This window comes from Panthera onca, chromosome C2 (genome assembly GCF_046562875.1).
Source record: "Panthera onca isolate mPanOnc1 chromosome C2, mPanOnc1 haplotype 2, whole genome shotgun sequence".
NCBI classification, from domain to species: Eukaryota; Metazoa; Chordata; class Mammalia; order Carnivora; family Felidae; genus Panthera; species Panthera onca.
In genome coordinates this window covers 7272510-7416688 of record NC_138347.1, presented here as the reverse complement: position 1 = coordinate 7416688, position 144179 = coordinate 7272510, and the positions used below count along the sequence as shown (strand labels likewise).

The following is a 144179-nucleotide window of genomic DNA, read 5'->3' as shown; positions in this document are numbered from 1 at the left end:
CCACTCCAACGTCCGCGTTTACACACGTTATCTTTGCTCAGTGATAACTCCGGGGAGGCCGATTGAGTGAGACTCAGCCGAGACCCGCGAGGCATTTCTCATTGTGAAGCTGGATCCCCTTTTACAGCCTCTGCAGGCTCAGAGCCGGGCCCTGTCTGCTAACATCCAAGAGCCGTGAGCCTTGGACAAAGGAACAAGGGAACAGAAGGACCCCTTGGGGACAGACGCATTAACGGCACGTTGCATCCACCTGTGCGTGTTCTTCTAACAGCCCAAAGGGGTAGAAGACGGAGCCCTTCGCTGGGCTTTCCGACTCACTGGAGAGCTTGACAAGCTGCTTAAACTCGAACTTCACTTACCTCTGAACTTCAGTCTCTTTATTTGTAAAACGGGACCTCCGAAGGTCATAAAGCCTCCTCCCTAGGACGGGAAGGAAGATTTTCACCTGTTAAAAGGTGGAAACTTGTACACTCTAAAGTAGAATACGCCAGCTATCTTTCTGCATAGTCCAGCCGGTGGTTTCCCCAACTGTGACTAGGGAATCCCCGTCCTGCAGGGGCACTGAGACCGTCCTCCTCTGTATCTTTCTCTCTCTCTCTCTTTTTAGTGTTCATTTATTTTTGAGAGACACAGAGAGAGAAAGAGACAGCGTGTGGGCTGTAAGGGGGCAGAGAGAGAGGGAGACACAGACTCTGAAGCAGGTTCCAGGCTCTGAGCGGTCAGCACAGAGCCCGACACGGGGCTCGAACTCGCCAACCGCGAGATCATGACCTGAGCTGATCTCTTTTAACCTCAGGACTTCCCAGGGCCTTTAATGTGCTAAGAAGCACCAGTGGGACTCGTTTCCCAAACACAGCTGTGCAGAATCTTTCCCCGCGGAGCTCCCCGAGGGACCAGCGTCTTGCAGGGCACGCACTGGAAGAGACGGGCCCTCACCTGGCCCCGGGCCTGTGCTGGCTCATCGGGCTCAGCGCTCAGTGCTCACACATCTGCTCTGGCCTCTCTGCCCGCTCTCCCCAGATGAGCAGCAGGGAGCGGATCTGAGGGAGGAGGCCATCTGACTCTTCTCTGGCTCTCCATGGAATGACCGGCCTCCTTGGGGCATCTCGGCACAGTCGTCTGCAGGCTGAGTGAATCTGGAGGCAGAGCCATTGACCCCAGATGGACGGCCGTAGCGACTTTCCTTCGTCTTGTTTTTTCCTTCTTCTTTGTCTTAATCTCCTCTCTCCCCCTCCTCCTCCCCACCCCTTTTTTACTTCATGGTTCCAAGATCTATCCTCCTAGAACAGGTTCATGGTCCCGCTCTGGCCACGAGGTACAAACTGTCAATGAGACAGAAACCTAAAGCGGAGAATGTTGCCCCTCGAATTCTTCAAAGTCGATTTGTTTCTAAGTACAAGGGGATCATCGGTATTAGCCAGCTGGGATTAGCCGGCTTCCGTTTCTTGCCGCCCAGGGTCGCCCGGTTCACACATAGCAGTAACGACACTGTGGCCACGGCTGCTGTGATCTTCTCTGGTCCTGGGAGTGCCCTGCGCCCAAACCTGAGGTTTAGGAGACTCCCTCGCCAAAGAGCCCACAATGCAAAAGGACGGAGCTGGCGTTTGCACAGAGGCTTTCAGAGTCCAAAGCTGTCCCTGCAGATAGGAAGCGTGGGGAACAAGCCGCTGTGACCCCACGGCCGCCTCTCCTGCCCCCACCGTCCACCTCGTCCTCTCTCCCCTCCTGTCCTCGGGCTGCTGCTCTGACCGCCCTCCCTCGTCCCTGGTCCCTTGCCTCATCCCCAGCAGTGCTCTCCAAGCCCCCAGTCCCGCCACCCCGCGGTCACTGGAGATGTGAAAGCACCTCTTGCCCCACCCGCAGGAAGCAAATGACCCCAAGAAAAACACGTAACTTACCGCGGGAGAAGGGACTGTGTCTGAGCCGCCACATGCAAGCTCACTGAGCATCCGGCCCCTCGATAAAGAGAGAGGGAAACAGGGCAGCGCAGGAGATGTGGAGTTTCAGTTTTGCGTTTCAGGAATACTCTTCCTGGGAGACAATGTCCCAGTTTCATCAGTCAATTCTTCCCGATGGGATGTCGGTAAGTAATGATGTCAAATCCAGAAAACTTTGCCGGGGACCCACCGAGAGCGAGGCAAGATGCAGCCTGCTACGCCCGCGAGCTCTCCTTGGGAGGAGTGATCTCGGTGGGCTTCCGGTACTGAGAGAGGTGACGAACACCGTTGACGTCTGCCTTGCTAGGACTGGGCAGGTGCCTCTGAATTGACCATCAGGGCACTTGGGAAAGAGGTGGGGATACAGAGAACGCTGTTTCTCTTTCTAGAATGGAAAAAAGACAGGGGCGCCTGGGTGGCTCAGTCAGGTAAGCGTCCAACTTCGGCTCAGGTCGTGATCTCCCGGTTTCTGGGTTCAAGCCCCGCATCGGGCTCTGTGCTGGCAGCTCGGAGCCTGGATCCTGCCTCGGATTCTGTGTCTCCCTGTCTCTCTGCCCCTCCCCCACTTGTGTTTTTTCTCTCTCTCTCTTAAAAAAAATAAACACTTCAGAACAGACACAAGACCATAGGTAGACAAGATGGAAAGGGCACGCAAAGGGTTCAAAGGTCTGACCAGGATGGCCGTGTTCCCCTTTATTCAGCTGGAAGCTCTCCCAGAAGTCCCGTCCTACCTCACAGCGCCCCCTTTTCTGAAGGCCCTGGCACACTTCTCCCTAGCTATAGGTGACACGTGCCCCGTCCTTGATAATGTGACAGGGACAAAGTGGAGCTCCCGCCAGCAGAGGGACAGTCCTCTGGAGCCACCTGGGTGCTGGCGCCTGGACCAGGCAGGCTCCTCGCCCGCGGGCTTTCTGGTTTCTCTCCCTCCTGGACCATCTGTTTCTCACCTGCCTGATGGCTGCGGCCTGCTCTCCATCTGGTCACCTTTCCAAAAACATGGGAAGCGGAATATGACAAATGGTGATAAATAGAAAGAAAGGAGCCGCAGAAGTCTCAAAGTTGATCATCAACAGATTTACCAGCAATTAGACATTTTGGACCCTGGTCATTAATTTTCACCTACGCACCAAAGCGATCGACTATATTAAAGACCAGCGCTCTTTATCTTTTATTCGCCAAGTCCTTCAGAGCCCAGATGGTGATATTGACCTTCAATGAGTTTCTCATTCTTCCTAGGAATTGTATATTCGAGGAAAAGTCAAGCTGCTTAACCCTAATTGGGGAGCTTGGATTTTTTTTTTTAAATCATATGTGCACATGCACACACACACACACACACACACACACACACACACAGCCTGCAACAGCCTGCTTACTCTTCTCTAATGATAATGATGAGTGTTGTAATTTTGTACCCGATGAAAAGTAAAAGCTCCATGTAGGAAGGCAATCCTTTAGGCTTCTGCCACTCACCATCCCCAGAGGCAAGGCAGGCACAGCGCCCCTCTCTTCCCTTCACGTTCGGATGCCGGTGGAGCCAGAGAAGTCACTTCCGCACCAAGGGGACCTCTGAGAACATCTCACGGAAACCTGGATTCTGTGACTGTCCGGCCACCTCAAAGGCTTGGGGATACTTTCCTTATCGCTCAGGATCCACCAAATGCTGGCTTTCCCCTCGCCAAGTCACGAGATTGCAGCACTTAGAAGAGAGCCGTGACCTTGAAACGGAACCCACATTCTTATCTTATCAGACTTCTCCAATTTTCCACTGAAAATGAAGTGGAGAAGCCATCCCGTGGCTGAGTATGGCCCTTCTCAATGTCCGACTCTGCCAGCAGTTATCAGGGGAGGGGGTGATGGAGACCCTTGGCCAGAGGGGGTGGGGGGGTGTGTCTGGGTAAAGACAGACCTTGCAATAAATGCCACGCCAGTAATTATAAAAAAATGATCAAAAGACGTGACATAAACAGAACCAGCTATTTGCCAAGCGCTGTACCTCTGTTGTCTGCTAGGCACTCTCTCGTTACTGAAATACTGGTGTTTTCCATAAATCCTGTTCTAATTCAAGGAAGATGTCATTTCACATGAACTCCAGCAGACTGCAGATGCGAGGGCTTTCTGGCCAAGAATCAAAGCACATGCCCGGATCTTCGCGTTCTCTTGTTCCTTATTCTTGGTTGTTTATGGGCACAGCACACACTCGCCTCTCCTCTCCGTTCTGTTTCCTTGGGGATTTAGAATCACAAGAGCTGAGCTCTGACTTTGTGCCAGGGTCTGTAGCACATGTTTTACACATTTTTAACCCACGTAGTGCTCAGAGCAAGGGCATGGTGTTGGAGCTGCTGTATCATCATCCCCGTTTCACAGACGAGGACATCGAAGCACAGAAGGGTTCATTTGCCCAAGGTCCCGAGCTGCTCCACAGGGACAAGAAGTCACCTGAACTTCCTGAACGAGGACGTCATCCAGTTCTGGAATCTGTGCCCCTAAACGTGTCACTCTGCTCTCCCTGAGAATGCAGAGCAGGGGTTCTCAGCTGGTCCTGACTTTGCAGTTGACAAGGGATACGTGGCACTGTTTAGAGACACTTTTGTTGGTCTCAGCTGTTGGGGCACGAGTGGCATCTAGGAGGCGGAGGCCAGCGATGCTGCTAAACACCTTACAGTGCACAGAACGCCCCACAGCAGAGAGCCACCTGCCCCAAAATGTCAGGAGTGCTGACATTGAGAACCTACCAAAGAGGAATCACAGGACACATATATGTCACAGACACATAAATAGGGTATCTATCTGTCTATCATCTATCTATCTGTCCATCTATCAGTCTATTGATCTATCCATCTCTATCATCTATCAATCAATCTATCCATCATCTACCTATCCATCATCTGTCTATCAATCTATCATCTATCTATCTATCTATCTATCTATCTATCATCTTTCTATCAATCTATCAATCAACCTATCTTATTATCTATCTATCTATCTATCTATCTATCTATCTATCTATCATCTATCTATCCATCATCCGTCTATGTCCTCCCTCTCTTTTAGAAGACAACTGGAAATTCTAGTCTTTTGAAAGGGTTTTTAAAGTATTGATTATTTCGAAAACCTTGAAAAATGGTTTTTATCAAAGAGAGAAAAAAGTATGTGACAAGTTGTTGTTCCTTGAAAATACAGTGTGTGTGTGTGTGTGTGTGCGCGCGCGCGTGCATATGTGTGTGCATGTGTGTGTGGTTGGCTCCCACTTCTGTTCCTGTGGACTTTCCCTTGGCTATGGAAAGTCCAGGCCTTTCCCTGAGACCTTGTAGGTGTCACTTTGTCCCCACTGGGATATGCCATGTCCTCCCGCTCATTCTAACTACATCCGACTTCCATTACCCACCCTGTCAATTACCATCCTGTTAATAACCACACTGCATATCACACCAATACACGTTACAGAGTAGACTATTACCCTTTCCATATTGCATTAACATGTTACACATTCCGTTATTTATAGGTTACACATCACGTTGATACGCATTGCATGTTACATCAACGCACAATATTACATCAACCCACGGTACACATTCTGTTAATACACATTACATCGTACATTAACACATTACGTATAACATTATTAGTACGTTTTGCATTCCATTAATAGCCCATTACCCATTTTACTAATACCCGTTGCGTATCTCAGTGATGCATGTCGCGTATCATACTAACACCCTCCACCTTGCGTAGTTAGCACATTACATTACATTTATACACATTAATATTATGTTAATAACACATCACATGATTACATGACATATTCACGGATAATATGTCACAGTAGCACACATTACACATTACATTAACAACACAATATATTATATGATTATCACATCTCGCGTCACACTGCTACTAAAGGGAAACTCATCCTTTTCAGAGCCAACCATTCTAAAACTCTTGCTCAGTGCTAGTTGTCACCTGCAGCTAGACGATCTGGTCGCACAAATGGTTGACAGTTCCCCAAAGGGCAGTTCCTACCCCAGCCCGCACCGATCCCTCGGCCATCTGGGACTGGTGGTATGGAACTCACCCTCTCCTCAGCCCAGCGTGCTGTCGTGGCCCCAGACGTTCCCTTTGTGCTCTGCACCCAGTGGGACACTGGCCCTCTGACTTTGCCCCCCCACTGCCACTCCACTGGGGCCCACACACCTGGCCAGGGAGGCAGGTGAAAGTTGTCAGTTCCTGCCCCCATGTAGGGCCCACCCAGCCATCCCAAGGTGCTCATCACTGCCTACCAGGTACCAGGCCCTTAACTAGGTGAGGGACATTGTGTGATAAAGAAGACAGGGTCCCTGCTCCCCATGGAGCTTGCGTCTGGCTGGGGAGGAAGGTAGAGGTAGGACTGTAACCAAAATACCCCTTAATTACTAACAACTGAGGACAGGGCTACATTATATCTAGCTGGGGAAAAATCATTTGTTTCCAGTTCTTTTTTAAAAAATTTATTTATGTATTTATTTTTATAATATAATTTGTTGTCCGACTGGTTTCCGTACAACACCCAGTGCTCATCCCCACAAGTGCATTTGTTTCCAGTTCTTAGGGCTTGGCCCTGGCTTTGGAGAAGCTTGCCTGACTCCTCACTCCTCCCTGGCCATTTCTGTCTCAAACCCTGCCTTTCCTCATGTCTGTCCGTCCTACCGAATGTTTTTGTGGACATTTCCCACCATTCAGACAGGTTGATGTGAATCCGAAAGGTAACATGGGCTTAAAGCTTCTCATCCCACGGAGTCTCATCAGCCTCAGGAAAGGACTTAATAGGAGTGGGCATTTGGGAGGAAGTGTTTGTTCCACACGCATGCAATCTGATGACCCATTGCATGCGTGTGGAACAAACGCATAGAGACCATTCTAATGCCCATGTAAGCCCCTCTCTTGTTGGACAGGAAGCTGGCTGCTCCAGGAGCTGGTTTGTGCTGCTTCTATGTAGGGACCCCCTGAAGCCCCACCAACATCTCAAAGATTTAGAGCCCAGTTGGAGCCATGCAAGGATATTAATGGTGCAATGATGTTAATACATGCTGCCTCTCAGTAAATCCACTAAGGTGCTGAGCTGTTGAATCTGCAAATCATGATACATAAACCTCATCCTTAGTCTTCCCCCAAACACCACAGGGATCTATCAGGTCCCCCCCGCCCAACCCCTACCACATCTGCCTGGAGGCAGGGCTCACATCCTTTTCCTTTTCTCAAGGAATTTTCGTCATCATATTCTGAATGATACCCGGTGCCCAGCCCTGCCTTCCATCCTGTCCTGGGGAAACCCACTGGCCGTGCCTTGTGTGTGCCCACCTCTGGCTACACCGGTGGATTGGTGCCGGGTGGGGAGAGAAGGTCGGGGGTGTCGGGTGCTGTTCCACAGTTAGGCTCTCATGGGGCATTCTGAGCAGAGACAGGCTCTGTCTGCGACTTTACTCAGGTAGGGACATCCAGGTCAGCGTGCCCCACCCGTGGCCACACCTGACATCCCCAAAGTCCATTCTCCAAGATACATGAGTACGCTTCCCAGCTGCAGAACTTCAGGAGATGCTAAGCGAATGATGAATCATTTAACATCCTCCAAACTGGGGCACTTTTGAGAGTAAAGGGGTGTTGTTAATAACCGTGCCAGGACAACAGGTGGAAACTGGACATACATCATCTTTGTTGGAAGAACTCCCGTCACCTCCCACCAGCAGAGGAGGCTATGAGACCATGAGACATAGAAGAAAGGGGGAAGGCACCAAGTATTTTTAAGGGAGACAGATCAGAACCCAGATCCATGTGGTGGGGAAGGTGGAAGCTGACAGTCCTCAATCCCAGCAGGCATCTTTCCTGCAGAATGAGATGGGTGGGAAAGCAATTGTGTTTGTGATTTCTTCCCACTGCCCACAGCATCTTCAGCAATTGCCATGGGGCTACTTTCTTCTCTCCAAGAAGGGGGCAGGCACAATGGCTGGTCACCATCAGCCTGTAATTTCTGTGTGGTCCAGAGTTTAGCTGGCCTGTGAGTGGAGGGCCTTGCACTCACCACCCCAGGCCGGCCAGTCCTTGGACAAATGCCTCACCGCCCCAGGCTTCCGTCTCCCCAGGGCTAAATGGGGCTTTGGTTATCACTGTCTCCACACTCCTTCTAGAACCTTCTCTAGCACCAGCCCTCCCCCAAATAAAGCAAGAGCATGAACCTACACCCAAGAGAAACAACAGGAAGAAGCAGAAACTCAAGAAAGTGACACGCCATCTATTGGGAACTGTGAGAGCGTTGAAGAAATATCTCATCCAAAATGCAGCTGCTGGACCAGAGTCCAATGAATTGAATTTCTGGCAAAGTTCAGCCTAATCAAAGGCCTCTGTGTTTCATCCTTGTTGATGAAAACCTTTACAGGTGTGGGCTGCTTAGAAAGCGCAGCAAAGGGAATGTATCAGCATAGCGTCTTCTGGTTCTGAACGAGGCACTGCCTCTAGGTCAACACGTGGGGACAGAATTTTTATGACATAGTATTGTAGAGCAACAGATAGGGATCATTGACTCACACGGTGTTACAGCTGAAAACAAAAACAAAAACAAAAACAACCCAGACGTTGACGTAGCATCAACTAGAGGCCAGGCTCTGTTCTAAGCACCTTATAAATATTTCTTTACTTCATTCTCTCAATGACCCCACGCATAGATACTATCATTATCTCCGATTGACAGACAAGGAAATCGACACACAGAAAGGTTATGCAACATGTCGAGGCACACAGCTGATAAAGAATCACACAAGCTGCTACACCACACCCAAGGTCACACAGCTAGGAGCCTTTCCCCTACCCAGGGATGTACACGAATACATACTCAGGATCTGTGATTTCACTGTCTACAACCTCCCTACCCCTCCCCTGAAAAATGTTAAATATTATCTATTTCTTTTCTTTTTCTTTTTTTCCTGGAACTTGCCTAACACAACCGCACAGAATAGCGTTTGTAAGCCATGTTGGGTTCAAGTTTAGGCTTCCTGCGTTGACTTGCTTCTGTCATAAGCTAGAAGTACATTTTCTTTCCTTTCATAGAATCCCTTCTATCCATTCATTTGACTGATCTGTCTTTTTTCCCCCAAAAGGACAAATCAGGAACACGTACCTCCTTTATGGGGGACTTGCCAAGAGACAGGAAATGCAGTCCTGAAAAAGATAATAATCAGTTCAACTTCTGGGCTGCTGCTTCTTTCCCACCTGCCCTGAGAGGTCAAGAGACCCAGGGTGACAGTAGCAACGGCATCCCCTGCTCAGCCTTGTCTGTGTCCTGCCTGGAGCTCCTATGGCAGCCTGGGTTCTAGGTAGAGGGTCTTGAGCTTCCTACCAGGCAGACCTCTAGGCAGCCAACACTGGGGAGCACGGAACATTTTTTCCTCCTTGGGGAAAGGGTGTGAGGAAGGACAGCAATGTCCACAACTCTGGAAACTCAGCCTCCCCATGTTCTTGTATCACGGGACATGCTTTGCCTTAGTGAGAGTAACACAGTGTTGGGAAGGCCCAGTGGTTTGGTTTACCCCAAGGCTTCCCAAACTTGGCACTATTGACATTTTGGACTAGATAATTCTTGCTCTCTAGGGCCATCCCATGCACTGTACGATGTTAGAAGCACTCTGACTTTTGCCCCTAATGCCAGGAGTGCCTCCTTAGTGGTGGCACCCCTCTCCAGACAATGCCAAATGTCCCCTTGGGGGCAAAATTATCCCTTATTGAGAACCACTGGTTTAGTCTGATAACTCCAGAACCACTAAAAACTTTTGAAATCGAATTCAAGCCTCCTAGCCCTCTGGATTGGACCCAGCATTGACCTAATTCCCTAGTTATCTAAGATTTGTCATGAACTGGCCTCTCATATTGGCTCAAGGATGGGGGGAGGGGAACAATGCCTTTCAGACATGCCTAGGAAGTAAACACAGCTTTTCTCTAGCTCATCCAGTGTTCTTCATAGGTTTCAGAAATGGTCGACAATAGCGTGCCATGTTTTGAATACAACAGTCACAGCAAGGCTGGAAGCAAAGCTGAGAAAGAATAAAATTCTAAATCTCCTATACAACAAATGTGGACACGCAAAGACTGCACCCCCCAGCCCCCGCCAATTCCTTCCTTATTTCCTTTTTTACCACCTCCAAGGTATTCTTAACAGCAGTCACCCTGGTGATTGACCATCAAATTATCCCAGAGCTTGGATAATTTAGGGAGTTTGAGAATGCATGTTTGGGAACCCCAGAGAGGGAAAACAACCACCTTGCTCAGATCACATCTTCCACGCACCATCCAATGTCTGTCCCTTTAAGTCCACCCTTCACACCTATCTTAGTCAGCTCAGGCTACTGTAGCAGAATACCGTAGCCTGTGTGGCTTAAACAGCAAATATTATTTCTTACTGTTCTGGAGGCTAGAAGTCCAAGAGGAAGGCATCAGCAGATCCAGTGTCTGGTGAGGGCCTGCTTCCTGGTCTATAAGTCTCAAATGGCAGAGAAGGACCTCATGACCTAATCACTGCCCAAAAGTTCCTACCTCCCAATGCTATCACACTGGAGTCCTAGGTTTCAACATATGAATTTGAGGGGGACACAAACATTCAGCTCATAGCAGCACCCAACGCTCTTAAGGGAGAACATTTAATCTGCTGTTTAGATACAGATGTACCAAAGCCATTGGTAAACTTTCTAGAGGGCCATCACCAACCCCCTGGGGTGTTTGGATCTTTGGTGGTCTTAAGGCTAGACCCAAAGATGAGTCATGGGAATTGGGTGGCCCTTCAAAGGGAATGTCCAATTTCTCTACTGGGAGACTATATATTACTTGGTCCTCATTTTCAGTAGACAAATCCATTTCAAATACAGAATAGATCCCAAATGGAAAAGAGGACATCTCTGATGGCTCATTTTTAGTTCTGCCTCCAAAGGAGTAATTTTCTTAGGTAGCAGGCAGAATTCTAAGATGGCCCACAATGACCCACATCCTTGAATTTGAGTGTGGGTAAAACCTGTGGATAGGAGGGGATATCAAATCGGTGATTGTGTGACAATACATGGCCAAAAGGATCTCTGCGGATGTAATTATGGTCCCTAAACAGCTGAGTTAATGAAAAGGCTATACCTTTGGGTGGGCTTTGTCTACGCAGGTGAGTTCTTAGTGTTATAAGGTCTGAGACAGAAGTCAAAGAAAGACATGCTCTTGCTGGCCTGCAAAAAGCAATCATGCATGTTTGAGTTGTCTGTCCTGTTGATGGGGGTCCATGTAGCTAGCACCCGAGGGTGGCCTGTGGGGGCTGAGAACAACCCTACACCAACAACCAGCAAGAAGATGGGGACCTCAGTCCCCACAGAACTAAGTTCTGTGAACAACCAGTGGATTTGGAAGAGGACCCCAAGCCTCATATGAGAACACAGCACTTGAGACTCTGAACAGAGGACCCACCTGCTCTGCACCTGAGCACCTAACCATGACCATGTGGAATGATGACTCTTGTAAGTCCCTGAGTCTATGTTAATTTGTGCTAGAGCAATAGAAAGCAAATGCCCTTTCATTTAATTTGCTGCTAACTTATGTGTCACAGGTCCTTATTTTCTGTATTCTTGTGTTCTGGCATATGGGACCTTGTTGATTGGGAAGAGACTGCCCCTCCCAGGGCTAGGTAATTCTTACAGATAACAAAACATTTGCCTGGGAGTGTGCCTTTCATATGCAAACTAACCAATTCAGAGCACAGCCCATGCTCCAAACACCTGCTCGGTCTGTCTCCTACATTTGAGGAGGCAATATTCTTCCTTAATCATCCCAGGGCCAGATACCAGACAACTAGAGATAGTCCCTCTACCCCAGAGCCCAGTGAAGTTATCCGAACCAGCCTACCTTGCCTCACTTATTTTTTTCCCCATAAAAGCCACAATAAAGTCTTCTGTCCATGTTTTCCCCTCATTCTCTCTGCCTCCTGACAGATTCTGATGCTTCCTCACGTGGCCCCACACGGCACGGCATGCCCTCACTTCTTAGGGACTGAAAATAACACCTATCTTTGCAAAAGTCCCCTCCTGATGTGATTGGCCCCAGAATAACGATACAACCCGCCTTTGAAAACAAACTGGTGAAAATTTCATGTCTACACAAAAACCTGCACAGAAATGTTCGTAGCAGTCTTATTCCTAATTGCCCCAACTCGGAAGCAACCGAGAAGTCCTTCCGTAGGTGAGTAGACGAATGGGATATTGCTCAACACTTAAATAAATGAGACAAGACATGGAGGAACCTTGCACGCACATCGCTGAGTGAAGAAAACCAATCTAGAACGGCTACATAACGTATGATTCCAACTATATGACATTATGGAAAAGACACAACTATGGAAACCAGGGAAAGATTGGTGGTTGCTGGAGGTTGAGGATACATAGGAGGCAAGCAGAGGATTTTTAAGGCAGTGAAACTCTTGTGCACGATACTATAATGATGGATACGTGGCATCGTACATTTTTCCAAAACCCATGTAATGGGTACAACTCTCAGGACAACACTGAGAGTGTATTCTAATACAAGCTGTGGACTTTGGGTGATAATGACATCTTGTAGATTCATCAACCGTAATATCATTCTGGTGGGGGAGGTTGATCACGGGAAAGATTATGCACGTGTGGTGCCAGGGGGTCCATGGGAAGTCTGGGCACCTTCCTGTCAATCTCTCCAGGCACCTTAAATTACTGTAAAAATATTAACAACAACAATAAACCGGTGAGGTCATTTTCGGTTGTATTTTCTTTTATATATGCATTGCTCTGAACCCCCCAAACTTTAGAAGTATAAATGCTAAATGCAGATGATAAATCTTGACCCAGATTGGATTTTGAAAAAAAAAAAAAATTTAGGGAATTAAAACATCCTTCACAGAGGAGAACCAGCACACCTTGGCTTTTTTCCCTTCCTACAGATGTTCGGTATAAGCCGAAAGGAAAATAGAAGGACAGGAAAGATTTTTCCAGACAAAACAGAACAACAGGCAGAATTCCATGTAAAATGCCTGGTTGTTGCACGCAGCCAAAATCCGCTTGTGAAAAAAATCCACAGACCTAACAAAAATAAGTGATGCTTCATACAGTGTTTGTCAAAGCCCTTGTGATGACTGTGTCCCCGAATGGCCATGCCTAGTTTCATACCTTATGCTTTCAGACCAGCCTTCCTCAAGTCCTCACTCCAGGAGCATACCAACGGTCTGTTGCTTTGTTTTTCTCAAAGAGAAGCGAACTATTCCTCCTCTAGCTAATGATTTAGGCATTTCCTCTCAAGAAACAAATATTTAAGCAAGTGACCGAGAGCTACACTATTTTTTTGTTTGTAATATAAAAGACTTAGCAAGAAGGTGAAGGTCGGTATTTGTAGGTAAATTCTTTTATCGCTAACTTGCTGTTCCTTTACAAATTCCTTTTATTAATAGCTCCAGCCGTGTTGGCATCTTCTGCTCTATCTACGCATGATATTTTCTCCAAGAGGCAGTCAAGCACTTGAATATATGTAAGGTAAAGAGTGGTTAAAAGTTTCACAAATATTCGTATCACAGAACCAAGCATCTGTTAGCTTCTACAGATACAAGTAAACACATGTACCCATGCAGACACAACTATATCCGGGTGGCTAACCCCTTTCTGGGTACACTTCATTTGTGAAGCATGTGTGTGTGTGTGTGTGTGTGTGTGTGTGTGTGTGTATGTGTATGAGTGTGATATCCTCAAATCAATGAAATGGGCAGTAGTTTTGTATTATGGCAAAACAACACTTTAGAATTACACATGCCCATGATGGATGTCAACGCTCCAGGATAATGGTTTCAAATTTTAACTTTGGAGATTTTAATATATCTGAGCATCCATTTTTCTTTGCAGAGGGAATAATAATTTGTATCTCATAAGGTTTCTAAAGGGATTACACGTGGCTTTCCTTGTCTGAAATTCTTTTTCCCTCCTGCTCATCCTGCAAGGTTCCATCCTGTCTTTCAAATGTCACTGTTTTATAAAGCCTGGCCTTCCCTAATTAGCATATAATAGCCAAGAATGTTAAATTTTTTGATTTCAAATAGTAACTACTAATACTTTTATTCCCTTCTCGTGACATAATCTGGCAAGGACTTCTGTGTTGTCATTCAATTAGAGTTTGTAGATTATTGGCAGGAATTCATTCAAATAATGTTATGTCTCGTGTTTTAGAAAGTAACCATTTGTGATTTCATTAATCAATAAACCAGGAAATATAAATCAATACTTATATTTATTAAGGTAATATGATGCAATAAAATGACCAGCCTTAAACTTTAACGCAAAGACCGTGTGGCCCCTTAATTAAAAATTATAATCTCTTTGATAGACGGCTGAATCAAACAAACCATTAGAAAACTATCTTTAAGTTGTTTTGAATCCATCCCTGGATTTTTGTAGAGGCAAAGAAGTTGCCTGAAATTTTAAGTAAGGGCTATTTTTCTGATCTCAAACAACTATGAAATAACAGAGCAAAGTGCCATCGGAAAATGAAAATGTGGGCAATAATTTTATTTCCATTGTCTCGAGGGGGTAGAGTGTTCTTTCTCCCTCTGCAGCATAACTTAATTAAAAAAATTCTTTTGATGAAATTCCTCAAGTTACCTTAAGGAGGATTTTCTGTGAAATAGATTACAATTTGCAAAGTGAGGACAAGAATCACTCTTTCAGCCAGGAATTGCCTTTGAATTGGCTAATCCAATGACGGAACGTTGACGAGGAAATAGAACACCATTTTTGGCATTGCGATGGCACTGTTTCTTATTCTTAGAGCCTCTTAAGTGTTCACTCTCCAACTGACAGCTCCAAGTATAATCCCTAATGGTGGAGACGGAGAGTTGCGGCCTTTGACAGTGGGGCAGCAGTGACCCCTGCCTTCCCCCGAGGGCTGTCACGAAGAGATCGATGGGCATTGGATTTTGCACTGACCCGGATAAAAGGACACCGTATCACAACAGCAGCCCCCTGGAGAGGGAGGAGACGCTGCTTTTACTGCTGCAGGTGCCCGCAAATGATCTTTCCTCGGTGTGGTCTCGGTGTTCCTTTCTCCACAGTTACACCAAGTAGCTGGGCATATCTGTGCACGTACATTAACCACCTGCTTCCACTGTGGCATAATAAACAATCAGCCTCATCACGTGAACATCGGTGCCTTTGACTCCTCGAAGGAAGGTGATGTAATAAAGAGGAGAACAACAATGCTGTTCGATGAGGGCTTGCTGTGCTCTCTGCTGGTCACTCCACGTTCGTCAAGAAAATGAGGCTTGGAGAAGTTGGGTAACCTGGCTAGGAGCATGCTGGAATCGAGGGTGCCTGCCTGCGTGTGTGTGGGGGGGGCGGGGGGGAAGTGTGGTTTGTGTGGTGTGGGCCACGTGACCCAGCAGGAAAGCCTTTATCCTCAGAGACCTTGGGAGCTACGCCGTGCTTTTCCATCCCCCCGGCTTTCCTCCCAGTGCTGTCCCCCACCCAACCTCCAGCCTCTTATCTGAGATTTCTGGAAAGTAGAAGGTGACCAATTCAACAAACAATAGCATAAAACAACTTGCAGCTGGAGACTCTCCCACAGTTGGAGCTTTCTCCCGGGTGACCCTTTGATCTGTCCCGCTGGCCGCCTTCCTTCCCCCTCACCGGTTCTTTGGACACGGCGGGCACACCTGCCCACTACCCAGCCAGCTCCCAAACTGAGGTTCCCCTGCCGACTGACAAACATTTAAGAAGAGTTGTGCTTAACTGTGACAGGGGTGCTAAGTTTAAGGCTGCAGTGAGCAGTAATGCACAAGAAGTTTGCTGTCTGATAAGGAAGTTGACCGGCTAGAAAGGACCTGTTGAGGGCTAGAGGACCTATTGAGGGCTCTCTTGTCCTTCATGTGCCATAGGGACATGAGGGCGGCGTTGGAGTCTTCTAGGGTCCCGAGAAGGTCTTTCTGAAAACAGGAAACGTATGGGGGAAAGCCTGAAATTCCATGAGGTGTGACAGGCGTTGAGCTGCAGCATCAGCAGGGGCGGTCACCAGTGGCCTGGAGGGCCTACCATGGAGCTCAGAGTTTGGACGGGAAGGAAAAGGGAGCTCCTGGCAGACTTGTCACATTTCTCTCTCTCAGAATGATGGCTCCATAATGATCTCCAGTGGTACAAACAGAGAGCAGAAACTTCTGAGAGCAGAAGCCACTGGGATCACGCTTCACACAAACTTTTGGAAGGTTGCTCAAGTGGAAGCATCACAAGGGGTTAGAAACTGGGGAGGACCTGGGAGCGAGGCCACCAGCCAGGAGGCGACTGCAGTAGATTACGCGGCTAATGATTTAGGCCTGGTCTCAGCCACAGGAGTAAGGGAGTCGGGACAGATCGGAGGGCTGTGTCTGCACGTGGCAGAGCTGGATGGAGGCCCGAATGGAGGAGCAAAAGAAAGCTTACAGAATGGATGATGGCCCCTGGTGAGACTGACCAGGCTGCCCCTCTGGCAGGAAGAGCAGAAGAAGGGTTAAAACGACACGTGTCAGGGTTATTTGCCTATGTCCTCAGGAGGCAGGGAGTGTGACTTAGGAAGGTTGAAGCTTTATCATCCAAGACTGGGATCCTGCTGATTTTACAGAGCCCCTGGGGGGCTGGGAATGCTTCAAGGAGGAGCCCCCTCCCCACCCCACCCCCAAGCTAAGTACTCAGTGAAGGTCTGTCATCCGGCTCATGAGCAAGGTCCCCACCCGTGGGTCATGCCAGGGTTATGCTCCACTGACCAACCACATCAGGGTACTCAGGGTTTGATTGTTTCATCTCATTTAATCCTCTCCAAACTCTGGGAAAATGTGGCTACCCCATTTTACCGATAAGGATAAAGTCTACAGGAGAAGCAAAGCCATTTTACGTAGCCAGCTCTTAGTTTAGGCTGCTATAACAAATGACCATAGAGTGAGTGGTGTAAACAACAAATATTTATTTGTCATCATTCTGGAGGCTGAAAGTCTGAGACTAGGATGCTAACATAGTCGGATTCGGGGGGAGAACTCTCTTCCTGATTTATACGTGGGGCCTCCTTGCTATGCCGTCACGTGGTAGAGAGAGAGAAGAAGCGAGATCTGTGCTGTGTCTTTTTATAAGAACACTAAGTCCATTCACAAGGGCTCCACTCTCCTGACCTAATTGTCTCCCAAAGGTCCCATCTCCAAATGGCACCACATTGAGGATCAGGGTTGGTGCAGATCCCGGGTGCATAAGCTGAGACCAGATATGGTGCATGGATGGTCTTGGATGAATCAGTTGACCTGTTTGAGGGCATTTTGACTCAGTACCTGTAAGCAGAATTCTGTAGATAATGTCTTATGACTTCACAAAATTAGACAGCTTTTCATTTACATATTAGGAGAAATTTTTTTCTTGCATAATGATGCATGATCAATGGAGCAGCTGGATGTCTACATGCAAGAGAGTAAAGGTGGAACTTTTCCTGGTACTAAACACCAAAATGGACTCAAAATGTATTCAAGACCTAAATGTAAGTTAAAATTGTAAAACTCTTAGAAAGAAATAAGCCAGTTTTGTAACTTTGAGCCAGGTAATAGTTTTTGAGATACAGTATGAAAACACACACACACACACACACACACACACACACACACACACAGACACAAGAGAAAAAAAGAACAAAACAGATAAATTGGACTTCATCAAAATTAAAAATTTTTGTGCTTCAAAGGGCAAAAGCAAGAAAGTGACAGATAACCCACAGAATGGAAGGAAATACTTGCATATCATATATCTGATAAGAGACTTGCATCCAGAATATACAAAGAACACGTCCAAGTCAACAGCAGAGCAACACATAATTCAATTAAAAGTGGACAAAAGATTTGAATAGGCATTTCTGCAAAATAAAAAAAATACACGAATTGGAATAAACACCTGAAAACACACTAAGCCTCATTAGTCTTTCAGGAGATGCAAATCAAACCCACCATAAAGTAGTACTTCACATGAAATAGAAGACAATGACAAGTGTTGACAAGGATATGGTGAAATAGTTAAAAAAAAACCCAAATATTTTAAAGTTAAACAACATACTTCTAGAGAACCATGGGTCAGAGAAGAAATGACAAGGGAACTAAGAATATTTAGAACTAAGTAAAAAAATAAAACACACGTATTAAAAATTTCAGGATACAGTTTTAAAAAATCTGAACTACTACCTTAAGATGTTAGAAATGAAAAAAAATAAAAAAAGAAACTAACCTCCCCCACCAATGGAATAGTAAACATAAAAGAATCAATCAATGAAATACAAAAGTTGGAAAAAAGAAAAAGAATCCCACACCTGGTTGTTTCAGAGAAAAAAAATCCATGAAATTGATAAACCTCTAATTAAACCCATCCAGAAAAAAAGAGAAAACATATACCACACCAATAATGAAATAGAAGCATCACTACAGATCCCACAGCCATTAAAAGGATAAGAAACAGGGGGGCCTGGGGGCCTCAGTCGGTTAAGTGTCAACTTCAGTTCAGGTCATGATCTCATGGCTTGTGAGTTCTAGCCCCACATAAGGCTCTGTGCTGACAGCCTGCTTTAGATTCTGTGTCTCCCTCTCTCTCTCTGCCCCTCCCTGATTCATGTCTCTCTCCATCTCTCAAAAACGAATAAGTAGTAAAAAAAAAAGGATAAGAAGGAAACATTATGAGCAATTTTACTCCAGTTGCTTCAATAACTTAAATAAATTATTTGACATAATGTCACTTTGGTTGTATTAAAGAATGTATTTATTGTTTTGTTTTTAATTTTAGTTACCCAACATGCAGTGTTATATTGATTTCAAGAGTAGAAGTGACTGATATATCACTTACACACAACACCCAGTGCTCATCAAAACAAGTGTCCTCCTTAATACCCATCACTCATCTAGATCATCTCTACCCTCCCCCCCCACCTCCCTCCATCAGCCCATAGTTTGTTTGCTATCATTAAGAGTCTCTTGTGGTTTGTTTCCCTCTCTTCTCTTCCCCCACCTTCTCATATATTCATTTGCTTTGTTTCTTAAATCCCACATATGAGTGAAATCATATAGTATTTGTCTTTCTCTGATTGACTTATTTCATTTAGGATAATACATTCTAGCTCCATCCAAGTCATTGAAAATGGCAAGATTTCATTCATTTTTTTGATGGCTGAGTAGTATTCCATTGTATATACATATTACATCTTCTTTATCCATTCACTAGTTTATGGACATTTGGGCTCTCTCCATAGGTACTGTTGATAATGTTGTTGTTGCTGCAAACATTGGGGTGCATGTACCTCTTCCAATCTGTATTTTTGTATCTTTGGGGTAAATACCTAATAGTGCAGTTGCTGGATCATAAGGTAGTTCTATTTTTAGTTTTTTTTAGGAACTTCCATACTGTTCTCCAGAGTGGTTGCACCAGTTTACATTCCCACCAACAGTGCAAAAGAGATCCCCTTTCTCCACATCCTCGCTGACACCTGTTTTTTCTTGTGTTGTTAATTGTAGCCATTCTGACAGGTGTGAGGTGGTATCTCCTGATGGTTTTCATTTGTATTTCCCTGATGATAAGTGGTGTCGAGCATCTTTTCATGTATTTATTAGCCTTCTGGATGTCTTCTTTGGAAAAGTGTTTACAAAAATACAGCATCATTCTTGACAGAAACCCTCAACAAAGTAGGGGTATGTGGGACATACCTCAACATCATAAAGTCCATATAGGAAAGACTTATAGGTAATATTATCCTCAATGAGGAAAAACTGAGAGCTTTCCCCCTACGATCAGTAACAAGACAAAGATGTCCACTGTTACCATTACTATTTAACATAGCACTGGAAGTCAGCCTCAGCAATCAGACAACAAAAAGAAATAAAAGGCATCCAAATCAGCAAGGAAGGAAGAAGCAAACTTTCACTATTTGCAGATGACACGATACTCGATGTAGAAAACCTGAAAGACTCCACCAAAAAATTGCTAGAACTCATACACAAATTCAGCAAAGTCACAGGATATAAAATCAATGTGCAGAAATCTGTTGCATTTCTATACACCAATAACAAAGGAGCAGAAAAAGAAATCAAGGAATATATCCCATTTACAACTGCACACAAAACAATACGATACCTAGGAATAAAGCTAACTAAAGAAGTGAAAGATCTCTACTCTGGAAACTATAGAATATTTATGAAAGAAATTGGAGAAGACACAAAGAAATGAGAAAGCATTCCATGCTCATGGATAGGAAGCACAAACATTGTTGAAATGTCTATATTACCCAAAGCAGTCTACACATTTAACGCAATCCCTATCAAAATACGACCAGCAATTTTCGCAGAACTAGAACAAACAATCCTAAAATTTGTACAGCACTACCAAAGACCCTGAATAGCCAAAGCAATCCTGAAAATTAAAAACATACTGGAGGCACCAAGTTTCTGGATTTCAAGCTGTATTACAAAGCTGTAGTCATCGAGACAGTATGGTACTAGCACAAAGATAGACACATAGATCAATGGAACAGAATAGGAAACCCAGAAATGGACCCACAACAACGTGGTCAACCAATCTTTGACAAAGCAGGAAAGAATAGCCAATGGAAAAAAGACAGTCTCTTCAACAAATGGCGCTGGGAACACTGGATGGCAATGTGCAGAAGAATGAAACTGGACCACTTATTTACAGCATACACAAAAATAAATTCAAAATGGATGAGACCCCAAAATGTGAGACAGAAAACCATCAAAATCCTAGAGGACAGCACAGGGAGCAACCTCTTTGAACCTAGGCTGTAGCAACTTCTTATTAGACATGTCTCCAGAGGCAAGAGAAACAAAAGCAAAAATGAACTGTTGGGACCTCATCAAGATAAAAAGCTTCTGCACCGTAAAGGAGACAATCAGCAAAACTAAAAGGCAGCCTAGGAATGGGAAAAGATATTTGTAAACAACAACACCCAGAAAACAAATAACCCAGTTAAAAAATGGGCAGAAAACATGCAAAATGTACTTGTTCTTAGGAGATACATGCAGAAATATTTAAGGTGCGACTCATTTTCAAATGGCTCAGCCAAATTTGGGCAATTGGTGAATCCAAGGGCAGGGAATATAAATATTCATTGTGTTCTTCCTTTACTTTTTTCTGTATATTTGAACATTTTCATAATACGAAGTTGGGAAACAGAAACAAGGCACAAAATCTTGTCAGTGGAGAGACTCTCACTCCAGGTTCGTCATTTGAGACAGGCTGATGACAGGAAGGAGCGTGTCATGACCTTTCACCCAGAGAGCAGTGTCACAACCCTCCCTCTGAGTCAGGATGAGGCTTCTCCGTGGTGCTGGAGCCTCCTACAAGATGGACATAGACAGGAAGGACCTAGGTCACTGGAGGCCAGGCTTGCCCTTCCATCGGTAGCGAGGGCCAACAAAAATAGTGAGTAGCTTTCTGTAGATGTGTAGCCACTAACAACAACCTGTAAATGGCCGGGCAGTCAGCATGGGCCTTGCTCTGTAAACAAAGGTCTGACCTGCTTAATTCTTCCCAGAAGTCAGAAAAAGAGGCTTTGACTCCCACAGACATGAAACCTTGGCCTAATTGGATACTAATTACTCATAAGAGCTTTGTTTACCCAAACTGCCCATAACCCAAGTTTGGTATTTGAAAGGAGGGCCTGCCTGAAGAAGCAGAATCAGTGCTAGGAAAATGGCACAGATCTATCCAGTCCTGAAAGTCCTTTTCCAGAAATGATGTCACTCCTTGCGCAAGAAGAAACAATACTCGGTTGATAAACCCCATGTTCAGGGGCTGGGAACAGCTTTCTTATGTTCCTAAGGGGCTGTCTGTTTGGAATCAGGTAAAACTGAAAGTAAGAGTAGTTGGCCATCTAAGTCCAGGTAGGATGAGACCAGAAGTTCCCATATTTTGGAATATCTCTTTGTGAGGAGAGCATCCGTGAAGGACCCAGACTGTAGTGAGTTCCCAACGTTAGGAACCTACAAGACGAGGCCTGATACCACGAGTCTCCTCTTGGCCTCAGGTCCTGTCTGCCGCTGCACATCCAGCCACCCTCTTCGTCTTGAGGGGACGCTTGAGAGGGAGCGATGGGTGGGATGAGACCCAAAATATCTCTGCAGGATGAATCCAGCTATGATTACCTGTTTGTTCAACAAATGGGGCACCTCAGTGGTTCTATGCTCTCACTGCTGCAGGTGCCGTGGAGAGAAAGACAAAATACACTGCAGCTTTTATGCAGCTCACATTATGGTGCATATGGTAAAGTCAAAGTTATTTAAATAAAGAGAAGATGTGAGGAAGACTTTGGAAAATCTGGGCTCTCATGCCAGCTTTGCAGCTGGCTGGTTGGGGCCTGAGTGAGGAGTCCCCTGACCACCCCCGGACCTCAAGGTCTCGTCCAGATTTCCAGGAGCAGCCCTTCCAGCCCCATCTTTGAATGAGGGCCATTTTCCCCTCTATCCCTCTGTCAGCGGATGCCCAGCCTGTAACGCGTTTGGTTAACGATGGAAAGGGGGCCTCCCAGCTTCCCCACTCTGACCATCTTCAGTCTGAAGGACTGGAAACTTTCCTCCAAATGGAGAAAAGTCCCGGTGGCATGTACATTCATTATCCACACAAGGTTACTGTTCCTTTTGGGAGATGTGTGCATTTTAACAAGTCAGGGCCGTTTTTAAGGCAGCCTGTCCTGGCATGACGAGTCACCGCAAGAGGCACAGAGGGACACAGGGCTCTGGGTTTCTGTGGGGCACTGTGTGCCACTCGGGTGATACGGCAGCGGACAGGTCTCCTGGGTACCTGTGTCGACAGGGAGGCTCCCTGCAACAACCATCATTTCATCCCTTAGGGGCCTCATGGTGGAAACATGAGTTTAGTTTGTGTATGCTGTAAGAAAGTGGTCCAGTTTCATTCTTTTGCATATTGCTGTCCAGTTTTTTTCAATACTATGTGTTGAAGATACCGTCTTTTCCCCATTGGATATTCTTTCCTGCTTTGCTGCAAATTAATCGACCGTATAAATGTGTGTTTCTTTCTGGGCTCCCTGTTCTGTTCCATCGATCTTTGTGTCTGTTTTTGTACCAGTACCATGTTATTTTGATTACTATACTTTCTAGTTTATCTTGAAATCTGGGATTGTGATACCCCCAGTTTTGTTTTCCTTCTTCAGGATCGCTTTGGCTAGTCCGATTTTTTTTTTTTTTTTGGTGGTTCCATACACATTTTTAGGATTCCTTCTTCTAGTTCTGTGAAAATGCTGTTGGTATTTTGATAGGGATTGCCCTAAATCTGTAGATTGCTTTGGGTAATATGGACGTTTTAATATTTGTTCTCCCAATCCATGAGCGTGGAGTATCTTTCCATTTGCTGGTATCATCTTCAATTTCTTTCCGCAATATTTTATTGTTTTCAGAGTACAGGTCTTTCACCTCCTTGGTTGAGTGTATTCTGAGGTATTTCATTCTTTTTTGGTGCAACTGTAAATGGGACTCTTTCTTAATTTATCTTTTGCAGAGTTAAGTTTTAACTAGAATTCAAACTATCATACCTTTTAGGTTTTGCCATCAGAAAAAGTAAAATTTCAGAATGTAGCTGTGCATCGGTGCTAAAGTCCGCCATAGTAACCCGTTCTCTTCCCTCCCCATACCCTCCCCATACCCTCTCCATACCCTCCCCTCCCCATTCCCTCCCTGTCCCCTTTCTCCAAAGTTGAGAGGACTAACGGGGGGGGGGGGGGGTCACCTGACCCTTCAGCCCGATCTCTGATGGGGACATGTTTTAAGGCACCTTCTGAGGGCACCAGGGGCCCGGGCAGACGCTTGCCCCATGGGCCAGTAACAATCAAGAGCCTTCTTCTTCACTCAAAGGGGAATGTGGCTGCGGTAACAGAACACAGCAGACCAAGGGGCTTCGAACTGCAGGACTGGGTCCTCTCCCTGTTCTCCAGGCCGGTCCACCCGGGCTGGTCCCTTCTGGAGGCCCCAAGGGAGATCCGTTTGGTGCCTCTGTCCCACTTCTGGGCTGCTGCTAAGCTGGGTGTTCCTGCAGTCCCTGCCGGGGGCTCGCCTGCCTTCCCCGCTGCGGGCCTGGGTCTCCTTCCTGTGCCTTCAAGGACACCGGTCGCGTCGGATCGGGGGTCTGCTCTGGCCCCTGTGACCTCATCTCAACTAACTACATCTGCAAAGACTGCAAAGACCCTATTTCCAAATAAGCTCACGTTCCGAGGTTCCAGGTGGACACGAATTTGGGGGGACACTAATCAAGCCAGCACGGGCACCAAGCACCAACAGGGTATGTCTGTCACCTCGCTCTGCATGTGGCAGCAAGACCCGCCCGTGACCACATGCTGCAGAACAGGACACACGTCTGGAAGGTGGGGAGGCCAAGGCTGGAGAGCAGGTTGCCACGGTGATTGTGTCTGGGGTCCATCACGGCCCCCTAGCTCCCGCCGGGTCCTGTCCTACCCGCCTGGGTCTGTCGCTGCACCCTCCACACGGGGCCTGTGGGTGGCCGGCGGCCTTTCCTCCTCACCCGCTAGTCTGGGGTCCATAACGGAGCCTCGGAGCGGCCTCGTGGCTCTGGGAGGAGGTAGGAGCGGCCTGTCCTTCTGGGGGGGTGTGCTGCCCGTGAGTCCCGGGCGAGGCAGCCCAGGACTTGTCACCCCAGCAACGGACGGAGGACCCTCCAAAGCCTAACCCAGGGCAGTGATTCACACAGCTGCCCGGGGGTTGGCCTTCGGTGCAAAGGCAAGAGTTCTGGGGTTTATGTCAGCCGGCGGCAGAGCCTTCGGGGGTCAGTAACCCCCCCCCCCCCCCATCACGTCAGGAGGGTTCCGTGGGCTTTGGCTTTGAGAACCACACCCGGGGATCCCCTGGGCGTCCCCGGCAGGGGTGAGGCGGGAGCAGTCTGGGCCGCGTCTGGGAGCCGGGACACTCTTGCCCGTCTCAGATCCACAAATACTCGTCCCCGTGAGCTTTGTCTCCCTCGGAAAGTCAGCCGATAGAGCCCGGCATCAGCTGTATTCGGCTCCTCTCCTTCCGGCCTGGGTAGCATTTCCGGGGGTCTGAGGACCCGGGCGCCAGTCCGGACCTCCTTCCCTTTTCCCTCCAGCCTCCAGCGGAGGACTACTGGGCATGCGCGTCATATCCGCCCCTTCGGTCGCTCAGGGCGGGCGTGGCCTCGGGTCCGGGTTTCCGAGGCCCGGGAGGAGCCGTCCGTCCGAAAGGCGGGGAGAGGCATTGCTGGGGACAGAATGGCCCGGGTCCTGCCCCTGAGGCCTCCCCCTTCCCCAGAGGCTGACCCGGGAGGGGGGGTGCCCCCCTGCACACACAGGAGCTGGGAGCCCCCAGGCCCAGGCTCTGCCCCCAGGAGGAGCCCGCTGTGGGCGGGATGAGTCAGCGGCCAAGGCCGAGCCCTCAACTTGCCGTCCCTGCCGTGGCCCCTGAAGATGTTCGGACGCAGAGGAAAACAACGCCCCCCAGGACCCCCAGGGAGGGGGCAACTGTAATGGACAGTGGGGGGCCCAGAGGGAAGACGTCCTGCAGTCTCAGCAACGAGGAAGCTTGTCAGGTGTGAGCCCGGGGGGGGGCCACCTGAACTGCGAGCCACCTCACCTTGTCTGTTCTGCTGGACTCTGACTCTGGACAGAGCACTTCTACTTAAGACAGCATTTGCCATCAGAATTATTACAAACAATAGGATTCTTTCACGTGCAAGTGGCAGAAACTCATCTCAAACTGCTTAAGCCTCAGAGGGGACTCAGCTTAGGTCCTTTATGAGACTAAGACCGAGGCTTCAGGAACAGCTGGATCAAGGGTCCAGGTGTCAGGACTCTGGCTCTCTCTGTCTTTTGGCTTTACCACTTTCTCTGTGATAGTTTGGTTCTCAAACAGAGGATCTCCAAAAGGGACATGATGGCCATTGACACCCCTGGATTACAGGATTCGAGGTGCTTGTGATTTCAGGAAAGGAGTCCCCTAGGGGGACAAGATGGCCGTTGTAGGATAAGAGCCCTGGACAAGGTAAGGGGAACAGTGTGTGTGTGCACAGAGTATGCATCCGTTCTGCCTCCTCCTCCTGCCCTCCCAGCTTTGAGCTTCTGGGCTCCGGAAAGCTAACTACACGACTTGCCTGGCTCACCCAGTCGAGGCTGTTTGGTGCCCTGTGTTTTCGCCTGTGCCCTGTCTTCTGCGGGAAACGCCCCTCCCCCTTCACTTCTTCCCACTCCTACCCCACACTCACCTAAAGGTCCTTGGCCCTCCATGTCCGGTCCCGGCATCAAGAGCACATGGGGGGAGCGCAGGGTCTCAGCTCCCCCCACCACCTGATGAGTCAGAACCTTCTGTGACAAGGTCTTCAAGTGATTCAGACGCCCCTTGAAGCGCGGAAGCACCATCAGTGACTCCTGATCGTCAGTGTTCGGCTCAGAGGCCACCTCCTCCAGAGAGCCCTCCCGGCCTGCTCCCCGCCCCCAGCCTGCAGCGGGGGCAGTTGGAGAGCCGGGGTGGCCCGGCAACGGGTGCGCAGGCCACCTTCGCCAGCACTTTGCGTCCCGAGCGTCTGTCTTCTGTGCCCGTGACCCTGCGGAAGGACGCGTATCGTCTGTCGTGGTTCTACCGGGTCGGCGCTCGGGGGTATGAGCGCCCGCTTGGGAATCCTCCCCCTGCACTCAGGCCCCTCCTGTAGCCGTGTTTGGGGTCCCTGTTGTGGGAGCCCCTGGGAGGGGAGACCACCTGCTCGCGAGGGCTTCGGGTGCGGTGGGAGCCCAGACCGACGTGCCTGCTGCGGACTCCCCTCCTCGGAAAGCTGGCTTCCTGCTGGAACGGTCCGCGCCCTCCTGAGTGTTCAGGGCTCCCCGTAGAGATTCTTCTAAGGGCTCCCCGGGGACGTGCCGACAGCCCTCGGGGTTCTCAGGAAAGATGCGAGGCCTTCTTCCTGGCTCTCCTCTGAGCACCCCCAGCTGCCCAGACACAGCCCCAGTCTGTTCTCCCCCATCACCGTGATGAGCACCCAGTGCTCCATGCGGACCCGTGAGCCCCCTCCCCCACACCACGTCCCCTGTCCTCACAGCCTCGGAGATCTGCGTAGGACACACATCACACACGTCCCCAGCGGCCACCCTCTCCCTCCAGGCCTACCCCTGCCCCTGTCATCCCCCCCGCACCACAGAGAGGTCTGTGCAGTTGCCCTGCCCCCCCCATCCCCTTCCCTGTCACCTTTGCCCCAGTTCCCCTGCCCCAGAAGCACAGCCCTCAGGCCTTTATACTCTTGTTCTCTCTGCCTGGAACGTTCTGCTCCTTCCCCTCCCAGGCTACCTCCTATTAGCTTTAGTCTCAGCCTGAATGTCACCTCTGGGTGTGGTCTCTGACCCTGGTTAGCCATCAGCCTATTGGAAACGTCTACAGAGCAGAGATTACCATCCTTTGTCCCTTTGGTCTTTATCACCTGGCCTTGCCCCTCCTACAACGTATGCTCCGGGGTCCACGGGGTCCACGGGCTCACTGGGGTGTCCTTTCCATCACTGCCTCCCATGCACTGGAACACACATCATAGAAGCTGCACAGACATTTACTAAATAAACAGACGTGAATGAAGGAAGTAACACACACACACACTTTGCATCAAATAGAGTCAAGGGTGCTGGTCCTTCTCCGAATTGCGTCTGGACCCTGTCTGCCTGCTCTGTGCCCGAGGCTGACCCCTCTGCCTGCATTCCCAGCCCCCCGGGGGGGCCGTCCCTCTCCAGCAGTCCAAGGGGGACCGGAGGACAGAGGGGGCATTTCCCTGTTCCCTCGACAGCCCCCACTGGGCTCAGCTGAGGCCACATCCCTCTCCTCCCTCCGGACCAAGGTGGGACCAGGTTCCCCTGGTGCTGGTGCCTGGGAGCCCGCCTCCTAGGTCCTGCCCTCATCCGTGCTGGAGCTGGGGACTATCTCCTCGCCTCGTGCTCCTCTGCACCCTGGGGGAGAAGTGCTCCTGGCTGGGACCCTGGCTGATACACAGGGCACCTGCTTTCTGGGGATGAGATCAAGGGGTCTTTCCTCTGTTTATACATCGCACACACACGTTTTTGCTTTTCAGTTATTTATTTATCTAAAAACAATTTTTAAAATTTTCAATTCTATTTTTACATTTTCAGGTACTCAAGAAAGAACTAAAAGCCTAGATTGTGCATCATGGAACTAAAGAGAAAGGTACTCAAGAAAGGTACTCAAGAAAGAACTAAAAGAGCCTAGATTCTACACATGTGCACGTGTGTGTGCGTGTGTGTGTGTGTGTGTGCATGTGTGTGTGCGTGCACAGGTGCATGTGAGTGTGTGTTTGCCATCGAGAGAAAACTTTTTTTGACTGCATAAAATTTATAAATGTTCAACAACAACATCTTAAAACCACAAAGATTAAGAAAAAAATGACAGAACAAGAAAGAAACGGTTGCAAATTCTTAAGTTTTCCCATCTATAAATTTAGGACTAAACTAATCCTATGAATTTAGGACGAAAATATAAATGTAGGGCTAAAATATAAACGTGGGACTACGCTAATAACAATTTTGTGCAAGTTTGAGTGGGATGTGGTTTACGTTTTTTTTCTCATTGTTTTTAAAACCAACCGAATGTTATTCATGTAAATATTAGGTGACTTCTGCAGATTTGTGACCCTAGTCCTAGGGCGCAGAAGTGGTCTTGTTTTGGACATTTTTATGTCCGACCTTATTCTATGTCAACCTTGGAGAATGTTTGAAGGACGAGTGATGTCAATTTAAATCAAAATGCAATACTTCCATGTTTCTAAAGCGTCTGAGGGGGAAATCATGTATTCGTGAGAACATTCACGCAGCTCTATTAATATGATGCCGCGGTAAAGCTATGCTGCTCCCCTAGGAAGACAAGTATAGCGTGAGTGTAGTGACAGCAGCATAAGGAAAGCGAGGACGATCAGAAATTTGTCGCAGAAATGCGTGCAGGTGTGCGTGGGGGTGTGGGTGTTCAGGGCCCCGCTGCCCTGAGCTGAGTCAATCCCACAGGCGACCCCGGATCTCTGAGCCCTCACAGTGGGGACCCTGGTGACCCGGGGGACCCCCCTGACCCTTCCCGGCCTCTCTGGGCTGTGGGGGGAGCAGCGGGAGCGAAAGGGCCCCTCGGGAAAGGCTGGCAGCTGGACTCCCGGCGGGCCAGCAGCTGCCTGATGTGGTCGTTTTCTGCCCTTAGCGCCTCGAGCTTCCTCTTGGTGGACACAGCTGCCGCCCAGCTCTTCTGGGCTCTGTCCCAGTGGGCGAGGACCTCCTGGTGACAGTAGCGGGAGTTTCTCTCCAGCTCTGGGCCCACGTCCCGGGCCATCTTCTCGTACAGGTTGCACATCTCACGTATGGAGCTGGTATTTCTGCACACACTGGGAGGTTTCTTCTTGATCTCTAAGCAGACAGAAACATAATAACTTAGAAGGTACCAGTCCACACCTTCCTAATCAAATGATACAAGTTAATACAAATAATATCGGCACAGGCCAACGTCACTAGCCTCCTGATGTGATGCACCGAAGAGAACACAGCATTTCCCCTGTGGTTCCCCGGCCGGAAGTGCATAACTGGAATCCGATTACGAAGAAATTCCAGACAGACCTGAGATAGGGGGCATTCGATGGAAGGAACTGGCCCGTATGCTTCAAACCTCTAAAGGTCTTTAAAACCAAGAAAGCCTGAGAAATTGTGTCATAGTCAAGGAAAACTCACCGGACAGGACCACTCAGTGCAGAACATGGTCCTGGATTCGATCCTGGGCCCCAGGAAAGAAACAGTTAGAGGCAATAGCATTTGAGAAGACGAAGACAATGTGAATGCGAACAGTGGATTAGACAAGCACTGTGTCCAACGTTAGATGCCGGTATCGGTCATCGCGCCATCGTGGGGGTGTACTAGGAGGCCTCGGGGAACAGGGGTTACGTGGCTTCAACTTTGTCAAAAGAAAGAGTTAGTCTTGTCTCTTCTTGATTCTAGATTTTACCTTCACATAGGGCTCTTTCTCCCCACCTACCTCTCAGAGGCTGCCTCCACCCAGGGAGACCCCACCCCCGCATTGCTGTTTCGGCTTCTTTGTTCTCTATTCCACAGATACGCCCGTCCCGCCCCTGGCTCCCATGGCCTTAGTGTACCGAACATAGCGCCCGTCGTATGTACAGCTTCTACGCAGGATCCTGAAAAAAGAAAGGTTTGCGCTGCCCTGTTCATGGGGGCTACAGGATCGCCATGCTGGGTACGTTGGGCAGCCGGCTCCCAGGTTCCCTGTTGCTCACGGAGGACTGTTGCCTGCCGAGTTATTCGGAATCACTGAATTTTTCTGTTCAACCTCATTCTAGTTATTTTGGCTCTAAGATAAGGAAAAGTTAATTACTTGCGTATTTGATCAACTGAAAAAAACAAAACCTCCAGACTGTATATTTTCAGTCCTGATCCATTAGGACAACTTGCCCAGAGGAACCAAGTGAACGGTTTCCACTTTCAAGTCACGTAGAAGAAATTCTGGCTGCCTTTCTCGATGCACCTATGCAAGGGCCAGAGTTTGTGAAAACAGCAGAGATGAAAATAGTAACTCGGGTGCTTGGTAAGCAGCGAATCTCTTCCAGGCTTGGTCTCAGGAGAGCTTTGCTCTGCGAGACATGAATGGGCAGCTTCCCGTACAGGTGAGGAAACAGCCCGTTGTTTTTCTTCTTGCTCTGGTCCTGTATGCACTTGGTTGGGGCACAGGTACGAATAATTTGTTCATACCTTTGTTTAAAGCTCTTAACTGCCAGGGTCGCCAGGGTGGCTCAGGCTTCAGCTCAGGTCATGATCTCAGAGTTCGCAGGTTCGAGCCCCGCATTGGGCCCTGTGCTGACAGCTCAGAGCCTGGAGCCTGCTTTGATTCTGTGTCTCCCTCTCTCTCTGCCCCTCCCCTGCTCATGCTCTCTCTTTCAAAAATAAATAAAAACATTGAAAAGTTAAAAAAAAAAAAAGAATGCTCTTAACATTCAAAGGACAAAGAAGAATCTTCAGAATTTAATCTTTACGTAAAAGAAAACCAACTCTCTTGCCCAGTTAGCTCCTCTCTTGCCTTGGTCCTTGACTGTTTCCTTTTATTTCTATTTATAAAGCAAATTAACAACAACAAGGTAGCAGGATATGTGGAGAATAGCCAGGCTCCAGAACAGCCCTAGGTTGAATCCCCTCTGTCACCTACCAACGTGACTTCACGTTCTTCCTTTAGTCTCTTGAGCCTCAGTTTACTCACCTGTAATATCAACTTCAAAGTCAGGTTGAGAAGACTGAAGAAATAATGTGCATCGTGCAGCAGACTTGCAGCCTCTCGTGGAGAAAGATGTACCTGGAGGCGGCAGGCTTCCTCTCTACTCTTGGGAGACTCTGCTCTTGAAACAGGGTTGGCCCCAGACTGCAATGCCAGGGCCGACGTCGCTGCGAACTTCAGGCCAGTGCGTAGGCGCTGTGCTCAGCCATCCTGGGGGGAGGTGGGGGCGCAACCCTCTGAATCACCTGGGAAGAGAAGGGGTGGGCTGTGATCTAAGCGGTCAAGTCCGCCCAGAACCTCCCCTTCCTTTTTGTGCTTGGGCTCATCCCCTCCAAATGGAAGGGAATCATCTCTGTCAGTGTCCCGCTCTAAAGAATCGTTGGAAACAGTCGTTCTAAAAAAGTTTGGAGACGAAAAAAGTTAAGTGGTAACTACCAAAGCATTAGTCACAAATACCAGTGAGGAAGCCTGTTTTTGGTACCAAGATCCCTACCTAGAAGGGATTAAACAGCTCTTCCAAAAGTGTGCATTGTACAATTTCATCGCAAGCTGAACACCAGCAATCTCAGCATCCAGCCCCACACCAACATCTGAAACATCTTTTCCCTTCATCCCCATCCTCCAAGAATAAACACTCTTCATGGAAATCTCAAGAGGAGGCAAGAAAAGAAGTTGTTTTTCCAACCGATTTTAACCGTCTTTTCTAAAGTAGGAGGCTGTCCCTGGTGTACCTTCCTTATAACAAACGCCTCAGTCAAAGAGGGCCACTGCCGCTTCTTCTAGCAAGTTCCCTGGGTGCAGAGAGTCAGGACGTGGCACCTGGCATGACTAACAGGCACCAGAATCCGGAGGGTTCCCACTAACTCACCAGGCGAGCTCACATTTTACACCTTGCCAAAGGGAGACGTGCCCTGAACTCTGCAATCCTGTCGTCTGGTGGGAAACCTTAAAAGAGATCAAACACTGTTATTTTGAAACACCAGAGCAAGTATTTCCAAGACGGTCTCATCAAGTCCCGTGGAATTAACATGGCTCACTCTACGACGAGAAAAGCCATGCGTACGCGAATGTTCTGCTAGCTAGAGGAGTGTTTGCTGGGAATAATGCAAACAGAGCTGGGGAGCCAGATCGTCAGGGGGAGCAGGACAGCAGCTCTGGAGGCAGGAAATGATGGTCGCTGGCAATCCGTGTTGCTGCATCCTGAAAACCTCTGCTCCTGGTTTTACCAGGAGCTCATAACATCATGTAGAAAACAGATTTACAGAAGCAGTTAAATAGGAAACTGCATGGAAAATTTGTCAGGGAATTATTTGTTTTTCTGATTATGTAAGTAATATACATGTTCTTAGTGGAAAAGAGGAGAAATGAAAACATGGCATATAGAAGAAAATAAAATCACCCAAAGGACTCAGTTCTCCATGAAAAATAACCATTTTCTGATATCTATATATCTATCTATATCTGTATCTATCTATCTATCTATCTATCTATCTATCTATATATATATTTTTTTCTTTTTCTACAAAATTGTGTTTTGCTCTCTATATATTTGTCTTATGCTTTTCCACTTAATTCGATTGTATTCTTATGTTGTACTATCCGAGGGGCTGAATGCCTAGGACACCCATCGCAAACATACTTCTTTGAAACTTAGAGTTTTTTTCTAAAATATTTATATGAACTTTGCGGCCTGCTCTGAAACATACTTATATTTGTTTTCATATAAAATATGCAGGACACAAATATAAAATGTAAGTTTTATTATAGGTAAATATAATAAAATATAAAGTGCAATATGTTTGGTAAAACATAAAATTATAAAACATATAATATGTAAAAGATATAAAAATGAAATATGCTTCGCTCTACATAAGTGGAAGTGCTGTTCCTTCATACCCTTTGACATTTTAGTTTATGTCATTTAAACACTGCTATGGCCCGCACCTCCAAGAAATTTTTTTTGCTCGATTTTAGGTAGCATCTTTAAAATTCTTTTTTAAGTTTAAGTATTTATTTTGAGAGAGACAGTGCAAGTGGGGGAGGGGCAGAGACAGAGGGAGAGAGAGAATCCCAAGCAGGCTCTGAGCCATCAGCACAGAGCCCGATGTGAGGCTCGAACTCACGAGATCATAACTTCAGCCAAAGTTAGATGCTTGGCTGACTAAGCCACCCAGGCACCCTGGGTAGCATCTTTAAAATACTCTAGGTTACTGGAAAAAACTCACTGGTAATTTTTGTGCATAACACTACCCACCCCACAACACACACACACACACACACACACACACACACACACGCACACACGTGGAAAAACGAATATTCATTGATGGACTCCTTGGCCATAATTTCAAGGCTTGGAGGAAGGGGATTTCCTCAAGAAAAATGAATCTCCAACCCAATTCTAGAGTTGGTCTGAGGTGCCCCTTCGCTCCACATAGACTGATCGATTTACAGAAAAGAGAAATCAATGGGTCGCAACATTTTAATTAACATTTTTCTCCGCTGAATGTCATTGTGGTTTGGGCTTTCACTACTTGCCTGTGAAGAAATGAGTCACCATGTGGCAAAAGATCAGCCACGAAGGCATCACTCATGCTTAGCAGGGCTGTTTGCTTTCTTCAATATCCCCCAGATTGTTACATTATATTGCACATGATAAGGTTACATTCTCCGTAGACACAGGCGTGGCTTTGCTACATGGAATTAAATATGTCAGTATTTCATGACTCATTGCACAGAGTGTCGTCTCTCCCCACCGTGCCCCCTGATCTGGACGGACAGTCACCATTGTGGGGACCACCTGGTATATCTGGGCATCAGAAGAACACACAGACTGAAAGATGCAAAAACAACTCCTACCCAGCAACTGACAAATGAGCCCAGCCCAGCAGAGGAACTATTTGAGATGTCCCCATCATCCAACTCACCAAAGCCCAGCGTTCCACAGTTAGACATTCATATCATTGGCTTTAGCCTATTGAGGTTGCATGGCTTACAAAAGTGCTGATGTCACGGAGGTAAAGCCATACACTTTCAGCAGTCATTTGCAACAGTGTTTCTCCAGGAGGAGGGATAGAATTGTCTATAACAGTAACCTAGGCGAAGGGGGGGAGAGAAGGGAGCACGGTTAGAGGTTAGAGATTTCTAGGCTCACCCCCAGAGATGTGATTCTGGAGCTCTTTATATCCTGAAATGAATACATTATGAATCCTTTCTTGAGAGCAGAGAAGATACTTAATGATCTCTGGGGGTGATTCAGTGACCATCACTAAGGGGATGCCTGCACAGGGCACTGAACAAGCCCGATTTTTCCTGGAAGGTCATCTATTAAGTGCTTTCTCAGACAGGGTACAATAATGGTGTACCTTGGATAAATACACGATAAAATGACAAAAACAAATACGTGTGCCTTTGTGCCCCGCTCTGTTCATCTAGGAAGGAGCTTACGTGACACAAATAAAGCCCCCCCACTCCTCCCGAGGTTCCGTCCTTCACTCAGGCATGAGCCCCAGCACAGTGGCCGGGACACCAGCTGTTTGTAAGCGGACTCCCAGGGCGCATCAGCGGACCTCATCTACCCGGCCAGAAGCCTCTGGTGGGGGAGCTACTGGCCTCCGTAACAAAGTGCCCACAAACTGGGTCACTTGAACAGTAAGTTTACCATCTGACAGTTCCGGAAGTTAGAGATGAAGCGTATCAGAGGGGTTCCTTCTGAGGGCCTCGAAGATCTGCTCCAGGCCTCTTCCCTGGCTTCTGATGGCCTCAGGCATTCCTTGTCCTTGTCCATCTTGTCCTTGCGTTTTCACATTGTCTTACGCTGTCTTCCCTCCTTGTGTCCTGGTCTCTGTGCCCAAATGTCCCCTTTTTATGAGGACATCAGTCATATTGGATTAGGGACACCATAATGGCCTCATCTTAACTTCATCTTGTGCACCCAAATGACTCGGTGCCCAAGTAAGTTCACATTCATGGGTACTGAGGACCTCAACATCTTTTGGGGACACAATTCAGCCCATAACGCCTCTGTCTTTCTCCCTGGGTCTGTCTCAGCTGTGCCTCCCTGTGCCTTTGGTGGCTGGGGATGGCACCTGGTCCTGTACCTGTGTCTCCTCTTTGTCTTGAGTGGCTGAACAAGCAGCTCTCATCAGTGTCCCCACAGCCCCGTGAAGGATCCCCACAACTCCTTAGCGACTTATGGGGTTCCAGTAAAGGCAGCTTATCCTAACAGGGTCACAAAGAAACTGAAGCTCAACCCGGATGTTTGCAACAAACTAAGAAATCGACAGGCGAGCCCCAGATGGTCTTTCACAGTCTGATTTCACCAGCTTTCTCCTTAGTGTGACTCTTATTAAATCATTACTTAATAATAATTATATTATTCTTGGGGCGCCTGGGTGGCTCAGTCGGTTGAGCGTCCGACTTTGGCTCAGGTCATGATCTCGCGGTCTGTCAGTTCAAGCCCCGCGTCGGGCTCTGTGCTGACAGCTCGGAGCCTGGAGCCTGCTTCGGATTCTGTGTCTCCCTCTCTCTCTGCCCCTCCCCCACGCATGCTCTGTCTCTCTCTCTCAAAAATAAATAAACGTTAAAAAAATTGAAAAAAAATAATTATATTATTCTTGTGTCTGAGCTTGGAAACAAATTATACCCCTATCTCTGGAGGGATATTTAGATCTTGCCTCTGGGTCTTGTCTGATAAAAGGTTAAAATTCAATTACCAAATGATCAAAGAGTTCACTTTCCCCATTGAACCATCTTAACCTAAGAATATGATACCAGTGACAACAACAATCATCCTTAAGAGGCCATGATTTAATTTTTCAAAAATTTGCCGATACCCACCCCCCAAAAAAGAAATCTCCTTGTCACCTCAGAGGAAACCAAAAGAAATATCATTCTTAGCCCTCACTAGGAGGTGAAATTTCCCACCTATCATAAGGTACCTGATCTATTTCCTGTGACTATACCTGATCTACTTCCTGTGACTGTCCCTCTTCACGTCCAGAGATACTGAGCACCCTTCATTCAAAGTTTTTCCCAGTGTGACCAGTTGATGAAGCCATTGGCTCCTTCGGCCTCAGGTCAGTACTGGCACCATGATGGACCTCGCCTGGTCCTGCAAAACCACAGCTCAACTCCCGGTAGCCTGAGGAAGGGTGGGGTGTTCTCACTGCTCCAGGGCATTGCTGGAACAGATTTGGTAGCAAGCCATTAAAGCAACAGATATTAGGCTTGGGATTCTAACATGTGACTACGTGGTTACTGTTACCCAAATACTAGGAAACCCTGCCCCAAATCAGGGGCGTTAGAGATTTTCTCAAGGGCACACATTTCAATGTGATCCTCTCCACTCTGGGTGCGCTCTCTTCGCTTGAAACACGGAGGTTTACTGGAAAGACTCATTCCCAAGAAGTCATGCCCATTTATTCTGCCTGCGGAGTAACACAGGGCTTCTTGTCCGGACTCCCTGTGTGTGTGTGTGTGTGTGTGTGTGTGTGCACGTGCACCTGTGTGCATGCAGGTGCATGTACACTGATGGAAGGGGACAGCCCTGGGCACCACCTAAATGTGCCTGCAAACAATGTTCACTTATTGTTCCTTCAGACTCTCTAAATCTTGGAAACAAGCCCCCTTGGCGGGCTTGGGGGAAGCTTGGAGAGAGGGACCCGAGCTGGGCAGGCAGCCCGAAGGGACCAGGGGGTGAAGAGTCACTGTGTGTGCTGCCTGTGCCTAATGGCATGCTCAGAGTCAAAGCAGGAAGGCAAAATACGTCCTATAAATCCAGGCGCAAGTTGGGCGTCAGGAATGGGAATCTGCACGAAGCAGCGTTAGAAGCCCATGATGTTGGAGCATAAAGTCGAGTGATGGTAGGGTGACGGACACCTAGAAGTTGCCAGGAAGGGGCCTCAGGCCCACTTGGTTCAAGTTTCCCCTTGTCCTGAGGCAGCCCTCGGCCACCAGCAGTTAGGAAAGAGGCGTTCCTGCAGGATTTAGGGCCCCGGGCGGGTCTGTGGGTCTTGGAAAGGGCTCCACCCCCGTCTTTAGAGTTTCCAAGGTCACTCCCAGTTCTACCTAATCTTGAGATAACTACAGGCCTTTGCCGAGTTCCCTTTTCCTAATCTGAAACCCGGGAAAATAAAATCTCCCCCACGGGAGGGGAGTGGCTCCCTCCTGTCCAAGTTCCTTGCACAGATGAAGCACATAATTCATTTTCCCTTGAGTTGAGCTTTTATTTGTTGAGCCTTGAGATGACTAGAAGGGTGTACCTTTAAAAAGCCAGGAAGGGGGTGGGGGCCCTGTGCATTTGTGCCTGACTTGAATGTTTCTTGACTTCATAACAGCCTGACAATTTCACATTTCATGCTTGTATACAGACCATTTTCTGTTTTCACTGAAAATGAATACTTGCTTCTTTTTCTGTTCATGAAATAACATTATAGCAGAACTGGGAAAAGGCAGAAATTTCTAAAGACACAGCTCCTGAACCACCTTGTAAAAATCACCGTTTGTGTTGAGATGTATTTCCTCTCAGCGTTATCTTTAATTTTTAAATTATTGATAAATAAATGAATCAATTGAGTGATTTCACAATTTCCTAAGGGGAACTTCCTGAAGAGATCAGTTTCAAGATCGGTTTTAAGTTTTTGGGGTACCTGCTCACTTTCTTTTTAGAAATATTGTGCTGATTTGTGGCCCTGTGATCACCGAGGGAGAGTTCAAATTTTACCACCTTTTTCCTTAACATGAAATAGGTTGTTTAAATCTTTGCTAATTTGGTGGGTAAAAATTGTAACGTAGCTTTTCTTACTTACACTTCTTTGAGTTTTTCGGAATGCTGAGCATATGTGTATTTTGGTATAAATGCTTTCTTGGGTTCATTTCACAATGATATGATTCTATTAGTTATCTATTGCTTCATAACAAATTACCCCCCCCCCCCAAATAGGGACACGAATCAACAAACATTTATTATTTCACAAGTTCTGCGCACCAGAAATTCCAGGGGCACCTGGGCGGCTCAGCCGGTTGAGCGTCCAACTCTTGATTTTGGCTCAGGTCATGATCTCACGGTTCGTGAGATCGAGCCCCCGCATCAGGCTCTGTGCTGACAGTGCGGACAGCCTGCTTGGGCTTCTCTGTCTCTCTCTGTCTCTCTGTGTCTCAAAAATACATAAATAAACATTAAAACCAAAACAAATTCCGGAGAAGCTCTGCTGTTCGGTTCTAGTTCGGATCTCGGTGGAGCTGCGGTCAAGGTGCGAGGCGGCTGAAGGTGCGAGGGGGGCTGGGCGGTCTGTTCCCACATGCTTCACTCACTCAGCTGTTGGCAGGAGGCCTCAGTTCGCTACCGTGTGGGCCTCTTCATACATCCGTTTGCTTGAGTGTCCTCATGATCCGACAGGTGACTTCGCCCAGAGCGAGGGACCCGAGAGTAAGTAAGAAGAAAGCCACAGAGGTGTCTTTCACGACTCACCGTAAGGAGGTCACAGTGTAGTATTTTTGTAAATAAGTTACCAAAATTGACTGAAGAGAAAATGCAGATAGACCCAGAACAATGAAAGAAATGCAACTGATTGTCTCTATGTGAGAAAGGCACATCATCACATGGTTTAGAAAGGGATACTCGTCTTCCATACCACTTTTCCAGAAGAGTAACGGATAGGGTAAGTCTGACCACTTACTCTATGAGGCAAGAACAAAAACAGAAACAAAAAAACACCTGGATAACAAAGCCAGAGAAGTACATGGAAGGAAACGAGAAGGCTCAGATAACTAACAGAAACAAGTGATATTACATATGAAAATCCAAATAAAGTTAGCAAACCAAATAGAACTTATATATAAATATATCATAGTGAAGTAGGATTTATCACAGGACTGTATCAGCGGTTTAGCTTTAGAAACTCTATTATCTCCGGGTGCCTGGGTGGCTCAGTGGGTTAAGCGTTCCACTTTGGCTCAGGTCATGATCTCACGGTTCATGGGTTCGAGCCCTGCTTAGGGCTCTGTGCTGACAGCTCGGAGCCTGGAGCCTGCTTCGGATTCTGTGTCTCCCTCTCTCTCTGCCCCTCCACAACCTGCCCCCCGCCCCCGGCACTGCACTGCCTCTCTGTCTCTCAAATACAAATAAACATTAAAAAATTAAAAAAAAAAGAAAATCTATTATCTATTCACCACATTATCAGATTTAGGAAGAAAAACATGATCATTTAATAGATGTAGAAAATTAATTCAACAAAAAATCTAGTGCTCCTTCATAAGAAAATCTACTAACGAAGTTGAAGTGATAGGATGTATCTAACAGATATCTGATACTGATCATAATTAAATATGATACTTCGTAGTGAAATTTCGTAGGCATTTCCTATAAAACCAGGAAGGGTTCTGACTCTTCTGTTCAATTATTCCATGGAAGATTTTAGAGAAAATGTATCTCAGCAATCTTGCCGGGGAGAAGACTCCTACAAAAAAGTAAATTACATCCCTTTACGGAGAAAACAAAAATTACAAGAAATAATTAAAAGATTTCATTTATTATTTTTTTAATGTTTACGTATTTTTGAGAGAGAAACTGAGTGTGAGTGGGGGAGGAATAGAGAGACAGGGAGACACAGAATCGGAAGCAGGCTCCAGGCTCTGAGCTGTCAACACAGAGCCTGATGCTGGGTTCGAACCCACGAACCATGAGATCATGACCTGAGCTGAAGTTGGACGCTTACCCCACTGAGCCACCCAGGTGCCCCTAAAAGATTTCATTTCAATGAATCAAAATATTCCTTTTACAAAACGGTAAGATTCCCCTGTTTTTTATTATATATATTTCAAATTATACATATGTACGTATTTAAGTATACTCCCACACACTTGATTCTAGTTGTTCACAGTACTCATGTCCTGTGAAATCACCATGAACTAAATTAGCGCATCCTGAGCCATCGCTTCTAGAGAAATACGAGGTGAGTCCCACAAGCCTGTGGTCACAATGATGTCATCAGTAGGTGAATGCATAAACTTGTTTCATGTGCGTTTCTGTTTAAAGATACACGATTTCATATTTGTTTAGCATATATCATTTCATTAAACATTGACTCATGGCCAACAGCGCCGTAACTCTTATCTGAACCAAGTTTATCTAACTCACATACTCTCCCTGTAAGGCACGTTATGGCCTTCTTGGGCGTAGGAACACCGCGGGCCCTTCGGCACCATGCTGGGGGTGGGAGGTGTTTTAAACAGTGATGTCGCCCACGAAAAGTACGAAAGTGTGGGAAATGTCACACTAAATAGACTGAAAGAGGGACACTTGTTTATAGTGCAAAAGCTGAGGCAAAAAGGCAGGGTGTTACCCCCCTTAACCTCCCCTGAGAAGATCGAAACCAGACGTCCCAAAATTTTCACCGATTTGTGCGTGCGCGTCTGCAAATGACAGACAAAGCATCACCAGTCTAGATTTGGGGTGACAAATACATTTTAGAAAGTAGGAAATTTTACAAATATGGCATCTGTGAATAATGAGGATCAATTCTGTATATATGCATATACATGTGCCTACATATACCTATACATACAAACACAGTATGTATAATATATGTATACGTATAGATAGAATATATGTATGCGATAAAAGACATTGAAGCATGGAGGTCCTTGTGGAAAAAGTAAAAAACAAACAAGAAACTACCGACGCTGTACACAGGAGTTCTGGGTGGGGACACATGTCATGTTCACAAATGGCAAGACTTCATTTCTCAAAGGTGAGCATTCTCGTGTTGATCTATGAATTTAATCTAATTTCAGACAAAATCCAACCAGGGCTTATTTATTTTTTTTTTTTTGTGGAAAATGGCAAGCTGGTCTCTATGTTCCTCTGGGCAAGATCAGGAATTATCAAGACCGTTTTATAGAGGAAGGAGGAGAGCAAAAGAGCAGAGGCCAGAAGAGGGAGGGGTGTTAATATTCGCTCCGCCAGATGGTAAGTAAACAACCTCAAATCAACTAGAGGAGGAGAAGTGTCAGAAAGTTACAGGTGAATCCCAGATGAGCAACTTGGAAACCTGAAAATGTAGGGAAAGTTTGTCTACCTTTCCAGATTGTTTAAAATGACGGCTTTGGGGTGTCTGGGTGGCTCAGTCGGTTGAGAGTCTGATTTCGGCTCAGGTCATGATCTCACGGTTCGTGGGTTCGAGCCCCGTGCCGGGCTCTGTGCTGACAGCTCGGAGCCTGGAACCAGCTTCGGATTCTGTGTCTCCCTCTCTCTCTGCCCCTCCCCTGCTTGCACTCTCTCTGTTTCTCAAAAATAAATAAAATTTCAAAAAATTAAAAAAATAAAAAATAAAAAAACCCAAAATGACAGCTTTATTGAACTTTATTCACATACCATAAAATTCACCCTTTTAAAGCATATGCTTTTGTGGTTTTTATTACATTCACAGAGTTGTACAGCCATCTGTTGCACTATTTAATTTTAGGACATTTTCATCTCTCTCCCCAAAACTCTGACGCCGTTAGCAGTCACTCCCCATTTTCCCCTCCCCTCCCCACCTAGAACAACACGAATCTGCTTTCTGTTCCTCTGGATTTGCCTATTCTGGACATTTCATACAAATGGAACCGTACGTCGTGTAGCTTTTTGTGACTGGCTTCTTCCACTTAGTGTAATGTTCTCCAAGTTCATCCACGTCACGTCATGTAGTGGTACTGCGTCCGTTTTTAAGACTAAATAAGATTCCGTTGCATGAGTAGACCACATTTTATTGATCCATTCATCAATACATCCGGGTTGGTTGGACATTTGGGTTGTTTCCACTTTGGGGCTTTTCTGAACTGGCATCCACCAGTTTGTTCTTTGCGTTTGATTCTGTTTGTGTTTGTGTGGTTGTTTGGTTGGATTCCACAATAAGTGAAACCCGATGGTATTTGTCTTTCTCTTCCGCTTTAGAAAATTCTCGGTAGTTATTTCCTCGAATTTTGCATCTTCCCTATTTTTTCTATTTTCTTTCTGGAACACCTGTAGAACATATGTTACAGTTATTTATCTTCTCACATTTTCCATTTCTTTATGTCTCTGCTGCATTGTTCGTAATTTTCTCCTATCTGTCTTCCAGTTCATGAATATTTTCTTCAGCCATATCTCTTCTGTTGTGCTGCCTGCCAATTAAGATTTTAAATTCAGGAATTATATTTTATTTCTCAAAGATATAACTTGTTTTTTAAATGGTTTTTTTCTGGGGTGTCTGGGGGGCTCAGTCGGTTAAGTGTCCGACTTTGGCTCAGGTCATGATCTCATGGCTCATGGATTCAAGCCCCATGTGGGACTTTGTGTGGACAGCGTGGAGCCTACTTCAGATCCTCTGTCTCCCTCTCTCTCTGACCCTCCTGCATTTTTGCTCACTGGTACTCATGCTGTCTCTCTCTCTCTCTCTCTCTGTCTCCCTCCCTCCCTTCCTCTCAAAAATAAATAAACATTAAATCTTTTTATTCCTTTTTACTAGCATTTTTAAACCTGTATCTTTCATCACTTTAAACACATTCATTTTATATTCTCTTTCAATTGTTTTCTTATATCCCAGGTAATGGAATTCTAATTTCCTATTTACTATGTGCCTTCTGGCCCTCTTGTGGAGTGTATGATGTCTTTGTATATTTTAATTTTTTTTAATAGGAATTCATCTTCATTGGAGTTTGCTTTCTTTTTTCTTTTTTTAAAAAAATTTTTAATGTTTATTTATTTTTGAGAGAGAGGGAGAGAGAGACAGAGCAGGATCAGGGGAGGGGCAGAGAGAGAGGGAGATACAGAATCCAGAGCAGGCTCCAGACTCTGAGCTGTCAGCACAGAGCCTGACACGGGGCTTGAATCCATGAACTGTGAGATCATGAGCTGAGCCGAAGTTGGATACTCAACCAACTCAGCCATCCAGGTGTCCCTGGAATTTCCTTTCTTTTTATGTGGTCTGAGTTGTCAGAGTGTTTCTCAAAAGAGGTTTTGATCTTTGTTTATCTCCTAAGGTTCCAGAGGGGCACACTGGTTTGGGACACGTTTTATGCTTCTTTCTTGCCAGGGAATTCCTGGACAAAGTGGGGGGATGCAAATTGGAACCCTAACTTTGTGATAGGAAAGGGCTATGCTACTGGATTCTTAAGGGTATTTCTACCTTTACACCCAAATCCGGGTGGAAGGAGATAGTTGTAACCCTTGTTGTAACCCTGTACTAATGGGTAGGTCATTTTCTGGTCAGCTTTCGGGATCCGGCCCTACTGGGGGGTAGTCTCAGTTCCCACTCTTGCTTTGTCTGGCTCCAGGACCTCAACGTCTGTCCCTGTCTGGGTATTGAAACCTTAGCCTCCTACATTTCCAAAACTAAAATCCATTCTACGCCCAACTGCTTTAGCATCAGGTCACATGCTTCTCGTACCTCTACTCGCGTCTTCTTCTTTCGTTTTAACGCTATGCAGTGTTTTTAAATATTTGTAGCCCAAGGCTTTTCCGGTTATCCAGACTGTCACCGTGCTGGCCACACACCCTGATATTTTAAGACCCACATTTAAAAGCTGACCTACGTTATTATCCACGCTGATCTCAGGGATGTTTCCTTTGATTCGACACTAAGAAGAACTAACGTGTTAAAATACGGAACACATCCTCTTCTGAAAAAATACTGCTAAAAATCAAATTAACATTTCGGGGCGCCCAGGTGGTTCAGCCGGTTAAGCGTCGGACTCTCGGTTTCGGCTCAGGTCATGATCTCACAGTTTCATGAGCCCCAGCCCCACATCAGGCTCTTTGCTGACAGCATGGAACCTGCTTCGGATCCTCTCGGGCTCCCTTGCTCTCTGCCTCTCCCCCACTCACACTGTCTCTGTTTCTCTCAAAATAAATAAACTTAAAACAATGAACATCTCAGGTGTCCCTCTTGATGTTTTAAATGATGAATTACGTATTTGTGTCTCCTAAAGTGTTCGTCATGGCCGAGACCTTTATTTTCTTGGAAGCTGTGGGAACAGAACCAGGATACTGTGCCCAGCAAATGCAGTTCCACCAACACCCAGTAGATGGCGTAAATACAACCAGGTTCCAGGGAATGGCCTGAGTGTGGCACAGAATCAGAAGGAAGAGAAGAACCATTTCTCATTAAAAGGAGAGTTTTGACGGAGAGGTGGGGCTGTCTCAAGTTTGAGACGGTCAGGGAAGCTGATACCTTAATCTCTCCCAAACGACATCGGAAAATGTCTGCCAACACGACTCTATTTAAATTTTGTTCAACTTTCTCAAAAGCAAAACAAGAAAAAAGAGAAAAGAAAAAGGAAAAGTGATTGTCCGAACAAAAGAAAAGAGGACAAAGACAGGGAGATATCCAAAGTGGGGCAAAGCCTGCGTTTTATGGGACCTTTTCACCAGGTGGTTCTTTCTTTGATGGTAAAACCCTATTTTTTTTTCTTTGCTCACTTGGGTTGATTAAAAGTGACCCTCCCTCCCCCCCCCCGCCAAATACAAAACATAAGAAACGAAAAACCATGTTCACTGGCTTTTGCCACAGCATGGACTTTCCTTTTCAGAAAAGGAACTTCAGGCCCTACTGAACTGGCAACCCCATGTTGAGGGAGAGAGAGTCCCGCCCTTGGATTGCCCAATGCGCTGGGTTGTGGTAAGACCAAGGCTTGTCCAATTCCTGTCAACTCCAAGGATGTGGAAGAAATTTCGTGTGAGACGAGCGAGTCTGCGGAGATGTTTAAAACCCAGGACCCTGGTGCCTTCACTTAGACGAATCTAAGTTCTCATTCTACGTCACACTCCACACGTAGTGACAGAGAGCCACACGGCCAGGTGAAGCGCACACACATCCAGCGTGCACACACACTCTTCGTGGAAGCCTTCCTCATCCTGTCCTTCCCTCAGCACCGGAGTCCGGGACTTCCCAGAGGAACAGAACAGGACCAGTGGGAGTGGTAAGTGTCCAAGCAGAAAAGGGTGCAGAATGGCTTTTCGCAACAGGTAGCTTGGTGGCTGGATGCCTCCTGTTCTCCTAACACGTGGCCAAGATCGTCTGGAGTTTTGGAACTGGAGGCTCACGGCAGGAGACACCGGGCAGAACTTGAAGGTGAAAAGCCCAGGGTAGGATTTAGTCACAAGAGAGGTTAAAAGTGTTGCCAAATATTCAGATCAGACTGTGAGTGTCGAGGGAAGGACAGGAGCGTGACTTTGGTGCTGTCCATTTCTTTGAATTGTTTAGACTGAAAGAAGTAAGCACAGGATAAGAGAGAAATCCCTATGAAACAAACGAGCTGGAAAATCCTGGCTGTGCTCCCGGCTGATCTGGGGCAACGTGGAAAGGCGGAACGCGATTCTCAGACCACCTCCCACCCCACCCCCCATCTTAACGTCCTTTGTAGATGTTCCAGAGGACTCGGTGGTGGGGGCGGGGCGGGGGGAGGTCTTGCATTAGCATAGGGCTCAGTTATGGAGAGACTACATGATTTTGCTGTGGAGGGAAAGTCAGCCAATGTGAGACCTCCGATTTTCATAGCATAAAGTGAGTACATGACAATGGCAGTGCTCCTCAGTGGCGAATAATGTGTTTATGAGGATGTGAGCATAAAACCCGGGATGTTTCCCCATCGCATGGGCTCACGGCTTTCCTTGTTTGCTTCTATTGCTGCAACTCTGTGAGAAAGTGACACGTTCCCTTTTCTTGGTGACTGATTCAACACCCTCTTGTCACATTCATCACACTTTTCTCATTTTTTTTTTTTTCTCCAGGACTCACAGTTCTGCTTCTGGCCTCTCCTGGGGTTTCAAGATAGTTATTTTTCTCATCTGTTCCTTTTTTTTTTTTTTTTAATTTTTTTTTAACGTTTATTTATTTTTGAGACAGAGACAAAGCATGAACGGGGGAGGGTCAGAGAGAGGGAGCTACAGAATCTGAAACAGGCTGCAGGCTCTCAGCTGTCGGCACAGAGCCCGACGCGGGGCTCGAACTCACGGACGGCGAGATCATGACCTGAGCCGAAGTCGGCTGCTTAACCGACTGAGCCACTCAGGCGCCCCATCTCATCCGTTCCTTTTTAGCTTTGTGTGAAGCAGCCGTAGAATCGATCACATGCCTTGTGGCGTCCCTTGGAAATCAACTTTCATGTTTTCCGATCACTGGGCTTTTGGTGGAACTCCTTGAATACCGATTGAGAGGTTCCCTTGGCTAAGTTACCAAAAACAAGTAAATTCAAGTGAAACATTTTAAGTAAAATCTCCACGGAGTCCTGCTTGGTTTTTTTCTTACTCTGCATAGATAGCAATGATATTTATTCTATTACCAGTAATAGCATAAAAACAAAGGCATTTCACTTCTCCAGATCCTTTCTTCTTTAAGAAGACTGTCTATTAAATGGGTGGCAAGCAAATTCAACACTTCATTAGACCCTGCTAAATTACAATACCGAGTATGGTAGTTAAATAGAAGCACGGTGCGGGCACTCCTCTGTGGCAAGTTATAATTTTGCACCTAGACCGTTTTCCTAACTGGATGCCCCTGGAGCTCCAGGACAAAAGTTGAAAGTAGCAAAAACATTCTATTCCTTAGTTTTATTGTAAGAAACAAGGGGCAAGTATGTAAGCTTCTATCAGCCTAACGGATTAATAAAAGCTGAAGTGTTGATTTTGTACAATTACTGCTACTAAGCACTGTATACAGTGGTTCAACCGGGAGCTGTTTTGCACCCCCAAGGGACATTGGTCAACGTCTGGAGATCGTTTCGGTTGTCGTAACTGGGGGGAAGGGACGCTGCTGTCTTCTAGTGCGTAGAGGCAAAAGATACCGCTAAACATCCCGGGATGCACAGGACAAAGGGACACTCCCCAACAACAAATAATGATTTAGCTCAAAATATCACAAGTGGAAACACTGAAAAACGCTACCATAATGAATGATTCCTCCAAGGAAACCAAAACTCATACTACACGACTGATTTACATGGATTCGACTTTTTAGCCCCTTTATTGAGGTGTAATTCACATACCAAAAAAAATGCACCTCTTTGGAGAGTGTAATGAAATGACTTCTAGTGTGTTCGAGCTTGTGCAATCACCACAATCAAGTTTACACTTTTCTCACCCTCCAAATGTCACATTTTAATCCACTTTAGTCATTTCGCCCCCACCGTCTCTGCCCCCCAAGCCCTCGACAGCCACAGATATGCCTGCTATCTGTATAGAATTGTCCTTACTGTGTGGCTTTCATATCCACGCGATTATACGAGAGGCCACCTTTTGTGCCTGGTTTCTTTCAGCATCATGTTACCAAGGTTCATACATGTTGTAGCACGTATCAAGACCTCATCCCTTTTTATTGACGAATGGTGTGGTGTGTAAATAAACTATATCTCCTTATGCATTCATCAGTAGATGGCATTCAGCTATTTTGAATAGTGTTGCTTGAACATTCACGTACAAGTTTTTGTGGGAATGTATGTTTTTGTTCTCTTGGGCACAGACCCAGGAGTAGAATTACTCGATCATCTACCTCCATGTTTCCCGTTTCGGGGAACAGCCAAACTGTTTTCCGAACTAGTGCAACCACTTTGCATCACTCCTAGTAATGTATGAGGTTCCAATTTCTCCCTTCCGTGTCTTTTTCATTATAATTATCCTCGTGGGTGGCAGGTAGCATCTTATTGTGGTTTTGATTTGCATTTCTCTAATGACTAATGACAGCGAGCATCTTTTCAATGTGCTGGTTGACCAGCTGCTTATCTTTGAAGAAATGCCCATTCAGATCAATCAGGAATTTTTTTAAAAAAATTTTTATTATTAAGTTGTTAAAAAGACTTTATATAGACGCAAGTCCCTTAGCAGGTATATGATTTGCAAATGTTTTCTCCCATTTTGTGGGTTGGCTGTTCACTCTGTTGGCAGTGTGGTTTACAACTTAAAAGTTTTCAATTTTGATTAGGCTCCAATGTATCTATTTTTTGTCCTTTTATTACTTGTGTTTTTAAAGTCATATTTGTGGCTTTGCCTAACCTTAGGTCGCAAAGGATTGCTTTCATGTTTCCTCTCAGGAGCTGTATAATTTTAGCTCCTACATTTAGCTCTATAGTCTATTGTGAGTTAATTTTTTTGTATAATGTAACGAAGGCATCCAACTTCGTTCTTCCGCAAGCGGGCATCCAGTTGTGCCGGCCTCACTTATTGAGAAGACTTTTCTGTCCCCATTGAATTGTCTTGGCACCCTTGTTGAAATTAATTGATCACAAATGTGAAAGTTTATTTGGGGCCTCAATTCTATTTTATTGATCTGTCTGTCCTTATGCCAGTTCTACATGTTCTTGTTTATTGTAGTTTTGTAATAAGTTTTGAAATCAGGAAGCCTGAGCTGCTCAGCTTTATTCTTTTTCAATCTTGTTTCAGCTATTTGGATCCTTTGGACTTTCATAGAAACTGACAATTTCTGAAAAACAGCTAGCTGAGCTTTTCTTTTTCATGTTAATTTTGAGAGAGAGAGAGAGAGAGAGAGAGAGAGCACATGAGCAGGGGAGGGGCAGAGAGAGAGGGAGACACAGAATCGGAAGCAGGCTCCAGGCTCTGAGCTGTCAGCACAGACCCGGATGCGGGGCTCGAACCCACGGACCGCGAGATCATGACCTGAGCCCAAGTCGGACACTTAACTGACTGGGCCCCCCAGGGACCCCCTCCAACTGAGATTTTAATAGACATTGCATTGAATCTGTAGATCAGTTTGAAGAATATTGCCATTTTAACAATATTAAGTCTTTCAGTCCACAAACATGAAATGCTTTCTCGTTTATTTTGCTTTCCTTTCATTCCTTTCGACAACTTTTTGCAGTTTTCAGTGTACAGGTCTTACATTACTTTTGTCAAGTTTACTCCCAAACATTTTTGGGATCTCGTTATAAATGGAATTGTTTTCTTTTTTTTTTTTTTTTTTAATTTTTTTTTTTTCAACGTTTTTTATTTATTTTTGGGACAGAGAGAGACAGAGCATGAACGGGGGAGGGGCAGAGAGAGAGGGAGACACAGAATCGGAAACAGGCTCCAGGCTCCGAGCCATCGGCCCAGAGCCTGACGCGGGGCTCGAACTCACGGACCGCGAGATCGTGACCTGGCTGAAGTCGGAGGCTTAACCGACTGCGCCACCCAGGCGCCCCTGGAATTGTTTTCTTAATGTCATTTTCAGATTGTTCATTGCTAACATATAGCAATATAATTGATTTTTGTAAATTGGTCTCATATCCTGCAATCTTGCTGAACTTGTAATTTTTTAGTGGATTCGTTAGGGTTTCCTATAAATAAGACAATGCCATACGCAAATAGAGATAATTTTCCTTCTTCCTTTATAATCTAGCTGGATTTTCTTCCTTTTATTTCCCTAATTTCCCAGGCTAGACCTTCCAACATAGTGTTAAATACATGTATCAAGAATGGACATGTTTGGGGGGCCCGGGTGGCTCAGTCGGTTAAGCATCGGATTTCAACTCAGGTCATGATCTCACTGTCTGTGAGTTCAAGCCCCGCCTTGGGCTCTGTGCTGACAGCTCAGAGCCCAGAGCCTGCCTCGGATTCCGCGTCTGCCTCTCTCTCTGTCCATCCCCCACTCATGCTCTGATTCTCTCTCTCTCTCAAAAATAAATAAACATTTAAAAACATTTTTATTTTTTTTATTATTTATTTATTTATTTATTTATTTATTTAACATTTATTTATTTATTTATTTATTTATTTATTTTTAATTTTTTTTTAACGTTTATTTATTTTTGAGACAGAGAGAGAGCATGAACAGGGGAGGGGCAGAGAGAGAGGGAGACACAGAATCGGAAGCAGGCTCCAGGCTCTGAGCCATCGGCCCAGAGCCCGACGCGGGGCTCGAACTCACGTACCGTGAGATCGTGACCTGAGCTGAAGTCGGACGCTTAACCGACTGAGCCACCCAGGCGCCCCAACATTTATTTATTTTTGAGACAGAGAGAGACAGAGCATGAACGGGGGAGGGGCAGAGAGAGAGGGAGACACAGAATCGGAAACAGGCTCCAGGCTCTGAGCCATCAGCCCAGAGCCTGACGCGGGGCTCGAACTCACGACCGCGAGATCGTGACCTGAGCCGAAGTCGGACGCTTAACCGACTGAGCCACCCAGGCGCCCCTAAAAACATTTTTAAAAAAGAGTGGACATGTTTGTATTGTTCCCCATCTTAGGGAAGAAGCATTCACTCTTTCGTCGTTAAGTATAATGTTGTCTGGATATTTTTGTAGATGTCCTTTACCAGGTTGAAGAGAGTTTATTTTCTTCCTAGTTTGTTGAATATATTTTTTATCATGAATGGGTGTTAGATTTTCTCAAATGCCTTTTCTGTTCTTTTAAAATGATGTGTGGTTTTGCCCTTATTCTATTGATATGGTGTATTACATTAATTGATTGTTGGATGTTAAACCAGCCTTACATTTTGGGGATATATTCAACTTGGTCATAGTGGATAATCCTTTTTATATATTGCTGGATTCAGTTTGCTAGTATTTAGCTGAGGGATTTTTGGGTCTATATTCAGAAAAGATATTGGTCTGTAGTTTGGAGAGTTTTCTTACGATGTATTTGTTTGCTTTTTGTGTCTGTGTGATGTTGGCCTCATAGAATGAGCTGAGAATTGTTCCTTCCTTTTCTATTCAAATGCTTTGTGAATAGTTGCTATTAATTTATGTTTAAATGTTTGGTCAAATGTAATCATTGAGTCATCTGGGCCTGGGTTTTTCTTTACAAGAAGTTTTTAAGTTAGTAATTTAATCTTTTTACTTGGGATCATGACCTGAGCTGAAATCAAGTCGGATGCTCAACTGACTGAGCCACCGAGGCACCCTCGCGATAGTTTGCGTCTTTCTAAGAACTTGTCCATGTAATGTGTGTCCATGGCACAAGGCTGTTCATACTATTCCCTTATTATTCTTTTTTTATTTCTATAAGATTAGCAGTGATGACTGCTCTGCTCTTTTATTATTGATTTTAATAACTTGAGTTTTCTATTTTTTTTCTTGGTCTAGCCAAAGCTTGTCAATTTCGTTGATCTTTTCAAGGGATAAACTTTTGATTTAATTAATTTCTTACATGGTCTTTCTGATCTCTGTTTCATTAATTTCTGCTGAAGTTTTTAATATTTACTCCCTACGATTACTTTAGCTTTAGTTTTCTCTTACTTTTCCAGTGTCTTAAGGTGGAAGTTTGGGTTATTGATTTGAGATCATTTTTCCTTTTTAATGTAGGTGTTTATGGATGTGCATTTCCTTAGAACCATTGCTTTACTCGTATCCTATATGTTTTGATATGTTGTGTTTAGTTGTTATTCATCTCAGAGTATTGCCTAATTTCCTTTGTGATGTATTCTTTGATTGGTTATTTAGGAATGTACTGTGTATTTCCACATATTTGCTAATTTCCCAAACTACTTTTTATTACAGATGTCTAATCTCACTCCATTGTAGTTCAGAAAATATACTTTACATGATTTCAAACCTTTGAAGTTTACTAAGCCTAGCATATGGTCTATCTGGAGAAACGTTCCATGTACACTTGAGAAAAATATCTGTTCTATTGTTGAGTAGAGTGGTTTATAAATGTTTGTTTGTTCTTGTTTGTTTGTAGTGTTTTTCAAGTCTTATATCCTTTTAACCTACTTCCTAATTGTTCTATACGTTATGGAAAGTGGGATATGGAAGTCTTCAGCTGTTATTGTTGAATTGCCTATTTCTTCTTCGATTCTGTCAATTTTTTGCTTTATCTGTTTTGGGCCACTGTTTTTAGTTGCCTATATGTTTTCAACTATATTTTTCTGATCAGTTGATGCTTTTCATCATTATAAAATATCCTGTTTATCTTTAGTAACATTTTTTTTGGGGGGGGGGGGTCTTAAAATCTACCTTGACTGATATTAGTAGTTTCTTTTCTGGTTGCTGTTAGGATGGCATATCTTTTTCCAGGCTTCTGATTTTCAACCTATTTGTTTTGCCTTGTTTTGTTTTGTTTTTAGAGAAAGAGAGAGAGGGAGAGAAAGCATGCATGCATGCCCGTGCGTGAGCTGGGGAGGAGCAGAGGGAGAGGGAGAATCTTAAGCAGGCTCCACACCCAGTGCCTGACAGGGGGCTCGATCTCACAACTGTAAGAACATGACCTGAGCCAAAATCAAGAGTCGGACACTTAACTGACTGAACCACCCAGGCGCCCCATCAACCTATTTGTATCATTGGATCTCAAGTTCGCATCCTGTGGACAGCGTAGAGCTGAATCATGTTTTCTTCTCCGATCTAACAATTTCTGCCTTTTGATTAGACTGTTTAATCCTTTCACATTTAATATTGTTATTGGTATGGTTGGATGTGTAGCTTCCATTGGACTTTTTGCTTTCTACATATCTCGTGTCACATTTCGTTCCTCTGTTTCTCTTCACTACTTTCCTTTGCATTAAATGCATATTTTTAGTGTAAGACTTTAAATTCTCCAGTGACTTTTTTCCTTTGTTTTTGAGTTATTTTCTTAGGCTCAGAGTAAGTTATTGTCTAGGGTTTATGGTACATGCCTTAACTTATTGAAATCGACTTTAGACATGCTAACTTAATAACAGTGAGATATAGTAACTTTTCTCTTACAAAGCTCCAACCTCTTCCCTTGTTTTGTAATATTATTGTTATACATATTATTTTCTGTAAGCCCAACAGTAAACTGCTGTAATTTTGACTTTATATAATTTCATCTGTTTTAAGGAAGCTAAGATCAGAAAGGACAGAGACTGTATATTTCAAGGCTTTGTTGTGATCGATTTTTTTTTTTATGTTTCATTTCTTGTTTGCTACATTTGTTCCTGTAGATTCCAGTTACCATCTGGGTAACCATAGCTTAGTTCCTTTCCACCTCCTTTATGCTATCATGGTCATATATATTACATATACATACTTTATAAGCCCTGAACCATATTTTGACTAAAAGTTCTACACAATATGGTGTGAAGTGATTAGTTATTGTAGTCCTGGGTTTCATGTAGACCAAAGAGAAATACGCAAATGAAACGACTTATTTTCAGCAAGATATAACAATGGCAAGCTTAAGGGACATCCTGACTTTGTGATCTCTTTGACAGACTGACTAAGGCTGGGTCTAACGATCTCTAATTCATGAAAGAGTACTTCACAACTGGGAACTTGTTTTGAACTGGCCAATGATGCTCTGAAACCCTCACAGCTGCTTCAGTGTCTGATTTTCCTGTGGTTATACAGACCCAGCTTGAGTGGTGTCATATTATTATAGAGTTCCTTCTTGCCTATATAAACATTTCAATACATATGAGTTTATGCACAAAGACATCTGCTCTTTTGGAAAGCTGAGTAGTGAGGGACTTGTTTTTGCGATGTTCCATATTTCTGAATTTTAAAATTTGTTCAGCATCCCAAGTCTGACAAGTTCAAGAATGAAATGAAAGGCCAGGCTGGCAACAGAGGTGTTTTCTGACTCATGAATTAGCCATCCAGGTAGAGGCAATACCTGTCGGGCAGGTTGGGTGTGTTACTAGATCACTTTCTCCATGCTTCAGCGGAGGGTGATGTCCAGACACCCACATAAAGTAGTTCCCTCTAAAATCAAGAAATGCTGGGAGTTCAGCTGAGAACTTCGCTTTCCCAAAAAATCAATATGGTCAGTGAACGGTTTCAGTAGATTTAACAGGTTTTTGGACACGGAGACTCTAGTTTGGGTCTTGTCTTTCTTTCTTTCTTTCTTTCTTTCTTTCTTTCTCTTTCTTTCTTTCTTTCTTTCTTTCAATGTTTATTTATTTTTGAAGGAGAGAGAGTGTGTGTGTGAGCAGGGGAAGGGCAGAGAGAGAGAGGGAGACACAGAATCCGAAGCAGACTCCGGATTCTGAGTTGTCAGCACAGAGCCTGACGCGGGGCTCGAACTCATGAGCCATGAGATCATGACCTGAGCTGAAGCTGGATGCTTAACCAACTGAGCCACCCACGTGCCCCTGGAGCTTTTCTTGAAGTAGTTTAAGAAGTTTCTTCCCTTTTCCTTTTGCCTTTGTTTGTTAGAAAATCTGTCACCAAACTGCTTCCGGTTTTGACTAAACTCTCTCTTCTTTTGCCCAAAGAGTTGAGCTGGAATTTGACCATATTTGTTACTCCTCGAAAAGAAGGTGTAGACGCTCCCACTATGACCCCACGCAGGGCTGTGATGGGAGCCCCGTGAGGGGGATTTGTCCTCCGTCTTCTCTCTGACTGTGGGCTCACTCAACAGCATGAATGTTTAGCATTTTGTCTTTGACGTATGGACTATTAAAAATACTAAGATACTGAGTACTTACAACTACTCTAAAAAACCGCTTCAAGTCAGCGTCTGTTGGTCTGTGAAGCCCTCTGGAAGTTGTCTGTTAACTTCTACCGACAACAAAGAGAAATGTGGAGGTAAAATACTTGGATCTCTGATGAGCTCCAGTCAGAGATGATTTCTCTAGAATAAGTATGTAGTTTTTCTAAACATAGGCCATTTAGACTATGCTAACATTTCTATTCTGCAATTGTGTTGTTACTTCCTTTTGCTTTCCTTTGTACTCATTCATTTCTTCAAAAAATAAATAGCTGTGGGGGCACCTGGGCGGCTCAGTCGTTTAAGCATCCTTTGTCGCTCAGGTCATGATCTCACGGTTCGTGGGTTCGAGCCCCGTGTCGGGCTCTGTGCTGACAGCTCAGGGCCTGGAGCCTGTTTTGGATTCTGGGTCTCCCTCTCTCTCTGCCTCTCCCCTGCTCATGCTCTGTCTCTCTCTCTCTCTTTCTCAAAAATAAACACTAAAAAAATTTTTAAATAAAAAATAAAACAAATACCATGTCGTTTCATCCAAGTGCTTGTATGGAAAGGCCACACCATCAGGGGGCCTGCTTCCAGCTCTCCCCACTTTCTGCATTATCTTCCAGGTCAGGATGGGACCTCCTGTTCAGCTTACTGAGGGCAGTGATGGGGGTTTTAGCTTTGGTCAGTTGCCTGTACCTGGCTAACACGATTTCCTTCATCATGGCTTGCACTGGCTTCTAGTGTCAATTTATGCAAATAAAATTCTAATTATATTTGAAGAAGCCCGTTGTCATTCCCTTCATGACTTCTTAGCATCCTTGCACTCACTCCTCCACCAGGTGTTAAGGGAAGGAAGCCTATATTCTCTTCTCTCTGCACATCTAGCACGTTACCAATGGAAGAATCGTGCTCAGTTAACAGTCCCCCTTCTTCCTGACACGTCGTTTCTCTCAGGCACCTTCGCAGTATGACTTAGATATATGTGTGGCTCCCCACCCAAAACGCTTGGTTCTGAACCTCTCTCCAAATTCTACTGGAGACCAATCTCCGGACCATTTTCCAGCTGTGAAAGCAGGCTCTGTCTGGGAACTTATGTCGGCTCGCTTCTCCCCAAAGGAGTCTGGCCCAGAAAATATCCAGGGACTTCATGACTTAGTCCTAGGAGTGTCTCCAGTATTTTGATGTTCACCTGTTCACATCCCGGCACTAAATTCTACTTATGAGGTCAAGACACAACTCAGTCACAGTTCTATACTTGGAGCTGTCTTGAGCCAGAAGCAGCGGAATAAATTCAGCTTGTTTTTCGAGCCTCGAGAGACCCAGAAGCAGGTGGTGTAGGGATTGGGGGCGGGGGCAACTCACAACGTCACAGGGACGCAGGTTCCCTCTTTCTTTCTACTCAGTACAGGTTTGAGTCTCCACACCGCAAGGGGGGCGGTTGTTATGCCACCAGCAGGAATAGGGAAAAGGTGAAGGGTGACATTGACACGGCCAGTTAAGTCAACTCCCGTGAAGATGTCTTCCAGAGACGGGGGACCCCTTGCCCAAAATTGAGTTCAGGTGTTGATGCTGATACCGTACTTGCATTCACCCAGAGGGCATGGAAAGGTTTGCTACCGATATAGTGAGGCTTTATGGGGTGAGCAGGGCAGATCATCCCAAGATGATCCCCAAATATCTTAAGACAGCAGAGAAAGGAGCCTGCTTGTACTTTACTGAGAGTAGGAGAGGAGGCCAGGGGGAGAGTTGCTACATGTGGGTCGGAGCTTGTGGGGTCGAAACTTTCCACCACCGGCAAAGGAAGGAGCACCCAGGCTTGGTTCTCAGCTTCCTAGATGTGGGGCAAAAGAGGGAGGGAGGTGGGGCTTACAAGCAGTCAGAGATCAGAAATGGAGTCAGACTCTATCACACCGTCTTGTAGTCTCCTGCTTATCTCTCGTAAGCGGCTGAGAAGTGTAGGGTTTAACTGCCACGGAGGAGGCCTGACTGTTCGCGCAGAAAGAGTTCGTGCTGGTGAGTTAGGCAAGTCCCAGCCTCTTCCTTCGTACTGTCCTCACTCAGCAACTATTGCAATAGTCCCTCCTGGTTTTCCTCATTTGGACGTGAAAAGTGATCTTGGCTGTCCATCAAGATCAGTGGCGTTCAGACGCTCTGCTCGTTTTGGGCAGGTGACGGGGTCCAGCGAACTATAGCAATGTAAGCTTTCCCAGGGCTCAGAGGATCAACAAGGCAACTCCGAGAAGGGGCTAGCAGCCACCCTTTGGGCCAGAGCAGGACCCACAGTGTGTGCTCGATATAAACACAAGCATGTGAATGCAGGCGTCTTAAAGCTCGATCACCGCGACACCTCTTGTTAATTGCAAAGACAAAACGAACGCACATTATTTAAAAACCAGCCTAATTCTGACTTCCAGGTCAAAGGCTGTAATGCTTTAAACCTGGGAGAGAAGTCCTCTGAAAGATTATTCATAAAAGGAAGAAATTTTTCCCAGTGGAAGGACAAGAGGACAAAAATAGAATAATTAGATAAAAGTATTTCCCAATACTATATTGTCCAGGGTTTGGCATGGAAAAACAAGAGTGTAGGAGAAGAACGTTTCTCCCTTAGGCTCTCTAAATCCCTTTACCTGTCCTTCCCTTACAAAGCATTTTTGGACTCAGAGCTCACTCCCTGGTTAAAGACAGCCCTGCAATTGGAAGGCAGGTCCCTTAGGAAGGTCTGTAAGTTCAAATCCTACCAGTAGGTTGGCAGCCGTGACAATGGACATCTAGGGTGTTTCTGGATGGAGGTGAACTTGAAGAAATAAGCCATTTCCCACTGAACCATAGAAGCTATGGTGCCCGGCTTGCTGATACAGGAGGAAGAGAAGGTCTATCCACATGGCATAGATGGATGGAGAAGGATTCAGAACTCATTTTTATTTCCTTTTTTTGTTTTGCACATTTTCAATACTTCAAGGAGCCAGATGTTCCTGGAGGCATGTTCACACTTGCCGCTAAGAATTCAACCAGAAATCTCTTTGATGTCACATTTACGTTACAACTTTGATATTTGTAACAAATCCTCAGTTCCCACGAGATTGCTATCTGAACGGCCCAAGGTCACAGAGCCAAGCCAGAAAATACACCAAATTTAATAGCCACCTAAGGCACTTATCCTGCTTCCCCAGAGAACCCATGGGCAACTCACAGGACTCCCTTGGCAGGGAATCTGAACACAGGAGTTCTGAAAAACCTCTTCTGGGTCCTGATTCATTTTAATGTGCCCCACCCCCCACCCCCCGACCGGCCCCGCCTTTCTTCTTTTGAAGAGCTTCAAACAAAAATAATTTCCACTGTAGCTGGAAAAGTAGAAAAGGTACTTAACTCCAGCCACATTTTTGGTACCCTATAAAAGCTAAATAAAAAATAACAGTTCAACAATGGACGAGGTACTGCATAGATGTGCAAGATCTTGGCAGGCTCATGAGCAAACCAAAGATAGGGGGAAAAAAAAAACCATCAGCTCCTCCAACCTTATCTCAAAATACAAATTAGAGTCACGAGGGAAAGACCAGCACCTCCGCCCAGGGCACAGGAGCATCCCCGGCTTCTCACCTCACCTTGAAACGGGAACAGCAAACATCCTGCGCATCTGCTTTGCTGTGACGGCCCGACAGCAGAAAAAGGACATTTTTGCCACGACTGTATCATTTCGTGCAGGAGTTTGGCTCCCGTCTCCTGATCTTGTCAGCAAAATTGACACTGAAGCGTTAGAACAAGAGTCTTGGTTTACGTACGCTTTCCTATGAGGTGCAAATTTGCACACACAGGCACCGATTTAACTGCCACCCCCTTGCGGGGCTTCGAGTTCTGGGGTCCCTTCCCTAGTCCTTCCGCTCGTTATGAAAAACTAGATACAGCCCTCGGGTTTACTAGTCATTTCTACCTCCCCTCACCCTTGTAGTGCCAGGGACCACTGTAGTAAAATACACTTCATCGCAGTGATGGCTGTTTCCCACCCTCTTTTTTGACGACCATCAAGAAATGTAGACTCCCACCATGGCACTGCGGATGTCAACCTCTTGTGGCCTCTAGACTTTCCAAAGTCGGCAACAAGTTAAAACAATGGGGAGTTCTCAAAGGTCATCGAGACGAGACCGTCTTCAGAGAGCCCGATGGCTGGATCGGAGGCACTCTGTCCAGTTTCCCGATTGAAAACGGTTAAAAAGTCGCTAGGAAGTTCTGAAAAATCAACCGCGGTTACGATAACAAGTTAAGCATTAGCAAGGAAGTTTTTCTTGAGTGTGAGTCTTGATGCGTGGTCTGGGCTTTGCCAGTAATCTTACACCGGTTGTCTGTTTTCCTTTCAGAGGCGGGTGGGAAGTCGTTCCCCCAATGCATCTGGGTTGTTGAATATCCATTATGTTACAGGGGCCTATTCCTTCTTCCAAAACAATGCTAATTTTTATGGAGTCTAAGTGAAAACAGGAACATTTGCTTTCTTAGGGGTAAAGTTCTTGGAATATGACAAGGAGTGAGTACATTTCTTGACCAAATAACACTTAACCAGACATTGCTTTCACAATTGACTTCTCTTAAAAGAAAAAAAAAGATTTATTTTTTTAAATGTTTTTATTTATTTTTGAGACAGAGAGAGACAGAGCGTGAGCAGGGGAGGGGCAGAGAGAGAGGGAGACACAGAATCCAAAACAGGCTCCAGGCCCTGAGCTGTCAGCACAGAGCCCGACACGGGGCTCGAACCCACGAACTGTGAGATCATGACCTGAGCTGAAGTCGGATGCTTAACCGACTGAGCCACCCAGGAGTGCCCCCCCCCACCCCCCAAAAGGATTTAACAATGCAAGTGTTTGGTCTGTGAAACTCCAGAGTTTTCCTGGGGCTCAGTTTCGTTATTTTATTTTATTTTATTTTATTTCATTTATATTTGTTTATTAATTTTTTTAAATGTTTATTTATTTTTAGAGAAAGAGAGGAGAGAGAGAGAGAGAGAGAGAGAGAGAGAGAGAGAGAGAGAGACATAGAATCCAAAGCAGTCTTTAGGCTCCAAGCTGTCAGCCCAGAGCCCGACTCGGGGCTCGAACTCACAAACTGTGAGATCATGACCTGAGCCGAAGTCAGACGCCCAACTGACTGAGCCACCCAGGCACCCCTCCTGGGGCTTAGTTTCTAGAAAGGCCCACCTCCCATGAAAGGCTTCTGTGGTCAACAGGTGGTACCAGCCATCAGTGTATTACTCACAATAAAAGTGGCACGTGGGCATTATTATTGCTGTTGAATCGAATAAACACACCCCCAAATTGCTAATTTGTTCAAATTATTGAAAGATTCTCTGTGATTTACTGGATTCGATGAGTATGCAAATATAATAATAATAAAAAAAAAGCCAGGAGAGACAGCATCATGGAACATATTGTACCTTATTGTAAAATAAAAATAGCCTTGGACAGCCCGTGGAATGTGTTCTAGCAGCCTAATCAGTTCTTTACTGTGGTTTTCCTGCCGGTCGGGGAGCCCTGCGTCAGAGACTGGATGCCAAGTGACTGGTTTGCGTTTTGGTGAGACATGTTTTTCTTGCTGAGAATTTTCAGGTCTGCAGCTTCCCTAAGTGCAAGGCAGCTAGGTCACCTTCCTGTGCGAGGGGGCACTGCCTTCGTGCCGGGTGTCTCATCGAAGGCTGGGGTACGGGAGCTCAGATCACCGGTGGACCCCAGGAACCTACAGCCTCTGTGGTGAGGCCGGCCGGTCACCTCCCTGTCCCTGGCAAGCGGCAAGGATGGGGGTGACCCACCGGCATTTCCAACGTGGACAAAGGCACTCGCTCTCCAGATCCAGACTCTGTGCTACAAACAGCAAATTCATGACGATGTGTGCAGTTGAGGCAACTACCAAAGTCAATCTGGGCAAAGCGATATGAGATTTTCACCCTCCGTGGATTATCCTGGGGTTTTTTTAGCCTAAACTTTTCAAGAATGACTTGCTCTGTTCTTTCTTTCTTTTTTAATTAAAAAAATTTTATTTCTTTTTTTTTTTTTTAATTTTAACGTTGATTTATTTTTGAGACAGAGAGAGACAGAGCATGAACGGGGGAGGGGCAGAGAGAGAGGGAGACACAGAATCGGAAGCAGGCTCCAGGCTCCAGGCTCCGAGCCATCAGCCCAGAGCCCGATGCGGGGCTTGAACTCAGGGACCACGAGATTGTGACCTGAGTCGAAGTCGGACGCCTAACCGACTGAGCCACCCAGGCGCCCCAAAAAATTTTATTTCTTTATGAGAGAGAGAGAGAGAGAGAGAGAGAGAGAGAGAGAGAGAAAACAAGTGGGGGAGGGGCAGAGAGAGAGGGAGACCCAGAATCCCAAGCAGGCTCCAGGCTCCGAGCTGTCAGCACAGAGCCCGACGCGGGGCTCGAGCTCATGGACCGTGAGATTATGACCTGAGCCAAAGTCGGACACTTAACTGAGCCCCCCAGGCACCCCAAAACCGCTTTCTTCTGTCCAGGGAGGGATTATCCTCAACAGATGCAAGAGTACCGGCCGTCGTGGCTGCCTCCCTCCCTGGGCTCTGGGCATCTCTACCCGACGCTGTGCTCCCAGGTCATCTTGTTTTGTTCAGGCAAGACCCAAATGGTGCATTTTTCATGCTCTTTCTTGGTTCTTTACCCAAACAGAAAACATAGTCAGGGAGCCGGGCCTACTGTGGTTATGAGCTTCCCGGATCGACCCAAAGTTGCTTCTAGATACATGCCGTTCCCTCTGCTGCTTCTCTGCTGCTTATTTCTGCCCCACCGACAGTGCTCTGGGGATGCCCGAGCACAAGGGTTTCACGCGGGTCTCCACGCAGAAAAGATCCCTGCCCTGCAAACACACGCACGCACACATACACACACGAACATGCGCCCTTTGAGCCAAACCGAACAAACACCCAGGGCAAGGAGTTTAAAGACGGAGGCCCGTGAAATATTTGTTATCGATGCCCAAGGAGCTTTGTTTCAAATTCTTACCATGCCCGCAAGCTCTGCAAGGTTTCCTCCCCAGCCCGCCCCACGCCTCGCCTACCGCACTGGCACCCTTGTTCCCCCGCACACCCCCAAACCCTCCTTTCTCCGGCCTCCCCTCTAGGACTCGACCTGCTCGGCCGATTCCCCCCATCTCAGCGCCAGACGAGCCTCTTCAGTAGCATGTGCCCGGCCTCCCGGCCACCTCACTGACCCCCATGACCCCCATGACCCCCGTCATGACTCCCATGACTCCCATGACCCCCATGACTGCCCTCCTTGTCTTCTTCACCTCCTGACGAATGAGGCTTTTGTATGTTTACTTAGAAGCTGATGGTGAAGAGGAAAGAAAGTGGGTCTGCTCTGTTTACCGCTGTCTTCCTAGCTGGTAGGAAGGCGCCTGACCCATCGCACTTGGTTCAACTTGGTGAATGTCAAATAAACAAAGTTGTCAAGCCAAATGGTGCGGTGTACAAGGAGGAAACAAATGGTGGAGGTTCGACTCCCTGCCCTTCCACCCGGCGCTGTGACCTCCGCACGGTCTAGAAAGAGAGAAGGACCCAAGCCTGAGAGTCACTGAGCAAGTCTTTATTTAAGTAACAAATGGCCAACAATGGAAATGTGGCTAAAAGATGGGACATAGCTTACGTCTAATTCCGAAGCACTGAACGCCTCTTGCCCTTGTCTGCGCCATCAGTGAGACTTGGGCTAGATTTTTCAGAAGTTAAGAGTTTGAATGGGTTTTCAAGCTACAACGTTTGGGGAGTATTTATCTTCTTTCTGACTTTTTCTACTGGGCTGTAATCTTCTGAAGGGCAGGGTTATAAAGTGAACATCTTTTCATTCTCTTATATTCCCAGGACAAACCTTGCTCTTGGAGCTCGGTAATTCCTTATTGGAAAGAACCCCTTTATTTCTGGAGACTTCCTGTACGTCTTGTGACCAGGAAGTCTGTTTCGAACGATACACTTCATACCGTTTGATCTGTCGAATCGAGGATCGGCAATTTCTTTTCTTCTCAAAAAGACCAGACAGTAAACATTACGCATTTTGCGAGCCATACTTCCTTGTCACAATTCTGTCACACCACCGTTTTAGCATGAAAGTAGCCATAAACAATCTCGTACACAAATGGGCATGGCTGCGTTGCAATAAATCTTTATTTATAAAAACAGGTTGTGGGCCGCATTTGACCTTTGGGCTATAGTTTGCTTTCTCCTGTGCTAGACTATTCTTACCATAAAATAACCATTCCTAAAGTGAACTGTTTGGTTCTCTCGTGTTGAACTGGACGTAAACTATGTGAGATCATTTTCATTTGCATTTCTAGTGTTATTCATTTGTTACTTGAATAAAGACTTGCTCAGTGACTCCCAAGCTTGAGTCCTTCTTTATTCCCTTTTCAGAAGGTATGAAACTTGACCCACTTAAGAAAAGTACCGAGGCACTGCCTTCTTTTTTTTTCTTCCTTTTTCTTTTAAATAATACCTCATTTTTGTGACTATCCTGTTGACACAAACTGAACCTGAGACAAAGCTCCTAGCGCTGGCTCACTAAGCTCTTTGTGGTCAAACTGGTTTCTCACCCACCAGACTCCGGGAGAGAGAAAGAGAGGACTGTACCAGATTAGATGTGTTTTGAGGAGGGATCAATATGTAATATACACCAGACTGTACCTCCTTCATTCTCCCTGGGTCTAACAACAGCTAATTCCCATATACAAATTGTATATGTCCTCCACAAGGGAGGACAAAGGGATGGGCTTTGGTCCCTTAGTTGCGACCCTAAAAATGCCAGGAAAGCAGAGATGTGTTGACATTCCAGGCTTGGTACAGAAACCCAAACGGAACCGAGCCCTAGGAACTGACCGTGGACCACTGCCTTTCTTCATCTGGTGGTTACCAAAACCCCCTCTGCATAGCTGTGCCTTCCACTTTGCCTCTGTCTGATCTGGAACAGATTGGAGATTGTCTGTAGAACTTTTGACTTCCCGGGCCCCCGGGTCTCCAAGTGCCCCCTCTAAAGATATCTAAGCCCAGCCAAAAAAAAATCTTTATCTCTGGTTCCACCTCATTCTCACACAACCCAGAGTTCAAAATGACCTAGGGAAGTGGGAGAGAGTGAACTTTTTCTTTTGACTCCTGGAAAAGTTGTGTCTTATCCCAGGCCCTAGGGACAATGGCACTGGTGGCTAATGAGACAGTGGGGATTTGTCTTGTAAACTTTAAGGTATTTAGTCTGCAGAACTAATGGGAACCAGTAGGTACTCCAGACTGAGAACAGCCTCTTTTCTTCTTAAGAAGAGGTCGTCGAAGTCACCAGAGGGCTGGACTGGGAACAGAGCAAAGGGCCAACCAGGGGCCGTGGACACAACCAAAGGCAGATGACCGCATGGACACGGTGGGCCCAAGATGCTCTTTTCAGGATGGGGAAAGGTACAGCCAGCCCTCTCTGTGGCCACGGAAGGGGTTCTCAGCCTTGGTTTCAAACCCATCATCTCAGGATGGGAAACACAATATTGACGTCCAGGCCTCACCCCAGACCAACTAAATCACAATCCCTTGGCTGTTTACAAAGTTTCTCTGGGTGATTCTAATGTGTAGTTGGGGTTGGGGAACACCATTCCACTTCATTACCGTCACAGTGCTGAAAACACTATTGGAAGGAAGTTACTAAACGTTACAGTCGCCCCACCGGTCCCTCCCTTGAGATCCTCCTCATCTGAAACTAGGCTGTGAGGTCACCTTGTAAATGATTCCACTTATATATTCTTCTCCAAAGATGAAGGAGGGGGCATCTGGGTAGCTCAAGTTGGTTAAGAGCCTGACTCTTGATTTCAGCTCAGGTCATGATCTCACTGTTTGTGAGTTTGAACCCCATGTCGGTTTCTGCACTGATAGCGTAAAGCCTGTTTGGGATTCTCTCTCTCTCCCTCTCTCTCTCTCTCTCTCTCTCTCTCACAAAGTAAATAAATAAACTTAAAAAATAAGTAAATAGGGGCACCTGGGTGGCTCAGTAGGTTAAGCATCTGACTTCAGCTGAGGTCATGATCTCGGGGTCGGTGGGTTTGAGCCCCGTGTCGGGCTCTGTGCTGATGGCTCAGAGCCTGGAGCCTGCTTCGGATTCTGCATCTCCCTCTCTCTCTGCCCCGTCCCCACTGGTGCTCTGTCTGTCTGGCTGTCTGTTTCTGTCTCAAAAATAAACCATAAAAAATAAATAAAATAAAACTTAAAAGATGAAGGATGTCTACAACTAGAAATCAAACGGGACTCCAGTCTGATGTCATGTGTTCAGTTTTGGCCATTTCTGTTCTTCATGGCGTGACCTGTTACTGCAGCTCAGTTAACCCCGAGGTGACCCACATGGGTGGCTGTAAAATACAGTGATTCAGAGTGTGAGATTTGAAGTGAGACCTGGGTTTGAATCTCTGTGCCTCAAATTACTAGCTCTTTGGTCTTGGGCACATGACTTAACCTAAAGCCTAGTTTTCTCATCTATAAAGTGGAAAGAATAATCCTTATCTCAAAGATTTGTTTGTAGAGGGGGGAGGCAGAGAGAGAGGGAGAGAGAGAATCCTAAGCAGGCTCTGCACCATCAGCATGGAACCTGACACAGAGCTTGAACTCACGAACTGTGAGATCATGACCTGAGCCAAAACCAAGAGACAGATGCTTAACCGACTGAGCCACCCAGGCACCCCTGATTTGTTAATATGATAGTAAGTGCACTATTAGAATAAATAACTTGATAGATAATAATAATTAAACAAGGCAGTGGATATAAAACACCTAAATCAAATTCCTGCTCCATGGTAAGACTTCAACCAATGATGGTTTTTATCATTAAAACCAAAATGAATGGTGTGTCTGGGCCAGAGTCTCAATTTCTTTTCTCAAGGGATAATGGTTCAAGAATAAGACTCAAGCCCATGAAGAAACCCTTGATTTTTCTTGAGCAGTGAGCTCACTAAAGTTTTCTTATGTTGCCAAGTACAATCAGATCCAAGGGTATTGGTTACTGTCGGCATACAATGAGGACAAACTTTTGGAGGAAACTTTCTGCAGAATACAGGCCAAAAATAAAAATTCCAGGGCTGCCTTTGATTTTCTTTGAATGCACAGAAACTCATGTGAGGGATGAGGATATTTCCATATTCCCTACTATCTGCTGGAGGTTAAAGATGACGTATAGTAACCTGAAGGGAGTGTTTCTATAATCTTGGTTGAAATGAGTGTTAATCATTTAGGCAAAGTATGAACATCCCCAGTGCTTGATTTCAATTAAAAAAAAAAAAGTAGAAATATACCACAAAGCAAGTAGAGTTCCAACATAATCTTTAGGAGGTAAATTATGTTTCATGTCGCCCTACCTTGTGACCACAATATTGGCTACCTGGCCAATATGGTGTGTGTGTGTGTGTGTGTGTGTGTGTGTGTGTGTAAGGGCCAAGTATTTACCTAGGTGTCTATCAGACTGGTAGAACCAGTCCTACTCCACAAAATTTCTAGAACTTGCTCTTCACAATAGTATAAATGCATGTTTGAGAACCAAACTTGAACCTCGTCTTTCTGACAGGAGACATTTTAAATCGGAGGCTATCCTGACCTTCAATTCAAAGAAAAACAGAAAGTTCCACCAGAAAGTCAGAAAATGAAGGACAGGTGGGTGGATGGATGGGTAGATAGATAGACAGATGATAGATTTAATAAAGCCCTGGAATGAGAAGAAATGCCTGTTATTCTGTACCCCAAAGCTCCCAAGGCCTCTCCACACTTAGCCTCCAGGCAGAAAGACGGTATCACTGTTGTCAGGTTGGTGACAGAGTTTTTTTTTTAATAAATGAGTTTTTTTAATGTTTATTTATTTGGAGAGAGTGGGGGAGGGGCAGAGAGAGACAGGGAGAGAAAGAGGGTGAGAGAGGGAAACCCAAGCAGGCTCTGTGCTGTCAGTACAGAGCCTGACACAGGGTTTGATTCCAAGACCGTGAGATCACGACCTGAGCTGAAATCAAGAGTCGGACCCTCAACTGACTGAGCCACCCAAGTGCCCCCCTGCCCTTTTTAAAAATGTTTTATTTATTTTTGAGACACAGAGAGAGACAGACCATGAGTGGGGGCGGGGCAGAGAGAGAGGCAGGGGCAGAGACACAGAATCCGAAGCAGGCTTCAGGCTCTGAACTGTCAGCACAGAGGCCGACGCGGGGCTCGAACCCACATACCTTGAGATGACCTGAGCTGAAGTCGGACGCTTAACCGACTGAGCCACCCAGGTGCCCCGAGGTGCCCCTTTTTAAAAAATAAACATAACATCACTATCTGGCATTGGGCATCCTGACATTTGTTCATTACAGGTCCTCAGAAAACAAACCTAAAAAGCAGAAAACAATTTTCAAAACTCAAGGTCCAACGACCCTGTTTGCACATAGCAAAGCCGGCCCCTGCGTCTCCCCTGCGTGTTTCATCCCGTGCCGGTTTCCCCCCAGGCTTCCCCGTGTGCACCAGGAACACACACACACACACGCACACACACACACACACACACGGTTTTGCGTGTACCACTGTAGACAAGCTTTCCACTCCTCGCCGCTCCCCTAACAAAACCAGACGGGACCTTGCTGACGCAGGCTTCTCTCTTAACTGAAATTCCATCTCTGGGATGCAGTGAACTGACCAGCGTCGCTGCTTCCACATTTGGCCCCTGCTGACCCTGCCCAAGTGGTTTCCACACCCCCAGCTTTTCACTGTATACTTACCGCTGGTAGGAGTGCGTTGCCTCACCAGGAACCGTGAACCGTCAGCGCACTCCCACCCCGTATCTCTGTTCGCACACATAACCAAGTTAGTTGTATCTGTATTTGATTCAGTATCAGGCAGAGTCAACACGTCAGTAGCAAACAAGAAACCGGAGGGGTGTTTGTGCAACGTCAAATATTGTTTTAGGTTCTATCACCAAGATTGGAGATAGATTGTCAAGCTTGATTTCTGGGAATGCTAATGTCCCATAAAAGTCAAGAAATAATGCTTAACTCAGTGGTATAAACCTTCTAGCTTATCACTGCAATGCAAGGCACTTCAGGAAAACTGGCACGATCAAACTCGTTTCCTAGGAACGAGCTAATTAGGTCCTATTTATTCAAGTAATCTGAACTCTGACTACCCAAGTGGTTTTCGATAAAGAAAAAAATAGAGCGATACTCAGAAAACCCTCGGAAGCCCTTAGCCCTATGTTGCCGTCCTTGGAAGAAGAAGCAGGACTTCTGGGGAATGAAATCATTGGAGATATTTTAGGCCGGCTCACGGTCTCTGTGTGAGGACCGGTAAAAACAGCAGATCTTGGAGGAATCCAAGTCTCCCACAATTGAGCTGTCCCACAATTCATTGCAAACACAGAAGAAAAGAGCATCTAGGTATTAGAACGGGGCTTTGCACGGGACCATTAGTGGGCTTTGCACGGGACCATTAGTGGGGGCTGTGGGTTCAGGCAAAACAAGCGAGTGTCCCGTCACAGTGGCCGAGCGCCATGGGCAGGAAGAGTGTCTTGGCACCAGCCCCCTTCCCCACAGAACCCTGCTCGCCGGGGTCCCCTGACACAGCGCTCATGGAACCAGACACATCCCTCGTCCTCGTCTAAACTGCGCGAGAACCCGGGAGATAAATTTCCTTCCCTTAGTTCACTAGCGCACAAACCAGCTCAGAGGATTCAGTGAACTTCCCCCCGGTCATGCAGTCAGTACATTCTAGAATCAACTCCATGCCTATCTGAGACTAAACCTATACGTTCCCCCCCGTTCCAGCGTACTGTTTTGCCAGAAAGAAATCATATCATGGTTCAGCATTCCGAGGCAAGGATTACATTTTGGGTTCATTTTTTTTTTTTCTCTGTTGGTCTCCACACTACGGAGCGAGAGCTGACGGGTGAGATAAGATATACCATTAAACAATTTGAAAAGCAAAACATGACGCTGTTTGCCCAAGAGATCGCTGCGAGTCTAAGCCGATAACCCGAGGGTTCCTGTTGGTGCACATGCTCCACTGGGGGTAAGGGCTATTTATTGACGGATAAACCGTAATGCCGTGCCTTTGGAATCACCGCCGCCTAGTAAGTACACACAGATTTCAGAAGGGAAGTGAGCGAAGGCAAGTGTTCAGTGATTAGCAGAAATTCGACAATGGGAGTAGGGTGACAACTTACAAGTTGTTAGTCAGTCAACGCTCGCTCCGGACGGGGGTGACCCACAGTGGTGAACCAAAGCAGTTGGGACACAACAGATGATGGAGATAGAAAATGTTGGGGCACCTGGGTGGCTCAGTAGGTTAAGCGTCCAACTTTGGCTCAGGTCACGATCTCACAGCTCGTGGGTTCGAGCCCCGCGTCGGGCTCTGTGCTGACAGCTCGGAACCTGGAGCCTGCTTCGGATTCTGTCTCCCTCTCTCTCTGCCCCTCCCCTGCTTGCACTCTGTCTGTCTCTCTCTCTAAAAAAAATAAATATGAAAGAAATTAAAAATAATAAGAAGAAAAAAAAGAAAAAAAAAAGAAAATGTCCTCCAGCACGTGGCCAAAAATAAATGCACAAAGGGGGAGTAACCTGAGGGATATTTCTTAGTGGGGGAGTAAAGCCAATCCAGTATGCCGTTTCCAGCCTGGATACGTGCTGTCAGCCACCGAGGGAGTTGAAGGAGGCACAGCCTGGCTTTCAGGAGCCCAAGCTTGCCTCGGAATTCTCCAGATCCTCTTATTCGGGCTGGACTGTCAAGGAGAACAAAGAAAGAAAAAGGCGTCCTTTTACTGGCATTCTTTATCATCTCTTTGCCCTGCTGATGACTCGGCAGCGTCTACAAGTGCCCTTGATAAGGGGAAATGCCGTGCGAGGACAAGAGTAACCATGGACAGTCTTCCCCTTGAGCCCATTTTTCGTTTAACACATGTGTGTGTACCTTTGGGTAGATCGGCGTGAGGCAGTGTTTCCCTAAGCAGTGTGGACCCTCTGCTTAGGTTGACAAGGAATAGAAGGGGTTTACGGCTGGTATTTTAAGAGTGGCTGGTACCCTCTTTCTGCACTCCTGCTCCGTCTTCGGTGTGAAGTCCTTTAGAGTTTGTGACAACTCGGCTGGGATCTTTCACTTTGCACAATTTAAGCCAAATTGCATCACTCAGTTTTTCCACAATAACTAGAATATTTGGCCACAGGCACAATCCCGCAATGGGAAAGATCCAAAAGCAAAAACCCCAGTTGTTTACCCAATTTTGCTAATAGCAAATGTCTGAAATGAGTCCTAGGTGCATTTATGTCCTGTAGAAATAGGGGTACTGATGGAGAATCAGGATGTTTTATGACATTCTTCCTTGTGGCTATCAGAGATAGGAGCTATATGGGCTCATAGGGAAGTGATTCAGGATGCTACAAAAGAAAGAGTTACAGCCTAATCATTTCAATAACTGGTAAATCAAAATAAAAAGAGCCGGAAAACATGCAATGCGCACCCAGTGGGCTGTGCCAGAGGCCAGGGGCTGAACTTGGGAGAAGTGGACAAGAGGCTCTGTGTATGTTCAGGAACCAAAACCTCAGGGCAACAAGTGTCAGAACAAGCGAGGCCTGTAGGGAGGGAGGGGACCGTTTGATGCGATGTGCTGATGAAGGATAGTGTCCACGTCACCAGATGGAATCACACACCTTGCTTACCCTTTGATATTTCCAGCCTAAAAAGAAAGATGCCCCATTGACTTGGTGATTTATTTTATTTTATTTTATTTTAGAGCATAAGTATGCAAGGAGGGGAGAGAGTCAGAGGCAGAGAGAGAGAGAGAAGAGAGAGAGAGAAGGAAGGAGAAAAAGGGAGAGAGAATCCCAAGCAGGCATAACGCTCAGCATAGAGCCCAATGTGGGACTCAGTCCCGCAACCCTGGGATCATGACTTGAGCCAAAATCAAGAGTCGGACGCTCCACTGACTGAACCACCCGGGCACTCCGACTTGGTGACTTTTTATCACTCTCCAAGGAGCAAGCACTAAAATATTCACTGCTTTTGTCTTCCCCAAGTGATCATTGAAATTATTCAGGGTGATAATACCATTTTCTGTACGACTCCATTTTAAATAGTCTAAATGTAAATCTTGAATTCTCCAACACAGACTCAGTCTACTGGGTGCAAAATACTGCATTTGCCCATCTGGTAGAGATAGGGTCCGTGGCCACCGATAGTTCACTGTCTGGCCCAGCCTATTACCTATACAGTTGGTTCAAGGTTAAACAGTAAGATGGCAACAGAAGATGTGAGTCGATTCCTATAACACGTTGCCGGATCAGCGATACGGCCGGGCTCTGAAAGGAAGGTGGCATCCCACTGGTTGTGATGACCTGGAAATGGGAACTCTGCCCTGTGGATGTTGCTTTCCTGCTTCCCAGCCCACACTGTCAGCACTGAAAAGCAGACACTACCGTCTACCTTTCATTGATGGGACTCGCCACCATTCACCTAGCCAGAGTGGATGTCAGGTGAACCGGAAACAAATTGTGCGTATTTAGCATGAGATATAAGGTGGCACCAACACTAGCTAAAGCAACGAAGTCCGACTTGAAAAAGGCAGGGGGAAACGATCACCATTGGGCTCGCGTCAGTGGTGCTTCGTACGTCACCGACACCCGAGCCGTGCTGCGGGTGGGGACCTGGAATCAACAACTAGCTCCAGCAGAGGTTTAAAGGAAGGTGTCCACCCCCCATGAAGAGTGGTGATCATTTCCTGTGTCTAACTTTTTAAGCCTACATTTTCCCGCTTGACAACATTGTATCATACAAATGCCCTAGCAAAGGTCTGTTTGGCGCTAAAAAATTAGGATAGCCTGCCTATGCTAACACTTTGATTTCCAAATTAAGTTTTGAAAATTTAGTACTAGTCCAGGGGCTATGTCCTACGGGATGGTTTAAAAACCAATAGATGGGGGCGCCTGGGTGGCGCAGTCGGTTAAGCGTCCGACTTCAGCCAGGTCACGATCTCGTGCTCTGTGAGTTCGAGCCCCGCGTCAGGCTCTGGGCTGATGGCTCGGAGCCTGGAGCCTGTTTCCGATTCTGTGTCTCCTTCTCTCTCTGCCCCTCCCCCGTTCATGCTCTGTCTCTCTCTGTCCCAAAAATAAATAAAAAACGTTGAAAAAAAAAATTTAAAAAAACAAAACAACAAAAAAAAAAACCAATAGATGAAATCAAGTTCAAGAACAGATGACCTTGTAAGTAATTCAGTGAGGGCCGTTCACCCGTTCTGTGCAAGAGATCATCCTTCACAGTGTTCAGGTGTAACTGGCCTTGTGACAAAAGTTGGGCGAGCTTACCCGCGAGGCCAGCTTTTCTATTAGGTTTATAGAAATACCGTTACTTCACCTTACCTACTCTTTCAGTTGGTAGCCCCTAGGCCTTGAGTAGTTGGCTTCTTTAGCTCCTTTTCAGAATTTGCTGCTGTTGATAATTTCGAAAATTCTCTCAGGTCCTTCATGGAACACAAAACAGCCACACTCCTCACCCTAAATGATGCCCTCAAACTTGGCGTGTTGGATCATGATTGTTTTCAACAGAAGAGGCCCAAACATGTATTTATCTGTTTCCCCATAGGTCTCAACCTCAATCAAGAAAAAAAAAAAAAAATGGAGTGGCTTGTGAGTTCTGGGTTGAGGCAAGCTGGCGGCAAGAAGTTAATGCAACAGGGATCTTGTTTGGACCATACGCCATGTTATGGGAAGGAGGAGCAAAGAGAGAGAGAACGCTAGAACTGGTCACAATCCTTGAAAGGCAACACGATACTGTTCTGAGAGACCCCTGTGGTCTACAGAGATGTTGAACGTATTGTCAACGATCAGTCACTGAAACTCCAAAAGCGAAGGGCGAGCTCTGGGGATGTGGGCTGGTGCCTGCTTCCACATTGAGTTCGATGCCTGGGGACGCCATTTTGTTTCTAGCCTGATCTGGTGTAGTATCCACCGGGAGAGCCTCCTCCGAAGGCTTGAGCCTTTGGAGAAATTAGTCTTATTGTTCTATTAACACTTTATCAGCTTCAAGCTCCAAGCCCATCCGGCAAATCTGGGGAGAGAATGAGTCCAATAGCGTGTCCTCGTGTCCTGACAGCCTCACACTGAGACCCACAGCTCTTTTTACACCAATTCGAGCTTTGACATGGGTTTCTGCCATTCGAATAAATTATATGGGTACAAACGTGTAAAAGTAGGGACTAACATAGTACAGCTCAGGGTATGAGAAGCTACAATGGGATGCTGGTGTAGATCCTGGGTTTCAAGCTCTGCGGACGCTGTGAAGGAAACTCTCCGGTCTTTGGAGTCTAACTCAAAATATCAAGAAACTGGACAGAATGACCTGTAGGCTCCCTCGAGCTATGACTAAGCCTTGCTGATTCTTCTCCTTGCTTCCTTTCTGGGACATAACCATCAGTAAGTGATTCCCTCTCCCTCAGAGCCACTCCAGGGAGAGGTGTCCGGTGGGAGAGGCAGGACGGCAAAAGCGGGAGATGAGGTGTTTACATGAACGGGATGGCTTGGAGAGCTGGCGAGATGCCCTGATAAAATGGCGTTCTTGGGGGTTTGGGGCAAGCTCACTTCTGCTTGGTGACTGGAATGTCTAAATGAAAGGCAGAAATGATAGAGAACAAATATGAGCTTTGATCTCTTCGTTACAAAGTTAATATTCATAAAGTGTAAACATTAATAAATAAAAATGCGGTCTTTATTTTTTTTTTAAGTTTATTTATTTTGAGAGAGGGGAAGTGGGGGAAGGGCAGAGAGGGAGAGAGAGAGAATCCCAAGCAGGCTCTGCGCGGTCAGCACAGAGCCCGATGTGGGGCTCAAACTCATGAATTGCGAGATCATGACCTGAGCTGAAGTCAGATGCTTAACCAATGGAGCCACCCAGGCGCCCCAGCCTCTATGTTCTTCTGGTGTTACTAAGAGAAGGGCACCTTTCAGGCTCTTGAGGTTCATGCTAAGGCCAGTGTGACCTATATACTTTCATACTTAATGAAATACCCTTAATGGTTCTATAGCTGGATCCATTTTTGTTGTTGTGATTCTTGCCATGGAAACAAGATCCCGTAAGGCTCAGGTTAGAGCCACCTTGGCGAGTTGTCCCACAGGTGAGATCGCTTGGCTCTTCCCATGTTCGCCATCATTCGTTCTATTTATTTTTTCTATAATGCCTACAGCCCTTCAGTATCCCTGCCTATGAAAAACTTACCAGTTGAACTCGATCGTCCCCTCCTCTGGAAGCCTACCTTCAAACTCCCAGGGCACAGTCCATTGCCCTTCCTATGGGCTTCTAGAATATTTTGGTCATGTAGCATTTATCACCCAGTTTATACTCAGCTATTTCCCGATCTTGCACTTTCCTCCAGGCCTGGGACCGTGGGGTCGTTGTCACCCAGCAAAGAGAAGACACCCAGTTCAGTTATTAATCAAGTTAAATTGACACGGCCTTAATAGCAAAGTGTTCCATTGGTGCTAGGCCCTGCTGGGATCTGCCTGGCACTTTGAGGAACTGACCATGTGCATCTGAAGGGAAGTTCCAAATTTTAGTGCTGACATCCCCAATTTTATTTTGATTGGGAAATTGATGTAGCAGAGGAGGGGGGTGGCGGATGCTGAGGGGGTGAGGGTTCACCGTAAGGGGGGGGCCTGTACCAGTGGAAGGGATCCCTTCCAGCATTCACAGGATGAGCCCATGCCCCTGGTGGCCTGCCCAGATCCCCTCGGACCTCCTTCCCTGCTTCTCGGTGTGAATATTTCATCCCCGTCCACCACCTCCTTAAGGCCACCCTTGGCCACCTCCTGGCAGAGGCAGAAAGCCAGAGCACCGGGGAGGTTGGATGTCCCATCAGCCCTTCTCTTAGTAATAGTGGCCGGGGCAAGAGCAGGAAAGTCCAGATCCCTTCTCTACGATGCTACTTTCACTCCAGAACCCTCTCCAGATTCGGGCCTGAGCCTAAAATTGTCCCTTCCTTAACTTCATCCCTCCCCTGCCTGCCTCCCTTTCTCTCCGTCAGAGCGATTCCAGGAGCACTTGAATCAATCTCAAGTGCATCCTTGTCGCAACACCTGCTTCTAGAAAGCCACTCCCAGACGAGTTCAGCTCTGTGACTTCCTGGGGCAAGCCTCCCATTGACCAGGTCAAAGGCAAGCAGCACCCCAGCTCTGGTCTGCAGAGTCTTGTGAGGATTGAAACGGACATTCTTCATTCCCCACGGCTCACCTACATTCGGGGGAAGGAGGAGTGTTCTACAGGCCTCCGGGACAGGAGCTGTGGGAGCAAATGAGGCACCCGGCCACATCCTGCTGAGCCTGTGCAGGGACTTGGAGCGGTGGGGTCATAGGCAGCTTCCAGGAAGTTTTAACATAACACTGACATAACACTCCATCAACAGTCCCATATCTGAAGCAACTTAAATAGATCTGCTCAAAGGTAAAAATGTACTTTTTTCCTCTTAAAACACTTAAGGTGTTTGAGAGAATGAAGGTTTTTTTATGTCTCCATTTAAGCCAAGATGAGAATTGGAAGCACGACAGCATTTTCTTTTTTTGGAAATTATTCTTGGGAAATGGCTCTCCTGAAAGACCTAGGTCTTGTGATCTTTTCTGTCCAGTTTTAAGACATCATTTTAGAACTTTGGATAAAACTGCAGACTTTAGATGTGTACTCTATTCAAATTTGACACATGTAAGAGTCTTGCTTTCAATTAATCAGGAAGGAAGGAAGGAGGGAGGGAGGGAAGGAGGGAAGGAAGGAAGGAAGGAAGGAAGGAAGGAAGGAAGAAAGATTTACTGAATACTCATTCATGTTTATTTTTTAATTTAAGCTAATAGACTAATAACATTAACCCTCTTCAATTACAAGATGATATGCTATGTGTTTTGAAGAAATCTGATCGTAGATTCCAGATCCTCCTCTTTAGAAGTGGCTTGTAAAGCAGATTTCATTCACTGGATAGGAGAGAGATTGGGTGACACAAAATGTTTTCAGTCAAGATTAATAATTTACCCTGGTTTCCTCACTTAGCATCCGAAATAATTAGCTCATTCGGTTATTAAAACATGCTAAGGAAAGTCTGTCCCCGTGGGGCCGAAATCTCATATAGATACTTTTCTAGAACTTTCCTACTCACCTCTCCACACTTGGCCTTGCATTTTTAATGCCTCGCCACCTTTTGTTTACCTACAACCTCAGCACCTAATTGTCTTAACCTCTAAAGTATTTCATGTATTCACACTATTTTGAGCTCATTCTCTTCTTTCATCACGTTTAAGAGTGTGTGATGAATGAACATGGGCTCTACTTTGTATGGCCCTGCAAGAACGAAAGCCAGAATACTAGACCGTGATTATCATTCATGTAGTGTATGACTACATATTCATGTAGTATATTCAAAGGAATCGACACATGCATATGTATGCCCACAATAGACTAATTTGAGAAAAATGTAGCCTAATGAAAAATGCATGGGCTGAGAGAGAGAACTGTTTTGAGCCTCACCCCTGACCCCCTTCCAGCTCTATGATTCTGAGCAAATCACTTAACCTCTCCGGCTCCCTCGCCCTTCAATGTAGCTAATCGTGCCCTTTTAGCCTGAGTATCAAATTGATAACATCCCTGAAAGAACCTGAGAATAAGTTGAGAATGAGTATTCAAATGTTAGTTTATTAATTAAAGCGGAGACTGGAAATATTCATCAAAAGTAAGAAAATAAGAATTAAATTTCAATTGTAACAAACTGTAGTGTCCGTTTACAAATCTACGTGACAACTGATTATTTTAGGGACTCCGATGTGCCAGGGGCACCCAGCGAACAAGACTGGTGCGGTTGAGTCTAAATGAAACCAGTGAGAAACGATAAAGAACCAGCACAATTCAGGCAGTGCTCAGGGACATGCAGAGTAAAAGGGAGAACTAGGAAGCCAGTTGGGTTGGGGTCCCATGAGATGAGGGGCCCAGCCCCCCTGAGCAGGTGCCAGTGGGCTGAGTCCTCATTGGGGTCACTTGGGTAAATGCAGATCTGATGGAGAACCTTCCGGGCTGGTAGGACAGCCTGTGCCAATCACCTGAGGTAGGATATAGACAGACCTTGAAGTTGGGAGAATAACAACAGTTGGGTTGTTATTCTCCACCTCTGTGTTTACCTGTTTTATTTCTTTTTTAATTTTTTAATGTTTATTTGAGAGAGAGAGAGAGAGCATGAGCGGGGAGGGGTAGAGAGAGAGAGAGACACAGAATCGGAAGCAGGCTCCAGGCTCTGAGCTGTCAGCACAGAGCCTGACGCGGGGCTCGAACCCACGAACCGTGAGATCATGACCCGAGCTGAAGTCGGATGTTCAACTGACTGAGCCACCCAGGTGCCCCTACCTGTTTTATATGGGGCTTCCTTACGAGCCTCCTATGATGTCCGTCCGATTCTACGATCTGGAGTAAGATCACCAGCTGGAAGGTGTCTGCACCTTCCGTGTCGTCTTCATCCTCTCAAGCCCTGAGCCCCCCGGGGAGCCCAGCATCTTCCCAGAGGGGCCACCGTACTCTTGCGGGCAGAAGAGGAAGCCCTTGCTTCCCGGGAAAGAGAAGGGCAAAAGGGAAGGGTGCACTGTTCCCCCTGGGGAACCGGAAAAAAGGGAATGATTGACGCCAGTCCTTGGAGTCAAGGGAGGGGGTGGGACAAAATAGGGACTTTCAGACATCCCCCCTTAAAAAGGAGAATAACCCCTCACCCCTTCCTGCCCCCATTGAGTTCCGGCCGCCTGAAAAGCCACAGCGGCGCCCAGCGTGGAGCCGAGGGGATAATGCACAGCAGCGCGGACCCCAAAAATCAGGGGAGGGGACGTATCATTTGCTTCCAACAAATCATTCAGCATAAAGCAGCCGCAGAGCCCTGAGCCCTCCGAGGTGCCTGCACAGGGTGGGTGTGAGGGTGCCGTCGTCACCTTTGTGACAGACGGCCTTCGCTTCCCTTGGCCTTGCCTTTGGGCCCATGCAGGAGGTCTCACTGGGGCAGACGCCTGTGGGAAAGTCATCGCCTCGGAGTTTGCTGGGGCCCCTGTGCACTCTGGCCACGGGGAGCCTGGAGACCCGCACAGGCCTTGGACGGGCCTCCCTTGGATGGGCCATGGCCGCAAGAAATGGCTTGGTGGAGGGAGGACTTACCACTGTGCCCCAGAAACAAACTCTGCCTCCATTTCCAGACACTGAGGCTTCCCCCTTAGCCTTCTGCTTCGAGGACGGAAGTCATAAAGGCACCAGACTCTGCACACAAACGCTGGAAACCAGATTCCAACAGGGAACCTCAACCCCAGCTTCCGCGATCCAGAAGAACCTGATTTTACCCATATCCGTCCAACGTCTTTATGCTTCCTGATCAGAGAACACAGAAGCTGTAGGAAAAATCAACATGGCCGTAAGGGGATCGAGCGGAAAGCACACAGTTTTTCTCGGTGATATTTTGCTTTTATGTATACAGTCACCATGTGAGTCATCGGTACAGGTTCCCTCTGCTTTTCCCAAGAGGCAGGAGTTTCTGTTAACATTCAGCTGCCGTGGGGACAGGGTGAGGAGGAGGGGACAGGAGGTATAGGGGAGCTGGCTAGAAGAGAGCGTCTGGTTATTTATTTATGGTTTATTCAGGCAAAAGGGCCTAAAAACAGGCTTTGAGAGGCCCGAGTGTCCTCAACGGCTAAATGGCCCTTTTCTTGAAAAGGACATCAGCTTTCTCTCCTACAGGTGTTCAGGGACCTCAGGGCTGGTGTCCACTAGAATGTTTTGCTGGTCTGTAGGTTTCCTTAAGGCACACTGCTGACATCATGGAGCCCTCTCTCCCTCTCCCTCTCCCTCTCTCCCTCTCTCTCCCTCCCCCCCCCCACCACCCCCCCCCCCGCCCTCCTCCCTCCAGGTCCCTCCTCCCTCCGCTCAATCTCTCCCAATCTCTTTCCTCCTCTCTTCAGTTCCTTCAGGTAAATCCTCCTGAAACTTGTACCAACTAGTTTTTGACTGACAGCGAGCAGCGAGAGACTTTTCTTCACTCTGAGAGAACCAACCCAAACACCGATCTTTCCCAAGGCGACCTGTATCACCAGGACCATTTCTTTGCCAGGTCACCGCCTGCCTTCTAGCCAGGAGCCCGGTGCATCCCCGCAGGTAAGAGGTACGCGCCTCGGTCAATACCGGAGCCCTCAGCCAGCTGCAGGGTTTTCTGGAAAACTTTACTCCAAGGCAATGAAGGGGGTTGGTGAGTCTCTTAAAACTCACTTAAATCATTCAAAACTTCCTAGCTTATCTGGGGGAGATTTACAAGTGCCGTCTGCATGTGGAAAGCGGGTTTTTACTTAATGATGGGGCAAAAAGGAAAAAAAAAAGCGCTTTATTCCTGCCTGGGAAACCATATCCAGATGTGGTCTTGTTTGCTGTGGGTGTAAGTGATCTAGGTGGAGGGACGGAATGACTCCGGCTTCCCCTTGCTAGTGTTTTCTCTCACGGTATCTGTCGGAGCGGGTTTGGTACTGATTTGCAGGGATGACATAGTTCTTGGGTCGCTCTCTGGCCGTGAGCTTCCTTTGTCCGGGGAGAAGTCAGGGTGGGCTGCCGTAAGGCGAAACCTCACCGGAATGGTTTAAAATCTGTTACCTACCCTCACGAGAGAGAGAGAGAGAGAGAGAGAGAGAGAGGGAGAGAGAGGGAGAAAGTTACGTAAGTTTTCCACGGTAGGTAAACAATTCTGGCTTCGGAAACATGAGGAACCCTGTTCACGGCCCGGCGGGGGAAGGCGTCTGCCTTAGAACCCGTGTGTGATTTCCTGTGAGTTCACGCTGCTCTCAGCTGAGCAATGTCACTCGGCGTGAAATTTCCACCCGGCTCCCGTGAAACCGGTGTTGTATCTCCTGCCTGCACTTCCGCGTTGCGTCCCCTGGAGGACATGAGAACCTGCCGTCCGAGGAGGTGTTTCTTGACCTCCCAGCTTCTCTGTGTCGCGGGTCGGGAAACTGACCCCACAACGCGATGTTCAACCGGACAGAATTCAAGACCCGAACTGTGTGCCCCGCTCGGTTCACACGCGCGCGGGTTTATTTCTTCCGAGCGGAAAATAGTTTAATCTTTGTTTTGTTTCTTGTGTGTGTGTGTGTGTGTGTGTGTGTTTACCTAAAGGAAGCGTTTTGAAAAAAAAGAAACTGACAAAGGATTGGTCAAGTCCTTTCTGTGAAACCTCAGAACCCCGCTCATACTCACGCACAGTCGACTGCCAACCCCGATCTTACCCTATTGGGTCCTGTCTTTGTAAATGTTTACACAACTGTGTAACGAGCAGCCGTAGCCTGAGGTGACAGATTCTCTCGATTTAAACTTGTCCTAAGGATCCAAAGGAGAGAGTCAAATGCGGCCACCACTCGTGTTCAATTCAAACACCAGCCGCTGGTGGAAAGTATCAGGACGCTGGCCGTGCAAGTCAGCACTTACCTCATGCAGGGCTCCCTCCTCCGCTCTTCCTTCCCCGGGGGGGTGGGTTTTATGGTTTGTTTTTGTTTTTGTTTTTGTTTTGAGCAGTTTTCCTTCTTTTCTAGCTGCAAATGTAATCACTGAGCATGCGGGGAGCCACCCAGAGGTAACATGGCAAGTCTCCCCTAGAGGTTGCAAATTAGAAGACTTTAACCAGACCGGGGTCATCCGTATCCCAGAAATGCCAATCCAATAACGGAGCTGACAGGTCTTCACCGAGTTAAATAAACGCATAAATCGTTGGGGGTTTGCAGGAACAGACCAGGTTGAATGTTGTGATTCTGGAAGCTTAAGGAAAACACATTTTTAAAAAGCCCTCCCACCCTCTTACCACTCCTTCCTCCACCAGCAGTTGTGGTCATTTTACGGAAAGTGCTGTTTCCCCGATTTCCTCTCATCACACTTCAAGCCAGTGCAGACGGCCCGTGTTTGCAGGGAAGGAGAGCGAGACCCCAGGCTTCCCACGCCAGCGGCCGTGAGAGCCAGTAAAATCGGGTCTGCGGGTTTCTTCACACAGGGCTCAGCACACCCCGGCTCTGCCCTGGCGTGCAGGAGATCTCCAAAGGGCTGCGCTTTCTTGTTTCGGTGTGTGCGTGTGTGCGCGCATGTGTGTGTAATTATATACCTGAAAGACAGCAACACGCTCAGCACAAGAAAACCCACCCATGTGGGGCAGCGACTGCACAGAGGCAAACCTTTTCAGACCTAATCAGTGAACGTCAGACACTCGAAATTGCCTTTCCTGCCGCACCCCCTCCCCGGATAGAGGCACGGAGTCATCCGCTGACTTTCTCGCATGCCTCACGTCAGAGTCCTGAGCTGCTTGTGGACTGTATTTGCCTGCTGGCCGCATCAGAACCTTAGAAGGGACACAAGCAGTCCACAGACAGAGCCGTAAGCATGAGAGGGCACAGACTACTATCCCCTGTTCAAGGCATATAAACCTCCCTAATCATTTCCTGCAGTCTTTATAGGTGATTCAGCTACTGTCTTTTCGCAAGTCTTTTTTTTAATTTTTTTAATGTTACTTTAGAAAGAGAGAGAGACAGCGTGCAAGCAGGAGAGGGGCAGAGAGAGAGAGGGAGACACAGACTCTGAAGCAGGCTCCAGGCCCCGAGCTGTCAGCACAGAGCCCGAGGCGGGGCTCGAACTCACGGACTGTGAGATCATGACCTGAGCCGAAGTCGGACGCTCAGCCGACTGAGCCACCCACGTGCCCCTCCCCACTCCTCCTGCCCGCGGAAATTTTATTAAGCACCTCACACTGGACAAAATCGGGTATCTCCAAATGTGTTTGAATTCGCCCTTCAAGTCAAAGTAGCTCGACTTCAAAAATAATTAGGAAGCTATGGCGAGAGTTAACGTTAGTTTGGATGCTTGCAAAGAAGAAGGTGTTGCGTATTCATGGACAGATGCGAGGGGCATATCAGACTGAGGTTATTATCCATCCTTCGGTTTCCTCTGCCCTTCGCCTCCATGTCATGGATCCACCTTGGCCGCGGGGCTGTGGGGGCAGCTGGAGAGTGGGGTGCGGCAGCCCTGGGTGGTGGGATAGCCTTGCTCTGTGCCCCTCAAGGATGCAGTGCCCGGGAAGCAGACAGCTCTGACCCAGCACGCCTGGCCCTCTGCTGCCGTTCAGGTAGCTTTCCCCCGTCGCTCCTTTTACAGGCAGGTGAAGGGAACCGTGTGGCCAGAAGTGAGCAGTTCTAGAAATGCCAAGCCTTCCCTCAACTAAAGGACAAGAGGACATCCTGCTTCCCCACCTTGACAGGGAGGGTTGAGGGCAGAGAAGGAAGGAAATAATTTATAATCTAAAAAATATGTTCTGGGGGGAAAAAAAAGTTTTATCTTGTAAGTGTTACTTTGTTGAGATGAAAGGGGGAGAAATGAGCAAAATCCACATTCTTGCATAAAACAAGGCAAGAAACTGGAATCTGACGAATGTCACAAAATGTTCTGTGGGTTTAATGCAGACAGTGGTGAGGGCTTCTCCACTCAGCAGGGCGCAGCTGGAGTCCACGTGGAAATGCTGACCATATTCCCAGGGCATTTTAGCCCAAAACGCTTCTCCTAAAGAAAGGTCATCAGAGCTCGTGAGGGGTCTGTGTACCTGTGTTCCCTTCAGTGGGCAGGATGCCGTAACAGGTGGAAAGATCGATAAACCCATAGTCAGCACCATCCAAGTTGACTCTAGAAGGTCACATACAGCCTGATTCCAGAATACAGTCTGTGGTTCTAGACCTAAAATTCTAGAGCGCAAAATGCCAGGTGTTTTAGTCATGATACGGTCATGAACCAGGGATGCCTGATCATGCTCACAGCATCAGACGGGCGGGACACGAGAAGGACAAGGTGTTGATATTTGATACAAAAACACACATGTCCGCAGGAAGCAACTGGCAATTACAGTGGAAAAGCACGTCTGTGCTGCCTGGGGGCTGAGGCCAGGAGGAAATGTTGCAAAGATTTAGCAACAGTTTCGTTTCGTTCTTTCCCACCACTCTGGTGGCTCAAATTCAGAGCAATCTGGATACGTGTTGATCCACAGTAAAAGGAGAAGTAACCAGTTCCTTGGGGGGCGGGGGTTGTGGCGCTGGCCAAGAGCCAGTGTGCCCGCCCTGGCCGCTGACCAACCCCATCAACCCCCAGGGTCTGGGTTCTCAACCTGACCATGCCCCCGAGATCACAGATCAGCATGGGGCCGACGGGGGACACAGGGAACGCTTCTGAGTTGCGATCCAGTTCTCGGGCTGTTTGGAGGACCCAGGTAGTCAGATTTGGGTTTCAATCCACATCGTATTTCAGCTGAAGTCGCTTCCTAGTGTCGGGCTGATGACTATGAAATTCTTGTGTGTTTTCTCGAGTACCGGCACGAGAGGCTCATCGAGGTCACATGGAGCTTGAAGAATGTTCAATGTCGGGGCCCTCTTTAAGGAAAAACGTGACTAGAAAACTAGGTACAAAGGTTCAGCCCAAGTGAGGCATCTTGAAGCTAATGTCATTACCTTCAGGATAAATCCACCCTGTCATACGTAATAAAGGCCTGATACTTAGTATCTCTGAGGGATCGGTTGCATTCGCTTATGTAAATTTTAACTGCTGGCTGCCCTCTAAGTAACTGGACAAAGATAAGCGAAAATACCATCGTGCTTACGCATATCTAATGATCGGTGATGTATGGAAAATTGATCCGGGCGATCTGTAGAATGTTCCTCATGTCACTGGCGGGTTGCCGTGAAATGTAGATCCTTGTGCCGTGGCCAAACCTTTAGGCCATAACTAGGCCCAAGGGCAAGCTGCTATCAAAATGCTGCTTTTCCTACAGCAGAGTGTGTGGGCGCTGAGATTCATGCTGGGCTCACGTCAAAACTCAAAGAATACCATGCTAGTCGTGAGCCTAGGACCTAGCATGATGTTAAAGGCATCAAGAGTGTGCCTGTCGGGGCGCCTGGGTGGCTCGGTCGGTTAAGCGTCTGACTCTTGATTTTGGCTCAGGTCACGATCACAGTTCGTGAGTTCTAGCCCCTCAGGGGGCTCTGTCCTGACAGCATGAGCCTGCTTGGGATGCTCTCTCTCTACTTCTCTCTCTCTACCGCAACCCCACTCGTGCTCTTGCTTTCCCTTTCTCTCTCTGTCTCTCTAAATAAATAAATAAACAAATAAACAAACTTAAAATAATAAAAAAAAAAAGGTGCTTCTCTTCAAACAGGCTGGGGGGTGTCCCTCCCGAAATGGCCATGAAATGTCCCCGTGTCCGGCAAGGGAAAGCCTCTTCCCTCGGTTTCTGTTAATGCTGTTCCCGGTTCTGCCAGAAGTGAACAGTGCCATTTCTCCGTATGAATGCTTGCAAAACCCATGCCTACCAGGCAGATAACGCTCCCACTCAGCGATGTTTGTGCCTGCAAATGTTGGCACATCCGTATCTTGCTCGATCCTACTCCGCCGTGCCAAAGAATACAAGATCAGCTCCCCAGTTCTGGCTTTCTCACTTCCTGAGGTGCCCTTTATTCCTCCCTTTGGAGAACACGTTGGAAAACTTTATCCTTTGTTTTGAAGCACCTCGACCTTTGACATCATCTGTACTCTTCCTAAAAACGCCCTCCCCACATACCCGCCAGGAACTGAAGGAAATGGACAAGCCTTGGAGCGCCTGGTTCCTTTGTCTAGAATTCTTTAAATGCTAAAGAATGAGGATCTGCGCTGTCTTCTTTGTATCTTCAAAAGTCCATGGAAGGGATCTTTATATAACAAACTGTGAGCGACATGATGCACAGACATATAAGTGCAGGTCACAAACGCCACATGGGTGTGTATGTAGCCCAAACATTAATAATGAAACTGCAGGTGTAGAGAGAGTATTCCAATGCTGACAACATACAGTGGGGCTTTATTTTCGACATCTTATCTTGTTTCATAAGTTTCAAATCCATCATTTCCACCCGAGGTCCATATTAAAGATGAAACATCCCCTCAAATTGCCCTCTAAACAGTGTCAAAAAAAAACCCAAACAAGTGCCATCATAGGGATGTTGGTCTTAACAACAGTCTTTAACAAAGGAGTTGGGTGTTAGGTCGCATGATTCGATTCTTATCAATACAAATGCGGGGATGATCTGATCAAGAAATGCTCAGGGTTCTGGTTCCTGATACCACAACCCACCTGGCCCCTATGGGCAGAACTGGCTTCTCCCAGGCAGGCCAGAGCTGCAGCAGGAGGTAAGAGGGGGGCAGCGAGGGTGCCACTCCAGCGCCTCCATAACTCGATCTCCTGGGAACTGGGGGAGACCACCTAGTCGTTGGCCCTATACTTCCTGGCTCCGGCTTCTGGGGCAAGAGCGGTTCTCCCAGCCCAAAGGCAGGAGGGCGTATCCTGAACCTCAGTCAAGCTAGACAGTAAAGCATCGTCCGTCCTGGGAAGTTCTGTGGCAAGCAGAGTCCTGAAGAGGGTTCCACATAACTCTCGCCCTGCAAAAAGAAGGTTTACGCTTAGATAGGAAGCTACCGCGGTCTGTAGGCCCCCCTTGGAACTCCACAGTCATCGTCAGCATCCTAAAGCTCTGAGAAGTCCTGCGGCAGAGCCAGGCTTTAACTGGGAGTCACGTGTTGTACGACCATGTTGGGCGACAGAACTGCCTCCCACCTCCCGCTTCCTTATAGCTATCGTTCGCTCCTCCAATGAATATGTCATCTGGCCGCACTGGGGCCACCTCTGCAGACTACTGTTGGCGTGGGGTGGCAAGGTGTCATTCGCTCCAAGAACATGTTACAGTGTTCGTGTTCTTCCTGGCTCTGAGTTATACCTTCGGGACCTGCGCTATCCCTACAGGTGACTGGCCGGCCTTTGGGACCGGGAACTGGCTACAGATAGTCAGCTCCTAAGAATGTGTTTACTTTTTGCCTCTTTGTTTCTTTATCTCTGTCTCTGTCTCTCTCTCTCTCTCTCTCTCTCTCCATCTTATTCCCTAAGGATTTAAGTGAGTTTCCAAAGACACTCACAGCCCCTCACGTAAAATGTAACATGACATAAAAAGTAGATGCGAAGGGAAAATAGGAGTACGCCTCAAACAGGTAGTTAGAGTAAATCACTTGCTCACTTTATATGAGTTTTGACGGGCAGAGAGAGAGGAAGACAGAGGATCCCAAACTCACAAACCGTGAGATCATGACCGGAGCCAAAACCAAGAGTCAGATGCTCACCTGATCGACCTGATTTGGCCCCGAGTTTTATCTGCTTTTTGAAAACCACAAACTAAACGTAGGCAGGCCCACAGTGGCAGAATCTCATTTGGGGCCTCAGAATTAAATGTGCGTTTTATTTAATTTATTATTTTTTAAATTTTTTTTAATGTTTATTTATTTCTGAGGCAGAGAGAGACAGAGCATGAGTGGGGGAGGGTCAGAGAGAGAGGGAGACACAGAATCAGAAGCAGGCTCCAGGCTCTGAGCTGGCAGCACAGAGCCCGACGTGGGGCTCGAACTCACGGACCGTGAGATCGTGACCTGAGCCAAAGTCGGACGCTCAACCGACTGAGCCACCCAGGCGCCCCCAATGTGAGTTTTAAATACACTTCGTGTTTGAAACTGGGAATCAATCAGGCCCTTGTAGTGCTGAGTTTTACAGGCATCGTTTTTTATGATTCTTTTGAAAGATAATGTCTATTCTGGCTCTTCAGATCTTTCTTTTTAAAATCACTGTCTATAATTTAATTGTCACTATGTGTATAATTTGCTTGTCCATAAGTGAGGTGATAAATGTTCTCCACCGGTTTAGACTCGGGTCTGGCACCATTGCCAGGAGGCCATCTATGACCGGCCACGCCTGGGCTAGGAACCCTCTGTAGACGTCCCTCCCCCCTCCCGGACGAGCTGGCTCACCCCACTCAACCCTACGTTACAAGGCAACCTATCTGTCTGTCTCACCTACCGACTAGTTGTAAGCTCTGGGACAATGGAGACTTACCTGATGCTTTCTCGGTGCTCCCAGAGCTTGGTCTGGATCATTCCTTGGGCGATCTTCATTGAGTCAACAGGCATTGACACGAAGGTGGGATTTTTGCTATAATTACATCCTCACCCGAACCATGGCCTGCATTTACGCCAACAGAGAACTTTTTATCCAAAGTGTTTTGAAATAGCATGTATCTGAAAACTACTAACTGGTGCATTTTTTTCCCTCGGTGAACGTTTCGACGTGATAGGCCGGCTGCTAGAAGTGGTTAAATGGGGCAGCACGCACCTACCACAAAGTAGCTGAATAAACCCCATGCGGGGAAAGCGAGCAGCACGCAGAGTATTTTGGAAAGAAGGACACTGAAATAAAACTCCATGGCTTTGGCATGGGAGCGTGCACTGAAAGTTGGATCCTGGGGATGGAAACAAGGGGGAAAGAAAGAGGAGGAGGAAGTCGCTGCAATCCCGGGAGGCAGAGGGGGATTTGACCCAGGGTGCGGCCAATCCAGGGGGCAAGGCCCTGGCATCACGTCGTTTCTAGTCTCCGTCAAGTGCTATGTTTAGTTAAGGCCTGTGTTAGTGTGCCTGTGGCAATCAGGGTATTTGGCTCTCAGTGTGTTTTAAATTTTAAGTCGAAGAGAATTTTCTAAGATTTCTCCATTTTGAGGATGAAATATTACGGGACTAAACCTTAGAAGAGCCTCTTTGCTGTGATTGTGATCAAATGCATCTCACTCCGACTGGAAGCAGCCTATGCCAGTACATGGCATTTTGGAGTGTGAGGCTGTGTGAGGGTATGTATATTGAAAAAACTAAATTTTGTAGGGGCACCTGGGTAGCTCCAGTTGGCTAAGCATCTGGCTTCGGCTCAGGTCATGATCTCGCGGTCCGTGAGTTCGAGCCCCGCGTCAGGCTCTGTGCTGACAGCTCAGAGCCTGGAGCCTGCTTTGGATTCTGTGTCTCCCTCTCTCTCTACCCCTCTCCCTCCGTCCCAGACTCTGTCTCTCTCTCTCTCTCTCTCTCTCTCTCTCTCTGTCTCTCAAAACTAAACATGAAAAAATTTAAAAATAAATTTTATAATGATGGATATTGGCCTGTCTAGCCCAGCCTCCTGGGAATGTTCTCTAAACTTCGCCTTTTTTGCAGCACCCTTTGTTTAATTTTCGATAGCTGAAGAAATGGTCTATGAGGCACTAGCCCAAAGTTGGGGGGAATGTATATTGAATGAGTTTTTAATCAACTCCTATTAGGAGTTGGGAGAGTTGGGCTCCGGCCCCAAGCCCCTTCGCCCAGTGTGTGTGTGCTGCTGGCTAATTGGGCAGGAGGCTGGGTGGTCACGGGAGAAGACGCGGTCCTTGATCGCAGGGATCCCCCCAGTCGGCTTCTGTGATGACGTACGGGTGGGAACAGAAGAGAAGAAATAGTAGAAACCACTCGTGCAGCAGAATGTCTGTGGCATCAGGCAGAACAGAATCACACAAGGAGCCAGGCTAGCGGTCGGGGATAGTCAAGAGAGAAGACCAGATCTGTTTGGGACGGTCGGGAAAGGCCTTGGGGAATCTGAGAGAGCGTAGGCGAGTGGACAGGACTTTGAAAGTCAGGATGGGAGGAGCCATCAGAGCGAGCAGAATGGCAGGTGCACCAGGGAGGAGGGGGGTGGGGGTGGGGAGTGATGGCAACGGTCAAGGCGATGCTGAGAGCTCACTAAAGACAACTTGGTTCTAGGTCCTCCTGAATCTTCACAACAACTGTCTCTCCTACCTGGCGGGCTTTGCTATCAGCCTTGTTTTCGAGAGGAGGAAAACAGGGTGCAGAGGGTGTGCGGCTTGCTTCAGAAGGGGTGAAGCCAACTCTGATGCAAGGTCATTGGCCTCTAGTGGCCAGAGCCTTAAGGGCCGAGCCTCCGGAGATGAGACTCAGGGGCAGGCGGGTTGCCAAGGACTGTCTGGGGTCCGGTTTGGTAAGCAGTGAGGGGTCACCGAACGCTTTGGTTTTGGGGGTTCTGAGCTGCACTCTAGGGATATCAGGCCGGCCGTGCAGGCCACGTGACTTGCCGGAACGGGGTGTTGAGAGGCCAGTAGAGAGCCTGAAGACCTGGGGCCCGGCGCGGTAACAGAAGGGGAAAGGGAGGCACTGGCAGGGTCCATTAGAAGGGCTCGCACTACATTAGGCAGGAGGGAAGGATTTCACAGGTGGCAGAACGAGGACGCCGTTGTTGGGACCAAACACCGGGAAGAGTAACTGCATTTGGGGAAGATAAATAATATGATTTCTGTTTGGGACAAGTCAGTTCTGGGCACTTCTCTAGGAGGGGCGTCCCAGGGAAAGACAGAGTTGTTCTCAGAGGAGGTGCTGTCGGTCAACAACAGTTAACGTAACGGGACCAGGTGTGGTCAAGAGCATCAGGTAGAGGACACGAGACGTGCTATAAAGAGCAGTACAGGAGGGTGAGCGTAGGACCTTGGGGACCAGTGGGGGGCGGGGGCGGACGCAGACGAGAGGAAAAGTCCACCGCACGGGAAGAGAATGAAAGAGAAGGACTCAGCAGAGAAGCAGACGGAAGACCAAAGTAGCAAAAGACGGTAGGAACGTTCTGGAGATGCTCTTACCGATACCGCCTTGACTCATTTATCAGAGTGGGCAGGAAGCGGGTCTGGAAGTTGAGGGGAAGAAGCAGCAGGTGGCCTGACAATGCCAACAAGACAAGGGGGTGGAGAGGGCTCGGTAGACTCTTCCCAATTCACACTCCAGGTAAAAGCTCAGAGGACCGAGAGATTATTGCGGCTGGCAAATCGGAGTCCTCAGGAGCGCAGGATGGCCCCTTCTGAGCCCGTCGATGGCGAAAGTCTCTTCTCTTCCATTCTGCGTTCTAAAGGTGGCGAGCCCGGTCCTTCTCCTCCTGAAAGTCAACCAAGTGATCCGATAAATCGACCTCTATCACGATTGTAAACGTATAGGTTTAGTGGGGAGGGGCACTGACATGTGCTCCTGAAGGAAGTTTCCAGCAACTCAGGCTCCTTCGTACCTGGATGGATACCTGGTTTTTGCAAGTTATGAGCTTCAGTCTTCCCGAGACGCCCTGGAAAAGCGACAAGCCCATGCTTGAATGTGTTTCCAGTAAAAAGGGAAAGATAATGCAGTGTCCAAATTTGCTAATTACTGCAATGATTAAAGCAAGACTTTTCAAGTTTATTCTTTCTTAAGATCAGCGACCTCGTGAACACAAGCAGGATCTGACAAAGACAGTCATAACGAGGGAGAGAGAACGAGCAAGCAATGCCAGTTCCCTCAGAACAATTAGCTGTTGTTGGCACTGAACCTACAGCTTGAAGTTTATTTTGCGGGGAATACCTTCTGGGTTTTTGGTGCCGTGCTGTGATTAAACAAAACTTCAGCAAAACACAAAGTGCAGTATTATAGCCCTTTTGAAAAATGGATACGTGGATTCAAAGAGGGGAGGCCTTAATTTTTCTCAGCAAAAGTCAAATGAGTAATATTTCAGAAACTTCTGGAGAGGAGAATATACATATGTGATAAGAATTCTTGAAGCCTGAAAGAAACAAAAGATGAGAGAGAAAAAGCCCCTGGCAGGTAATGGTGGAAGCTTGACAAAAAGAAGTTCACTCTGTTAAGAAAGAGGCAAGGGGCGCCTGGGTGGCTCAGTCGGTTGAGCGTCCGACTTCGGCTCAGGTCGTGATCTCACGGTTTGTGAGTTCGAGCCCCGCGTCAGGCTCTGTGCTGACAGCTCAGAGCCTGGAGCCTGTTTCAGATTCTGCGTCTCCCTCTCTCTCTGCCCCTCCCCCGCTCACGCTCTGTCTCTCTGTCAAAAATAAATACACATTAAAAACAAATTTTTCAAAAAGAAAGAGGCAGGATGCTCTCACGATGAGAGACTTTGGATTCTGGAAGCAGACATTCCGGATGGGAAATCCAAGTGTGTGAACTCCCAGCCACGGAGCCCTAGGGTAACGTGCACTGGTGTTACAAGCCCCGGTGTCTTCGCATATTTGGGGCACACGGGAAGCCATCGAACAACAGAGACTGGTTCCTTCTGTCTCCACCCCAGGGCCCCAATTCCCGAACAGATTCTTCAGCACCCCCTTCCTCCCAGCCCGAGGTGAGCACACTTCCTTAGGATGGCTGGCAAGAAGAAGGGTAGTGAAAGGAGGTGAAAATCCTGGGCTGGAGCCCCCACCTCCGGGCTGTGTGAGCCTCTGCCTCGTCCCCAACTTCCCTGTTTCTCATCCGTGAACTTGGAGGAATGCCTGCCATAGAGACACCAGGGAGTCAGAGAAGACGTTTTGGACGAACGTGGCAGGGAAGGCTCTTCTGTCTTCTAGGCATCAGTAGAGAGAACCACTCTCAAAATGACCCACGTGAGCTGACTTTCCTCCCTGGGGACCTAATTCCCTTTTTATATGGTTCTGTTTTCCTTACTTTGTAAAGGAGCCCAGAATTCCAGAGGCTAGGTCATCACTCTTACAAAATCTTCAACCAGATTTTTTTTTTTTATTATTCTTTTACTTATAAAAGGGATCATGCCCCTGTAGCTACTCAAACTCTGATGAACAAGATTTTAGACTTGGCAGAAGCCCGTTGACGGGGTTGTTCTCAAGGCAGATTGAATCAGAAATTACCCTTGTAATTATTTTTTTGACATCCTTCATTTTTTTTTTTTTTTTTTTTGCTGTTAAAAACATGTAGGAACATTAAAAAGGTAACTTTCTCCTAGGTTTTAGAAGAAGAGGAGAGTGACAAAGAGAAATACTATGAACTTGGCGTACAAATGAGCCATGCTCTGGAATTCGGGCGGGTCTAGGAAAAAGTACAGACTTCAGTGGAAAACATACATGGGTGTGTGAGAAATCCCTGTAAACTATAAATTGAGTACATACTGCACAGCCTGGTCGGGAAAGAAACCACAGTGCTCTCTAAAATCAGGGGAAAGGAGACAGAGAGGAAGGTTGGCACCGAAACACCAGGTGTCCCTAGGACTTGGGGACGTGTGCGGTTGGCAGCCGTCTTACCCACATTTCCGGAATCGGACGGTCACGAGCGCAGACCAGGGCATCCGTTAGCCGACCTGCTTATCGCCAACGCTGTCACTTGACCTCCGTTTCCCAAGCTCCCCTCCTCACCCAGGCCCCCTGTTCAGTTGCTCTGCATTTAACCTGACCTTGTTGGCTTTGCTGGTGTGGCCGCTTTCCCCAAGGCCGCCATTCTTTCCTTATGCTTCCGGTCTTGTTATCCGCCTTCAACACCCTCCCTTCAAGGCCCATGAGGCTCGGTTGTCCCTCCCACAGGGGCCTCATCACTTCTGGACTCCCTGAATTTCCTTCTCTCTGGGCTGAACCCAACCCAGAATGTCTCTGGGCAATGAAGCCCTTTTCATATGTTGGGTCCCCGAGTGGGTGTTTGTTGGGCACAGGTGCTGCCTCCCACCCAATCAGATGACAAGCCCTTGATGGCTGGGGCCCTCTCGCCCTTGACCGAGTGACAGCCAGCCATGCTTCTCAGGGTCCTGCTTTGCACCATGCTGGGTGCATTCAACTGGCTGTTTGTGATCCTAATGCGAGGTGAGCCTTATTATCTCCCTTGTTTATTTATTTATTTATTTATTTATTTATTTATTTATTTAGAGAGTGTGAGCAGAGGAGAGGGGCAAAGGAAAAGAGAGAGACTTTTCAGCCGGCTCTACATTAAGCACAGAGTCAAATACAGGGCTCGGTCCCATGACCCTGGGACCGTGACCTGAGCCGAAATCAAGAGTCTGACACTCTACTGACTGACTGAGCCACCCAGGCGCCCCTTTTTTGAAAGGAGGAATCTGACAATCAGGGAGACTGAATACTTGTCCAAGGTCACTTTCCCAAGTACTTTCCACAAGGCATCTCCCTTTGTCCTCGGGATGAGTCCCTCCTGAGCTTGGCACAAGCTTCCAGACTTTAAGGGCCTCCCCTCTCCCCCCACTGTCATATCAGAAGACCTGACATTTGAACCCAAGTCTGTCTGGCTCCAACCCCATATTTTTTCACTATTTCATGTTGCATCTCTATCACCAAAATGCTCGAGACAAAGCTAAGCATGGAATAATATTGACTGAATATGTGATGATTCACCCAATTTTGTCAAAAACTGTAAATTGGACCAGGGTGTGTGTATGGGCGGGGCGGGGGGGGGGGGGGAGACAGAGAGAGACAGAGAAAGAGAAGACAGGTTGAACACAGGAAAACAATCCCTGCTGTCCCTAAAATGTTGACATTTGTTAATAGTTCTTCCCTGAACACTGTCATTCCCAGGGATGGTCCTATAAAGAATGTTCTGAGGACTGAGCTGAACACCATGTCAGTATTTTCTAGTCAGGAAGTAGTGAGCCTGTGCACTAGAATGCTTCCCCAATACAACTGTCCACAACCTGGCTGCGGGCCTGGTCGTTATTATTCCGGGCAGGTACTCCACATCCTGTCCAGAGGTCATTATGGGAACAGACTGGCAGAGAAGAAACATCTGGAGAAATGCATATGGAGGTCATCGAAAATGATGGCACATGAGAGCCATCCAAAGTCACGGGAAACTTCTAGTGTGTTCTCATCTGTTTACAATAATTCTCCACCACTAGGGGCTGCTTGGTAGCTTGGTGTTTTAATGTTTATTTATTTTTGAGAGAGAGAGAGAGAGAGAGAGAGAGAGAGAGAGAGAGAGATTGGGGGAGGGGCAGGGAGTGAGGGAGACACAGACTCTGAACCGGGCTCCAGGCTCTGAGCTGTCAGTACAGAGCCCAAGGCGGGGCTCGAACCCACGAACCGTGAGATCATGACCCGAGCTGAAGTCGGATGTTCAACTGACTGAGCCCCCCAGGTGCCCCAGTAGCTGGGTGTCTTGAAAACCAACCGCGCAACCTGTGACCTAGCACCGCGATCGGGCCCGTGACCGAGAGTATGAGGCCCACGACAGCTTTGAGAGTGATTGAAATGTGATTCTTGATCAGATAACCTCCAAAGGCTCCAGAGCCCCGTGGGAGAGAATCCAGGCGAGAGGGAGAATTGCTAGCATGCCCAGGACCCATGAAGCATGAGAAAATGCTGTGCCTCCTTCCAGGCGGTGGTTCTGCTTGGCAGTTTCTGTTGTCGAACAGCATATAATTTTTTTTTTTAACATTTATTTTTGAGACAGGGAGAGACAGAGCATGAAAAGGGGAGGGTCAGAGAGAGGGAGACACAGAACCTGAAGCAGGCTCCAGGCTCTGAGCTGTCAGCACAGAGCCCGATGCGGGGCTCGAACTCACGGACCGTGAGATCATGACCTGAGCCGAAGTCGGCCGCTCAACCGACTGAGCCACCCAGGCACCCCTCAAACAGCATATAAAAGAATCTGGAGCCAGGTCAGATACAAGTACCTTTTTTTCTTTTTTTTGCAAGGGGGCTGTCGTTCACCCATAAAATCCAAAGTCCCGGGCTGGAATTTCTTGTGGGCCAAGGCTCTGCTGTTCATCCACCATGGCAGTGGGTGAGGAAGGCTCCATTACCCAGCTTTGGCCATCCCGTGAGCATGCGGCCCAAGGTTGGACTGCACCCCCCGTCCCAGGTCCTTCCTGCAGAGCCGGGCCCCCTGGTCACTGCCCCAGATCTCCAGGACCTTCGATTGAGCTGGGTCCCAGCACCTGGACTCAAGGTAAGGCCCCCAGAGTGCTTCCCACTGGCCACCCAGGGTGCCACGGAGGGAAGGGAAAAATAAAACATCCAAACCTCAAAAGACTAGGGAATTTCTGGAAGGTCCAACCAAAATGATTCATCGTGACCTCAGGCATGATTTTTTTTTCCCCTACTCTCCACTCTTTTTCATTTCAACTAATATGTATCTTCCTGATTTGAAGAAAACTCCCGTGTTTGAAACTTCTAGTGCTTAAATGTGAGTAGGCACTACGCTATGGGACTGCAAATAAAAGACAGTATTTAACCTCGTGAGGGAAAAGAGTGATGAATTCTTGTACCCTATGCTGTAGAGACTGAAGCCCCAGTTTATTTTCCTGAACGAAGGCTTTGGGTATACAACTATTAGTAAAGAACAGGCATGCTTCTAAAAATAGCAATTAGCTCTTAATTCAGATTAAATTCACAAATAAATAACTTGCAGCATTAGCACTGATGTTTGAGCCTTAAAGACCTCGATTTCAACGACAAGGTGTCTAACAAATGCAGCTGTTTGAACAAGCACATACGGAGGCTTACTTCTTCCAATGTTGTGTATTGTATTATCCACAAACTGCATGGCTTGTGAAGAGGGGGAAGGTATTTAAAATATTAAGTGATGATAGCTAGCTAGTAGTCTAGTTCTCCTTACCGACTGTCCAATTGGCAGCATTCTACCTTAGGCTTTTAGGATCTGCTTAAGGCCTGGTTAACTCTAACTCACAATTTTTGGGCGTGAGAAAGATCCTACATAGACAGCTGTAAATTCATCTTAGCTCTGAGAGATGACTCATATGTGTATAACTCTATTTCATATACCTAGCTATTCATTCTAATATTTGCAAAGCTTCTTCCCTTCCCTTCCTTTCCATCCCTTCCTTTTCTTTCCTTCCTTCCTTCCTTCCTTCCTTTCTTCCTTCCTTCCTTCCTTCCTTCTTTCCTTGGCGTCTTTTAACCAGTGTCTCCCCCTTTCCCCCGATATTGACAAATCAATTTCCCCAGCTTGCAAATAACTAGAACCCCTTGGTCTCTAAGAATTTTCTTGTCAGTCTGTTCCAATGTCCTATCAACAACTTGTCAATTACCCGTGACACCTGAGATTTCTCCCAGCAGAACTTAGGCTGTGTATGTTCACAGGGCGATTAATCTTTAAAACCACGATGGTCCTGGAGACCAAGGGCCTAGTCAGCCCAGAGCCGTGTTAGCTGTGCAGCTGACACGAGAGTCACACATTCAATGTACACGTTAAAGAAGTAAACCGAGTTTCAGATTTTCGCGTTTTCTCTGATGTTCACTGGCTGCCCATACCGGAGAGAGCTTGGAGGCCATTTCGCCCAACCCTTTCATTTTACAGATGAGGAAAACAGGCCTAATTGATAGCTGGCGATACTAAATTATAGCCCTTCTAAAACTCAATAGCAGAGTTAGTAGGCTTCTTAATGTGCTCAATTACCGTATGGATTCCACGAGCCGATGAGCGCGCCGTGACCTTGAGAATTTACATTCTGCGGGTTTTCGATGTTTATGTTTCTATGTTTATTGTAATCCCAAGTCCCGGTCACCTTTTACCGCTGAGGCCTCGCCGGTCCCCGGCTCCGGGCACCTCTCCTCTTCCGTACTCGGCCGGGGCTCCCGGGTACTCAGCATCGACATCTGCGAAGTCACAGCAGGTGTAGCCAAGAGACTGGGTCCTGCGGCTGTTTAGACTCCTTCCTCTCTCGTCTCGTCTCCTGGCTTCTCGAGAGCTAGCCCCAGTTTCTTCCACATCTTTCTGCCCTGCTCACATTTCCCCAAAGGACCATACTTAGTCCGTTCCCTGGACCAAGGGCACAGTTCAGCAGCGTTCATCTTCTACCGCTCAGTATTTTCCCATAACGTTTCCTACCTTCCTTCCCCTCCCCCTCAGCTGGAACATAAGCTTCATGAGAACAAGCATCTGCTTGTACCGTGGTGTCCCCAGTGTTTGAAAGAGTCCGGAAAATAGTAGGTGCTCAATAAGTACACGAGCAGTGGGTGTAACCTTTCCTCTTTCCCTTCTTTCTTAGGGAAACAGGGGTCCCCCCCCTTTCCAGGACTCACCCCTGGGAGCGTCAGTGCTTCCTGTCCACCCTCAAATCTTCGACTCCTAGATCATGTCCTGTTTCCTGAAATCTCATTTCCCTGGTTGTCCACTCTGATGAGCTACACAGTTGCCCAACCGTCTGGCTGCTCTTGCCCAGCCGCATTTCCGAAAAGTCCTCCAGTCCTCCCCAGTGTGGCCCGTCTCCTAGCTTCAGCCCTCAGCTTCCTTCTGCCGTTGGTATTTTTCCTTGGTACAGATCTCATTGACTCATGCGGTTCACGTCTGCTCCCGGGCGGCGATTCCCAAATCTTCATCACCAGCCCCAAATTTACTTCCTAGAGAAGAACGCTTCAAAGCAAACTTGAGGAGAGCCAATCTCATGGCGTTGCCTTCAATACTCTGTCGTTCAAGCCTTCTTCTTCATCCAGGGACAAAGCAGCTCCTGTTCCCCTGTCATCACCTCACATCTAACAGGTGTGTGAGTGTTACCTGTTGGTAAGCCAAGGTGGTGATGCCCTGGAGTTCGTGTATTGCTTCATTTTTATTGCATTAACGGCATCTTATCTCATCTCTCTATATCTACTCTCTTCATCTCAATCTGTCTTGCTACATGAGCCTGGCTTCTTTTTACCTGTCGACAGATCAAACTCTTCTGTTTTAAAGCTCTTTAAAATCTATTGCCACGCGAGCTTTTAATCCGTCCTCATATTTAATCTCTTAAGGCACCACAGTGATTCTCAACCATCAGGACACACTAGAAGCAAACGGCAAATTTTGAAAAAGTACCAAAACTCAGGCTCCTGATAATATGTCTCTCCTTTCCTCTCCCCGATGAGAGATTCTGATTCAGCTGATGTGTGGAGAAGCCAAGGGATTAAGACATTTAAAAACTTCTCCAGATGTTTCTTATATGCAGCCACAATTGGAATTATTGATATAACCTATGGTCCAATCAAATGAACCTACTCAAGAAAGTATTTTGCCACCACATCATCCTTTTTTTTTGCCTGGGAAGTTCCCCTCACAGACAATTCCCTTTCTCCTATTTCCTCTTCCTACAGAAAATGCACGAAGACTTCTGTGATTCTTCCAGTTGGAAAGAATCGATCCTTTCTTGGACGTTTTCCCTATGTTTCTATATAGTACATTCGTTCACGTCAGCTGGGAAGACACTGTTAGATCAGGACAATACAGAGCATTAGAATAAGACACAGTCCTTGTATTTATGCAGCTTGCAGACTTGTGGGATGGGAGAAACACAGGAACCAATAAACATCATAAGTTGTATTATAGGAGTTTTTACATGTCCCTAAGAGTTAGCCGGAAAGGATCCTATTCTGCCTGGTGTTATAACATTTCATGTATATGTCATCTCCTCTATTAGATGGTAAAACTTGAGGACCAGGACCAGGCATAAGACTGTATTTTTCTTATAATAGTGTTAAATACTTGCTGAATAAGTGAGTGAGTGAGTGAGTGAGTGAGTGAGTGAGTAAGTGAATGAATGATATATTGGTGATTAGGAGACACTGAGGAATACTCACAGCTTCTAGGAAATAATGACCCAGAGCGAGGCGTTGTCCCAGTGGAGTTTGAAGGCCATGGCACCATTTTTAATCCTAGGCTATGTGTGGTTTTAGTTTTCCTCAATCATTCATTGCATATTTTACAAAATGGTAATAGAAATAGCATTAGAAACCAGGTCCCATTTTCACGACTGAGAAGGCGGTGATGGGCTGCTCAAAATAAGGCTTAGCCCCTTTGATTTTAGTAAGTAAATCCTGGGAATCAAATGCGATGGTTTGATGGATGGAAGGAAGGACTGGGGGGCGAGGGGAGAGATTGGAAGAAACCCCTACCCGCCGTGTAGATTCATGAGCCTTCCCTCCTTTCCTTCTGACCTTAACCATGATCTTCCAGTGAAATCCTTGGGATTTTGAAAGATGTGGTCGAGAAAGCTGCGAAAAAGGCCACCAAGTGAATAAAGGCAGAATAGGATTCTGCCACAGTTTCCAGGCTGATTTTGTGTATGTGTGTGTACAGGGAGCGGGGTAAACAAGGAAGGAAACAAAGCACATGCGAACGTAATTAGACTTCTTTAGTGGAAAGCTCCAACGCTTCAAGTAACTACAGGTATGATTAATCATTCCCGAAAAAAGCAAGCCATCCTTGGGGAGAAGAGCCGTATCTGAACATCCGTGTATGTACTCTTTGAGGACATCAGTGAATCACCAAGGAAGGGTCATCAACGGAGGAAGCTCCCAGCTTCCGGGAGCGCCTGAGTCAGGACAGACGAAAGGAAGCATTCCTTAACCCGGTGAACTGTAGCACAGTGGAAACTCACTTCACGCAGAGATAGGACAATATGTGACTGTAAGTCCCTTCAAAGGAAGAATTTAGAAAGCTTCACATGTAATGATAAGTATGTTGAAACCATTGATATGTTTTGGGCCATGTCTTTGACCTTCATTCATCCTTTAATTTATGGATTGTTTATTAATCTATTTATTGACTCATTTATAGAGTCCTGAGTATGAGCCATCAAAAGTTTGTTTTTTTTTTTTTTTTTTTTTGAGCACCTACTATATGCCAGGGACGGTGTTTCTGTGGCTACAGAGATGAACATGGCCCAATCCCTGCTCTCAGAGAACTCACCTTCCAGAAGGGGAGACAGATACATTCAGAGGAATTCATGATACAGAAGTGAGAGAACTATACCTTAGAGCGGTAAAGGAGAGGCAGGTCTTAAATGAACCTGTGCTGGGAGGAGTTAGCAGGGAATCACGGGCTTTCGGCTGGGGGATCTGTGCGAACATGGGCCTTTCAGGCAGTGGACACACTGGGAGCAAAGGCAGGTAGAAAGATGTGGGGCAGCACGCAGTGTGCGGAGAAGTGCATTTCGCCATCACTGAAGCATGGATGGCAGAGTGAACGTCCAGAGATGTGCCCAGAATGGCAGCCAGGGGGTCTCACCTAGAAAACTCAGACATCGGGTAAAAAGTTTAGACTTTATATCACGTAAGACATGAAAACCAGGTTGAGGGCTGACTCAGGGGACGGACATAGACACGTCATCATTTTTGAAAGGGAGAGTGGCTCTAAAGGGGAGTCGGGGTAAAGAGGGGCCGAAAGGAGGCCAGGGACAGTGAGCAGAGTGGAGCCTTGAAAGGGGAGAGAAGCAGGGGATGGAAACAAGACTTAGCTGCAGGCAGAACCGAAGACGATGTGTTGTAATTGTAAAGGAAGTGGGGAGAGAGAGGCGGACGGGCATCAGGCTTGGGTGGCCGCGGAGTCACTCACAGAAAGAAAGAAGAGAGGCATAGCAGCAGCTTCAGGCAGGTGCAGGGCAGGACCGTGACCTTGCAGGGAACGCTGGCTTCATAGGCATGGTCCCCCCTGCATCTTTCAGCAGTGAGCGGACCGAGGGAGGCAAAGTACTCTTTCTCCGCTTCGCTCATCAATACACCAATATATGGGAGCACTCATTTTGAGACCCTTGGCTGCTTTTCTCAGCACCGGAAGACTCCAAAATGCCTTTGCTTCCGTTCATTCACCCATTCATTCATTCATTCATAACCATTAAGGGCCTGTTGGAACCTCGACATTGGCACACGCAACATAAGGTATGAGAGCTTATGTTTCAACAGGAGGCAATGGAGGGTGATGCACGAGCTGGAATTTGAGTCAGACCAGGATCTAAATATTGTCACCACTACTGGCCACTTGTGTGGCCTCAGGCGAACTGTCTGACTCATCCGAGCCCCTTATTTTTACCAGAGTTTTGCCAGAGTGGCTCTGAAGTTTGGAGTTCAGGAATACGAGCTGTCCACACGGTTCTGGCCATGTGTATGCTCGCGGCTAATGGCTATTGTTAATCTGATCATTGTTACTGCAATTAGATATTCAGAAGTCCACCAACAGTTCCACCACACTGAGATAAATATTCCGAGAGACAGAAGCACAGGGACAGGGGGGCAGGTAGGGAAAGCGCCTAACCTGTGAGAACAAGGGAAGCACATCCCCAGAATGAGCCAGGTCTCAAAGGTAGACAGGAGGAAGCGAGTGAAGAAGGGGAGAGAGCTTTCTAGTAGATGCCTCGCATGTTTGAAGGTATCGAATCAGTCAACAGAGGACCAACCCATTTGGGCAACCGTGAGTCATTCGGCATGGCTCGCACAGGCCGCGGAAAAGCTGGCACCAAGGCAGGGGTAGGAGGGGCGGCTCCTAAAGGACTCACACGCCATGGTCATAAGGTCAAGGGATCAGGCCTTGGTTTGTAGATAACTGGGGCCGCTGAGCTGGGCAGTGGAGGAGAGATTTCGGGAGTTCGGCAAGGCTGCACCGTGGGGAATGCCTCACACGGATGGTCACTGGGGACAGGCACCTGGTTGTGAGCCTCCTGGGGTCACCGAAGAAAGAGAGTATGTGCCTCTAAACCAAGGCAGTGGGGCTGAGAAGGGGAGGGGCAGCTTCAAGGGATATTGACGTAAACCAGGGGTCCTCGAGGCTGTGTGATGCAAGACATTCTTCTCGGCTGAACCTTTTGTCCTCACCACCCGAAGACAGTCATTTGGCCTTTCTTGTTCCATGAGGTTTATTTACCTACGATCAAACAGGAACAAGAGGTGGCATGCAGGAAAGTCAAAAGGGCATTGGCCAACTTTTGCAGCCAGGGTCTGGCTCCCAATTCCACCCTCTGAAACCGGGATCTCTTGACTGAAATCAGGGCTGAAGACAGATCCAAGATAGAGCATTGAGAATTGGCCGACCAGATGTCATTTGGGGGCCAACTCATGTCAAACGGCCAACGGAATGGCCCTTTAGGACTTCTCCTTCGTCCACTCCACTGTCCTCGCTAATCCTGAACACGTGCTCTCAGGCACTGAGTCTGAATCCTGTGGGTTGCGTTGTGTTTGTGTGGGACGTGGGCCTAGATTCGGAGGAAGCGCTGTTCCAATTCAATCACACGTCACTTTTCCGCAGGGAACGGAAATATTCGGATACCAGCCCCGCAGCCTAGAAGACGCAGATATTTGAAAATTCACGCGCACTTGAATGGCCGGGTAGACTCTGTGAATTAAGAGAATCATTGTGTCAATATCGTGTGCGTCTGTGCACGTGTGTTTTCACTCACAAATCTTCACTGAGCGCTACAGATGTGGGTGGGTTCTTTTTCTCCTCTTCCTTCGGACAAAGAACGTTTGCAACCCACTGACTTTCAACACCAGCCTCCCATCAGGGTGAGGGTGCCCGGAGGTAGCCCTTCCTAGTCAGAAACTTCCCACTGAGCTTTCTTCTGCTTAACACCAGTACCACGGGAGCCTGGATGATCAGGAGTGGTCAAAACGTTGGTTTCTAGCTCTGCTTCTCGTAAAGGAGAACCAACATTGGAAAAAAATTATTAAACACGGGACTGACGTGTGATGCTGCGCAGTGATTTATAAGCAGGGTTTTAAAAAAAAGGCTAGTGACCTTGAACTTTCTCCCAGAGGTAAAGCTTCCTTCTCCATAGAGTTCTGCGAGCGAAATCAGCTGGTGACGGCCACCCATGGGAGAGAAAAGGGTCACTGAAACCGTTTCAGATTGCTCTGTGTTCTGTGTTGTGTAGTTTCGATGAGGAACTCGGGTTGCAAAATGCTGATTGCAAACCAAAGCTAGTGGCCGGCCTCGTCACCAGGAGCCTGGTGGAAATGCACGTTCTCAGACCTCAGCACACAGCTTCTGAATTAGAATCTGCATTTTAACAGGATGCCCAGGACATCTGTCTGCACATGAAGGTTTAATAAGCACTCGTCCACAGCATCGGATTCTGGGTGCCTGAGGGGCTCAGTCTTGAGGTCCTGAGCGTCCAACTTCGGTTTAGCTCATGATCTCCTGCTTTCTGAGTTCAAGCCCCGCATCGGGCTCTTTGCTGTCAGCACAGAACCCACTTTGGGTCCTCTGTCTCCCTCTCTCTCTGTCTCTCTGTGTCTCTCTCTCAAGAATAAATAAACAGGAAAAGATAATAATAAAGCACTGGATTCAAAAATGTACAGTCCCCCACCCCCACTGCATACACACACACACACACACACACACACACACACATACACTAACACTTCGGACTTACAGGCACAACACATATACTTTTGTACATATATGTACTAATACACATATACAAGTAGGTACTAATATATTATGCACATTTTTTAAAATGCACAACATATAAACAAACGTTGAAAACAATAAAGTACAAACTCAGTTTGAATACTTCAATTCTGTCCTTGCTCTTGGATCCCTGAGGCACAAAACGTCAGAGACTCCTGCTCTGAGAACTCAAACAGAGGGCTAGCGCTCAAAGGTGTCTTAAACCTTTAACCTCTGATGGCCAGTGTGCAGAACAGGAAATAATTGGTTAGGCTCAACTGAATATACTTATGCCCTCATGCTTGTCAATTTTATCAGCGTGAGAAACCTAAGACCCATTTTCTCTTTAAGGCAGGATCGATCTTGTAGGCTATTCTTTGAGCTATGACTCAAGTCTAAATCTTCACTGGTAGTTCAGTGATTCAAGGTCACTGGCATATTTGTACCCTCTTCTCTCTGACATGCCAGGCCTTGGACTGGCCTCCCCTCTGACCCACAATATCAGACGGCATATCTTTAAATGAGCTTCAGCAGATACTAAGTCTGGACAGCCGGGAGTTCACTTGCATGATATCTTCGGCCACCCCACTCTTCCTCCAACATTACGTCCCTGCCATGTGACAGTCCTTGTGTTGGCCTTGGGGTTAAAAGTTAAATGAAACACCCATGGGGTGCCTAGATGGCTCAGTCGGTTGAGTGTCCGACCTCGGCTCAGATCACGATCTCACGGTTCATGAGTTCGAGCCCCGCATCGGGCTCTGTGCTGATGGCTCACAGCCCGGAGCCTGATTCTGATTCTGTATCTCCCTCTCTCTCTGCCCCTTCCCCGCTCATGCTCTGTCTCTCTGTCTCTCTGTCTCGCTCTCAAAATATACATAAACATCAAATAAAAAAAAAAGTTAAATGCAACACCCCCTCGCCGAGCCTGGTTTAAGGAGAAAGAGGGGTCCCAAACACAACAGTACAGCCACACTTAAGTGTTACTGTGAGGTGTGAATGACTTACAAAAGGCAGCAGAAAGGAACAAGGGGAACTCTCCCTGGAAGCTGAAGGAGGTGGCGTTTGAGCGGGGCTTTGAGGGATGAATAGGAGTTTGCCAGACATAGGGCACAGGAAAGGAATTCGGGGCAAAGGGACCCGCCCGAACAAAGGCGTGGGGCAGGAAACCTGTTGGGTGGAATGCAAACTCTTCCCACCCAGTCGATTAAATGAGGCCCGAAGCTGATGTGGAATAATAAGCCTGGACACTTGCTGAACACTGGGTCCTTGGGGTGGTACAATCTAAACGTCTCTGAAAGTAAATTATTTCGTATGGTTTGGCCACCACAGCATGTGGAAAGTTTCTCGGTAGGGCACAGTGAGTACTTCTCATTTACAGTAAAACCTGGAATGTTTGGGAATGGTCTGTACTAGGGAAATTGAATTTTCAGATTAACTCCATAAAATGGAAAGTCTGGTTGACAAACCCTCCTAATTTTGTTCTCCTTTGAAGAGATAACTGCTATTAACACGTTAGCTGCATTTCCATTTTAGTCTTACCTAGAGAGGGAGACACGGAGCAAACACACTGTCCGTCCAGCTTTATCAGCTTCCTGTTTTCAACGGGAGACGTTTAGTGTTTTGCCATGGTTTTTAAAGACTGCACACTGTTTTAGCTTATACATATTTTACACGTGTAAAATCGTTTCTTTCTTTTTGGTGATGCGGCTCGATCTGAATGTTTCAATATTGTGACTAATGCAGAAGACATTCTTGTACCTAATCCCAATTCGCACTTCTTATTAATTCTTAGACAGAAAGTCACTGGGTCAAAGGGTAGAAATAAAGAGTTTAAAAAACAAATTTAATGTTTATTTATTTTGGAAGGAGTGAGAGACAGAGCACGAGCAGGGGAGGGGCAGAGAGTGAGGGGGACACAGAATCCGAAGCGGGCTCCTGGCTCTGAGCCGTCAGCCCAGAGCCCGACGAGGGGCTCGAACTCACAAGCCGTGAGGTCATGACCTGAGCCAAAGTCGGAGGCTTAACCGACTGAGCCACCCAGGCGCCCCTAAGTAAAGATTTTAAACTTTGGGTGTAACTTTGTCAGTTTCCACCAGAAAATGCCACGGCGAGTGACCTGTCTGAAGCCGTCTATGAAGCTGTTCACCTCTGCATGGGCGACAAGATGGGCTGACATGTCTCTAAAAATCTGTGATGACTTTTCTTGGACCAGTGGCTTCTAGGTCTCATTTGCCAATGCCTCCAACTCTGCCAGTCCCCAGGGCTGCCCAAGGCTCAGACGGGGACTGCTTCTCCCACACTCCGTGTCCGGGAGAATCTCATCCACTTACACGTTTCAAATTCCATTTGCAGGATGAAACATTAAAGGCATCCCTCCTGCCCAGCCCTCTCTTGTGAACATCAGCCCAGACCCCAGGTCTTATCTCTGCTCAGGTCTGTCCTGCCCATACCCCGGAGCGCTCCCCCAGACCTCACCCCTGCAGGGGCTGGGTCACCAGGGGTGAGCTCTGCACACATATACCATCCAAGTGTTTGAACAGCACGGGTGTCTGAGAATCTATGAATGATTTTTAAATTCTGGTGGAAGATCCAGTCTCCTCTGAATGAGTATGTTCATTTTAACACCCCCCCCCCACATCCCATCCCCCTTATCTTCATGCCCGGAGGTCAGGAGTCATTTTGGAGACCTCACCTGCTCCCTGCCCCCCACCTGTTACAAGTGCCTATTGACCCTGTCTGGAAGAGGTAACTCAGAGCCCCCCGCTCCTCTCAGTCGGCTGACGCTGTCCTTGTCCACGCACCGGTATTTATAGCTTGGATTACCGAAAGCACCAGCTCTCCAGCCTTCCAGCATCTATGCTAGCCTCTCCCAACTGATTCTGCATGTTGTGTCAAACACGGTGACTTTAAAAGCCAGGGTGGTCCTCTCTTCCTTGACTGAAACCCTGAGATGCTTCTCGTTCCCCTAGGATGAAGGCGATGTCCTCAAGGAGCCCCCAAGTCCTGCGAGGCGTGGCTCTGCCCCGAGCTCCTGCCTGACTCTGCTCCGGTCCCCTACTCCCTGGAAGGTGCAAGCTCCGTGCCACCCGGGGCCTTTGCAGACACCGTGTGTCCCTCTGGCCGGAACGCTCCTCTCACTCCAAGCCCGCTTACCTACCTGCCGAGTGCTCCTCAGTCTTTACGTCTCCCCCTTAACGCCAGGGAAGCCTTCCCGGGACCCCAGACTAGGATGTATGACACAGCCCGGGTTCGATTCTCCCATCCGGTCCTGAATTTCTCCCTAAGGCTTCCCACAAATACCTTTAAACATTCCTCTCCTGGTTTATCTAATCCCTCCCTTCCCTGCTCTATCATCAGCTGCCTGAAAGCAAGAACCACGCTGGTCTCTGATTCCCTGCTGGAGCTCCGGCACCCGGTGCCGAGCCTAGCACATAACAGGTGCTCAGTGATCTCTTGGCGTTCAGATGAAGGAACGAGTAATGAAATACCTTCAGACTTTCCACCTTTTAAATGTTTTTGAAGTGTATGTCTATAAAGGTTGCTGTTTGGGGCGGGGGGGAGCAATGGTTTTTTATTCACTGACAAGAACTTGCTATAATCAAAGTAAGAACCCTCCGCTGTCGTCTGTGTGAACCAGAATTTCCTTTTGGTACGTCATATTCCGTACATTTTGTTTATCGTAAGCACCTAATGATAATAGCTCTTATATAATTAATTAGTGTGAGCAGGCAGCACGCTATGGTGCTTTATGTACTATAACCTCACACGGCCCCATCATGTGTAAGAATTTTCAGTGTCACTATTCCGCACATGAGAAACTGAGCCCAGAGGGGTTAAGTAAGCTGTCGAAAGTCACACAGCTACTATTAACAGAAGCAGGACCCTGTACTCTTAACCTTTATGCTGTTTATGAAGAAAGGCTTTTTTTTTTTTAAGCCCAGAGGAGGTAATGTTCAACCTGACTTTTAAAGAACAGGCGGAAATTAACCCGAGAAGGGGAGAATGAGAACCTTCAGGAAGGAGTGGCAGGCGGGAGACAGGAGCCCCGAGGGCACTGAACTCGGGGGGAAGAGGCCACGATGCACCCAGGCTACATCCTGAAGGGAAGAAAGGTAAAGCGGGAGCAGAGCTGGAGACTTTAGCTTTGCAAAGGTGAGCAAGGCTTATCCTGGCAGCCGTAGGGAGGATTTATAAAGAGGAGTGTTGTCAGAACAGCTACTCTGTGCATGAGTAAGCTTTCTTTCTTCCTGGCAAGAGTTATGATGAAATCATGGTAACATAAAGTTGCATGTGCCCGAGTAGTACATTTACTGTAAAAATCCAGCTTCACAATTCTGGGAAATGCAATGTGTCAGGCTCTGAAGGCAGCGGCTCCCGTGTGTTTCTGAGCTGTCGTTTCCCCCTTTGTTTCCTCGTCAGAAGATACCGTAGGGTGGCTTCCTAGTAAGGGGTGAGGGGGTGTCTCCCCACGGGGACCGTCACACGAATCGTTCCGGTCGCTGCCCACCCGGGGCCGTGCGGTGATGTCCCGCCGGATAAGGAATGGACTGTGCTTCTGGTTGTTCGGTATCCCAGCTACTCTTCTAGAAGAGGCAAATCCAGTTACAAGGGTCAGGGGCGTCCCTGGGGAAATCAGTCGGGGAGGATTTAATACATTGGCTTAATTTCTGCGACAGGACCAGCACGTGGGGCCTCATGCACAGCAGGGTTTAAACCCAGGTCCATGGAGTCTGGGGAGGCTAGGGGTAGAGTGTCCGTGGCCTAGGCTGGGGCGGGGGAGGGACGGTTCACCCTCAGTCACCTGTAAGCAAAATGTATACTTTTTTTGCAACCCTTCTACCCCCAACTGGGATTCGGTCTCAGGGGGAATCGTAGTATTTCCGCTTTACGTACAGTTGTTTCCAAGATTCGAAACGCCATTTCTGCTCACTGCACTTTCAAAACATTAGCGCTTATTAAATAATGCTTGAAAAAGAAGCCCAATTTTGTTTTTGTAAATGCTTTAATGAGTGCCTTTTACTGTCACCGGTGTCATTTGTAATCATATTTCTTTTTTTTTCTTAATGTTTATTTATTTCTTTTTTGAGAGTGAGAGAGGGAACAAGCTTGGGAGGGGCAGAGAGAGAGAGAGAGAGAGAGAGAAAATCCCAAGCAGGCTCTGTGCTGTCAGAGTCAAGCCCGACATGAGGCTCAAGTTGATGAACTGTGAGATCATGACCTGAGCCGAAACCAAGAGTCAGGCGTTTAACTGACCGAGCCATCCAGGCGCCCCTGTAATCATATTTCTTTCATTTTCATCTGCGTAAACCCATTCTGGGAAGGCAGTTTGACCACCAGGATCCTAACGCAGAAGTGGTTAAGGACCCCCGAGCTAAAAGATGAAAACTGAGACCGGCTAGCTAGACTTTCTGATACTTTCTGGTGAACCAGGCATGAAATGACCCCACTCTCTGTCATCCTACAATGGTCACATTAGTCAGCAGGGTTCCCAGTACCGGCTGCTCTTCTAAGAATGTCGTCTGTGCAGTAAACTTGTCTTTACATTTTTTGACCTTCTGAGCTACCCACGAGCATACATTTGTTCTTCCCTAGAGATGCCAGATTCAGAAAATAAAAATATAGGTCTCTTGGGGCGCCTGGGTGGCTCAGTCGGTTGAGTATCTGACTTCAGCTCTGATCATGATCTCACGGTCTGTGAGTTCGAGCACCGTGTCAGGCTCTGTGCTGGCAGCTCGGAGCCTGGAGCCTGCTTCCGATTCTGTGTCTTTCTCTCTCTGCCCCTCCCCGGCTCGTGCTCTGTCTCTCTCTCTCTCAAAAATAAACATTAATTTTTAAAAAAAAAATATAGGTCTCCTTTGTACTATATCTATATAGTACATATTTATGGATTTCAGATACACAACAAATAATTTTAGTGTAAGTATATATCAAATATTGCATGGGACATGGTTATAGTAGAAAATCATTGGTGGTTTGCCTGAAATTCATTTCTGACCGGGAATCTCCTATTCTACCTGGCAACCCCTAAAATCACCAAAATTGGGCTGATAGTCCTCCAGCTAATTAACTATAGGTGGTTAGAAAGTGTCTTCTTATACTGTTTACTGATGGAGATTAGTAACTGCCAAGGGTCTCAGACTTTGGATGGAAAGGGATTTTGAAGTTTGAGATTTTCTTATGATCACTCAGTCACCATAAGCTCCTATGTTTTCAACTTTGCAACAGGCAGACAGCTCAGAAATATGACCATTCCTTCAAGTCATTTGACCACAATCCAAGAATTTGGGTATAAACTGTGTTCCCCTGAGATCCTGTGATATCCAGTTTCTCTATCAGAGAAACGTGGTCAAAGTTTAAGCCGACAGTGAGACTGAATTTCAAAATCTTTTGACACTGATCCCATTGTTAAGTAACTAGGTTCCAAATCAAGCAAAAGCCCTAATTTCCTTTGTCTGGGACGAGATTCCAATTATGATAATGGTGTGCGTGGAAAACAACAAGGAGAAGAATTCCACTCTTGTGTCCAGGTGAATCACCCCCGAGGCCATTAATCATCAATTGATAGAGACCAACAATTCCAAATTTATTCTAAACAGAAGAAAAAGTAGTCCGCGTGCAGCCAGAAAAACAAGGCAGCCTGAAATCGGTATGTAGATTTATAACGTGATACGCTTTTTTACATCTCTATGCCTTTATTATAGTAAAAATATTATGTGTGTGAGGCAAGGAAAATGGGAGGGGTTAAAGGTGGTGAATTCAGAGTCTGAGGGAGTGAGAGACTCATTAAGGGGCAAATCAACGTGAAATTTTGCCAACTATGTAATGATGCATTGTAACAACACCGAGGTGCTCTGCGAACAGTGCTGAGATGAAGGTTACGGAAAACGAACCGTCCTGGCTGGCTTCCCATTTTTTTTCCTTCCACTTTTAATGCTCCAGCCATGCTCAGCTTGAGTTTTATTAAACAGAATACACCAAATAAAAGATTTGTTTCTCTACGAGTACTGTCGGCAAAAGCAGACGCGTTCATTCTAATGTGTTCCAGGTTACGGTCAGACAAACCCAAACGCTCGGCATTCTATTCTCTTTGGCTAAAATCTGAATGGGACCCTGTTGAGCCGCCTTCTCTGTGTTACATTTGAGCTCATCCAGACAAGAAGAGTGAGAATCCACGAGTTAAAGAAATCTCTTCCCCGAAGAGAAAACCGGGGGCAGTGCGTTAGGGAGGCTAACGCAATACAATTCGTCTTGGTTGGTTGTTTTTTTTTCCCCCCAGACATAAATTTTCCTGTTTTACCAGTCATTCCACAACAATGCACATCCAAGCCATGCTGTGATTAGAGGGGAGCGTATGCCTATTACCCAAGTTCTTCACATGTCGGAGCACGGAGAGACGAACGGTGGTAAACCAAAGGAAATTTCCATTTGCTTTTTAGCTGCTGCACTCTCTTACTCTATAGGCAAGTTAGCTGTTATTAAGTAATAACGTTCAGCTAAGTTGGTCACTTGTAACAACAGACAGATGTATAATGTTTTATTTAGGTTAGCCAGCTCTTTCACAAATAAAGGGCTGGAAATTAAACTGTCTTTGCAAAAATATTCTGCAAATGATACCTCTGCCTTATTCCAGTGCTCAGATTCTTTGCCATGGAAAATGGAAAATGAGTCTCCTGTTGAACCCTGTGTCTGTTTAAACTTGTTTTTGCCGAGCAGAGAAAGGTTGATGTTCTATGGAATGAAAAAAATTAAAAAAAGAATCTGCATTGAGGGGTAAAGTGTATAACTATGCAAACCACATTTAGAGATGGAAAAGGATTTTTTTTAGTACTTATGGAATTTGAAACAATAATAATGGAATGGAAACATAGGGAAAAGTCTAAGTATTTGACCACAGCGGCAAATTGGATCATTAGACACTCACATGCAATGCAAAATGCAGAATTTGTCTTTGAAGGAGTACTTGTTGCTTTTCCAATGGCTAATAGGGCACAAGAAAGACCTCGTCAACCCACCAAGCCATTGCTGACAAGCCCTGGCCATATAATCCTTTGGGAAGTTGGATTCTTCTTAAGACCCAGGTTTTGGGGGCAGCGCCTGAGAGATTGTGATTCAGCAGCTGAAGTGTGAAACTTAATTGACATTTCATTTATTTTTTATTTTTTTATTAAATATAATTTATTGTCAGATCGGTTTCCATACAACACCCAGTGCTCATCCCAAGAGGTGCCCTCCTCAATGCCCATCCCCCACTTTCCCCTCTCCCCCACCCCCAACAACCCTCAGTTTGTTCTCAGTATTTAAGTCTCTTACGGTTTGCTTCCCTCCCTCTCTGTTTATAACTTTTTCCCCCCTCTTCCCTTCCCCCATGGTTCTCTGTTAAGTTTCTCAGGATCCACATAAGAGTGAAAACATATGGTATCTGTTTTTCCCGGCCTGACTGATTTCACTTAGCATAACACCCTCCGGTTCCATCCCGCGTTGCTACAAATGGCCAGATTTCATTCTTTCTCGTTGCCAAGTAGTATTCCGTTGTGTATATGAGCCACAATTTCTTTATCCATTCGTCGCTTAATTGATATTTCAAATGAACTTCCAAGCGATACTGATGCTGCAGCTTTTGGGGGGGGTTGCGGATTCACCCTCTTCTACGGTACCGGTCTTCAGTGTCCATTGAGGTGAACAGCGCATCGCAAGAGATCTCATGGCAACACAGACAGACACCTGCCCGTAAGATGGATGGACAGGCACAAAGCCTTGCTTGCTTCCATCCTGTTTCCCCCCAGATACAAAGTGCAGAGTTTAAACTGAGTCCGCACTCCTCGGACTGTGCTAGAAATGCCGGGCATAGCTCAGCAGGACTTCTCAGACCCTGTAACACACAAACATGAGGGGTCCGTCTCCAGTGGGTAGAGATTGTGAGCTGTTTGGCTGTTTGGTAGGCAAAACTTCCCCCTCGTTATCTGAGCACAAACCCCTTTATGTGTGGCACGCCTGCACCACGCGCTTGGGGGAAGGCTTAACAAAAGACTGCTAAGAACTTTCAGCTCCAACTCTTTCGACCATAGAGTCTAGGTTCCCTCCTTAGGCCCACGACATTCTTGGCCAACGAACAGAATGACACCCACCATTCGGGGAGGAGACTTCGGGGAAACTTTCAATCAGTTGCTTTCCTTTCCCCCCAGATTCTCATTCCCACCCCTCCCCCAAGACAATGTACCTGAACTTCCATCCCCTGGGGCCCTTCTCCTGGTGATTGAAAACTCTACTGGGCAGCTACCATAATTGTATATTTAACCCCACTAACTTTCTCTTCGTTCTTACACCAAAGGGCCCATTCTTTTGTTTGAAAGCGACGAACGTTTGAGACAACGCAATTTATGTGCTTGGGAATTTCCTACATATTTTATGCAATTCATTAGGCCGTGCATAGTGTAGGTCACGCTCTCAAAGCGTAGTCTCAAGAGGAGCGGGGCCAGCATCACCTGGCAACTTATTAGAAATGCAGATTCTCAGGTTCCACTCTAGACCCGCTGAATCAGGAGCTTGGGGTGGGACTCAGCCATGTTTCCAGACCTCTGGGTGATCTGAGGCCCACGGGAGCTAGAGACGTCATGGCATAGAGACGAGAGGCTTGGAGCACAGGCTCAAGCAAACCACGTGCTGTATCCCAGTTTCCTAACCTGGAACCCTCAAATAATAGCAGTCCCTCTTTCAGAATCAATGACAGAATTCAAATTAATATGTGACACCTCTATACGGTCTGACAGGGTATCAGCAATAAATCAACCATAGCTATGTATTCTGTAATGGATGCTCACATGTAGTGAGCAGGAACTTCCATTATGCTCCATGAATGTTCATCATGAGTAGAGATGCTCTTTGTGAGTTGAATTTGATGACCGAGGGCCACAGTGGCCACGTGGGAACATAGCTCTGGAGACAGGTCTAGTTTGCCAACAAGGTCCGCCATGAATGAACTCTGTGAACACTTGTCAATTACTTCAACTAAGCTTCGTTTCCTCCTTTAGAAAATCAAGAAAATACTTTCTTCATGAGGGAAAGGGAAGGATTGCCTACAATACTGTCTGTCATTACTTTGGAAGGTTCCTGGTTCCTTTTAAGTAGTCCCTTTCCCAAACGAAAGCTGTCTGTAATGATAACGTGTGTCTCTCATCACAGATTATTCAAAGCCTCATGAGGCTTTGAAGAACAAAGAGGCGGCCACAAAATGAGCAGTGGACAAAAGTTTATTAGAATGTAAGATCAGAAAGAAGAATAGTAGGAAAGCTGTCTTTACAGAGAGGCGACATTCGAAAGTGTGTGAGGACTAGAGGCCAGGGTCCTTGTTTTGTAAGGTTCTGGTCAGCCCTCCCCCCATTCTTCCCCCTGGTTCCTTCTCAGATTCTTCCCTCATTGGCCTGATAGCTCTAGGTGCTGGGGTGTCCGTTCCTGATTGGCTCTCATTGTACGAGGGGTGGTCTATGGCCATACTTAGGTCTTTGGTCAAATCCCTGAGGGAAACCTGAGGGGGAGTAGGTGGGGTCTGTTCCATTCTTAAGAGGAACCTTACTCCTGAGGGGGCTTGCTGTGATCAGACACTCCCAGCATGGTTCCAAAACAGGTGTTTTTGCCCACCCGGGGACCTCAGGTCCTAGTCTTTCCCTCTCGGCCTACTGAATCCTGTCTCCTCCTGTCATACTAAGACAAAAACTTACACTAGCTGTGTCCCTGTGGTCAGGCTTTCACTAGACTTTGCTTCAGTACCAATCAGTTCCAAGAATCCAGTGACTTAGGCTACAAGAGTTTTTTTTTTTTCTCACCCTTGTTGCAAGTTAGCCTTGGCTCAGCTGTAGCTGTAGCTGAGCCACTGGTGTCTCCCTTCTCCCATTCTCCAGAAGAAGGAGCTGCCCCATCCGAGACCCACCAGAGACCCTGCCAGGAGTCTGCCGGCTGCCTCTGTTCGGGCAGGAGTCGCTGAGGCTCACACTCCATTGGCTGATGCAGTCACATGACCGCATCTGACACAAAAGGATGGAAACGGAGTCTCCATTTCCTACTCCCAGGGACAGACCCAGGGAAAGATTCGTTCTCGACGGACCCAGCCGAAAGGGACAGCACATAACTGGAAGCCACAATCACCTACAACAACCAGTAGTCAACCACAGCTTTGTCGATTAGGATCCAAGTTCTTATCCTCAAAATATAGATCAAGACAGAGGAAACTCGGTGCAAATTTCCCATAATCTCAACCGTCACTGCCCTTCAGATCCTTCAGATTCTTATGGAGGAGAAAGACCAGTCATTCTTCCTCATCGTGCTTGGTTCTCAAGGGCCTGAGGGGAAAAATGGGCTTTCAGAATGAAGAGCCATTTCCCCGGCAGATAAGAACCAAAGAGCCACCCGTTGGGATCTGCTGAGAGTCAACTTTGTCCACCTTCTTCTTTCTCGGTAGACATGTCCATTGCTGAGACCACCTGGGAAAAGCCATGTGTGTCCTCAGCTGACACGGATGGAGTTGAGAATTGCGAGTCCTAGGCTGCTTTGGAGAGCGGGGAAGAATATGGCATGAGGCCAAAGCCAAAGGTCCCAGCACATGAATTTGAGTGGCCACAGTCACAGGATCCAAAGAGAGGATAGCCAAGCCTCACTGATTTTATTTTCAATTATTTCTAAACCTTTTGAGTTCAGTGAACCCCAAGCACATTCTTGTCGAGCATGTCTTTTTCTAGTTACTAGTTAAAACCGTGGTTCCTGAAAGTGAAATTTAATCCAGGTATTTTGGATTCATAGCGAGGAGACAGATCGTCCAAGAAATGTTTTGTTGGAAATATTTGATATCCAAGAAAGCTTTCAAAGCAACTTTTCCTATAAACGGGAACCTGTTTTGATAGAACTTAAGGTCAGATCCCCTCCAATTGAAGTTTTCGTCTGGAAATCCGAAGTCACGGTTTGATTTGGGGCCCGTTCCCCTTGAAGGTTTGCGACATCACTTGAGTTTTGGTTGAGGGATCCCTGCTGCCTCCCTGTTTTGTTATCAGCTGCTTTTCTGTGGCTGAAAATCAGTTCTTTTTCTGCCCACCAGGGAATACAGAACGAAGTATCAGGACGGACAAATTGAAAACTCTCAAAGCTGGACTCAACGGAGTGCTAAGTCTTTAGAAGGAATCAGTGGCGTGCTACGTAGGAGGGGGAAAATCATTCTTTCATGCTTTAAAAAATCAGTACTTATCACCGGCCCACGAGGTGGATGGCATTCATCTACGAGCACGGTGGAGACTGGACATCTCCGGAAACTAACAACCTGATGTTCTCCGCGCCTGTGTGCAAGTGTTATTTCAGAACGTTCCGGGAGAGTGAGGGGATAAGGGTCTTCATCAAGAGGGAGAAGCCATCGCTCTCATTCCACCTGCCTATCGCAGTGTGGTCGTTTTCAACCGTGCACTCCTGGAACAGCAGCGTCACCTGGGAGATTGTTGGATGCACAGATTCTCGGGCTCCATCCCAAAGCTACTGAAACCGGAAACTCTGACCCCTCCAGGTGATTCTGATGCAGCTAAAGCTGGAGCACTTTCGTCAAGGTGGCAGAGAGGGCAGGCACGGGAGCTTCACAGGGCCACTACTGCCTCATTTCAGCTGTTGGGAACTTGGGCGAGTCGCTCAACCTCTTTGTGCCTCCGTTTCCTCCTCGTGGGATTAATGACGGCGCCTGCCTCGTGGGCTTGGTGTGACGGTTGAGTACGCGTGTGGAAAACACTGAGAACGATGGCTGGCACATGGCTCCGTACTGTTATCTATGTTGATGACGATGTCTATAATTTATCTGCAACTTTGTTTTATTATTGCCCTTGTTATTATTCATCTGGATCTTTCCCACGTTGGACCACTTCTAACTCTATTCGGACTCTCTTCGTGCTTATTACATGCATACCTGTGTCTTCTACTTGGTCGGTGGCTTTCTGGTCATTTATAGACTGACTTCTCTCTGATAGGACAGAGTGTTCCAGCTCACTGTGGCTGATTTCTTTGATCACCCATTCTTTTTTTTTTTTAATTTTTTTTAACGTTTATTTATTTTTGAGACAGAGAGAGACAGAGCATGAACAGGGGAGAGGCAGAGAGAGAGGGAGACACAGAATCCGAAACAGGCTCCAGGCTCTGAGCTGTCAGCACAGAGCCCAACGCGGGGCTCGAACCCACGGACCGTGAGATCATGGCCTGAGCTGAAGTCGGACGCTTAACCGACCGAGCCACCCAGGCGCCCCTGATCACCCATTCTTATAAGACCCTCTTTCTCTGCTGGCACTTTCTCCTCTCTGGGGAGGTGATGGGAACTCCCTTTAGTTTTTTCCATTCTCACTGTTTCGTCCTCAAGACTGGAAGTGTAGTTCGTCATATCACTACATACCTTTTTCAATGTGCCCGCTGTCTAGTTCTGTCTCAAAAATATGTTTTTCTTTCCTTTATCTCCAGAAAACAAACGCTACACACCATAAGCAATAAATGACTTCATTCCATGTGTGCGTTATTGGCTTGAAGTAGAGAGGGAGGTTGACCTCTCCGTTCAGTAGTTTCAAGGACTACACTTTATAAAGATATCACCCTGCTAAGATTACATTCCCAGCCCACATGTCGGAACAAGATAATGAAAACCGGAGAAATATATACGATTTCCAGAGACTAAAGAAGACTCTAATGGTTTGTATGGAATATTGCCTGTTTGTGGGATGAGAAGAGGGGACGTTAGGGGAGCGTATCTTGTATCGCTCTTTCCATCCTTAGCTTTTGGAAACCGCTGTTGTTTCTTAACGCGTCAGAAGTGAAGCCGGGTAGATTGCAGAACCACTAGGGGAAGAATACCTAAGTCCGTGACATAAAATTATGTGGAACGAGTGTGTGTATGGACCCCGGAGTCAGTTTCGAGGACGACGTCTGCTGCAGAATGCAATGCTGTCAGTTGGGCACGCGTGACGAAACGCGAATGGTGAAGCATACGGGTCAGATGGGTGGGTGCAAAGGAGGAGACGCAGGATCTTCACAGATGATGGTTACGGGTGACAATAGGGGAAGTGATGAAGAGAGCGTTTGCCGAGCCCCGCGGACACACAGCGAGAATCGAGTGTGCAAAGGGCCGTACGGGTCGATAACCGGGGCCACTGACGTGAGGACAGGGTACGTCTGGTAACTGTTCACAGTACCCGGCGGCCCAGAGAGGAAGTGGGAGGCATACGGGTGCCCCTGCGTGTAAGACGGACAGAAAGGTGGGGAGGTCTGCAGATAGCTACCTTCGGAAGAAGCAATCCAGAAGAGAAGGATGCAAAAGAGCCTTTCGAAGTGCGAACAGATTACGTTACACTTTGGAGGTTGAAGGGGCACGTGTGGTGTATGGACAAGGGCTCCGGTCTAGTTTTTAAAGGCTTTGGGCTTTGTTCTTTCTCCGCCGTGAGCCAGCTGTGTGATGAAGACCAGTCGCTCTGACCTCCCGGGTCGGTCTCCTCGTTTGAAAAATGTGTGTCAGACGCCTTGGGTTTGACAATCTTTTCAGCTCTGATGTTCTGTGACTCAACAGTAATAATGCATTTCCACAGGCGGTAAAAATATTCTAGACTCTTCCCTTCCAGTGCTCGGTGTTTACTTCCTCTGCACTTCCCCTTCCTGCCTCCCTGTTTGCTGGTCAGTTGAGAGTGGGCCTCAATGGGGGTGAGTTAACCCACTCTTTCCAGGGTGTTTTACTATTGAGCTCCCTCCACAGGGTGGGAATTCTGTAGGAAGGGCTGTGGTTGGGCCTTCGGTTTAATTCTTAAACCACTCCTTCAGCCTTTGGTCTACTCTGGGCACCTTGCCAGAATACCAGGGATTGGAAGGTGAACGCTAGGGCCTTAGCCCTGGGGCGGGGGGGGGGGGGGGGGGGATGGTTAAGGGTCAGTCTCACCGGGTCAGTCTCTTTGTAAACACCTGTGAACGCCACGCGTCCCTCTCTCTTTCAGGCAGAAGCAGCATCCCCTGGTAGCCAGGTGGGCGAAGGGGAGCGAGCACGTTCCACCTGCCTCGAAGAAGACGCCTTCTGACCTGCTGAGGGAGTGACCAGGTAGTAAACAGTCTGAGAGCAGATTGAGAGGGAGGGAAAACGCGTTCACCCCGTGAGTGTGGCCCCCCCAGCGGCTCTTTCCCACAAAGAGGTGCTGAACCCAAGACCCCCGCCCCTCCCCCAGAGGCCGTCGGTCGCGTTCTCCCTTTTAAGACCACCGATCTCGGATGGCTCTTGGTGTCGTCACCTCCAACACTAGATGGGCAGCAGTGCAACAGAAAAGAGCTCTCAGCAGAAAGAGGGAAAAGATCCAGCTCATCCCAAGCCTGGCCCGTTGCCCCTTCTAAAGGGAGGTTAAAACAGAAGCTTCATGGCACTGCCTTCACGTACACAGGGCCAACTTCTCCAGAATCTGGCAGACAGCTGAGCTTGAGCTTGGAGCGCCGCTCATGCCCGCAGGACACTCGGGTGTCACTCACTCTTGAAAACTTAAGCCTCTGTTTTTATTCCAGTGGATGGAATGGCATGCACTTTCCCCTGGCAGTCTCTCTCTCTCTCTCTCTCTCTCTCTCTCTCTCGCACGGGGTGCATGTGTCTACTTCCACATAAGCTGCATTTGTCTTACTGGTGCTCGTGTTTTGAGCGTGGCTATGCCTCCTGGCATGGCAGCATGGCGTTTTGTTTCCAAACTTTCGTTGGGGTCACTTTCCTCTTAGTTGACTGAGAAATGCCGCTGAGGGGCTGATAAAGCCGAAGCTCATCCTGTGTTTTCCTTCTAAATCGACCTCCAAATACGAGGAAGAGGCTGCAGCAAGAACAAGACATTCTGAATAGCGTAGGGCCCTTCTCTGCAGTGAAAATGAAAAAGTAGCTTTCCTTCCCAAGGGGGGGAAAAAAAAGCATTTCGAGGGCAGCTCTGGAAATGACACGCTCTTCATGAAACAGGAAAATTAAAAAGTGCAACCACTTACTGAATCCCCAACAAGTGTTAGCTGCTAATGGATGGTTTCACTTTCCTTGAAGGGGTTTGCCCAGAAGATTGCTTCCAAAACTTCTATGGAGACAGTGCTGCTCTAACGGCAAAGATTCCTGCATGAATCACAGACCACTGTATTCAGTTCCTTTTTAGACAGGGGGAGGGTTCCTTTATCCTCCAAATACCAGTGAGGTGGGAAAAACCCATGCCGACCAGGTGGTGTTCTCCCGTACTCCCTCACATCTTTTTCAAGGAAGGTAGGGGTGATTTATTCCCGTCACCAGGCAGGTAGTATAAGACGCCGTGTGGCCTCACACCCAGTCTGTTGCTGTCTGTTGATGCAGAGGGGAGCGTTCCCTGGGACTTAGCGTGGGAGCCTGACGTGTCTTCTAGGTGGGACTGTTCTGCCACAGCGTCGGATGCCTGCCCTTGCTTACTTGTTGTTTAATTTTTGAAAAGAGGTTCCTGTGATGGTTCTAGTTGGTTCTAAAGGAGTAATGCAGAAATTTGGGGCCATACCTAGATGTCATGTCTAACGTGGGATTTTACAGCATTTTCCCAAGAATAACCAGCGTATCGACCGAGCTATTAAGAAAGTGTAATTATTCACTATGTGGTTGGTGTTGGTTGTTTGATAATTTAATGCTTTCCCATGTAATCAAGAAGTAGGAGAGGTGATAGATTATAGATTATTCACTGGGTGGGGGTGGGGGGAGTGAATTTCTGTTGCAGAGAATGCCACACGAAAGGGTAAGTTTTTAAAAAGTTTATTGATATTACCCAAGTTTTAAAAATATGGAGTAATATTCTCTATTGCTGCATCAACACTATCTTATAGATGGTATGTTTTAGTTATATCAGTACTGACCCTATGCTCGGTCAACTTATTTTTAAATTTTCCAGAATCGGAAATCTGTGGTAGCTGAGTATACACAAACATTCGTCATACTCTGTGGGGTAGACACATGTGTGTGTCATTTCACAACGAGAAGCTCAGCGTCGTTTTTGAGGGTGAGGCTTCGTTTTGGCAAACTTTCTGGTCATTATCTCATTTAACCATCACACAAACTCTGAGGAGTAGGTTGTATTCCCATCTTACAGATTAGGGAGCTGAGATCCAGAGAGACTGCATAGCTTGTCCCAGGTCACACAGCAAATAAATTGGAGAGTCAGCATTCAGCCCAGGTTTGCTTATCTCCAGATTCCATGCCCCTCACTCCACCCTACTGCCTTCCTCCAGAACTAGCAGACGAGTCTTGCCTTCCAAATTCTCCTTTCTCATATACGTCCGTGTATATTCCTACATATTTCACCTGATTATCCTGTGTCTGTTTTCTGGGTGTCCTACCACCCGTGACAGTAATGGAACATCTTTCTTCGTCATCTCCTTAGGTGGTCCCAAGAGGCTGACAATGGACGCCGTTCACCTCAGCATGTCCAGCGCTCCCCTCGTGAGGCAAACTTCAGGAGCTGGACTCAAGACCAACAGGCCCCGAGTCATGTCCAAGAGCGGGCACAGCAATGTGCGAATTGACAAAGTGGATGGCATATACTTACTCTACCTTCAAGACTTGTGGACCACCGTCATCGACATGAAGTGGAGATACAAGCTCACCCTGTTTGCCGCCACGTTCGTGATGACGTGGTTCCTTTTCGGAGTGATCTACTACGCCATCGCGTTCATTCATGGGGACTTAGAGCCGAGCGAGGACGTTTCGAATCACACCCCCTGCATCATGAAGGTGGACTCTCTCACTGGGGCGTTTCTCTTCTCCCTGGAATCCCAGACGACCATTGGCTACGGAGTCCGTTCCATCACGGAGGAATGCCCTCATGCCATTTTCCTGTTGGTCGCTCAGCTGGTCATCACAACCTTGATTGAGATCTTCATCACAGGCACCTTCCTGGCCAAGATTGCCAGACCCAAAAAGCGGGCGGAGACCATCAAGTTCAGCCACTGCGCGGTCATCACCAAGCAGAACGGAAAGCTGTGTTTGGTGATCCAGGTGGCCAACATGAGGAAGAGCCTCCTGATCCAATGCCAGCTCTCTGGCAAGCTCCTGCAGACCCACGTCACCAAGGAGGGGGAGCGGATCCTGCTCAACCAAGCCACCGTCAAATTCCACGTGGACTCCTCTTCGGAGAGCCCCTTCCTCATTTTGCCCATGACATTCTACCACGTGCTGGATGAGACGAGCCCCCTGAGAGACCTCACGCCCCAAAACCTGAAGGAAAAGGAGTTTGAGCTCGTCGTCCTCCTCAATGCCACCGTGGAATCCACCAGCGCGGTCTGCCAGAGCCGCACGTCTTATATCCCAGAGGAGATCTACTGGGGCTTTGAATTTGTGCCTGTAGTTTCTCTCTCCAAGAACGGAAAGTACGTGGCTGATTTCAGTCAGTTCGAACAGATCCGAAAGAGCCCAGATTGCACCTTTTACTGTGCGGATTCTGAGAAGCAGAAACTTGAGGAGAAGTACAGGCAGGAGGAGCAGAGGGAAAGGGAGCTGAGAACTCTTTTGTTACAACAGAGCAACGTCTGATGTCAGTGAACGCCCCGGGTTGAACCCTGGGAGCCCTTTCCGCGTCCGAGCTCCCTTAGAATGCAGAGGTCACCGTGAAAACATGAAGGTGTGGATTCACCCTAAAAAGCTGCACACACATACAAAATCACCCCCCGCCCCTTGGATCTAGTGCCTAAGCAAGCATCGCCACGTTTGAGGAGTTCCTTTTCCAATGCTTTGTCTGCCGCGAACTCTCAAAATTCGTACTTCCTAAAATGGGGCTACATTTCCACAAACTTGGTGTAGGGCAATTGAAATAATGTCCTGCCGGGTGGACAGTTAGCAATGCTGGTATTGAAAGGAAGTGCATTTCTATACAGGATATCAGCCATCATATAAGGTATTTATTCAAAACAATTATCAAAGACGTTATGGCCGAGAGTTGAAATGTGGTTCGGTATTCCTTTATACCATTGCTTTAAAGCACCCTCTTCTTTTCAAGGAGAGAAAATGCTATATATACAATGGAAGCTACTGGTAATACATAAAAAGGGGCAAGGGACTCTGTGCTCACAAAAATCATAGTTCCGTTTTTGTCTTTCTTCGTTGGATTGAATTGTAGGAGTGAAATTGATCAAACCAGGGGTAAACAGTTGAGAAAACATACACAAATGGACTTGATGCTATTAATTTTTTGGTCGGAATGTACTGCTATTTTCTATTCAACACCAGCAACATCAGCACCATCTGGGAGCTTATTAGCAATATAGACTCTCAGACCCCATCCGGACTTAGAGAATCAGAGGCTGTCCCTTAACAAGACCTCCAAGTGATTTGTATACAAACGAAAGTCTGAAAAATGTCCACTCTGAAAGTTTTCAAGGGAACTTTCTGAAGCCACAGGACCCCATGGGTCCCAAACCCATTTGGCCCCCGGACCCATCCTTCTTTCTTCAGCTTGTTATCATGGGCCAATATTTTTGTCAGCCATCTCCTTCCTCGTCTGCAAAGGAAGTGCCACTGATATTCCAAGATTGAAAAAGTTACTTGAGAGGAACGGCTGTCATGCTAAAGCACATGCTTGTTGACCCTAGTTAGCACAAAAGAAAATGAAGCCACATTACAATCGGAAACTTGCTCAGATGTTGAAGTCCACAGGGTTGGATGGGGCCATGAAGAACACAAGGGGTGAGGATAATGAATTTGTATACAGATGACTCCTTGGGGCATGAACTTTGGTAATCTTATAACGTGTAAAGAATGCCCCCAGCATTTAAATAAATCTCATACAACTGAGTCTTACAGGGGTAACATTTTGCTCTTGGCAGAATCTAGGGGCCAGGAACCACATTTCTTTGGGGCAAAGAATATACGTGGGGCCGGGACTAGCTAAATGTGCCACAGGTGAATTCTCATTTCATTCAAACTGGGGTCAGTTTGTGTATTCACTCAAGAAGAATGTGACTGTAAGTGGGGAGGCACTGTGTAGACATACACACGAACCCACATATATGTACACACACGGACACACGCACGCACGCACGCACGCACATCCTGGCTTTTCAAGCATAATTGTGGAAACGATCAATGAAAGATGTTTGCAATGAAGAGAGCCAGTCCTCAACAAATATGCTCATAGATGTTTTATTCTATAAAGATGGGGACACTGGGGCTCAGAAGAAAAAGGGAAAGCAATCTGGATTCGGGTTATCGGGGAAATGACGACACGGATTACAGCAAATCCGGCCCTATCTTCAGGCTACCACATTTTCAAATGTCCTTCCACGTAAGAGAAGATGTGGCTCACACATCTGACTGGGGGCTGAACACTTAATGCATATGTAAGAATAACGGGGGTAAAGTTAGTGATAGAGGGGGTTTAAAGAACGATCTCAATGTACAAGAGGCTTTTCTTTTATTATTCAGGAATTGTTTTTTCTCTTTCTGTTGATAATTTAATGGCAGATTGTTTTAGATCTTTATTCTCTTAACGAAATTGCATATACAGACATGAGCCCTTTTAGTTATTTTATGGGTTTTTTTTTATTGTATATTGCGGTGTAATCGACAGGAAAATAATGCCACGGGCATGTTTACAGGTTTTCTACTGCACTATTAAATTCTCTTCATGGTATTTACATCAGTGCTAATTTAAATGTGATTAAGATGAGGAATCCTGCATACTTGCGTAGTATTTGGTATATTGATGGAGCATGAGATGGAGAAATCTTTTGTGTGTCCATTGAGCTTATCTATTTCAGCCAAATCTGGAAGACTTGGTCATCTGATCTTTTGCACCACCCGAAGCAGCATCCCAAAAGCCAATACTTGTTCAAGTCGATAAATCATATAGTCATACGATATTTTGACAAATCAAAATAATCATACGATATTTTGTAAATAGTTCTATACTTATATCTGGTTGAAACTTAGCATTTCCCAAGCATACTTACTTATTATCACTTGGTGCACAGCACTCTGGTGTTAACAAACTAACCAAAGATGTAGGTGGCAAACTTATTTGATTATATCTGGACGGTCTTTTGACTGAAACAGATTCATGCTCAACACCCAACTGAGAAGAAATCGAGCTAATGCAACGTTTTTGACCCAAAAAGCCTTCTGCGTTCTGGAACATGTCCAATGCATCAGGCCTTCTCAGTGAGACCATTCCAAACTGTCACGTTCCCTTTGAAAAACCACAAAGTCATTAGTGGCAAATCAGTGTAATCTGATTTATTTCAGTAAGAAAATATAGTGTACTTGCTTGGTACCTGGTAGCCAATGGTCCCAGACAGCAGAGATGAGATTCACTCACTGACCCTCCTCCGAAGCCACTTTTGGAGACGGGGTAGAGACACACATTGGTTTGCTTTCCCATTCAGGGGGAAATCACAGCACCAGATGAGACTTCAGAAATCTAAAATAACTGGCTAAAAGTGAAAAATGCCATGAATAAGGGGATCAGGTATTGAGATGAAATTAAACGATGATTCATTTGCTTTTCTTTAAATTAAATTTTCAATTTCAATTGATGGCAGTTTTGATGCCATTAAATGCAAATTAAGAAATATTAAAAAAGTGACACTTCTACTCCTGTATTATTCTTTTGTCCTTGCCTGGATCCTTTGAACTTATGTCATCTGGAGAAAGAAGGAAAGAGAGACAAAAAACATAGAAGACCCTAGGTCTTTGCTTTGGTAGCTCAGTCAAAGGTCATCATCCTCAGGCTTGGGTTTGTCACTGTGGTCAAAGTGTTGACATTTGACCGTGTGGTCGACAGTCTTGGTTTTCACTCTTGTCAGAATTTTTCTTTGCCTGTTACATATTTGAAACATGTATTCTGAATGCAGGTTATTTTCTCAAAGTTTTCTGGGATGGTGTTTTTTAAAATGAAATGTTAGCATTTCGAGTCTTGATTTCCACGTTCTGTGGTGCGCACTTGAATTGCAGCATTTGACTCTGGATACAGTCAAGATGCACTTCATTTTCTTCCTCCTGGAAGACACACTTGAAAGACTAAAGTTTGACATCTCACACTCCTCCTTGATTATTTGCATTTAACCCTCTGTGAACTTCAGTTTATCTTGAATCAGAATGCGTTGCCCATCCCAACTTGGGCCTGCGGGCAGTGATTTTCCTAGCCTTTAAGAGACACTGATGAATGAAGTCCAACTCTTTCCTGAAGCTTTCCACTAAATACTTACTGAAGAAGAAACGGAAGGCGGAAATGAGGTGTTAGCCACTTGACTTCATCTTCCTCCTCTGTCAGTTCTGCTGAGCTCAGTTTGCTTTCTACTTAATTTGTGCTTCACTGGCTGTTTTTCATCTTTGCTATCTACTCTATCAAGTCCACTTATTTTGTGGGTTAAAAAGAATTGATTCGGGAGGCACCTGGGTGGCTCAGTCAGTTGAGCATCTGACTTCGGCTCTCAGGTCATGATCTCACAGTTCGTGAGTTCAAACCCTGCATACGGCTCCGTGCTGACATCTTGGAGCCTGGAGCCTGTTTCAGGTTCTCTGTCTCCTCTCTCTCTGCCCCCTCCCCTGCTCACGCTCTGTCTCTGTTTCTCTCTCTCAAAAATAAACATTAAAAAATATTATTTTTTAATAATTGATTCAAATTAGTAATTTGTGAACATTTCGACGGCCAAAATTTGGGAACAGGAATTTTTATTTTTCTGTTGGCATTTGCTGGTGTATAAAAAATAGAAGACTGGGATGCCCGGGGGACTCGGTTAAGCGTCTGACCCTCGGTTTCAGCTTAGGTCATGATCTCACGGTTTTATGAGTTCAAGCCCCACGTCGCGCTCTGTGCTGACAGTGTGGAGACTGCTTGGGACTCTCTCTCTCCCTCGCCCTTTACCCCTCCCCCACTCATGCTGTCTCTTTCTGTCTCAAAATACATAAATAAAACTTAAAAAAAAAAATAGAAGACCAAGGAATAGCTGATAATTGCAGTTGATAGTTAATTCCTAATTAAATTACAATAATTGATTGTGGAAGTCAATGGACATAATTGATATAGGAGTACAAAAGCCAAAGGTATCGTATGGATAGGTAAATGCCATAGAACTCTGAGTAGTAATAATCATACCAGAGTGAGGAATGCTAGGCATGCTGTGTCTACAGAACATGTCTTGTATTCAATGATTTCTTTTTGTCCTACATCCTGCATGGACTTTATTAAGATGCTCGAAGTGTCCAGGGGCACCTGGGTAGCTCAGTCACTTAAGCATCTGACTCTTGATTTCCATTCAGGTCATGATCTCAAAGTACATGCGTTCAAGCCCCAAATGCGGCTCTGTGCTGACAGCCCAGAGCCCGCTTGGGATTCTCTCCATCCCTCTCTGTCTGCCCTCCCTCACTCATGCTCTCTCTCTCTTTCTCTCAAAATAAATAAATAAATAAATAAATAAATAAATAATAACTTTTAAAAACGATGCTCTAAGAGTCCTGTATTCACTTTTTTCCAAAAAACTTACAAAATCACACAACCAGTTAGAAAAACATTTCAAACTCAACTGGATGTCTTGCATATTTATTTGCTAAATTTGACAGTCCTGCAGAGAGTATTCACATAATCCCAAACTATGCCCATCTCTAGAAGAGCCCTTCACTTAGAAGCTACGGTTTTCATACAGCGGGCGGTAAAGAAAGGGAGTGTTCCAGAAGGGTATTTTCCTGGCTTGCCCCCTTAGTAAGAGTACATTTCAGCAAAACACAAAGGGTCAGCGATACATTCCGTGTGGTGCAGAACAGCATGTTCTTCGAGGCTATCAAGGAAGGGCCTAGGATGATGGCTTCAAAGTCCTCTGCCACATGGTGGACAGGAATCCTAGTTCCCAAGCCCGTGCCAGAGAATCAGGCCTATGGTTAGGGTGGATTCTCCACAAGCACTGGGGGGGGGGGGGGGGGGGCAGGGTACGGAGGAGGGGAGGCAAAGCCAAAGACATGGAAGTCGGCATCAAAGGCCATCTCCAAGCTTTTTCTCAGCAGGCCCACCTGATGATGGTCTTCATTCACCATGGTCTCCTCTTCATTCAAGGCCAAACCGTGTCTAGCATCCAGGCACACCCACACCCTAAGGACACCCAATTTCATCCCTCAAAAATATTCAAGTAAAGGTAGAACCCGCCCGGAGTTAGACTCAAAGGGGGCGCCTGGGTGGCTCAGTTGGTTAAGCATCTGACCTCGGCTCAAATCATGATCTCATGGTTCATGAGCTCGAGCCCCGCGTCGGGCTCTGTGCTGACAGCTCGGAGCCTGGAGCCGGCTTCAGACTCTGTGTCTCCCTCTCTCTCTGCCGCTCCCCTATTCACTCTATGTCTTTCAAAAATAAATAAAACGTTAAAAAAATTTTAAAATATTAGACTCGAAGGAAGCTACCACAATTGATTAAAGGGTACTTATCGCCTAAAAAAAATCAGAAGTTGTTGACTCTGAACTAAGAAATGTGACCCCTTAGCTTGTAAGTACTATTATTGTGATATTGCAAACGACCTTAATATAATGGAAAAAGTAAAAAGCTTCCAAGAAGGTGATAGGGAAGTTCAAAGGAGGAATTTTTTAAAAATTCACTGTAATTTAACTTTATTCTTTCATCTTTAATCAAATCTTAATATTAAGGATGTTGTATGAAATCAAATCACTACAGGAAGTATGACTGTATCAGGGACTTTTTACAAAAACAAACTTCCAGATCGCAAGAGGAAGCTGTGTTTGTGTGCGGACACAGAGTATTAAATAGCAGTTGGGACAGGAAGACAGGATAACAGCCAACTTGGATCTATTTTGGAAGAATTATTTCTGTAGGGTGTCATGGAATTATAAGTTACAAAAAGTGTGTTTCACTCTGGTAAACAGACAGCTCCATTCCAAAAGGACCCATTCCAAGACACCGCTTAATCAAATTCATGAGAATGTTATGGAGAGCAAAAATCCCCAATGACCTGCGGATTTTACAAGCAAACAGTCCCACGACTCATAAACCCCGGCCGTGTGTGCAAAGCAAAATTTCGATCAGGCCTCAGTGTCCTGCTACATGCAGTGTTACGTCTGACTGCTGCACCGTGCCACAGGACGCCTGTCCTTGCTTGTCAGTGACTTTGGAGCCGCTCTTGTGCTTGGATTTGCCTAAGCAGCATCGTGACTCCCAAGATCCCAATCGATCCCAAGATCGGCTGCTACTGGTGGGTGTTAATATAGGTATACTATGTGACCACCAAGCCCAATCAACCTCTGACCGATCAGTAATTGTTCTTGGCATACGTCCCTTTATGTTCTAAAAAGCCACATACCTATGTGTCGAGCCATTTCTTGCTTTCGTAAGTATCTCCTCCTCTTCCTGTTTACGTGTGGAATCCCTCCCGTCTGTGAGACAATAGCAAATCCAATAAGGCTAATTTTATAGTCTTGAGCTTTTTAAAAAATTATTTTTATTTCGTTGGAATGGAAACAGCGTTACAGGGGTGCTCTGATGGAGAGGGACCTAGTATTCCCTTGGAGAGCTCAGCGGCTGCTACCAATGATAGTAACTACAATAATTTGGGAGTGAGTGGGTCCTAAGACCTTGTTAAGATGTTGTTATCTGCCAGGGCCTGAAAGAATGTATTTTTCTTCCTTTTTACTCAAGAAAAGAAGATGAAGGGTCTGTCTCATCTCTTTCTTTTGCCTTGATGCTCTAGTGATCATTTCGTTTTCATCAATGATTAAAGATCAAGTAACTATTTAACAACATCCTTTCTGCACCTCAACCCTTACCAAAGTCCCTTATGTTTCATTGCTCTTCTGCTTTGATGGATTAAAAGAAAGAAAACACGTAGTTACATAACCCTTAAAGGCACAACGATTTAAAGTCCACACGGCAGAGACGTGCACGGAAGCTATCTTCCTGGAAGCGCTTTGCTGGGGAAACCACACACACGTACAACGAAGGAACAGGTGCGGTCCTAAGCCTGCCACAGGTGTCTCTTTTGGAACCTTCCCTTGTGGAGTTTTGGCTCCTTCACTGCCACCTTCTCGGTGGTGGCAAGACTGTTCGTTGCGTGAGAATGTGACTTAGAAATTAAAAAAAGACTAGCGCATATAGTAAGAAGTCAACTTTGAGAAGGCTGTTTGGGAAAGAAAACAAAATGTTTTCCAGAAAGCGCACAGTATTTTGGAACACAGTAATGAGGCTCGGGAGAAGGAAATATTTAATTAATTTTAATTTGCGCTGATAACGTATTTTTTTTCCTAACCCTTTGTCTCAAGAATCTCCTTGTCTTTGCGGGGTCACCTTGGCCAAGAACCGAGCTATCCGTGTCCAAGCCATAAGATAGTTTTGCCTTCACTACACCACGTCCCTGGGGCAGTGAAGATAGACATTTGTCACAGCAGCACGGGAAGCCTTGCTCCTGGGCTGAAAATAAGGCCTCCTGGCAACTGTGATCTCTCTTCTCAAAAATCCTTGCTTTTGGTAACCTGCCTTCAAAACTGTCAGGCCAACAAGTTTAATGGTTTAATTTTCCGTGCAAAAGTCCACATTCTTCTCAGGAGATTTGTATTCATTTGAAATTTTTTCCCCAAATTTTCTATATCTTTGCTTGGATTTAACATATCCATCGCAGGACTCAGCGCGTAGTATATTTGAGTGTCCCAAGGTCTTTTCATCAGTCTCAGGGGCCACCGTCTGTATTTCTTGGTTTGCCTCTACTGAGTCTGTCAGAAACTCTTGCCCTTGGCAGGTACACCTTCCTATAAACTCTGTTTATGTGTGATTTAAAGATCTACCACAGGGGCGCCTGGGTGGCTCATTCTGTTAAGCGTCCAGCTTCAGCTCAGGTGGTGATCTCGCGGTTCACGAGTTCGAGCCCCGCATCGGGCTCTGTGCTGACAGCTCAGAGCCTGGAGCCTGCTTCGGATTCTGTGTCTCCCTCTCTCTCTGACCCTTCCCCATTCATGCTCTGTCTCTCTTTCCTTCAAAAATAAATAAACATTAAAAAATTTTTAAAAGGATCTTCCACATGTCTGCTGCAACTACGGCCTCACAGTTTTACAGCAACACAGAATAATGCATGTTTTTCTTTACCCTCCCCCCCCACCATGAATATGGCTGACCTACTATGTTGCCCGCACGCTTCTTCTGCTCGTACAACCACACATATACATGCCTCAGGACTTCTGGCCACACCTTGAATTTGCAGAGAAGAAACCATCCTACACTCGTAGGGCTCTGAATACTTTAACAACTTTGAACATTTAATAGCGTGCTGCAGACCTGGGGAAGGAGGTAGCACGTGTCTGGTTACCTGTACTTTCCAGAAGACTCGACGGTTCACTGAGGTTCAGTGTCTCACCCTGTGTGACCTCTCAGGCCAGCACAGTAACCTACACTTTTCCTTTTTGCTCCTAAATTTACAGCATGGAATGTCATTATGGAGCTGATTTCTATGTGACCTAGGTCAACATGGGACCATCCAGGGCGAGCATGAGGCTGGGAGTCTGGGTGAATTCCATGACGGCCCTAACATGTTGCAAGGGGCCTATGATTCAGGAGCTGAGCACACGGGATAAGGATCTAGAAGGCAGAAATGACATTCAGCAATCATCCTGGAAGGAAAGGGCAGAGCGGTACAAATGCCACTCACCAAGACGGAAGCAGAATCCACACCGCTGTTGCTCATCTAAGTAGGGACCAGCAGTCAACCGAAGAAGAGATGTGGGGGGCGGCCAGGATCAAGAAATCCTGGAGGAAGGTCGTGGTGACCCAGCAAATCTACCTTGTTTGGTTCAAAGTTCCTTACATTCATTATGACTGCATCGTATCTCCTTAACACAGGTAAACATTGTTAGGATTCCCCATTTTACAGAAGACAAAACCGAGGCTCAGAGAAATTAAGGAACTTGTCCAAAGTTACACAGCCAGTAAGTGACAGAGCCAGGGGTAAAACCCAGGATGGACCCAAGTGAAAGTCTGTCTTCTTCCCCGGGCTCTAGCCTGCATCCCGGGTGGGCGTCCAAAGGAGCGTAAGGGATTTAGTGGTTGATGTTCTCGGAGCAAACAAAGCTGCATTTGCTTGGCCCTCAAGTGTTTTTGCCAAGTGAAAACACAAGCATGGTTGAGTTGCTGTGTCACCACAGACCTGGCCCGTGAGTGCAAAATTAATGCTGAGCCACAGCAGCACAAATATGGATTTTGCCTGAGTGTTGCCCGCTGGGGATGGGGCGGTACATTTCCTACTGATTGTTTGGCTGGGCTCTGAAGACATGAGTCGTAAGGATTGATACTGGGAACTTCAGTGAAACTCTCAGGTAGGCGATCACTTCAAGGTCTTGGCCAGTCATGCAAAAGGCAAAGAGAGTTTTATAGAGAGAAGCAAACACCACAGAATCAGCAGAACTCTCTGGAACCGGATACTAAGTTTATGGGGCCTATTGAGGACAAGCGAGTGGCCCCTGCACCCTGCTGTGATAGTGACCAGGGACGGAGTGGAAGTGATCAAGACCCAGCCACCAAGAAAAGCTAGAAACACAGACAAAGGTCACAAGGGAATCTCTGGAAGCTGACTGTGGAAGGCGGTTCTGATGGATGGGTCCCGACACCATTTCATGGGCAAATGGGAGGCAAGGGCAGTATGAATCCACAACAGAGGATGAGATCAAAGAGGTGAAGTTTCGGGAGTAGGCCTCCAGTCCTAGGGAGTCCAAATCAGAAGCAGAGCCCTGTCCTTAGGAGGGAGTCAGTGAAGAACAAAAGCAAGGCAAATCTTATTTCTGGAGGAAAAAAAAAAAACCCATCCTGAGGTTGGAACTCCACCACAAAGAGGCTGGCCAAGGTAGGAATGGAACCGGGCAAAATATCGTGGCTTCCTCCCTGGGAAGAAGGGTTCGCAGTGAGCAGGACCTAAGTCGAGGTGGACTTGGTGAGGACCCAATGGCCCATTGCCTCTTTCCTTTCCCTGAGTCGGAGTCAGAGGTGGAAATCAGAGCTCCTGCCTCAGGGCTCCCTAAGCAAAGCTTAGGAGGCCAGGAGGCAAGCACACCCTTCTAGACATGGTATGTCGTTTATTGAAAGAAAACGTGGTTCCTCGCTTCGCTTAATATTTACTCAGCCAAGCCAGACACTTTAATAAACACGTGATTACCAAGCCACATCCTCTGGAGTTCTGTGATTGCCACGTTAGTGTGTGTCTTTCCCTTTTAAGCACACACGTCGTGTTGAATTAGGGACCACTTCATGAGCTCATCTTGATTTGATTACTTTGGTAAAGACCTTATTTTCAAATAAGGTCACATTCTGAGCTTCCAAGAGTTAGGACCTCCACGTAGCTTTTTGACAGGACAATTCACCCTACAACTATTCTTTCCTACCTTCTTCATTGCCAGCTTGTGCACACTCAACCCTCCTCCTGTCCTTCTTCTTGGAAGAGGTAAAGGCTCCCCTCAGTAATAGTGACTGTCCTGAATTTCCCAGTCCTGCAGAATGGACAGACAAAGCAGACCTCTATCAGATGTTCCCTTGTGATTTGGGAATCTATGGCAAGGGACACTCTTAGACGCTCCTTCTGAGAGGGTTTCTGGTTCTCAGTGCAGAGAACCAAGAGTCTTCTTCCTGGGAATTCTCTCCATTGCTTCATACAAAGGAAGGCTTTTTTGACACTGGTTTTCAAATGGTCAGAGGCTAGCTGTAGTCTCTACAAGTTAATCATATACTGGGCTCCCCATCATCCCAACCGCTATCACAAAGAGCTTGCTGATTTCCCAAGACTTGGAAGTACTTGACATGTAGGTGCATTTCATAATTCTGTGTCTGTCATTTTTGGCGTTTTGTGTCTCCTACTACAAAGGTTAGGAAAAACTCTTCTTTTAATCAAGGCATGCTTCATGGAGGAGGTTCTGCAAGGACTGCCCTTTAGATGCTGAGGGACGCCTGCTGGGTTCCCACACTTGCATCATTTTGCTGAATCTGGTGGCATCACATGTTTATGAGAATGAGGCTCTTGTATATTGTTTTCATCCCCAAGTCGTCTCTCCCCCAGCACTGGAAACCTGAGACCCAACCTTGCTTCTCCCACCTTCCCTCCACCAGCATCTAATCCATTGCCAGTCCCTGCCCACAGGACCCCTGACGGGCCTCCCATTCTGTTGCTCTGCCCTTCACTTGGGCTGCCATTGTCCCTTATCTGGTTTTTCTGAAAAGTTTCACGCTGACTGTACTGTCTCTAGTCTTCTTCCCTTCCAATCCACCCCTCATGGTGTGCCCAGAGTGGTTGTCTATAACTGATGACATTAAGATCTGGTGGGATTATGCCCTCACACCAAACCTGACTCTTCAAAAAGGCCAAGTGTCCTAACATGGCATTGATGGCTTTCTGAGATCTGGCTCCTGATAACCTTCTCCCTCGTCATCCCTGTGCTTTGGGTTCTATCTTCAAACATCCTGAAACATTTGCAAATCCCTGAATGCTTCTCCAGCCTCTAGGCTTTGGGTTATGCTTCCCCCTCTGTCTGGGATTTCCCTGGCCAAGTCCTGCTAGGTCTGCTGACAGCTTTGTACAAATGGCTTTCTTGAAAATATCTATGATATCTCAGATGAGGGCTCCTGACCACGCTATTGACTTCCCATAAGGCATAGTTCTCACCTCTCAGAGGCTTCCCTGATGCATGACTGAGCTTTACAACGCCTCTAGATAACAGTCCACACCTTCCCAGCTGTATCTCCAGAGCCAGGCCTTGCAAATGAGCAGTTCCCATCCTTGGTTCACTTCTGTAACTGACTCAACACTGGTTCTTCTGATAAAACTAGGTGGGGTGTGAGGTAAGGTAGTGAGACATTTGCCTTGGGTACTAAATGTAAGGGGTGCTAAAAAGCCAAGTAATCAAGACAAATATTTTGAAGCAGTGTTTTTTAAAATTGAAATCAATGCAAGAAATTCATGATGGACAAACTATCAAAAATTTAAATAAAGATATAGGATCAATAAGAATGCTCAAAGGAAAATCTATAACTTCAGGTCTTTATTTTAGAGAAGAAAAGCCTAAAATCAGTGATTTAAGCTCCAGCCTCAAGAAGTGAGACAAAGAATAAATGGAAGGAAGGAAATATCAAAAACAAGATAGAAATCAATGAAATAAAAAAATACACAAACAATAGTTCTGTTTGAGGTAACAATTTTAAGCTCCTACAGATAGAAGCTATATAGCTTCTGGGAAAAAATGCATAAAATCAACTTCCCAAGGATTCTACAGAGTGAACAGAAGCAAGTAAGCTCTTAAGAAGCTTTGAAACTCACAGGAAGCAGCAAGCATGGGGGACGCTCCCTTCTCTGTAGCTTTGCCCTAAGGCAATTGCAGTCGTGGTGTCATAAGTCAACTAAAACTCCAATGAAAAGTCACCATTATTCTGGCTCCGGAGAAAAGGGAAGGTGCCCGGGGCAACCAGGGTTACTGGAGGGTGGCAAAAAATCTAAGAAAGGAGGGAACATGGAGTGGGAATCCCTAATTCTGTGCATAAACTCTAGAAAAATCTGTGGGTGACCACTGAACCGTTCACACACAGGACAGACTGCAAAGTCCAAACTGAGAATTACGGGCACTGCATACACACAGGTGAGATCAAGTTGGAAGTTTAACCCTAACCAAGTTATTGCCCGTTAAAAGAAAAAAACATAAGCACACTTCATAAGAAGAACATAGAATTCAGAGTCTCTACTATATGCCCTTGACAATATTCAGGATACAGTCCAAAATTAAACAACATATGAAGAATCAGAAAAATGTGACCTAGACTCAAGAGAAAAGACAATTAACAGAGGCTGACCCTGAGATGACAGTCATTAAAACTGCTCGATGAGGTAGAGAAAATACAATGGTGATGAATGAAAAAATAAATCTCACTAGTGATATAGAATACATAATTGTATACAAGCCAATCTGAAATTTTGGAACTGAAAAAATAAAATATCTGAAATAACAAATTTGCTAATGGGTTCAGTAGCGGAATGGAAGTGAAAAGGGAAAGGATGGGTCAACTTGAATATAAATCAGTAGAATTATCTAAACTAAAGAACAGAGAGAAAAAAGTTAACATAACCCAGGGAACTGTGGGATAATGTGAAATGCCTAATGTACCAGCAAGCAGAGACCCAGTCATTGCATTTTTAGTCATTACCCAAATAAAATGAAAATGTATATCCACTCAAAGACACACACATCATTGCTAATAGCAGCTTTATTTGTAATAGCCAGAAAATCCGTGAACAGCCTAAATGTTCATCAATGGGTGAGTGGGTAACAAAATGTGATCTACCTATATAATGGCATACAAGAGAAATCAATGATCTACTGATGAAGACAATATCGTTGGATCTCAAAGTCATGTTATAATGAGCAAACGAAACCACATAAAGAGAATACATACTGATTTATTCCCTATCAAATTCTAAAACATTCCAAATAATCTATATTAACAGAAAACTAATCCGATGCTAACCAGCCTGGTCAAGGATGGAGAAACAGAAAGGGCATGAAGAAATTCTTGGGGGTGATGGACATGTTCAGAATTTTTGTTTTGGTGACGGTCCATAGTCTATCTACCTCAAAACTAAGTCCTAGAGATCCGCCGTATGACCTAGTATATGTAACTAACACCATCATAACGATTTAACATCTACAATACGTTAAGAGTTTAGATCTCATGTTAAGTGATCTTACAAAGAAAGAAAACTCCATGAAATAGAACATCGGGAAACTTTTTGAAATAATGCATATGTTTAGAACTTTGGTTGTGGTGATGGAATCATGGGTATGTGCATATGTCCAAACTCACAAAGATGTACGCATGTAATAGGTTCTGTTTTTGTACGTCATTTATACCTCAACAAGCTAAACGTGCGCGTGCACACACACACACACAAACACCCAGGACAATTTAAATGAATGCAGTTATCGTATCTTTTTTTTTTTTTTTTTTTTTTTTTTTCAACGTTTATTTATTTTTGGGACAGAGAGAGACAGAGCATGAACGGGGGAGGGACAGAGAGAGAGGGAGACACAGAATCGGAAACAGGCTCCAGGCTCTGAGCCATCAGCCCAGAGCCTGACGCGGGGCTCGAACTCACGGACCGTGAGATCGTGACCTGGCTGAAGTCGGACGCTTAACCGACTGCGCCACCCAGGCGCCCCAAATGCAGTTATCGTATCTTAATTTTACCACAATAAATCAGATTAAAGAATTGGTGTTTATGCTAACCACTAGGGAGCTAGTTAAAATGAAAGTTCTGGTTCTCTAGGCTTGGGATGGGTCCCAAGATTCTGCGTTTGTCACAAGCTCCCGGCAGATGCCCAAGCTGCCAGTCCAAGTTCCACACTTAGGGAGCCTGGGACCACAGGACTTAATCTAGAGAAGATGTAGCAGAGGAGAATTTTATAGCCTCCTGGCATGTGTGATTAACATCACCTCTCCCATTCTTAGAGAGCTGTGGTATGTCCCACAACTTCTCCTATACAGTCTTATCAACCTGTGAGGCTCTAATGGCAATAACAATCCCATCTGGCATTTACGAAGCACATCCTAAGTGTTGGATACTGTTCTCACAGCTGTACAGGAATTTACCCGTTTAATCCTCAATGCCAAGGCAGGTACTATTATTATCCTATAACAGGAAACGTCAAAACCAAAGCACAGAGAGTCTAAAGGACTTGCCCAAGATCATTAGCTGATGCCCAGAAGAGGCAGACTCAGCCCTAGTCATCGCCCCCGTGACATTGTGCTCTGCGTCGTCTCAGAAGAATGATCATCTCCCAAGTGTGACAGGTTCTGGCCTGAAAGAAAGTCAGAGCTGCTGACCTGTGTGAAGAACCTTCCCACTTTGTCATTCTTTACGGAGAGCGTTATTGTTTCAACATCAAATATTTATTGAGCACTTGCCGTGTGTCGGGCTTTATCCACAAGATGGCGGCAATCTTGCCACATTCTCCCGGAGTTATGGCATCCATTGGCAGTCTGCTTGTTGAGCAGTTTGCTGAGGATGCCAACCGCATTCCTTACCCTCCTTCCGTTCTCCTGGTTTTGGTGTTGTGTCAGAGCAGAATTTGTGCCACCCTTTTCCCTAGTGTCTCCTCGTAACAGAGCCCAGCCTGTGGGAGGGCCATGATATGAGCCTCTGGGGACTTGGGCTACCCTTTTGATCCCTGCTATCAAGGGAATGGAGTGTTGATCAGATCTCCCTGCTGTAATGGAGCTCCTAAGTGAGATAGAAGGCAGGGAAACCTCTGGAATTTCTTCCTAGTGACCCCTCAGTTACATCCAGTCAGTTTCTAGGGCGGGAGCTGACACCCTGGGCTCATTACCCATCCTCCGAGAAGTCTCATGATTGTAAATGTTGAAAACCTCCTCTTTTCCTGTTGTCTCAATATCCCCACAAGTAGGCTGCAAGCACCCCACTCCAACAACCAGGTGCAGCAGGGTGATAGGGCTGGCCCCTGCCACAAGTTCCCCTCCTTGCCCTCTTGGACCATGACCTAGTGACATTCAAAGGCACCAGTAAAATGCTTTTTGCTGGTTTACTCTGCCCGACTTCACTAAAGGCACTTGCCTGTGGTGTCACCCCCTCTTGGCTCCTTGCCCGCCTGGTGGAGCCCACCCCCTGGGTGTTCCGCCCATGGGGCTGCTGCGTGCTGAGCCATGCCAGGCCTCCCTCCTCCAGGACCTGCAAGTATAATCAATCCCGTTTACTTTCATATGCCTCTCTGTTGTGTTATTCTGTGTCCACCCAGATCCATCACCAAAGAAACCTGTCTTAAGTAACGTAACTATTCCATACAATACGTGGTTTTCTCTCCTGGACTGAGGGTAAGAGGGTTCCAGGTTCCGGGGTGAGCCTCTAGCTCATCTAGCAGCAAAGCTTGCGGAAGTTGGGAGCCGAGCACGGCGTCCAAGGACATCTGTGTGATGCATTGACCGTGTCTAGGTCAGCACGGGAGCCTTTCAGGGCAGCCGGAAGGAGGAGTTTCCTGAAGGGTGAGGCTGTTGATGATAAGAACGGATCAACAAGTTACTCCAAACTGTAGATCTTCCCTGAGGAAGGGACCCGGACTACTGACCTCTCCAAGCCCTCAGGAATCTAGAAGTCTGCCTCAGAGAGTTTCGAGTGTGTCAGGATTTTGTGGGTTCCACAGAGCGGAACATCAGCCGCCAGAGAAGCTGATCCAAGGGGACGTTGGCCAGGCCCACCTCCCAGCTGAGGACGCGGCGTAAAAACAGCCTGGGCAGCTTCCTGGTAGTCTCGTCGCTCTTGCAGAAGAGTTATTTTGGTGAGCTGAGTGTAAATGAATGAGAAACACACGGATTTAATTTCCCTTGAAATTAGGGATGGGTGAGCCCAGCCACAGTTTGGAATTACTGAATGTCTCAAACTATTTTGCTCAAGTGCTTTGGGTTCAGAAAAACCAAACCCGTGGTTCTGCACAGCCTGTTTCTCCTCATCTGAGTGAGCCTTCTCGTATTTTAAAGAGGATCTGATCTGTATGTTTCAACTTCTTCACACCGCACTCATCAAGACGTTCAATAAGATTTCTTGGAAGCCTGAGAAATACGTTGTAGCTTTTATGTTCAAACACCTTCCGTAGGAAAAGGAAACAGTGGAGAAGTTGGGGAAAACGCCATGCCAGGAAATGTGGGTTCGGGTTGAAGTTCACACTTTCGGGCCGTTCTAGGACCCAGAATCACACGCCTATTCGGTACACGGTCATAACGTGCTAAAGGGGTGTGTCCAAACTGCCTTGGAAAGTGCAGGGGAAGGTGGGTAAGTTCAATAAGGATAAGCTCTGGGGAGGCCGGAAAGTGTGGTGTTGGATTTCAGCTGTCAGGCTGCATATCCCTCGCAGCCATAATAGACCGGAGCAGAACTATGGCATCCTAACGTCACCCATCCGCATGGATCTCCACCATTCTCCAGGAAGCTCTTAGTTTTATACGACATGGGATAAAGGGGCTGCTTATGGGCTGCTTTGGGGCGGATGGGTGACCAGAGATGGTGAGAGAAATGTGTCTCAGGAGGTAGGCGTAGAGAAGGAGGAATGCAGCGCCAACTTTTTTTCAGAGATGTGGCACCAACCAAAGACTCGCAGGCAAGTCCTAGGGAGCTCTTTTCGCCCGGAGCTCAGCTTGAGGTTCCAGGAGACCGAGTAAGACACAAAGGGGAGAGAGGCAATTGTCTCCCTTCTTATGGAACAGTCTGTCTGCCTTCTGTTGGAAGCACAGTACTCACCAAACCCTAATGGACCCACCTCTGTTTATAGTGGCACGGGGCCCAGCAAAAGAAAGGAAGGAAATAGCAGATTCCTTGGGTACCTGATAAAGTTTGTCTCAGGTGCCTGGGGGAATACCAATTTGTGGTGGGGACTTTATACAGGAAACAATAAAAGTCACTGACAAAATCCAGAGAATCAGGGAATAAGGTTTCTTCCGGTTACCACGTCCCCATTTCGATATCCAAGCTGCGGTCTGAAGACCAAAAACAGATCACATACCTCTTTAAAACTGTATTTGTTCCGGCTTTGAAATTAGAAGACCCCAACAGGGCCACGTGGCAGTGACAATAGCAGTCGTCAACATCCTTGGACTCCCCAACATTTCTCAGTCTCCTTTATAGCGGAGTTGAGGACACGTGACTGGTTCTGGCCAACAGAGTACCATTATGAATGATGTATCTCCTTTTCTGACCAAGGTCGTTAATTCGTCTGTCCCTTCCTTCTCTTTGCTCAGGGATCTAGGACCGCAGATGGCTTAGGCACACTGGACTTCTTGCAAAGGAGGACTAAGCCTTGATTCTGAGAAGTCACTGGGATTTGTGGGTGGGAGAAGCTTGTTTGTTATGGTGGCTGGTGATAACTACCCTGACACAAGCTGTAACTTTTGAGTTTCTGACTTAAGATGCGTCATTACGATGCCCTGATGTTAATAAAACTGGTGATGTCACGCCAGAGTCTCAGAAGTTTTCGAAAATGCACTGGTGCCTTCTATTAGTTATCTCTTGTCGCATAGCAAATCACCTTGAGAGGGGGAGGTTTATAGCAACAAGAGTTTATGACCTCAACGTGTTTGACGGTCAGGAATGCGGGAGTGGCTTAGTTCCGTGGTTCTGACTCCAAGGGTCTCATGCGGTTGGGGGCAAGGTAGTGACAGAAACGGCAATCACGCGAAGGCTCGTTTGGGCCTGGAGAAGACGCCGTTGATGGGAGCACCCCAGTTTTCACAGCTTATTGGCTGCAGTTCTCACTCGCTCGCCACGCGGGCCTCTGCAGAGTGACCCCCATGGCGCGAAGGCTGGCGTCTTCCAGGGAGAGTGATCCAAGAGGGAAAGCAAGCAAGAAGCCACGATGCCTTCACTTGCTCTGCCTCTGACGTGGCCCTCTGTCACTTGTGCTTCGTTTCCCCGCTCACAAGCAGTGAGTCACTAAGCCCAGGCCACACTCAAGAGGAGGGGAATAAGCGTGGCGTTTTCAGGAGAGTGTCAAAGAACTGGCGAACGTATTTTAGACCACACACACCCCGTCACTTGTGAACAAAGCCAACGGGGATGGAGCCATGGGTTTTACATAAGGTTGCAGGGGAAGGGCTTCAATGAGCCATCACAGATCAGGCTCATGGCACATAATGGTTTGACGACTTCTTCCTTGCTGTATTTCCTGGTCTCGTGAGCAAGCAAGGGAGCTGAAGCCATTCTAGTCAAACTAAGTAGACCGGGCCCTCACCTGAAGCTGCCTACTGAGACGCCAAGGTGAGCATAGAGGCCTTGCTGGTCATTGGCTCCTGTGAATTACAAGCTGCCTTTGGCATGATTCTCACGAAGCAGGGGCCCTGGTGGTGTAGGCAGGTAGAGGGGCAGCATCCCTCTGACATAACTACCACCGCCAACCTTCCCGGTTTGCCTGGTGGGGTACAGCCTGCCGCTTGCTGGTCCAAACTCCGGGAGTCCGTGTGGGAGGAAGAGAATAGGATAGATAGAATAGGAGGAAAGGCTTCCTTCTGCACAAAACATGGCGGGCAGGTGAAGCTGGCCTTGGCTTAAGCCAAATGGCAGGAAATAGCACCAACACTGGAAATACTAGCTCCGTCTTCCACCTTTCCTCCTATATCCACAGGGTCTATGGAAGTATGCCTTACGTAATGAGCACTTTGTTGAATATTCTTTTGTTCATTGAATGGCACAGCACTCATCCTGGAAGAGAATGTTCTACGTCTGTTAGGTTGCTGGTGTCAGACACTTCATCCTCCTGGGCAAACTGGTTGCAGGCTTGCACGCTGGGGAAAGGGTGGTGAGTGCCTACATAGGGATCGCATTGGGATTTAATCCACTTCTGTTGTGGCCCGTCCTTGGCTGAGCCCACTGTGGGATCTGCACCCAAAGTTGGGGCAAAGGCCAGAGATGAAGGCACAGTCAAGCCACATCTTCTCAGGCTGATGGGGTTTCAGCAGCCAGATACCATACTCCGCTTCGGCAGCCACAGAAAGCAGCCACTGGAGACAGCTGGTGAGTGTGGTCAAGCTGGCTATGCTCCATTAGTCTGCCAGGCCCTGGGAGCTACTGGCAGCCACAAGAAGGGGCTATCTCTTTAGATCCCCCCCGTCCCCCGCCAGATTAGGCACTAACGTCAGGCTCTGGGACCATTTCAGCACTCCTTCTGAGCTGCCATTAGTGAGGTTGTGAAGTCCTTCAGCCTCAAGGGACAAGAGTGGAGTTTGGTGCCCTCCTTCTAGAAACAGACAGATAAAGAGCCAGGGAAAAATGAATTTCTCTCTCATCTGGGCACAGGTAGCCCTCGTGGCTAGAGTGTGAGACACCAAACTGATGAAGTGAGAGATCCCAATTAGAGTTACAGTTTTATTTTAGCTTGAAAAAGACACTGTTTGTTTGTTTGTTTGAATATCAAGAGGAGAAAAAAACAGAGTGTGATGTCACAGAAGCCAAGGTCACTGTCAACCATCTCAAATGCCACTGAAAAGCCAAGAAAATGAGGGCCAAACAGTTTCCATTGACTTCACTCTCTTGGAACTCACTGATGATCCCCAGAGAACAGTTTTGATAAAGTAAATAATGGGTGGGGTGGGTTGAATAGAAAGTTAAGATTAGGAAATGAAACCAATGAGCGTAGATACTTTCAAGAAGTTAAGGCTATAAAGAAGACCAGAGAAAGCTGAACAGGTGAGAATTGGACAGATTGTTGAGGGAAGATTTTGTTTTATTTGTTTGTTTGCTTGCTTATAATTTCTTTTCCTTTTTTCCTTATGTAAATGTGTATGTGTGTAAAGCCAGTATTTTGAATATGATTTAAAATGTCTATGTCTGTTTTCAATCAACTGAGTTTTGTTTTGTTTTATACTTTTTGAATTTCTTCACCTGTTTCTCACACTCTATACTCTGTTTCTGCCTCTGGAAACCACCAGTCTGTTCTCTATATCTATGAGTTTGTTCTTTGTTTTGATTTGGTTTGTTTTGAAAAGTTCTACATCTGAGAGATATCGTAAAGTATTTGTGTTTCCCTCTCTAACTTATTTCAGTTAACGTAATGTCCTTAATGTTCCTCCAAAGGACACACAGTCTGAAAGTGAAAGAATGGGAAAAGATTTTCCATGCAAATGGAAACCAAAAGAAGGCTGAATAGACTACATAGATTTTAAAATAAAGCTTGTAATAAGAGACAAAGGTTAGGTGTTACACAGTGATAAAGGGGTCAATCGAACACCGGTGTGTAACATAAATATTTATGCACTCAACATAGGATCACTTAAATATATAAAACGAATATTATAACAGACCTAAAGAAGGAAACTGACAGCAATACAATAATAATCGGGGACTTTAATACCCCACTTACATCAATGTAGACATTATCCAAACAAAAAAGCAATAAGGAAACATGGTCTTAAATGCACACTAGACCAGATGGACTTAACAGATATATACAGAACATTCCACCCCAAAGCAACAGAATACATATCCTTCTCAAGTGCACACAGGACATACTCCAGGATAGATCAGATGTTGGGCCACAAGATAAGTCTTAATAAATTTAAGAGGATTGAAATCACATCAAACATCTTTTCTGCCAACAACGATATGAAACCAGAAATTTATTACACAAAGAAAACTTGAAAAATCACAAATAGGTAGAGGTGAAACCCCATGCTACCCAACAACAAAGGGTCAAAGAAGAATTCAAAAAGGAAATCGAAAAATACCTCGACGCAAGTGAAAATGGAAACATAACATACTAGAATGTGTTAGATGCAGCAAAAGCAGTTCTGAGAGGGAAGCTCATAGAAACAAGAAAAGTCTCAAATAAGCAACCTAATTTTACACCTCAAGGAACTAGAAAAAGAAGAATAAATGAAGCCCAAAGTTAGTAGAAGGAAGTAAATAACGACGATAAGAGCAGAAGAAAATGAAATAGAGACTAAAAAGACAAGAGAGAAGAGCGTTTGTGTGTATGTGTGTGGGGGGGGGGGGGTGGAGGGGTGGGTGTTGGTGTGTGTTTAATAGTTTCTCCCTGTTCCTTTTTTTCTTGCTCTCTTCCTTTGTGGTTTGATGACTTTCTTTAATGGGATTCTTATATTCCTTTCTCTCTACATTCTGTATATTTACTATAGATTTTGGCTTTGTGGTTACCATGAGGCTTACGTGGAAGCAACTATTAACAGACCTAAAGGAAGAAATTGACAATAGCGGGGACTTTCATACCCCACCTTCATCAGTGGATAAGGCTCCAGGATGTGATTGGCTTCCTTGAATAATTCTGTGGGCTGGCGGACGACTGAATGAAACCTACTACTCACGGATAAGTAAGAACTGCGTCTGGTCCACTTGATAAGAAATATTACCTGCTTAGGAGGACCCTATCGGCAGGAACGAATGGGGGAATGATGAGGCATTGGGCCATTTGGGGCTCTCCTGATGTGAACTGATTTTTTAAATGTTTATTTTATTTTTGAGAGAAAGACAGAGACAGACCGTGAGCAGGGGAGGGGCAGAGAGAGAAGGAGACACAGAATCCGAAGCAGGCTCCAGGCTCCGAGCTGTCAGCACAGAGCCCGACGCGGGGCTCGAACCCACGAGCCATGAGATCAAGCCCGATGCGAGGCTTGAATCCACAAGCCGTGAGATCACGACCTGAGCCAAAGTTGGACACTTTAACCAGTTGAGCCACCCAGGCGCCCCTGAACAGATTTAAGGCAGCACAAGACATTAAGCCTTAATTTTAGGCCTTATGCCACACACACTTCAAGTAGCTTCATCATCAAAACACTCCTACAAAATATCACCATTTTATAGATGGTGGATCCGAAACTTAGCAAAGCGTCCAGTGTTAGCCAGCTGGTAAGCAGCTGAGCTGGCGTTCAAATCTGTTTGTTAATCCCGGAGCCTGACCCCATAAACCATTGCTTCCAGGGCAGATGTAATCGTCCACCTTAGGAATGGACTGGGAGAGGGGACGAGAAAGAAAGAGAAAGAAAGAAAGAAGAAAGAAAGAAAGAAAGAGAAAGAAAGAACATAAGCAAATACACCACATGCTACCCTCCCCCAAAAGCCATAAAGCTCCATTTAAACACAGTCTCTTCCTTGGCTCACCCACGATTTGACTTTTCCAGTCCCACACAACCTTCCCCAAGGCAGCTGGGTTAATAATACAGCCCCACTGACCGTTAGCAGCCAGACCCTGCTTCAGATGTGCAACCTGGTACTTTAATCACTGGCCCCTGAAATGCATGCC

At 46.6% G+C, this 144179-nt stretch overlaps 1 protein-coding gene across 12 annotated transcripts; it reads left to right on the top strand.

The window, feature by feature from the left end:
* Positions 1 to 44837: 44837 nt before the first annotated feature.
* KCNJ15 (potassium inwardly rectifying channel subfamily J member 15) lies at positions 44838 to 122218 on the top strand. Of its 12 annotated transcripts, none has more exons than XM_078452775.2 (6): positions 44868 to 45210; positions 78550 to 78742; positions 115892 to 116116; positions 117406 to 117506; positions 119326 to 119433; positions 119815 to 122218. In XM_078452775.2, the coding sequence occupies exons 5-6, from the start codon at positions 119388 to 119390 to the stop codon at positions 120960 to 120962; spliced, it is 1194 nt and encodes a 397-aa protein (XP_078308901.1). In that variant the 5' UTR covers positions 44868 to 45210; positions 78550 to 78742; positions 115892 to 116116; positions 117406 to 117506; positions 119326 to 119387; the 3' UTR covers positions 120963 to 122218. The 12 variants fall into 12 exon arrangements, 11 of the variants coding, with proteins under 11 accessions (XP_078308901.1, XP_078308902.1, XP_078308900.1 ...); XM_078452776.2 differs by lacking the exon at positions 115892 to 116116 and adding an exon at positions 93964 to 94216; XM_078452774.2 differs by lacking the exon at positions 115892 to 116116 and adding an exon at positions 93964 to 96769.
* Positions 122219 to 144179: the final 21961 nt, after the last annotated feature.

Bases quoted from the DNA above. Each gene is read 5' to 3' on its own strand.
- KCNJ15 (XM_078452779.2), top strand. From the start codon at position 119,388: ATGTGTGTGTCATTTCACAACGAGAAGCTCAGCGTCGTTTTTGAGG. The intron at 119,434-119,814 runs GTGAGGCTTCGT...TCATCTCCTTAG, and splicing joins GCTCAGCGTCGTTTTTGAGG to GTGGTCCCAAGAGGCTGACA.